Source organism: Zonotrichia leucophrys, chromosome 4A, assembly GCF_028769735.1.
Source record: "Zonotrichia leucophrys gambelii isolate GWCS_2022_RI chromosome 4A, RI_Zleu_2.0, whole genome shotgun sequence".
NCBI lineage: Eukaryota > Metazoa > Chordata > Aves > Passeriformes > Passerellidae > Zonotrichia > Zonotrichia leucophrys.
In genome coordinates, this window is record NC_088174.1 from 456,647 (window position 1) to 578,542 (window position 121,896).

General features: G+C 58.4%; 7 protein-coding genes and 1 pseudogene across 15 annotated transcripts; 6 read left to right on the top strand and 2 right to left on the bottom strand.

Moving 5' to 3' along the window:
• The first annotated feature begins 40,808 nt into the window (after window positions 1-40,808).
• On the top strand, window positions 40,809-58,475 carry NHSL2 (NHS like 2). 4 transcript variants are annotated; one of them, XM_064712927.1, is made up of 8 exons: window positions 40,809-40,901; window positions 49,686-49,838; window positions 50,672-50,808; window positions 50,899-51,103; window positions 51,987-52,118; window positions 53,227-55,410; window positions 55,507-55,639; window positions 55,961-58,475. In XM_064712927.1, exons 1-8 carry the CDS (start codon window positions 40,838-40,840, stop codon window positions 56,271-56,273), a joined length of 3,321 nt encoding a protein of 1,106 aa, XP_064568997.1. In that variant the 5' UTR covers window positions 40,809-40,837; the 3' UTR covers window positions 56,274-58,475. The 4 variants fall into 4 exon arrangements, with proteins under 4 accessions (XP_064568997.1, XP_064568999.1, XP_064569000.1 ...); XM_064712929.1 differs by having other exon boundaries at window positions 52,038-52,118; XM_064712928.1 differs by lacking the exon at window positions 40,809-40,901 and adding an exon at window positions 46,110-46,536.
• Window positions 46,890-49,668, top strand: LOC135447694 (uncharacterized; annotated as a pseudogene).
• A 623-nt stretch (window positions 58,476-59,098) lies between the features above and the next one.
• Window positions 59,099-60,071, top strand: PIN4 (peptidylprolyl cis/trans isomerase, NIMA-interacting 4). The gene is made up of 4 exons (XM_064712787.1): window positions 59,099-59,198; window positions 59,443-59,510; window positions 59,626-59,745; window positions 59,896-60,071. The coding sequence occupies exons 1-4, from the start codon at window positions 59,159-59,161 to the stop codon at window positions 60,052-60,054; spliced, it is 387 nt and encodes a 128-aa protein (XP_064568857.1). The 5' UTR covers window positions 59,099-59,158; the 3' UTR covers window positions 60,055-60,071.
• Window positions 60,072-62,968: 2,897 nt separating this feature from the next.
• On the bottom strand, window positions 62,969-67,275 carry ERCC6L (ERCC excision repair 6 like, spindle assembly checkpoint helicase). Its single transcript, XM_064712788.1, has 2 exons — window positions 67,183-67,275; window positions 62,969-67,038 (listed from the first exon to the last, which is right to left on the bottom strand). The coding sequence occupies exons 1-2, from the start codon at window positions 67,236-67,238 to the stop codon at window positions 63,228-63,230; spliced, it is 3,867 nt and encodes a 1,288-aa protein (XP_064568858.1). The 5' UTR covers window positions 67,239-67,275; the 3' UTR covers window positions 62,969-63,227.
• A 137-nt stretch (window positions 67,276-67,412) lies between these two features.
• OCRL (OCRL inositol polyphosphate-5-phosphatase) lies at window positions 67,413-89,084 on the top strand. 5 transcript variants are annotated; one of them, XM_064712932.1, is made up of 24 exons: window positions 67,540-67,674; window positions 67,766-67,845; window positions 68,310-68,389; window positions 69,232-69,270; window positions 69,722-69,832; window positions 69,905-69,988; window positions 70,289-70,409; window positions 70,498-70,659; window positions 71,526-71,627; window positions 72,039-72,153; window positions 73,888-74,004; window positions 74,136-74,326; window positions 75,335-75,446; window positions 76,875-76,984; window positions 77,917-78,052; window positions 79,274-79,384; window positions 79,690-79,855; window positions 80,049-80,284; window positions 83,684-83,707; window positions 85,923-86,042; window positions 86,274-86,358; window positions 86,776-86,903; window positions 87,466-87,577; window positions 87,679-89,084. In XM_064712932.1, exons 1-24 carry the CDS (start codon window positions 67,642-67,644, stop codon window positions 87,801-87,803), a joined length of 2,700 nt encoding a protein of 899 aa, XP_064569002.1. In that variant the 5' UTR covers window positions 67,540-67,641; the 3' UTR covers window positions 87,804-89,084. The 5 variants fall into 5 exon arrangements, with proteins under 5 accessions (XP_064569005.1, XP_064569006.1, XP_064569002.1 ...); XM_064712934.1 differs by having other exon boundaries at window positions 69,905-69,976; XM_064712933.1 differs by having other exon boundaries at window positions 69,725-69,832.
• An 8,625-nt stretch (window positions 89,085-97,709) lies between these two features.
• Window positions 97,710-103,311, top strand: XPNPEP2 (X-prolyl aminopeptidase 2). The gene is made up of 21 exons (XM_064712937.1): window positions 97,710-97,755; window positions 98,497-98,570; window positions 98,659-98,769; window positions 98,849-98,912; window positions 99,070-99,174; window positions 99,314-99,400; window positions 99,500-99,646; window positions 99,734-99,835; window positions 99,913-99,994; window positions 100,383-100,578; window positions 100,709-100,798; window positions 100,899-101,008; window positions 101,094-101,171; window positions 101,301-101,372; window positions 101,476-101,536; window positions 101,703-101,772; window positions 101,886-101,990; window positions 102,314-102,373; window positions 102,549-102,625; window positions 102,740-102,838; window positions 103,111-103,311. The coding sequence occupies exons 1-21, from the start codon at window positions 97,710-97,712 to the stop codon at window positions 103,309-103,311; spliced, it is 2,037 nt and encodes a 678-aa protein (XP_064569007.1).
• Window positions 103,312-104,002: 691 nt separating this feature from the next.
• Window positions 104,003-109,102, top strand: SASH3 (SAM and SH3 domain containing 3). Of its 2 annotated transcripts, none has more exons than XM_064712938.1 (8): window positions 104,003-104,256; window positions 106,401-106,493; window positions 106,703-106,852; window positions 106,931-107,078; window positions 107,155-107,303; window positions 107,427-107,633; window positions 107,934-108,084; window positions 108,167-109,102. In XM_064712938.1, the coding sequence occupies exons 1-8, from the start codon at window positions 104,203-104,205 to the stop codon at window positions 108,373-108,375; spliced, it is 1,161 nt and encodes a 386-aa protein (XP_064569008.1). In that variant the 5' UTR covers window positions 104,003-104,202; the 3' UTR covers window positions 108,376-109,102. The 2 variants fall into 2 exon arrangements, with proteins under 2 accessions (XP_064569008.1, XP_064569009.1); XM_064712939.1 differs by having other exon boundaries at window positions 106,934-107,078.
• Window positions 109,103-110,023: 921 nt separating this feature from the next.
• ZDHHC9 (zinc finger DHHC-type palmitoyltransferase 9) lies at window positions 110,024-121,594 on the bottom strand. Its single transcript, XM_064712940.1, has 10 exons — window positions 121,536-121,594; window positions 120,889-121,182; window positions 114,198-114,358; window positions 113,485-113,643; window positions 112,439-112,576; window positions 112,249-112,297; window positions 111,880-111,982; window positions 111,637-111,740; window positions 111,361-111,526; window positions 110,024-110,626 (listed from the first exon to the last, which is right to left on the bottom strand). The coding sequence occupies exons 2-10, from the start codon at window positions 121,053-121,055 to the stop codon at window positions 110,522-110,524; spliced, it is 1,152 nt and encodes a 383-aa protein (XP_064569010.1). The 5' UTR covers window positions 121,056-121,182; window positions 121,536-121,594; the 3' UTR covers window positions 110,024-110,521.
• Window positions 121,595-121,896: the final 302 nt, after the last annotated feature.

A 121,896-nucleotide genomic window follows, 5' to 3' on the forward strand; every position in this document is an offset into this window, starting at 1 on the left:
TGTCACAGCAGCTCAACAGCATGGACCATCTGCTCAGTGCATCCCGAGCTTCCAGAGAGGCAGGCATTCTCTGCGTGGATGTGTCTGACACGCTGCTCCCCCGTGCTGCTGGCAGCATTCCTGTCCCGGTGGCTCAGGCTGGCCGTGGGCGCTGCTGTGGATCGCCAGGATGGATGCCAGCCCAGTGCCTGGAGAGCTGGGGGGGGCTGGGGAGGGCACACCTTGGCAAAGCAGGGGGTGCCGGCACTCACACTCGCCCATCCCTCCTCCCTCCACCCCGATGGAGCAAGAGGAAGCTGCAGAGATTGCTCCATTGTCCCTAGAACGATGCTGCTAGGTGGGGAAATGAGCCCTGGGAGGGGAGGATGCGTTTTCCTTGAGGCTTTCCATAGGAGCACTTCATTATCTCTGAAACTCATGGGCTTCGTTAACCAGAAACCCATCTCCAGGACAAACCACAGCCCGAGGCAAGGCCCAGTTCCTGCTGGGGCTGCTCAGGCTGGCTTGGCTCAGAGCCCACTTGGTGCCAGCCTGAGGAATGGGCATGACTGGGGGGTGCTGGGCAAAGGAAGAGCAAATGGCAAAGGATCAGCCTGTACTGAGGTGGTGACAGGGAAGAAATGTGGCAGTGTCACCTGTGTGTCCTCTGGCTGTGGAGCCATCCCCACCGTGGGACTGCTCCCACGTTCCCTCCAGCCAGTGCCAAACCCTGCTCCAGCCCTCGCCAGGGCTGGGGATGGCCCGGTTCTCTCTGGCACAGCTCCTGGGAGCCAGGGGAAGCTGCTCAAAGGATGTCACCCTGTCACCTCTGCCCGAAACAGCCAGTGACACAGCTGGTGTCAGCGTGAGCCGGGGAAGGAGCTCTGCTCTTTCCCCTCCTGCTTTGTCTGGTGCCTTCCCCTGTCAGCCTTGGGTTTCTAGGAAACTGCATCCCTCGTTGTGAAAGCCAATTTAAACCATCACTCACGTGGCAGGTTGTTTCATGGAAAGGAAAAGGCTGCTCTGAGATGATGGAATGAGCTTTGCTGCTGCTTTCAAGGAATGTGCTTTAAACACAAGAGGTTTCAGTGTCACAAATACTGAAAATCAAACCAGAAATGCATTCCACAAGTCAACCAGGAGGGGAAAAAGCAGAGTGTGGCATGGGCTTGGGAAGGCTAATGGCAGGTTTTGGGGGACTGAGTAGAAGGTTGGTGTTGGCTTTTCATTTCTTTTTTTACTTTTCATTTCTTCTGTAGTTCACAAAATAGGAAATTTTAAAAATCCCTCCCTTGAGAAAGCTTAAAAACACACTGCCTGGGAGCCCTGGGCCTTCCCCCCTGCTCTGGGAAGCTGCGAAGTAAAGAGATAAGAGAAATCACTGGGTTTACATGATGAGTGACATCAAGATATCTCATCTGTCCCATCGGCAGCAGCAATGCCTTGCATTGGGGTGGGATAATCCTCACTGGGAATACATGCCACAGCTCTCCCATCCAGGAATGAAAACCCCTTTAACTGGGGATTTCACTCCAGGCTGGGGGGAAAAAACCAATAGTTAAATGAATGGATGGAAAAGAAAATCACACCCTGACCTGCTCATAGACTGTGCAGGGTGAACGAGTTAGAGTCAGAGTTGGCCCAAATTAACCCTTAATGGAACTTGAGATTTTAAATACTCATCTGAATAACCACCCCCTAAAACTGATCAAGTGTTCTTGATCATTAGACTGAGCATCACTTAATATTCTTGGTCTGGCTATGGAGTGATGGACAATGCCTGGAATGAGACCAGAAACCTTTATTGAATAATTCTGGGGTTTAGGACATGAGAAAGGGAGAGAGGAAGGCAGGAGGGAGTTGGTGAGGACATCAGTGCTTGTGTCTCAGACTAAAAATGGCTGCAGGGGGAGCCTCAGGAATTCTCCTGACCTTCAGGAACCCATCTTGAGTTTCAGGAACCACCCTGAGCTCCTGGAGCCTGTCCTGAGTTGCAGGGACTGTCCTGACCCACCTGGAGCAGGCACTTTGAGACTCCAGCCCTTCATCAGCCCTTACAAATGCCACCTGGCCCCTCTCCTGAGAACATCCCATCCAGGCTCACCGCTGCATCCTCCAGGCTCCGGAGTCAGGCAGGAGCAGCACAGGGACTGTAATGGAATTGGGTCCAGTTCTCCATGGCAACCAGCAAGAACTGGGTCAGTGCAGGCTGCGAGGAGCCAAGCACTCCCAGGAGTTTTAAAAGTAAACACCAGCAGAAATTGAGGCCCAAGGAGCCAGGGGGGACAAGGGGACCCTGGGACCCCCAGAGCTGCAGTGGAGCCCCCATCCCCACATGTCAGAGAGCAGTGGGGTCCCAGTCCTGCCCTGGGAGGGGACACAGGAAGGCTCCCGTGGGTACTTCTGCACAAGGCAGTGGATCCAGGGCTGCACAGAGCAGGGGCTGCCTGGTCCCCAAGGCACACACAGACCTCCACAGCTACAGTGAGCAACTGAGCCCAAAAACTCCCTCAGCCACAGTCTCCCTGCCCCCTATTCCCCATCGCTTTGAGCCAAGTTCCTTCTCTCCACATGGCCCTTGCCCTCCTGCCTCCCTGGCTCTAATTTGTCCCTGTTTATTTACACAGGCAGGCAGGCTGACATCCATCACGGGGATTCTCTGTGCAGAGGCTGTCTGTGTGAAAACCCTCATTACAGCTCCTTGCTGACAGGAGCTGTGCTGGGCTCCTTTGATCAGCCAGGCGCTCGGGTGGGGCCTGGCTCTGTGCTGCAGCCGCTGCCTTTGCTCTGTGCTCAGCAGCCGAGGGGCAGAGACTCCACCATGCCCCGGCCACAGCACAGGGCTCTGCCCCACAGCCTGTCAGGAATTACCTGAGCGATGGCCAGCGCTGAGCTGGCAGGGCAGCAGCCATGGGGGAAGGGGTTTGAGGGGGCTGCAGGGCCGAGCAGGAGGAACTGGATGGAACTGGAGGATGGAACTGAATAATTTTTAAGGTCCCTTCCAACCCAAACCATTCCATGATTCAAGGAAGCCAAACACCAGAACAATGAGGAAATTACCTGCAGAGTTTCCTCAAGGTCCATGAGAACCACAAATTTGGCTGCCGTGGTTACTGATGGTCACGAGGAACCATCACCACCTTCCGCTGCTTTGATGATTTAATTGATCTGAGCTTTCATGTACCAAAATATATGTCCATCATTTGGCAGACCTTTGCCCTTCATTTTTCATTAAAATCCATCTGTTCTGTTCCCAGTGTGTCACCCTGATGTGAATAACTTCTCTTGAGTGGTGTCTTCATTTGTAAAATGGGCTTTTTAATCCTGCTCCACCTGATAATGAATTAAACACTCTCTCAACATTCACACAGCACCTGGAGGATGGAGAGAAGTGCTGCTGATGACAAAATTACAGTGTTATTTTATTTGACTCACTGCACAAATACACAGCAGCATCCTCTGGGCCCACTGAGCACCTTCATCCTTGTGCCACAATGGAGCCTGAGCCCTGTCCCCTGCACAGCCCCACACTGCCCCAGCTACATCTTCAGGCACTTCCCAACCCAGTTCCCACCACAGGGGCCCAAGGTGGCCAGCATGGAATGGCCAAAGCCCCCCATGGCCTGGGAAGGTGGGCAAGGGGGGAAGTGGCCAGGTGGGGATGCTCCCTCTGTGTCCCTCATGTGCCCAGGGCAGGCAGTGCTGGGCACTCTGGGGCTGGTTAATGGCATGGGAGCCCTTTATCCCTGATGGCATGGATACACCAGACATCATGTATGGAACACCTGTGTTCTCAAGGCTCCTCAGCCAAGTGGGATTTTCCCCTGGATCGGTCAAGGTAACCAATCCTATCATGCATGGTTCCATGGGAGCTGGGATCTGCCCCCTGTGCCCTCTGGGATCTGCCCCCTTGTGCCCTTCCCGTGTATCTGGGCCTGTCCCTGCACTGTATTTAACCTGGATTTCCCCTCGATCGTCTTACAATCAGAGAATCTCCTGAGTTGGAAGGAACCCATCAGGATCAAGTCCAATCCTTGTCCCTGCACAGACCCCCAGCAATCCCACTGTGTCCATCCCTGGAGCACTGTCCAAACCCTCCTGGAGCTCTGGCAGCCTCGGGGCTGTGCCCATTCCCTGGACAGCCTGGGCAGTGCCAGCACCCTCTGGGGCAGAACCTTTCCTGATCTCCATCCTAACCCTCCCTGGCACAGCTCGAGCCCTTCCCGCAGGTGGGACAGGCTCAGCAGCAGGCAGGTGGGAGGGAAGCCCTTCCTGGACCTCCTCTCCAGAGCTCCCTCTGCTCCATGCCCAGCTCCAGGCCAGTGCTGCCAGGTGACGCCTCAGCAGAACCCAAGAGATGCCCAATTATCCATGGACCCGAGTGACCGGAAACCAGGGGAGTGGAGGAATTTGTAATTAAATTGCCATTAGATGGGTAACAGATTGTCTGGCAGCTGACAGTGAGTGAAAATGCTCCATTCTGTCATGTTTTATCAGCATGAAAACCATTTGCAAGTGCTCTAATTACATTCCTAATTGCCAATGTGATTAGGGACCTGCAGCTGTTCATTAAGCATGTGTCACCCTCAGCCAGCAATCTGGAAGAGAGAATATTTAATTAATTGAATAGCACATTGGATGAGGAGATGGCCGGACCTGGAAGCTGGGAGCCTTGTGCTGAGCAGAGCTGGTGGGCAGCAGCCTCCTCCTTCCAGCTCTGGGCACGGTGTCACACAGCCTCTGTCGGGAACCTAATCATACAAAAAACACAGGAGCTCTCCTGCCCTGATGTCCAGCCAAATTTTTATCTTCTCGGCTGGTCATGCTTCTCATCAGTGGAACAGTGTGAGCCACGTGGCTGCTGCTCCAGTGAGCAGGGCTTAGCCCCAGAGAGGGATGGAGACTTCAAGGTGCCCCTTTCCCTGGCACTGCATCTCTCCTGGCCACTCTTCCCAGCCCTCCCTTGCCTTCTCCTTGTCCGTACTTTTCCTTCCTCAAACACACCAGCAGCTCGCATGAGGTTTCTGTTGGAATAGGATGCTCAGAGAAGCTGTGGCTGCCCCATCCCTGGAAGTGTCCAAGGCCAGGCTGGATGGAGCTTGGAGCAACCTGGGATAGTGGAAGGTGTCCCTGTCCATGGCTAAGGGTTGGAACTGGATGTTTTTTAAGGTCCCTTCCAACCCAAACCATTCCATGATTGCATTTGCTATGGCTCTACTTCCAGCTCCCCCTGCTTGCCTGAGCAGCTGCAGAGAGAGGGAAAAACACGAGTGCATCCAGATCAGCTCATTTCTTCAAATTTAACATACTCCAGTGCCTTAAAATATTCCTGGTCACAACAGGGAGAGTCTTAGGAGGCTTCACCTTAATCCCTGTTTAATTTCCACTTAAGAAAATGTCATGCAGATGTTTAATAAGAATTAATTCTGGGTTTTGCACAGTTACTTTCAATTAAATAACCCCAAGTGTTCCATGACTCTTCAAACAGACACTAAAGCACATCGAATCCTGCTCCCCATCCATTAACTCCAGTGCCTCTGTCTCTGCAGCCTGGAGCTCCCAGTCCAGCAGTCACTCCAGTGCTGAAGGATGATGTGGGGCTGCAGCCCCAGGCTGGCTCTATCCTGCCATGGGCCCATTTGGGATGATGCCAGGGTCCCTCTCAGCCTGGACATCATTTTACCCCAAACATTCGAGCTTTCTCTGAAGGGTGGGGGCTGCCTGTAGTCACAGTCAGGCTGTGAAATAATTCATCTGAGGGAGAGCAGAGCCTGGCATTGGGTCAAGGTGCTTGGAGGAAGGGACACCTAGAGAATATCCCAGCCCCTCTGCCCACTCTCTGGGCTTCCCACAAGTGTGCAAATCTGTCTCTGGCCCTGCTTCCCCAGGCCTGGGAAGTTGCTTTTATTAAAATGAGAAGTAAATAAATAAAAAAATAGGGAGTCCACTGCAGAGCAAATTATTCCTCCTTTCATCTTCTTGCGTGCTTTTTTTCTTTTTTCTGCTGCCTAAGCGCAGTGCTTTGCACTTGTTATTATTGAATTTTCTATCTTTGATTTTGGGCTATTTTTTCAGCATGGGGAGATTATCCTTAATTCCAAGCCTGCTTCTCTCCCTGCAAGCCTGCAGCACACAGGAACATGAAATCATTTTGATTGAAAAAGTGCTCTGAGGCCATCAATCCCAACCGTGCTCCCAGCACTGCCAAGCCCACCACCATCCACGTCCCCAAGTGCCACGTCCACAGGATCCATCCCAGGCAGTGCCTCTCCCCTCTGCTGGGAAATGGCCCCGTTTCACTTTCAGACACTTTTGGGGTGCAAGCGCTGACAGTGATGCTGGTCCCTGCCCAAACTGTCCCATTCAGCAGCTGCAGCCCCAAATCCCAGAAAACTGCCACCATCAACCCCCATCCATCTCTACCAGAGGCACCCATGGAAATTTGGGCACTCCAAAGAACCCCCTCTCTGAGCTGCAGCGCTCACTGGGTGAGTGGCAGCAGGAGCATGTGACAGGAGAGGGAGGAAACTGCAGCCTGATCAGGATGAAAATTATTTTTATATCCACTGGTGAAAATGGGTTCAATAAATATTTGCCCCACCACAGCCATTTCCTAGAGCAAAGGCCTTCCTTCTGTCCCACTGCCCCCTCTCTGTGCTGGGACCATGTGGGAGCCAAGAGCCACAGCTCTGAAACCTTGGCTGCAGAAGAAAAAGGCCTCCTAAAGTCACCTTTTCTGCTCATCCCCTCCCCCAAGTAAATCCTGGGAGCTTAATCTGTGGAGCTCAATGGAGCTCCCTGCAGCCCTCCAGGGTGGAATGAGGCACGGGAATCAGACAAAAACACCACTGGAGAGGGAGATGGGAGCACACAGTCTGGATTTGGCATCCTCATCTGGGATGTTTCCTTTGGGAGAACCGTAACTGGGCTTGGGCACCAGGCTCTGGACCCAGGGAGCCCCCGCTCTAACAAATCACCTCCAGGACACAGGGCAAGGGAAGGCAAATGGTGATTCGGGTGTTCAGGCCATCCTTGATCCTATTGCTCCATGGGATGGGCTCTTCTCCATTGCTTCTTGTATGCTCCTCCACTTCCTGCTCCCAGTTCCTCTCTCTCTCTCCTCTCCACCACCTTTCATATCCTCCCTTGCATCCTGCTCCCAGTCCTTCTCCCTGCTCCCAGTCCTTCTCCCTCCTTTCCATCCCCTCTTGTACCCTCTCTTGGTCTCTGCTCCCCGTCCCTCTGCCTGTACTCAGTGCTCTCTCTGGCCTTGTCCTTCTCAGTCCCCCCATCAGCTCTCAAACCCTCACTGAATCCCTGGTCCTGGTCCTCTCCTTGCTCCCCAGGGCTCGAGCATCCTTTACCCGGGAGCTGCCCCTCGGCTCCATCTCCCTCTCCATTCCCCTTCCCTGCAGCTCCTGCACGGAGCCGAGTGTCCCTTGCCATGTCCCAAAGCCGGGGCAGCCAGAGGCGTGCAGTGTGTCAGACACTGCCTGGGCACACGTGTGCCAGTTTCACAAGTGCTCTGCAGAGCCCATTCCCAGGGGACAGGACCCCATCCCTGCCCGCTGCCCAGTGCCAGCAGCGCTCGTGGACACCAGGCAAACCCCGCTCATGGACCCCAGGCAAACCCCGCTCATGGACACCAGGCAAGCCCTGCTCATGGACCCCAGGCAAACCCCGCTCATGGACACCAGGCAAGCCCTGCTCATGGACCCCAGGCAAACCCCGCTCTCATTAGTGCCGATTGCATCGTCCCCGCCCTGGGTCACCCGAGTCAGACAGTGAACTCATCACAACCAAAGGGATGAACGAGGCAGTCTGGAGCCTCCAGCTCTGCTCAGTCCCATCCTCTCCAGAGCTGGGACCCAATTAAAGCTCAGTGCCGCAGGCGTCCGTCCACCAGCACTGCACTAAATGACTGCTCCTGTTCACATTAGAGCGCCTGGAGAGACACTGGGCAACAATTACTCCCTCTAATTAATGGCCAGATTAAAACAGGGCTCAGTTCTACCCAGTAATTTGAAAATGAGAGACTCCATAACCATCCCCAGCACATGAGAGCATCATCCTTATAAAGACCTTTTAAATTAAGATCTCTGAGCTACTGTTACACAGAGGCCATGAATTACTGTCTGTGTTTAAAACAGACACATTATTTATTGAACCCATGGAATTAAGCCTTTCTAGTCTGCTGGAGACCTCGAGCAGATGTGATTCAAAGCCTGGTGCTGGCAGCCCTGGCCATGCAGCCTGCTGGGGCCAGGCACAGCCAGGCTAATTCACTGCTCCAGGTTGCTGCAGCATGACACAACATTAACCTGTCCAACTTCAGGAAATCCGGATTTGTATTGTTTTAATTAGACTGGTCTCTTTAATCCCCAAGTGCATGTGGGACTAATGGTACACAGTGGCGCAGTGGGGGGTGTTACCTCTCCCTCAGTCTGACCCACCTTGCAGGTTGCCATTAAGATTCACACCCACAATGACACCACCAGGCACATGCCTTGCTCCTCCTAAGTCATCAGCAAGATCTCTGGAATGATTTTGAGAAGATAAACCTGAGGCCATTAGAGAAAAGACCTTGAACTGAACACGTCAGAGGCTCTGCAGCATGTTTGGTATGCAGCATCCATGGTATGCAGCATCCATGCCGGAGAGGGAACGTTCCGTGCTGGAAAATGAGGCCAGGAGACGAACAAGGCATTTGGAATATGTGATGGAAGCAGGGAGGATGAGCACAGGAGTGAAGGACAGGAGGAGTGAGCACAGGAGGACTCGAAGGGATCAAAGCAGGGAGGATGAGCACAGGAGTGAGGGACAGGAGGGCTCTCAGAGGCAGAAAGAGCTTCACAGATGTCCAACACATCCACAACATCGGGGCTGGGAATTCCAATGAAATGCTATGGAAGAGAACAGATGATGGTAAAATAGTTCAGCACAGCATTGGGCTGGTAAATAGAACAGGACTACACTATGGAGGATCCAGGGAGATGTCCTCTTTGTGTTGTTATCCTTCCCCATTCCCAAGCCCTCTATGAGGTTGCAGCATGCCATGCTGGCTGCCAGGGAAGAAATGTGATTTAAACAGAGACAAACCACCACAGTGGGGTTTTTGGGGGGAAAAAGTAGTGCACATTCCCACCTTTAGCTCAGCATCAAATGTGGTGCTTAAATCCCCTCCATCACCAAAGGTGCTCGACCTAAGCAAGTAATGGTGTGACATGGGAGCAATGGTGACAGGCAGGGGAGGCATCCCTGTGCCATTCCCACAGCATCCCCCAGGACAGGGAGGCATCAGCCACGTGGTGCACAGCACAGGGAAAAAAAACAGTGTTGGTGACACAGAGGAGCCATGGAGAGGATGAGCAGGAGCAGCTGCCTTTTTCCCTGCACAACATCCCAAGCTTAGTGCCTCTGGCTCCAGATCTGCCATCGCTGCAGGATGCTGTTACATTACTTCCAAAGATATTTTTGTTGACCCAAGTTCTGAAAATTAAGCAGAAACTGCTATCTGGAAAAAGAATCAAGTCCCCCTGCAGTCCCAGCGCAGTGTTGGGTGGTGGTTCCTTGCCCTGCCAGGCTCTGACAGCCCAGCCCAGCCCCAGAGCCCACACTGGGCAGTAAATCACAACACAACAACCCAGAGTGGCCCACGGATCATTCATCATCCTGCATGCACAGGAAGGCAGCAAGGGGATGATAAAAGTCTGTTCAGATTAATGGCTTGAGGAATTAGAGAGGAAGCAAATTGCATCAGCACTGGAATTCCTCAGCCCTGTGCTGGAAATCACCTTCCTGATGGTGATAATTGCATGAGCCACATAATCACACCTCTGCCATGTAACCCTTTGGTCTGGATGCTGTGTAACCCTTTAGTAGAGATACACTCATATTGCACAAAGGTTTTCCTTTCTTCCCTAACTCCTAGCACAGGTACTTTCCATCACTTAGGACATATCGAGGTTTTGTGCCAGTCTCCTTCCCTATTCCCCAGGCTGCTGATGCTGTATCTTGATCACAGAAACTTCTTCAAGAAAATTAAAAATAAAAAGCAAGAAGCTTTTTACAAAACCTAATGAAAAGCTTAAATAAAATTAGTATACCTAAGGCAAAAAGAAAATAGCTGAAACCAGAATTCCCCCTTTCTCCCTTTTTTCCCCAGTGTGTGTATCCATATACACATATTTAGAGAACTTCAAACAATTTCCATTCCATTTCAGCTGATCTTTTAACTAATTTCCAAGCACTTTGTAAAATGAAAAGACATGGGAGCTCCTCCTCCTGGAAATGACAAGACCCAGTTTCTGCATCAACCATTTCAAGCCATTTATCCACTCAGCAGCTTTTTGGACCGAGGAGTCACTGAAGCTGCACATGCATCTGCAGGCAGCTGGATTTTAAATTAAAAAAATGAGGCAAAGCTTAATGGGGGGCTTCCAGGGGGTCTGCCCATGAAAGAGATGGCTGAAATGTGGCTGTGGTGTGGAGAGGGGCTGGCCTGGGCTGATGAGCTCCGGTGGGGTGCTGGGCTTCCCTTCTCCAGCATCCTTCCCAGCCCGGGGGTCTGCAGCACACCTCTCACTTCATCCCTTTGGACAGAGAGGGAGCTCATCCCTGCAGCCCCAGCTCCCAGCCCCCTGCACCCTCCTGCTGCTGCCTGAGTGGCTGTTTCAGCCCTACTGAGGAAAAAAAAAGGAATACAAAAGTAGAATAGAGGGTTTATTTACTTGCAGAAAAGGCAGCGTTGGAGCTGAGCTCTCGCCATAAGCACAAGGAATATAAATAGCACAGAGAGAGAAAGGAAATTCAGGAGCTGTTTTGGGAAGCATGGCTTGGATGGATTTAACAGCTCTGGCTCCTTCTGATGGCATTGTGCTGAGACATCAGATTAAACCAAAAAAGCACAAATTGGGAAGCACTGCTTCTGCCCAGGAATCATCAGGAGACAGTTTTTGCATATGAGCCACGGCAGTAACTTCCCTCAGTAAAATCCATGGATAGTGATGAAGTTCTGGGAGATTCACTCCATATTTCCATCTTTTATGGCAACAGCTGCTATTAAATAAAAATTTTCTCTCTTGTATTCTTGTATTGTCACCAGGCTGGTGACAATGCCAACTGCCACCACAGGTATGGACACATCCACAGATTTCCAAGCCCCTGGGAGTGTCCAGTGTGTGTGAAATGGACTGAAATGGGAGCCCTGTGGTGGTGCTGGCCTGGAGTGAACGTTTGTTGCTGGTCAGGGGCCTTGCTTGGGCCCTCCTGAGCTCCTGTGTCTGCCTGGAGCTGGCTGGGAGCTCCAGGCAAGGGGGCCAGCGATGGAGTGAAAGGGATGTGGTGGGGACAGGGATCCCTTGGCAGGGAGTCTTGGCAGAAAAAAACACATTTTAACATCGTGTTTGCCTTAAATGAGTCCTCCTTTTTCCAAGTAGCTTCCAAGGGTTTGGATCTAGATGACTTGACTGACCAGCTCATCCCCATGGATCTGCAAGAGACTGAGTGGCTGCTGCTGGCACATGGGGACAAGATTATTATTGATTTTCCAATGAAAACCCAACAATACAGCCTGAGCCAAATAACCTCCTAACCCCTCATCATGTTCCTGACATGTGTTTTCTACATTTCAACATTTTCTCCCCTCAGTACAAAAAGGGCTCCCAGACTCTGCAGCTGGCACAACTAACCCCTCCACCCCCACATACACACACCAGATCAGGGCAAAGTATTTATTTTGCAGCCCAGTATTAAAGCAAGAAAACAAATAAAACCACTCTGGATTTCTCCAAAATAGAAGTATTACCGTTTTCTTATTGAACTACTTCATTGGGATGGAGTTTGTTTCATTTTAATCTGAAAAAATCCCCACATTGCATTTAAGAACATAAGTTTGGAAAGTGAAATAAGTTTGTTTTCCTTTAAAAAAAAGCACAAAATTAAACATTTCAGCAAAGTTGTTTTCCAGCAATAGGCCACCCAGTTCCTCTCACAAGCAGGAGAATTCTGCCTTTGCCAAGCCCTGCTCCAGCAGCTTCTGCCTTGTTTAAATTACAGTCAGAACCAATTACCACTGCCACCAGCCCAGCCTTCCCTCAGCTGCATTTTTTGTCTGACAGGGTAAAATCCTATTCATGCAGTATTTTGCAATAATTTTCTCTCTGAAAACAATTTCCCCCTGGCTCCTAGAGACCTGATTTCCAGATTAATTTTCCTCTCACCAGCTTTTCTCCTTTCATTTCTTTCTTTTTTTTTATTTTCTTTAACTGCTGGGGAAAAAAATAAAAGTTTTCTTCTCCTGATTTATCAGATTTCTCAGCCGTGCCAACCCCAGCCTTTCCCTTGCTGCCCCAGGGCCGCGGGCACAGTGAGGAGGCAGAGGAGGGAAGGCAAAGGGGTTATTTAAGAGGAAGGGGCACTTTCCCACCCCATGGAGGGGATCTGGCAGCTCTGGTGCTGGGGTGCAGGAGCAGCAGCCCCGAGCCCTCCTGCAGGCTGAGCCTTCCAGACCCTTCCAGCCGCCTCAGCCATGCCCAGACAGGCACAGCTCAACTCCCAGCCTTGGCAGTGCTGCTGCATACCATGAGGAGAGAGGCTCAGGGAGGAGCTCCATCAGGAATTCCAGCCTGCACGGGAGGCTTTTACCCTTTCCATAGAAACCTGCCCACATTTTCTCAGCCCTCTCAGAACAGCAGCTGCCAGAAGTGAGTTCCCGTGTTCCATGCTCTCCTGCCCGTGTCCTTCCCTGCAGGGAGCTGGAGCTGTGCTCCCGCTGTCCCAGCACGATGGACACTGGCCCAGCAGGTTTCCCAGGAATGGCTCCCCATGAGGTTCTGCTCCTCACCCGAGTGAGACCGTGCCCGGATGGGGCTGGGCATGAGCTCTCCCCTCCTGGGCACCGTGCTTGGTGCCCTCAGCTCTAGGGAGAAAAGGAGAATGTGACAAACTGAGCACAAGGAATGCCACCCAGGAGACCTCCCAGACTTCCATTCCCTCATCCTCACCAGGCTCTGACTCCTTCCTTTCATTCTGCTTTGAGTTAGTACAAGAGCCTCTCCCTTGTTGGTTTTCCCTTCCACCAACGAAGGATGCTGTCATGCCTCCACTCAGCTGTAACCTTGGAAATTACAGTTCTTTACCTTCCTAAGCTGATGTTATTTGCCCAGTTACCGAGCTCACCAAACCTCTGCTTAAACAGAGCAGAGAGCAGCCAAGTCTACCCACTGCCAGCCAAGGGGGGACGAGAGCTTTTGTCTGCTGGGGGAGCATCCAGGGCACCGTGAGCAGCAGAAGCAGCCCCCCATGCACCTGAGGTCACCCTGAAGCCAGGGAGACCTGCCCACACCTGGTGCACCTTGGGGACACCGCTGTCCCTCCTGGAGGAGAAGCAAAAGTCACCCAAGAGTCACACCCATGGCTGTGCCCGTGCCACTGCTCCAGCATGGAAAAAGCCAGGGACAGAGCCTCTCCTGCTCCAGTGCCAGCCCCAGTCAGTGCCACTCAGGAGGGACCCCAGGGGATGAGGAGCCCAGGGCACCACAGTCCCTTGGGCTGCTACGAAGCGCTGGCTCAGGCACTGCACTTGATCCAGTTTATCTGCTCCAAACACTTTTTGGGTCACCTCAACAATACTAATGGCAACACTCTTATTTTCAAGCTTTTCTGCTAAGCTGAAGCACTTTTCCTCTCCTCTTGAGTCATTTAAAGGCAGTTAATGAAGAGTAGAAGCCCTTACCAGATTTTTTTTCCCCCACTATCATGTATAATAAATGCGGTTTTGATTAAATTTTTACATGCTGCTTAATGCATCAAACAGGAATTTGCTATTCCCCTGGCAGCATGACAGAAACCCCTCCTCAACACAACACTCATTCCCTAGACTGATCTGCAGTGTCACTTCCATGGGAAGAAAAGCTGGCAGTGACAGTTTCCTGGGGGATGCCGAGACAACAGCTGCTCCAAGGTTTTCAATCAGCATGCCTTCATTTCACAGCTCCAGTGCAAACATGTTTATGGTAAATAACCCATCTCATATGGAGAGAACCAGGTAACCCTCCCATCTGTGCAAACACACATTTGTTCCTGGCAGAAACTTGGATTTTTGCTCATTCAGAGCCCTGTATAGCTGAGAAAACCCAAGGATCTGCTTAAACCAGCCTTATCCAAACTCAAGGCTCATTAAATAACATCTCAGCTTTGGCTGGGAAACTATGTTAGGGAATGTGGGTGTTTTTCCAAAGGCCATAAGTGTTCTGCAATACCCCCAGGGTATTTACAACAGGCTACTGGGCACCCCAGGAAAATCCCTCAGGCATCTCGGCACCCCCACCTATGGCAGGGGGTTGGAACTAGATGATCTTTAAGGTTCCTTCCAAACCTTACCCTGCCATTTGCAGCTCCTTCTCAATTCCCATCAAATGAGCAAGAGGAGCACCTGGGAGCTGCTGCTCCTGGAGCCCAACAGTGCCTGAGATTGGCAACCACAGGGCAGGGAGGGAGGGTCACGTCAGGGGCATGAGGAAGAGACACAGTCTGTTTCCAGAGGGTATCAGCTGTTTCTTGAGGTACCAGATCACTCTCTCAGGGTTTTCTCCTCCTCTGTGCAGCACTCAAGTTCTCTGGTTTTAGCTGGCAGATGTTTGCTGGTGAATAGCTGGTGAGTGCAGGAGGGTTTTCCATACATGTAGGGATTCTGCAGGAGTCAGTCAGAGTTCCCAAGGGGCTGGTGAAGCTCCTGCAGCCCCTGAGCACGTTCCTGAGATACACAGCCTGACTTAGCTGCTCACTGCAGGCAGCAAGAAGAGCCTCCATCAGGGGCATGCATCCCGAATGAAACCCAGCCAGCCCCACACTGCTCTCCTGTGTCAGCAGCTTCTGTGGATCCAGCCTTCTGCTCTGGCACCCTCAGCAGGCCCCAAGTGCAGCTTTCACCCTGCAATCAAAGCTTCTGGGTTCATCCTGCTGCCATCCCCCCTTGCTGGTGCTGGCACTGGGAGCAGGACGGATGGACAGCCCACACCAGGTGTGGTGCTCCTGCTGGATTTTCCACCACCTCACACACTGGAGAGCATCATTTCACTGACACTGAGGCAGCCATGAGTACCTCTCAGATCTCATTAACTTACCTGGAATTTATCCATGGAACCAGCCTGTGAGGACAAGCTTTTTTGGAGAGGGCAGCTTGGGAAAAGAGTGGGAAGGGGGAAAGAGCCCCAGAGAGACTCTGGTATGTGTAGCCAGAGGCTCCCTCCCACCCAGTCCAGCCTCACTACTGGAGCCATTCCCTTTTCACTCAGCTTTTCTCAGGTTTCACCCCATTATTCCTGCAGGCACTATTCCAGACAGGATTTCTCACCTTGTGCCACAGAAGTCATGAGGTGCCAAGTAGGAGTTTCCTGCACCTTTCCACCAACACTGGCCAAATTGTGCCTATGAAATACTGATCCCAGGGTTCTCAGGCTTGGCCAGGTGGGCTGGGCTCCTCCAGGAGAGGCAGGAGCTGCCCTAGTCCAGGTGCCTTCAGAGTGAGAAGGAATGTCCCTCACTACTCCACGTGCTGGAGGTGGGTCACCATCTGGCTGACTTTGGAGTTTGCTAATCTGGAAGAAGTGCGTGAAGGCAGTGATAGAAAGCAGCTCCTGGTCACAGGGTAATGGAGAGCAGGATCTTCCCGTGGCACAGGAGTGCCCAAAGGGAGGCCCTGGCTCCCCAGGACTCAGGGAACCCATGCTGTCCTCGCTGCCGGGGATTCCTGCAGGAGGAAGCTGAGCTGTGGGCAGTGCAGTGGGCAGGGATGGGGCTCCAGCACAGGTCAAACCCACACAAACTTCCATGGGGGTGGGACAGTCTCTGGAGCTCTCACTCCAGACTCTCAGCAGCTTTCCCAGGTCCTACAGCAGCAGTGGGAGGGCTGGGTTGTGAGGGATCCTGCAGGGACTGATCTCACCACCCCGAGCTGCTGACTCTGCACATGGAGCATCGTGGGTGTGCAGAAAGCAGGGGAAGGCACAGCAGCACCGTGAGATGTGGGAGCAGAGCTGAGGAGGGGGAGCCACCAAGGCAGGTGGGACACCCCAGCCCCTTCCCAGCCAACCTGCATCCCCATGCCTCCACAAAGCCCTGCTCTTCCTGAGGAGCTTTCTCTTAGAGGCCCCTCTGAAAAGCCCAGAGTTCTCCAGCATTGGAAAGGAAAGGATCTGATCCCAGTCACATTTTGAAATGATTTTGATTTCCCCAGAGAGGCTGCAGATGCAGTTCTGAAGGGACCACAGTTAATGCTCAATTTAGCTCCACATGACCTAATTTGCCTCCACTGATTCAACAAAGGGGAAGCAAGGGAAGATAAATCCTTGCACATGGACCTTGAGAGCCAATCCATTCGGGCTGCAGAGGGCGGGCAAGTGTCTGCAGAGCCATCGGCATAGGCAGAGTTTGCCCTGTGGCCACGGGCTGGGGACAAAAGCTGGTGGTCCCTCCAGGATGCCTCCAAAGCTGGGCCCCAGTTCCAGTGTTCCAACAAGGCCATGGCTAAAGTGCATCTCCCTTAGGCCTCTGCTGGGGAGGTTTCTGGGGGAGTGTCTGAGGCTGACCTGCTCCACCCGCCCTGCATTACTGTGCAAGCCCTGTGCCCACACGAATCACTCCTTTTCGTGACCCACAATGGGACATCAGTGCCTTAAAGGAGATGGAGCGATTCAGGAAAGGATCAAAAGAAAGTTTTCTGTGCTGCACCCCAAGCCCATGGAGAGGCCAAGGTGAGCTGACCCTGACTGCGGTTTGACACAGTTTTCATCCCGCAGCCAGTAGTGCAGGGACTTGGGGAGCGGTGTCACCAAAGGAGCTGGTCCTGGGAATGCCTGGGAACTGCAGGAGGGCCTCGAGAGGTGACCTCAGGGCCTGCCCCCTGGGGGAGCATGTGCTGCTCTTTCCACTGCCCCTGCACGTTGATATTTACCAATACAGCCAGACAGGACGTGCCTGATCTTGTCTGGCCCTCACTGCTGAACCAAACAGCAGCACTGTGGTGTTTCACCCTGAGACACTTTGGGCTGCCTGGGTGTGTGGTGTTTCACCCCACAGACACTTTGGGCTGCCTGGGTGTCTGGTGTTTCACCCCACAGACACTTTGGCTCGCTGGGTGTGTGGTGTTTCACCCCACAGACACTTTTGCCTGGCTGGGTGCTGCTCTGGGCCCGTGGGGACAAGGCCAGGCCTGCAGGAGCTCTGGTGGTGCTGGGATGGAGCTTCCCCCCATAACAGGGGCTGCTCCTCAGGTTTCCCTCTGTGGAGAAGCTTTGAGGCGATGGTGAAGGAAAGGAGTCGGTTCTGATGGAGGGTTTGGATGCAGAGCTTTATTCTGGCCCACAGGCCTCTGAATCCAGCACAGCTCCAACAGAACTCCCTGAGCCCGTGGTTGCTGCTCCTTTGAACCCCGGGGAGAGGGGCAGGGAGCCACCAAGCAGGGACGGGAGGGGAGGGACAAAGGGACAAAGGACACCTGGATGGCCTAATGCCCCCCAGGGGTAGAGGGCATCCTTTGGATCTGCCAATCACTCAGCGTCCTTCTGGAATGCCAGGACTGACAAACAGTGCTGGGCAGGGTCGGGGAGGGGAAAGGAGAGGTGACTGACACACCTGGGAGGGATCTTCAGGGGAGGGACCCGGGGTTCTGAGGTAAACCCTGAAATCACACTGCAACACCTGCAGCTCAGGGCAGCACCTCTTATCTATTTCAGAAGTCAAGCATTTACTGGGGGGATTTTCTCTCTGAGAACCACATTTGCTGACTCAGTGCTCAGATGCCATCACTGCTCAATGTTTTGCCCTTTGGTTTTGGGCATCTTCATGCACCATTTGTCCTCTGGAAGAGAAATCCCTGTGTGATGCTGTCCCTGGGTGCCACTTTCCCACTACTGGAGCACAGGCTCCTTCTGCTCAAGTGTGTGATGTGGTCTGGGTACATTGGCCTCTGGGTCCGGTCCAAGCCTGACATTAGATGGAACACTGTTCCATCTGTGTCCACTGTTCCATCTAATTCCCCATCCCCAGCTGCTCCTGGTGCTTTCATACCCCTGCATCTCCGTTTCTGCTTCCCAGTGCTCCCAATGGCTCTGCTACCAACCTCCTCCATCCCACCACTCCTCTTCCCAGCTGAACTCTCCCCCAAACCATGTGTGTATTTCTGATTGAAGGAAGAGAAGTGCATCTCTGCAGCAGAGATTCCACTGCCCATTCCCTTCCAAAGGGCCTGTTTCCAGCAGACTGTTACTCCAACATGCAATATGCAATTTTTTTATTTAAGAAAACAAGGACAAATGTTTGCTGATAAACATTTCAGGGCAGTGTGCCAACAAGCAGATCCTTCTATTCCTCCCAGAACTGTAAAACACCAGCCTGCTGCCAGCCACAGCGATCAGAATGTTTTTCTTTTCATGCATAAAAATGTCTTACTAATGAATGCCCCTCTCAGTGGCCAGTGCTGAGGCAGCTCTGCCATGTGCTGGGGCACCCTCGTGGCTTGGGGAATGTTTGATACTCACCAGACACAGGGAATATTTTCCCTCCCTGCATAAGTGCTGCCTGAAAATGCAGTATGCCCCTGCCCATCTGCTCCAATGCCACATTGTCCCTGGCAGGGTGAAGGGCACCCAGCTCCCTCTCTGCCCTGGCCCTGACTGCACCACCACTAAATCAGGGACAGTTGTGGCTGCCAGTGGCAGAAAAACAGGTGAAGTGCAGGAGTGACAGTCCTGTGCTGTGAAGGCCGTGTGACAAGTGCTGGTGCTTCCTGGCTTTGCTCTGCACAGTAGGGTTGTGAGGGGATGGGTCACATCTTCTGCTGGAACTAGAGATAGGTGACAAGCTTGTCCCCAGGAGAAGTCATAGATCCATGCTGGTCTCAATGACAGAGACCCAAAGTAACTCCCCAGTGTATGTTCAGAAAATGCCTTAAATATTTTTAGAATATTGAGAAGTGGTTATAACAGGGTCAGAAACTTCAGTTCTGTGAAGACCCGTTTCCATTTTCAGAGCAAATCTGCTGAGAAGCCGTTCTGAAGTTTGTTCTGATCTTTTGTTTCCTGCAAGATAGACAGAGGTGTGTGTGACATCGGGGAGCTCTGGAGATGCTCCACAAGAAGAGGAAGTTCAGAGCAGCCCCACACACCCCACTGCGAGCTGGCCCCAGAGGGCACTGGACAGAGCCAACAGGGACAGCCCCAAACATGTGGAATTTAAGATGTGTGGATGTGGCACTTGGGGACATGGTTAGTTGTGGTCTTGGCAGTGCTGGGGGATCGATGAACCTGGAGGGAGGAGGGATTTTCCATGGCTCTGTGAAATATCCACACCAACCCCAGAGCTTCCCACCCCAGCTGGAATGTGGCTGAGCTCAGCTCAGTGACTCGCTGCCCCACCTTGGGCTGAGCAGCTCCACACCTGGTTTTACAGAGATCCCAAACCAGCAAGGCAGGGATGCAGCCCTGCATGTTCCCAGCTCCAATGGGAACAGCCTCATCACAAGGCTGTGATTGATCTCTGTTCTACAGTAAACCTCACCTCCACGTCTCAGCTGTGAAATGCCAGTTTTAAAACCATCCCTTTGGACAGGAGAAACCAAGATGCTATGAGGAAAACACTCATGGATTTATCAAAGCTCACATCCCACTGCAGCAACCTGATGTAAAGGCGGGCAGGAGCCCCTAACTGTGACTGTGACATTTAACAGACAGTGTAGATCACACACCCTACCCAGGGTATGGATCCCAGCTGTTATTTCAGCATAAATGCCCTAATTGCTGCCTTTTAAATTACACTCATAAAGAAGAGAGGTCCATCAGTCACTGGTCCCCCAGTACAACAATGAAGAGCATCACAAATAAATCATTAACAGGCAGGAAAATGGCAGGTAATTAATTTAGTATGAGCATAAACACTATCACATGACTTTATTACCAGCCCGATCTTCAGGAGGGGACATCAATAGTCTTAATTCAACATCTTCCCAGTTAATCATAAGCAGGAGACAGGAGGTGAGTTTTAAGTGCTCAAGGCTGAAATGGAAAACCATCAGGGCTGTCAAAGCAGCGTGCAGGAATCCCATCTCTCTCAGGACATTCCATCCCACCCGGGGACGCCCCATGTGGGGCACACAGGCTGAGGCAGTTCACACACTGCCCAGGAGCTGAGCACACAATTTGCCATCTGAATTAAACCTGGCACAGCCAGAGTTATCCCTTCCTCAGCCACCATGAGATGCTGTCCCAGAAAATCACCTCCTGCTCTTTGGGTCACAGCAGTTCAGACTCCCTTGGGTAACATCTGGTGGGAGACAGCAGAGATTTTACTTTCATAACCTTGAATCTACTTTTCCTGAAGAGGTGGCCACATCCCATGGGTAGAGAGGTATCCTGGAGCCCTGAGCTCCCACACTGGTTCAGCTCTGGTGAGTGTCCCTTTGCCACAGCCTGGAGAGCCGGAGCTGCTTCTCCCATGAGGGAAATGATCCCTCCCTAAAGGCAAAATTGCCCCTATTTGGTTAATTAAGTGGGCACCGGAGGGAAAAAAAAAAAAAAAAAAAAAAAAAAAAGGCAAAACAAAGGCAGACAAAGCCCAGCCACAGGGAACACAGGGAACACAGAGCCCTTTCAGGAAATGGGGCAGTGAGAAGCATCAATTCACTCTGCAGACAAGGTGTTTGGGCACGCACCCCAGGCAGCGTGAAGAACACACAACGGCGTGAAGAAATGCATAATTACTTCCCCTGCATGGGGAGACACAGACTAATGAGAAGGAGGACAAAGGGCCTTTTATTTCGTTTTTGGCTGCGTGCTAACGCTGGTGTGTGCTTTCCCGGTGCCTCCCTGCTCCTTGCTGAGCCATCCCGGCCTCCGGGGCAGCGTCTGCCTCCCCGTGTCCCAGATGGAGCTGGGACAGCAGCGGCCGCAGGTGCACACGGTGTGCTTGGGACAGGAGACTGCCCCTGGGGTGCAGCCGCTGCTGGCCCCATCCCTCAGGGCAGCACCGCGCCTGTCCAGGCACAGCTCCACAGTCCCCACCCTCCCCAGCACACAGCGCCTCCTTTCAGCCCTCAAGGACCGGGGAGGGAGCTCTGCTGGCCGCACCAGGCACCTGCAGGCACTGCCAGACACCCAGGCTGGCTCCCGAGGGCCCTGCAGTGGTGCCAGACAAGCTCCAGAGTGCAGCTCCGCTCCTCGTCAGAGATGGGGCACTGTCCCTGTGCTGAGGTGCTCACCAGCCCCCCATCCAAGCATGTTCCACCGAATCAAGAGCGCCTGGGCAGATGCTGACCCCTCTGCCCAGCCCTGCAGGGGCACAGCTCTGCGAGGTGCCCGCAGCTGGCACATCACGGAGCTGTGCCTGGCATGCACAGGAGCCTTGGGCTGCGAACTCACTCGCAGGTGCAGGGTGTGCCCACCCCTGTGTCTGTGTAACAAATGCCGTGCTCACCCTGTTCTGTGCTCAGACAAATAAACCATCATAACGATGAGCATCAACTTGTGAGTGAGCATGAGAGGCAGTGAGGAAAAAAATAAAAGCAGTTTGCATCAGGAGCACCAAAACCCATCCCTGTGAGGCCCTGAGCCGGCATAAATCACCTGGTGACTGACAGAGCTGTCACTGGGGCTGACTGGAGCACAGCCCAGGAGTAGTTATCCCGTGCTCGGGTGTCAATTACCATTGCTAATTCTGAAACGGAGACCGGCTGATGCTAACAGGGGACAGGGAATTAAACTGTCACAAGTTAAATCATCAAGTGCCTCTGGTTGATTTCACCAGGAATGCTGAGTTTGAAATGGCCGGAAGTGCTGGGACGTAAATGTCATAAGTGCTGTGAGATAAAAGGAGAAATCAAAACCATCAACTTCTGTCTCGGCTGGATCTGCTTGTAAAAGGAAATAGAGGCGTTTCCAGCCCACATCCCACCCCACCTTCAGCACCCGCGATGGAATGACGCCGCTGGGCTGCTGCGGACACATGGCACTGCGGTAAAGCTCCCTCGGGCAAGGAGCAGGGCTTCAGCTGGAACCCAGGCCGGTCTCATCTGTCCTTCTGGGGAGGGAGATGACTAACGGGGTCAGGGATCAGCTGGTTGCTATTTTTAGGTATTTACTGGATTCCGAGCCCCCGGCTCCCCGCGCTGCTTCCCGCCTGGGTGTCTGAGTGGGATGAGATGCCAGGGAAGTGCCAGACCCGCTGATTCATTGATTTCCCCACGAAAGGAATCACAGCTCCGCCCATTCGCTGCCATCGCTTTCCTTTCCTTCCTGCGTTCCCCCCGGGGCTGCCGCACCGCTCCGGGCTCCGGGAGCATCCTCTGCCCCGCTCACCCCGCATGGCCACCGACGGGGCAGAGGCTGCGCCCCGCATTTGGCGTCTGGTGGTTGTGTCTTGAGGCAGGAAGAAGCGTCCTGAGCAGTGAAAAGTTTAAGGTGGATCGAGTTCTTCCTCCAAAAAGAGCTTTTTAACCCAAAAGGGAAGTTTTACCTGAAGAGAAACTGGAACAAGTGGCCTTTGAAGGTGTGGGAGGCTCAAAACAGCTGAATGCATCAGAGCAGGGATAAAAGGGCCTTTTATTTCGTTTTTGGCTGTGTGCTAACGCTGGTGTGTGCTTTCCCTGTAAACCTGTACCCATGGCAGGTCCTCTCCTCCATGTCTGCCTCCCACCAGCTCTGGACTTTCAGGAGTTACCAGAGCCCTTCAGAGCCCCACCAGCTGCCCAGGAGGAGCAGCAGCCTGAGCCAGAGGCAGGAGGAGAGAACCAGAGTGACGTCCAGGATTTTAGCAGGAGGGGGAGAGCAACTGGAAAAGGACAGGCCAATGAGGACCGGCACCCAAATCCAGAGCTCTTGGCCGTCAGCAGCACTGGCAGCATGTCAGGCCATGAGGAATATTTTCCTTCCCTCTGCTGGGCCAAATCCCCTCCCAGGCAGCGCTGCTCGGCAGGTCGAGAGCGATTGCACAGTGACACCCACAGGAGAGGCCCCCGAGCTGTCCTCATCACACCCAGGCACCGTGCCAGCGCCGGCAGGGAGCTCACAGGGACACCCCGGAGGAGAGGACAGGGACATCCTCACAGAGGAGCTCTTCAGAGCCAGCCAGGGGTGAGCACGGCATCAAATGCTCCTTTCCATGGTCTGCGTTGGTGCTGGATGTGCACACCTGAAATAACTCATTTCTGTTCCGGAAAAAAGTGACACTATTTATTTTCATGCACTGACACCACACCCCCCCCCCCCACTCAGGGCCCTAGAAATATTTATATGAAGCCAGGGAAAAATACATTGGTGACGTAGCGTGCCTTTGAGGTATAGGTTGCATGTAAAGCAGCCCCTATTGTTTGGATCCGAGCTGCATCACACACAGCTCAGTTCAGCCATTCACAGCCACATCAGACATTAAAAGTTTGGATTAGGAAAGGCCACAGTGTGAAGACCAAAATGTAAAGTCCTGTTTTGTCAGAGAGGTGCTTTGCTCTAAGCCCCCCAAAGTCCGTGAGTGTATCTGTGACTGCTCCCTGCACTGGTGTGAGCCCAGCTGGGCCACAGGGGTGAGTGCTGATGGACAGAGGTCCTGCCCCTCTGGGATGACCCTCAGGTCCCCTCTCCTGCTCAGGCTGCTCCTGCCCCACGTGCTCTGTTTGACAGTGCTTGCTGGGGTGTTTTCCCACTTGGAGGACCTTGTGGTGTAGGAGCCACCAGTCCAGTGCCCCCTCCGAGACTCTCAGAAGCACACTGCCACTCTCTTCCTCCCCTGGTTACCCTGTTTCCCCCGCAGTGGTTGGAGAGGGATCCCACGGGGACCAGCCATGGCCAGCACTGCACGAGTTTGCCTCCAGCACTGGGGCACTTTCCATGGCAGTGTGAGGGAATGGCCTCTCCCATGGGGGGAAGCCCCCAAGGGACCAACCTTGGCCCCCTCCCACTCCTGTTTGTGCTGTTCTGCAACACGGGGCTTGGGGGGGCTCACCACAAAGCAAGCACAGCACCTGCTGTCCGGGTGTGGAAGGAAATCTGGAGGGAGTAAACTCAAAAAATACGTGAAACCTGTGAAATCCACATCACTTCCTCACTGAAGCACAGAGTTTCATCCTGACATTCCCTCCCCAGGAGAGCTGTGGTGCCAGGAGCCTGCACATACACCTGGGGATCAGAGGAATTCAGCATCTTGGGTTGCAGGAGCTGAGGTTTGTAGGGAATAAAAACCAATTTTGTGCAACAGTGACTCAGTGGGTGTAATAATGTGATTATACAGCAAGGGAGTTGTTAATTGCTGATCTGCTCTCAAAATTCTTCCCTGTGTGGGAGATGGGACCCTGGCATGGGGCACCCAAAGAAGCTGTGGCTGCTCCTGGATCCCTGGAAGTGGCCCATGCCAGTTTGGATGGGGCTTGGAGCAACCTGGGATAGTGGAAGGTGCCCCTGCCCATGGCAGGGGATGGAATGAGTGGACCTTTGATGTTCCTTCCAACCCAAGCTATTCCATGATTCTATGAACATTCATCCTGCTAGTGCAGCCCCTACTCTACCTGGCAGCAATTCACATACCTGGAACCAAAACATCACCGGGGCTGAAGGAGTTACAGGCCAGTGAGTCTGTGTTTGTTCCTGGAAAATGGCTTTAAATTGTGATTAAAAATAGGCTAATGGAGCACAGATGGGATGACATGGATTCCGTGATGGAAAACGTGTCAGTGTCTCCAAAACATCCCTGGTCCTGCTCCTACTCCCAGCAGGAGGTGTGGATGGTTGGGGCAGCCAGAGGCTGCAGGACTACAGACAGGTAAGAGCCAGGGGAATGGTGCCTGTATGGAAAAAATTACTTGAACAGAGAACTGAGGGACTCGATGTTCAATTTTTCACCATGGATCTCACCACTGTGCACACTAATGTTTTCCACAACAATCTGAAGGGGATGAAGGGCTGGGCAGTGCAGCCCAGTCCACAGATGACACAGATGGAAGTTAAATGAACTCAGAAAGTCCATTGCGCCTCCAAAGAGCCAAGCCAGGGAGCTGGAGGACAAATTTGTGCTGAACATTCTCTTCAATGAGCAAGTTATTCAGGAGCACAAAGCCCAGGCCCTGGAGTGCACAGTGGGGACTGCCAGGGTGGGAGGAAATGAATTTGGGGGGAAAAGGAGCTGCTATAATGATTAGTACCATGTGTGAGCCAAGAACAGTGGATGCTGTAGCACATTTTGGTAGCAAATGGCATCAGTGACCAGACCTGGTTGTAGGACACCCTTGGGGTAATGGCTGTGCCAATTAATTTTTAGCAAGAGGACAGGGACGGGGAGGTGGTGGGAGCTGGATCCATGGGGCTGGTTGGGGATATTTCACACTCCTCAGATGAAGTTCCAAAAAACCTGTGTGTAGCTTGGGAAATAAAGTGCATGGTGTGGGAGAAAATCTCGATCCTAGGTGCTGTTCCTTGTCCTGCCTCAGTGTCCTGGGGCACGGGATCATGTGTGAGCACACCCAGCAGCCTGTGAGTGCATGCTGGGTGTCCTTGGCACCATTGCACAGGGTGGCTGGAGGAGAACAGGGAGAGCAGGGGGCTGCAGGAGCTGTCGGGCTCTGGGGCAGGAAAGGGAGTTCCCAAAGAGTGGCCGGGCGGGCCCAGGCTCCCAGGCTGCAGGGCAGGAGGGCTGGAGGCACAGAGGGCACAGAGCCGCTGCCCCGAGCAGAGCCTGCGGGGACAAAGCCAAGGCGGGCAGCACACGGGGGCAGGAGCTGGGGCTGGCACATGCGGCTGCGTGCGGACCCCGGGCCGTGCCCGGCAGGGACCAGCGCTGGGATCCTCTCGCAGATCCCACCAGAACCGCTCCAACCCGTCCCGCATCTCTGTCTCACCAAGAGCTGCTTAGAGGCATCCGCGATGCAAATCTTGGCGGAGAGCACCCTCCAGCGGGCGCTGGGAGGGCAGGAGGGTCCCCGGCTGGGCACGGCGGTTCCGGCATCCCTGCAGCAGGATGATGCGAGCCCCTGGTGAGCGGTGCCGAGGCTGCTGGAGCAGCTCCCATCAGAAGCTGTCCATGAGGAGCCACGCTTGGCTCACCTGCAAGGCTGCGGGCTCCGGCTGAGCGCTGCCCTGGCGCCAGAGGTCTTGGAGCAGTAAGAAGCAGTTCTGCAAAAGTAGAGAATTTGGCTGTTGGACGCTGAACGTCTTGGGGCTGGCCCAACCAGTGACACTGCTCTGGATTTACCAGCACCCAGGGATGCAACGTGGGACGGGCAGTCGTGTGGAGAGCCGATGATCCTCACTCAGTCACCAGATGTTTGGTGAGAAGACACAAGGCAGAGGCAGTGGGAGTCCTCAGGACAAACTGGGGAGGAGACAGGACCGCCTGTGGACCCCGTCCAGGGCACCGCCATCCCCTGACCCCCTCCCCGCAGGGAGACCCAGCCAAAGCCCCACAGAGCCCACCCGGTGTCCCCCCTGGGCACGCTCCCTTCCTCGGAGGGGATGGATGCGCTCCGCGGGGCGGAGCGGAGCCGGAGAGGGGAAGGCAATCCCTGTGACATCTGGTTGTAATCAGTGCTTGCAGAACTGGCCCCGCTCCCGCCCGGCCGGTGGCCAGCGGGGCTGTTTCCCACGGGATGCCGAGCCCGCCGCTCCCCGCACGTCCGGAGCAGCGACTGCGCCCCAGCAGCCCCGGGACCCCGCTGTGCCGGTGCCGCCGAGAGCCACAACAGTGCCCTGGCACCGCTGGCACCGCTGCTCCGGCATCTCCCCCGGGCCTGTCCGCAGCTCCAGGGCCATCGCGGGGCTGTGGCTCCTCATTTCCAGCCCTCCCACCCTAGCCAGCCCCACTCCTGACCATGACAGTAATGTGGTGACTTCATGGTGCAGTTTACTTCACATGGGAAGGGCCCTTGTCGTTTTCTCACGCTAAATCTTTGACAGAAGGTTTCAAGAAAATACAATCCATTTAGGGGAAAGAAAAAAAAAAAAAAAAAAAAAAAAAAAAAAAAAAAAAAAAAAAAAGCCAGTTTAAGTTGCTGAGTGACCAGATTTTTACCATTTATTGAGGTTGTTGCACTGCACGATGGTTCTATGAATCCCCTGGCTCCCGGAGTCTGGATCTTGGCTCACACTCAGTGGCAAGGTGTTCTCACCTCTCCAGCTACAGAAAAAGGTTTGGAAACGAGTCCAAGGCACACAGAAAGCAAAAGGGAAAGCCCTTGGCACTTACCTGGCTTAAAATTCTCCTCACTGAGCCAGCCTTGAGACCTGGGCACTGCTGCCACAACAAACCTGCATCATGAGGCAGAACAAGAGGAAAACCACCTGAAAACCAAACAAAAAATTCAATATATTTCCATTTCAGCAGGGTTGTTTGCTCTTGCCCTGACCAGCAGGACATTGTCTGGGTGGGTGTTAAGGAAGACAGTTTAGGCCTTGTGCTTGAATTTCAAGACACACTTGAATTTCAAGATCTGTGTTGAAAAAACCACAGAAACAGGGACAGTGTCCATGTGTTCCTTCTCGGCCAGCAGGAGGAGAGGTCAGTGCTGGGAAGGGCAGCTGGGCTGGGAATGGGGAGTGAGCAGAGCCCTGATGGGCTCCAGATGCTCCCCTCACCCGGATGATGATTCATGATAGAGGCTGCCCAAGCCAAGAGAATCGGGCTGACTTCACCCTCCCCACATCCTAGCAGGGTGTGACACTGTGCCTCAGTTTCCCCATCTGTGCTAGGAACAGAGCCAAGGCACCAGCACTGCTCAGCTCCTTCTGCCTCAGTTCCATCCAGGCAAGTGGCAGCCACTGCAGTCCATCAGCCCAGGGAACGACAACACGGGAGAGCTCCAAGGCTCCTGCGGGAGGTGTTGTTCAGCTCTCTGCACAGAGAGGAGCTCAGGGCACCTCACAAAGCTGAAAGGGGAAAGGGGAGAAGGAATGGGAGAGGGAAAGGGAAAGGGAAAGGGAAAGGGAAAGGGAAAGGGAAAGGGAAAGGGAAAGGGAAAGGGAAAGGGAAAAGATAATTCTCAGTGGTAGCAGCCCCATGGAGCTGGGTTTGGATGCACAAATATTTACACAAACCCAAGCAGAGCAGGAATAGCTCAGGAGTCCAGCAAGGCTCGCCATGCATGGAGAACCGGTATCACAAGAAATTCCCAGTAGGAATTCTAGTCCTGCTCTGTCCCAGGCAACTGGAGCTGCTGGGGATGGGGTACTGGATGAGCCATCTGAATTGGAGGTTACATCCACCACAGCCACTCTTTTCTCAGCTTTTGCTGCTGCCCTCACTGCCGCCAGGAGCCACGGAGCCTGGATCTCCCGGGGGCAGGGCAGCCAGGACATCCCCACTGCACCCTGGTGCCGCCCCGGGGCCACACAAGTATTGGCTTTAGCGGGAGCTGGAGCAGGGAAGACGGGGAGGGAGCAGCTGCTGGAGCAGGAACATCCACGGGAGATTCGGGGAAAGCGGGGTGAAGTGCGTGTCCTGCGGCGGCTGCTGGTCTGCCCGCCCCGGGGAACCTGGAGCCCTGGAGCCCGAGGAGGCCGGGGCAGGATCCGGGGGCTCCTCGGTCCCAGCGCAGGAGGGACGGCTGCAGCTGGAGACAGCGCTGGAGGAGCCCGCAGCGGGGAATTGCCGACGCCAAGGGGTGCCCGTGTCCCGGGCAAGGCACCGGGAGGGAGCAGCCGGCATGGCCGGGGTGCCCGAGCCCCAGCCCGAGCCCACCCCGGGCTCCGGCCGGCAGCGTCCCCGCAGCTCCTGCCGCCGGCCCGAGCATCCCCGAGCGGGGCCGCCCCTCCCTCCCCTTCCTCCTCCTCCTCCTCCTCCCCTTCCCACAGACCGGCTCCGAGCCCCGGCGCTGCGGCCGGACCACAGCCCTCGCAGCCGCGGGGCTCGACGGGGGGAACGGTGCCTGCCTGGGCTGAACCGAACCGGGCCGGGGGGCAACCGGACCGGGGGAAACAGAGCCGATCCGGCCCGAGCCGATCCGCCCCATGCCGTTCTACCGACGGAGCGTGGCAGTGCGGGTCCGGCCGGCGGGGCCGCTGACCGATCTGCGGGACACCTGCAGCCTGGCGGCCCTCGCCCTGCTGCGGCAGCTGGCCGAGCTCTGCGGCCACTCGGTCGCTCTCCTGGGGGACATCGAGGGCCACCTGCGGGCGCTGGCCCGTCGCGCCGCCCGCCTGCACCGCCGCGCCGCCCGCCTGCAGTCGCTGCTGCGGGGCCGCCCGCTCCGCGCCGCCGCCGCAGGTAAGGGGACACCGCGGTGGGACGGGGCGAACTGCGGGCCCCATCGCCACTGCTGCGGCCGCCTCCCGCTCCCAGGGCTTCCTCTCCCTGCCCCAAGGCCGGGGGGCTGCGCTGCTGCTGCCCCGACGTTGTCACCCCGTGTCCCCTCCCCGGGCGGGTGACCCGTGCCAGCTCCGGCTTTTGGGGCCCATCATCCCTGCTCCATGGGCAGGGAGGGCTGGGGGAGCGGGCTGGGGGTGGCAGTGCCTCGCCAAGGCCCGTGGTGCCAGTGCCGGGCACTGGGATGAGGTGTCATTTGGATGCTGGTGGCCAGGGCACTGGGGTGAGGTGTCATTGGGATGCTGGTGCCCAGGGCACTGGGGTGAGGCCAGGACAACCCTGCACCCTTTCCTTCTGCCCAGACTTTGTTTCCCTGCTCACAGTGGGCATTTTCCAGGCCGCCAGCCAAGCACACCTCATGCTGTGTCTGCAATTACTGGGGGCTGTTTAGAGAAAGCAGGGACGCTGGGCTGTCAGGGCTGGTCCTTGCCACCCCCACACTGTCCCTGCCTCAGGTGCTTCACCTCATCCTGGGGCAGGAGACCAGGGGGGCTGTCCTGCCCAGCGTGGGGCAGTTTTCACTCGGGGTGCTGTGTATCTGGGAAAAATGTTGGGTTGTCATCCAGGCATCGTGTCAGCTCGTCCCCTCTCCTGGCAGCCGCAGGGTTTGGGTTGCCTTGGACTGCTTCCACTTCCCATTCCAAGTATTTCGGTCTGGCACAGGCTGCTGTGCTGGGTCAGGAACAGGCAGCGCCGTTTCAGAGGATCTTAAAATAAGCTCATTTTGGAGTTGTTTATAGAAGTTTATTTTAAAGGCTTTGTGGGGCGGGGAGGGCAGCGCTGCTCCAGCACGTTCCCCTCAAGCACCGCGCGTTTCCCAGGCCCTCGGCAGAGCCTGTGCCTCCGCTGTCGGCAAATCCCCTGCAAGGGCTCCCCTGCTGCTCCATCTGCCTGGAGCCATGGGAAATGACCACCAGACCTCACAGCCAGCGTCCCGGGTACCGGGAGCGAGCGGAGCACCCAGGCCCAGTGTGGGAGCTGCACTGCTCCTGACAGCACTGTGGACCCGTCATCAGACTGGGAGGAGGCTCCCAGTGTCCTGTGCACGGCCCGGGACGAGTGACAGGACAGCGAGGTGTCACCATCACCCAAACTGACCCCGCACTGCACCAGCGTGTGCCAAACCTGGCAGCAGCATCACCGAACGTGCTGGAGCGGGCTCTGCTGGAGGAGGAGCTGAGTGCCCATGGCCAGATGGTCCCTCCCTGCCTGTGTCTGGCCAGCAGGCCGGGCTGCTCCAGGTGGCCACAGGAGTGCTGTGTGTGTGTGCACTGTGGTGGCAGGGCGTTAGTGTGGGGGGACAGAGAGGACACCATGGGGGAGATGGTGTAGGGGACGGGTCAGCAGTGGCTTGGTGTGGGGGATTGTCAGGGGACCCTGCAGGAGCTGCTGTGGCAGGTGAGGTGTGCAGGCCCGCCCAGTGCGTTCAGCTAATTCCGTGCACCTGGCAAGCAGCACCACCAGTAGCTGCAGGTATGTGTGTGAGGCAGCAGCAAATTCTCCTCCTGTGCCACAATACCTCATCAGAGCCATGAATATGCATGTGAGCATGTGCTGGGCTGGCTCAGAGCTGGGGTCAGAGGTGTGTAGTGATAAAAATGCTGTGATTTATCTTGTGGGAAGGGCTGGGGCAGTGTGAACAGAGCCAAGCTCACCTTCATTGCTGCTCAGTGGCACGGAGGCTTAGGAGGTTCATTTCTTCCTGCATCCTAAGGGAATACAGCTCATTCACCCCCACCTGCTCCACATCCATTCACCACCAGCCAGCGGGATGCCACAGCTTCCAGTGGGACTGAACTTACTTGGGTAAAGAATCAAATTCTGACTGGTACTTCAGTGGCAGTTTGCTTTGCTGAGTGCTCCAGCATCAGCCCATGGTGGGGGATCAGATCCTGTCTTGGGGGGACGGAGCTCCTTGTGAGGCCCCGGCCCTGAGGGAGAGTGATGGCTGCCCAGGGCTTGAGAGAACACTTCCCACTGAGTTGCAGCACAGCAGGTACCCAGGAGTGCACTGGGTTTGGGGCTTATTTTCTCCTCTGTTTTCATTTCTTAAAGAGGATCCAATGGCAAAAATCACAATTCCCCTCTTAAAATTGAATGGAAGCCCATGGAAGATGCTCCAGAGGAGCTCACCCGGGACCAGTCGTGCCCTGACACAGCCTCCACTTAGCCAGTGTGCGTCCAGGTGACATGTCACAGCCTGTCTGGCCAGCTCATAAGGACAGGGACGGATCAGGCTGGAGATCCAGGCAGGGCTGGAGACATCAGCCCAGCACCAGCCACAGCACATCCTTGCTGCACACCCAACATCATCCTGGGCTGGAGTAGCTCCATAGCTCCATCCTTCAGCTCCTCTGAGCACACAAGATGGGGACCAGACAGTTCTCAGGAAGGAGAAATGCTCCAGGCATGACCAAAGCCCAGCTGCAGGGCCGACAGGGCATGGGGGTGGCTGTCCAGCCCTCACAGATGACCTGACTCCAGCTCCATGGGCCTGTGGTGGTTTGTCCTGCCCAAGCACGGTCCTTGGCCAGCTCCCAGATTTGGGCATCTTCAGCTGGGTCACAAGCCTTTGCCTGGTTTTGGTTCCTACCAGCCAGGTTAGAAAGATTCAAAAGCCATGGGCCTCCTCACGCCATGGCTGGTGTTTCCAGAGGCCGTGGGCTGAGGGAGCTCTTCATCCTCCTCAGGAAGGGGAAATGCTAGTGGAGCAGGGTTGCTTCCAGATGAGGAGATCGCACAGCAAAGGGCTGGGGAAACACTTGTCCGACAAGGCAGTGTGGCTGTTTCCAGCAGGAGACAGCAGCCAAGGGATGCAACATTCCTCTGCTCCTGTTCCCTGGCTGTGCTGGGAGCAGGGAGGGCTCACACCTGGCACAGGAATGGGGAGGGCTCACACCTGGCACCGAGGGCTCACACCTGGCACCGGGAATGGGGAGAGCTCACACCTGGCACCGGGAATGGGGAGGGCTCACAGACACCTGGCACCGGGAGCAGGGAGGGCTCACACCTGGCACCAGGAGCGGGGAGCATCCCTCACCCCTTGGTGCAGCCAGCTAAGGATGCCACGGCTGGCTGCAGGGTCCCACTGCCAGAGCAGAGCAGGGACAGGCCCTCTGTCCCACTGGCACAGCCACGTCCTGGAGGGTGACGCATGCCAGTATGGCTCAATCTCCTCTTCAGAACCCTGCAGCTCCAGAAATAAATCTCAGCGGAGCAGAGGATGGGGCCAGCACCGACGGCTCCAGGTGCCGTCCCTGAAGAGCTGCAGGACAGTTCTCTGGAAGGAGCCCCAGGCTGTGCTGGCAGGAGCAGCTGTTTACTGCTCCTGCTGAAATGTGCAGCGTTCCCATCCTCTGACCTCCCAGCCTTCTCTGAATCCAGCCATGGAGATAGACAGAGCTGTCTGCCAGCCAGGGCTGCTGCTCCCCACACCCTCTGCTCAGCTGCTCCCTGGCTGAGCTAGCACAGATGTTTCCCCCCATGTTCTGAGACTGAATTTTTTAAAAAGGAATGAAAGAAAGAAAAAAACTCTTCTGATATGCTGGAGTTTCCTGCCGGGCTGAAGTGGCTGTCTGTCTTTCAGTCCCTGGGACAGGGGACAGAGGCTGAAGCTGTAACTGCAGTCCCAAGGCTCACCCACATGAACCTACTTGAACCCCACTTCTTTGATCCCACAGCTGCCCTTGTCAGCACCTGTCCATGGGGTCAGTGCCCTTCAAGTTCGAACAAAGTGCCAGGAATGGTGCAGGGCTCTCACTGCAGGACCATGGGAAGGAGATGTCCCAAATTCAGGGGACAAGAGGTGTCGGTCTGGAGTGAGATGTGGTCTCAGCTCATCCTGATGCTCTCTTCCCAAGCAGTCCTGGCCTGCTGTGGCCACAACGACCACTGTGAAATGGCTCTTGGAGCCTTCTTAGCCACCAGGACAGGCTGTGGACAGTGTGGGGTGAGGGTTGCTCAGCCCACAGAAGTGCCAAAGCCTCGCAGTAGTGCTGAAGAGGCTTGTGGGGGCCTCCCCCTCAGGAGCCCAGCACTGCTCATCCCAGCCACAACCCACTGCAGCCTCCTCTGCAGGGAAGAGCAGCTCCCAAAACCCTTCCAGATCTCCGAGACATTTTCTCTGCCGGCATTTCCCTGAGCCAGTGGTGATTGCAGAGCCAGAGGGGCCAGCACATCTCCCCAGGCTGCTGGTGTGGGTGGGAAATGGGATGCTGACCAAGGCTGGATAGTTGGCTGGGCTGCCAGAGGAGGGGGAGAGGAGCCACACCCTCCTCTTAACAGGAACCGTCTGAGGGCTCGGCGAGAGGGGGATGGATGGATGGATAACACACGGCTCCCATGGCCCTGCTCTGGATGAAAGCTGTCTTCGGCAGTGGGCTGGTGGCCACTCCCAAAATGTGTGCTGCAGGAAACGTGAGGGGCAGATACCCTGCTGATGTTCCTGCAATGACAGGACAGCCCTGTCTGGGCTTTTCCAACCTCCACAGTTTCCCCCTGCTCCCCTGCCCGTGGCCGTGGGGTTCCTGCAGAGCCTGACCATGCTGGGGGGGACACGTGGGACATCCTTAGAGCTGATGCTGAGGATAGCATCTCCAGCTCATTGCTGCAGCCTCTCTTCCACCCTGCTGGGTTTTCTACAGGCCTGATATTCCTGCTTAGATGGATCTAAGCGTTCATTCCAAAAAAAGTGTTTTCACCCCTTGGGTGGTGTTTTGGAAGGATTCGTGTGAGAGCTGAGCTGGTGGCCCTTGCTCAGGAGCTCTCAGGGGCAGTGGGTCACCTGGGGAGAGCAGCTCCTCGGGACTCCCAACACCCAGTAAGAACTGCATGAAAACATGAGGGAGTACAGCCACTGCTGCTCCTCGCAGCCTTGGACACCCCTGGTGTTTCTGGTTCCTCCTGCCTGGGCCCAACTCTGCAGAGCAAGCTTAGAAGAAACTCCACGAGCACCAGCGCTCCTGGTTCTTCTTAGGAAGCACTTACAGCCCCACTTTGGCTGGGAACATGGCAGCACTTACTAGGAACATGGATTGGCTTCAACTACGTGTCTCCTTGGAGTTTGCGTCATCCTAAGTCAGCATGTGGGATGCGTTCACCTCCGTGAGGAAGCAAGAGCTGGAACGTGCCTTGGCAGCCGGTTCTGCAGCTGCAGGGAGCTCCGTGGTGCTCCATGGAGGCAGAACTGGGAGAGCAGGATGGTTCTGCACAGCAGGAGCTCCTGGTGCCCCATGGAAGGCTAGAGCTGGGAGATGCAGGATGGTTCGCAGCTGCAGGGAGCTTGTGGTGCTTCATGGAGGCAGAGCTGGAAGGCGGATGGTTCTGCAGCTGCAGGGAGCTCCGTGGTGCTCCATGGAGGCAGAACTGGGAGAGCAGGATGGTTCTGCAGCTGCAGGGAGCTCCGTGGTGCTCCATGGAGGCAGAGCTGGGAGAGCAGGATGGTTCTGCAGCTGCAGGGAGCTTGTGGTGCTCCATGGAGGCAGAGCTGGGAGTGCAGGATGGTTCTGCAGCTGCAGGGAGCTTGTGGTGCTCCATGGAGGCAGAGCTGGGAGAGCAGGATGGTTCTGCAGCTGCAGGGAGCTTGTGGTGCTCCATGGAGGCAGAGCTGGGAGTGCAGGATGGTTCTGCAGCTGCAGGGAGCTTGTGGTGCTCCATGGAGGCAGAGCTGGGAGTGCAGGATGGTTCTCCATGGCACCTGTGCCAGTTATCCATACAGTGAGGCACCAGTGGCTGCAGGGCCATGCTTTGGAGAGCAGATGACCCTTGGGGAACCCACAGGAACCCTTCTGGCTGCTCAGGAACCCAGCAGTCCCTTGGGGATGCGTTTCCAGCTCCCAGCCTGGTCTGCACTCCCTGGGTACCCCGTGCCATGCCCACTGCCAAGGATGGCACGGCTGGCTGCAGGGTCACCAGCCCTGCAGGTGCTGGCACAGGGCTGGCCACTCCAGCCCTCGCGTGTGCACAGGAGCCACTGCCTGCAAGCACAAAGTCTGGATTGAGCAGGAGCTGGCGCAGTGCCCAACAGGCCAAGGATGCCGGCAAGGAGAATCTTCTCTTTAGCCATGCCAGCGGGCTCTGCCATTCTCCTCCTGCTCTCCCGCTGGCTGCCCACCTTGGCACCGGGATGCCTGGCAGGGAATCGGGCTGGCACCTTGGGCAGTGGCAGGCGTGTGGCTCTGTGGGAGCACCCACCAACACGGAGGGTGACTGTCCCCTCTGTCTGCTGGAGCCTGACCCTTCACAGATGCCAGCCTGGCACAGCACAGTGTCTGGCAGCTGGGGACAGCTCCAGGAGCCAGCGTGGAACAGCGTGGCATGGAGAGACTGAGCGTGGTGGGCAGGGCAGGGATCAGGGGAGGATCATCACTCCTTGAGGTAACTAATGGCAGCAGATCGAAGCAGACAGGGAAAAGGTGATTCCGCCTGTTACCCGGAGAGGGGCTGTGAGAGGCCAATTCCTCCCTTCCGGCACCCTGAGTGGCTGGCTGCATCCATATGGAGCAGCAAGGTCCCACTGTGAGCTGCGATCCTGACTCAGGGTCCCCACAGCCAGGCAGGAGGAAGGGGACAGCAGTGCACCAAACATTCCCAACACAGAGCAAACCCCCTGGCACATGTGTGTCTGTGATTCTGTACGTGTCTGAGTGTGCACACGTGTGTCTGTGATTCTGTACGTGACTGGGTGTGCATGTGTGTCTGTGATTTTGTACATGTCTGAGTGTGCACACGTGTGTCTGTGATTCTGTACATGTCTGAGTGTGCACACGTGTATCTGTGATTCTGTAATACGTGTCTGAGTGAGCACACGCGTGTCTGTGATTCTGTAATACGTGTCTGAGTGTGCACACGTGTGTCTGTGATTCTGTACGTGTCTGGGTGTGCACACGTGTGTCTGTGATTCTGTAATACATGTCTGAGTGTGCACACGCGTGTGTGTTGCACAGATGGGGGCTCCTGGCATGCTGAGGTGCCGGAATCTGTGCTGTCAGTGCCTCTGGAAGGACGCTCCTGAGTTGCCGTGTGCTTGGCCTGAGCTCTGTGGAAAGGGGGGGACTGTGGAGTCAGCCCTGAGATCCCTTCCCCTTGTGTCAGGATTTTGCCCCAGTGCTCTCCCGTCTCTCCCAGCTGGCTGCGGTGGCCATGGCTGCCCAGTGCCCACCCTCTCCACTGGACAGGGAGAGCTCCGTTGCCTGGCAGTCACAGCCGTGCCCAGGGCCTGTGACATAGCTGTGTCCTGTGAGCAGGGAGAGCAGATCCCGCTGCACACCCAGCGTGGGGCGGTGAGCAGGGAGAGCAGATCCCGCTGCACACCCAGCGTGGGGCGGTGAGCAGGGAGAGCAGATCCCCGCTGCACACCCAGCGTGGGGCGGTGAGCAGAGAGCAGATCCGCTGCACACCGCGTGGGCGTGAGGCAGAGCAGATCCCGCTGCACACCCAGCGTGGGGCGGTGAGCAGGGAGAGCAGATCCTGCCCTGCACACCCAGCGTGGGGCGGTGAGCAGGGGGAGCAGATCCCGCTGCACACCCAGCGTGGGGCGGCCATCCCCGGCGCTCCCTCCCCACAGCTGCGGGCTGCAGCCTCCCGGGTGGTCCTGGCTGTCAGGCACGGCGTGGGCTGCCGAGGCCACCTGCAAGCGCTGCCTGTGTGGGACCAGCTCCCTTCCAGCGGCACTGGGACCCCAGCCAAGGGCAGGGGGGAATGGATAGCCCCCTCCCTGACAGCCATAGGGTGCTGCCAGTCGCAGGAAAACTTCACCTGGCTGCCTGACCCCTGTTAATTACAGGAGGGTCAGCTGGCACTGCCCACAGCACCCACGCAGGCTGGCACGGGTGACAGCAAAGGCAGTGGATGCCATCTCCTCTCCACCAATCTCATCCCTGTCTGTGGTTCTCAGACCCACCGGGAAGACGCCGGCTGGAAGGATGCTCCATCCCCGCTCAATCTCCGCGGCTCCAGCACCCGCAGCAGGGCTGTGTAGCTATGTCTTTAAGAAGGGCCTGGGCTGGGGTGGGAGAAGCGTTTCCATCCAGCCTTTCTCCAGAAACCTGGTTCGATTTAGTGCGAGCAAGCGACTGCCAGAGCTGGCGCTGTGGCTGCCTCCGCTCCCGGCCGGGGCAGCCGCCCGTCCATCCCGGCCCTGGGGGCTCGGGGCGTCCCCTGAGCTGCGGGGCAGCTGCCGTGCCCCCGGCCTGGGGCCCGCTGGGGAGAGGAAGAGGAGGAGGCAGAGTTGGGTAAGTAAGAGTTTTGTGCTTTCCTGCCTGTGGGACTCCCGGCCCCGCCCGGGAGGGTCTGGCAGCGCCGCAGGACAGGGGCAGGGAGTGGTGGGTGCACGGCATGGTGGCTGTCACTGCAGGTGGGTGCAGGCAGCAGCACCCCCAGGGCTGGCACAGCCGCGGGCTCGGCTCCTCGCTCCCGCCTGTGCGCACCAAGGGATGGGGACGCTGAGACGGGGCCAGCTGGGCACCCAGTGCCCATCACGGGAGGGCTCGCTGGCAGGACACATCGATGGGGGCAGCGGGCAGAGCCCCGGAGGGTGCGGTGCCCTCTGCTCCCTGGCAGTGCCCGTGCCCAGCCTGAGGACTGGATGTGTCCCTCCTCTTCCTCCTCACCACTCGGGCTGGGACAGGAAGGCTCCCCAGAGACCCCGCCGGGAGGAAGGTGCGCGGCGTGCCCCTGCAGAGGGGCTGGGGGATGCAGAGGCAGTGCGGAGGAGGTGCCAATGCCACCCCTGGCACCCCACGTCTCCCGTAAGAGGCTCACAAATGACAGGTACTGGTGACAGTGCCACGGCACGTGGTGGCAGCCTGGCTGCGCGCTGCGCTCTGGCACAGCTGTTTAGGGGGGCACTCAGAGGAAGCCCTGGGCGTGTGGGTGCAGCTTGTGGGGTGATCCGGGCTGGGGCACCCCTGTCCCCTCTGCCTGACCCCACACACCGCTTCATGCCGAGCTCTCGCTCCAGGGGTGCAGCAGAGCCAGGTGAGTGCATCCTGCATCCCTGGCACACCCCTGGCACACCGGGAGCAGGGAGGGCAGCCCTGACAGTGCCGGTCCTGGGCAGGACGGTCAGGCCCCTGTGCAGCTACCAGGACACAGAGCAACCAAATATGTTTGGTGCCCTGAAGGAATCCCAGGAATGCAGAGCCTGGAGGGGACTCGAGGTGGCACGAAGGTGTCACGGCAGCTCCAGCCCTGCACGTAGATCCCCTGCAAGCCCCGGGGCAGCTTGGAGGTCACCTTCAGCAACACAAGGTGCTGTGGGGCTCGGTGTGCCAGCTGTGCCCTCCAGCTTGGCGGGAGCCCTGCCGGTGGCTCTGGGGAACGTGGCGCCTTTGAGGGTCCAGTACAGCCCTGGGAGCGACTCGCCATGGTGCCGGCAGGGGCTGGGAGCCCTGGCCCTGCTCCTCGGCTCTGGCCCGGCCCCAAGCCGTTGTTCTCCAATGAGCTCATCTGCCTCGCTGACTGTGAGCGTTAACATGGCCTCTTGGCCCGAAAATAACCAGCTCGGCCACTTAGCAAATGCTTATGGCTTCTTCATAGCTGGGTTCTCTGCCAGGAGAGGGTCTGCTCGGGGAGCACAGAGCGGAGCCGCACGGGGCCCGGGCCGGGCTGAGCCGTGGCACCGGCAGCGCCACCTGCGCCCTCCGTGCCCCCGGCCCGGCACGGCGAGCCCGGGGTCCTGTGTGAGCCCCCCCGATCTGTCCGGGCCCCCGGGAGCCGTGCAGGCAGCCGTGTGTGCCCACGGGGCTCCAGGAGGATGCAGGGGCTGGGGCTGCCCCGCACGGGGTGACAAGTGGCTCGGAGTGATGGGCACCCGGCGTGGGTGCCCCGGCAGGGAGCAGAACAATGGCCACGCTGCCGGATCGCAGCAACACGAGTCACAGTGGGGCTGTTTGTGCAGGGGCCCCCCTGCCTGACACCGTGTGTTGGGCTCGGCTGGAGCTTGGGGAAGCAGCAGAAAGTATTTTCTTGTTGGAATTTCTGTGAACCACCCCCAACTCGTCCTAATCCTTTACCTCCCTGGGGAGTGCAGAGGCTGAGTACCTACAGCCCCGTTCCCGGGTCCCTGGGAGCTGAGGCAGTGCCACAGCCCAGCCCCAGAACAGGGACACAGCTTGGGCAGAGGGGTGCCACTGCGGGACCCCCGCACCGCTGCGGCTGTCACACCCACCTGCTCCCACATCAGTCACACAAACTGCTCCTTGCACCAAGTACTGATCCAATTTGTGGCTGTTTCCATAACAACCTCCCAGCGCTTTCTGGTCCTTTCTGTTGCTATATGGATGCCAAGATCCGATGTGTCGGGGATGCTCGGTCCTGGGACACAGCGACTGGGCTGAGCCATCCCAATGCCTCTTGGCTCCCAGGGGTGAAGCACTCTGCACGTGGGTGTCTTGGCATGCTGGAGAGGTTTCCCCGCTCCGGAAGGGCTTTTTTCCCCATGAGAGGGATATGGTGAGGTTTGAGCCAGGGGAAGAAACCCAAGGGCAGGAGCTGATCCAAGACTTCTGGGGGTCCCTGCATGCAGCTGAGCTTTGTGCAGTCATGGCACTGCCCGGGACTCTCAATACTAGGAATGGGGACCTGGGAGGCACTGGCAGACAGAGACGACCCTGTTTCTCCTACCTGAGATGACATCACCCCCAGGCCTGGCCTTTGCAATGTCTTGCAGCTCTCACACAGGTTTCCTGACCCGAACCCAGTCCCAAAGCTCTTCCCACACCTCCTGTTTCCCTCTGTGCATGACTCCGGCTGCTCTTGGAGCTGACCTCTGCCTTCTGTCAGATGTCCCCGACCCCTTGCTTCCATCCATCCCCTGATCAGCCACCCACCCCACAGGGCCAGCACTGGGGTCCCTACCCAGCCCCAACACCCCTGGTGTGCCCAGCCCAGGACCTCACACGCAGCCCCATTGCCTCAGGGGTGCCCAGCCCTGGCACCACCTCATCCCCACCACCCCAGGGGCTGTCCAGCCCCACTCATCCCTAAACCAAACAACTCCCCAGAGGTTACCCAGCCCGAGGGCCCCCAGCCCAATCCTATCGCCTGGGGGCTCTCCAGCCCTGGTACCCCCACACGCGTGCTCTCAGGGTGTCCGGCTCCGGCACCGCCCCACAATCACCCTCATACCCCATGATCGCTGTCTGCTCGGGGGGTGCGCAGCCCCGGTACCGCCATCCCCATCACCCCAGCACTCCCCAGCCCCAATCCCCCCACCCCATCCCCATCACCCCGGTGTTCCCGAGTCCCGCGCCGCCCCCGCCCGGCCCCCGCAGCCGCCGCCATTGGGCGCCCGTTCGGCTCCGAGGGGGCGGCGGGGCGGGGGCCGGTGCCGGTGCCGCCCGGCGCGGCTCGGCTCGGCTCTGCTCGCCGGGGCTCGGAGCGGCGCGGAGCGGAGCGATGCGGCCCGGCCCGGCCCGGCCCGGCCCCGCGGCTCCTCCCCGCGCGGCGCGGCGGGCCCGGCGGGGGGCGGCCGGGGGGCGGCCCGGGGGCGGCGGCGCGCGGAGCCCGGGCTGGGCGGCGGCGGAGGATGGGCAACGCGCAGCGGAAGGGGCCGCGCAGCCAGCGGCGGGGCAGGATGCGCTCGGCAACAGGTACCGGCCAGGCGGGGCGGGACCGAACCCGCGCCCCCGCCGCCCCCGGAGCACCGGCACCCCCGCGACCCCCGGCTGCGGCGGCGGGCAGGGGGCGGCTCGGGCTCGCTCGGGCTGCGGCTCGGCGCTCCTCGCTCCCCGGTCCCCGTGGGTCGCTTGGAGGACACGGGCAGAGGTCACCCCGGCCGAGGCTTGGCCTCCTGACGGGGACGGCGCAGGATGGGGCTGGCGGTGGGGCCACCGCGGTCCCCCAGCGTGTGGGACAGGTGCTGGCTGTCCGAGCTGCCGGGATCCAGCCCCGGGTTACAGGGAGCCAGCCCCATGCAGTGGGGAACCAGCCCTGCGCACGGGGATCCAATCCCGAGCTGTGGGAAGCCAGTCCTGGGCAGTGGGGATCCAGCCGTGGGCATGGGGATCCAGTCCCGAGCTGTGGGAAGCCAGTCCTGGGCAGTGGGGATCCAGCCCTGGGCATGGGGATCCAGTCCCGAGCTATGGGCAGCCAGTCCTGGGCCTGGGGCTGCAGCCCCGGCAGTGGGGAGCCAGCCCCGGGGATGGGATGCAGCCCCAAGGCGTGGGGAGCCATCTCCGCTGTGGGGAGCCCCTGCAGTTGCTGTGCCCGGAGCTGGGCCCCCCCAGGCAGGGAGCCCAGTGCCTGTGCAGCCCCCACAGCCCAGCTCCCACAGCCCACACAGCGCAGTGGTCGTGGGTGTCTGGGGGCTCCTGTTCCACAAACAATCTCGGGGAGGCGGACAGCCCTGCAGCTCTGCAGGGAGCTCTCTGAGGGGGAGCAGAGGGAGCAGGGGACTCACTTGGAGCTGGGAGCGGGCAGTGAGGGCAGTGCACGCTGAGGAAGCAGGGTCAGAGAAGCAGGACCTGTCTGGTCACTCCTTTGTCCCCATGTAGCTGGTCCAGGCAGTTCAGCAACCCTCCCCTGTACTCCAACTCTTCTTCCAGCCCAGCTCCTGGGAATGCCAGAGGAGCTGGGAGCTGGGGTCTGCCACAGCCCCTGGCGCCAGGCCCGTCAGAGTCCCGGAGTGCAGCGTGCTGGGCTCTGCTGGCCCCGGCTCCTGCTGCCCTTTCCCTGCCTGCTGGCTGGGAGCGGGACACAGCAGTGTGGGCAGCAGCAGGGAACTGACAGCCCTGGGAGAGACCTCGGGAAGATTGCTTAGAAACTGCAGGAGAATGGGGACTGCTTGTCACAGCCCAAATGACTGTCACAGCTTAATAATCAGTGGGCAGAGAGGGTGGCAGCACAACCTGACGCTGTCTAATTTTGCAACCGCTGCTGTAGCAGTGGGAGCAAAGCACCGAAATGGGGCACAAGAACTTGGGGCTGCACAGGAGGCGACCACGAGAGGCTGAGCTGCGGGCTGAGAGGGATGGGGCTGGTCGGAATCCATCACATCATCCTGGGCTCCCCTCTTGGGGCATGGGAAGCAGACAGGGATTGGGCTGTGGGACTCACAGGGATCATGGGATCCCATTCCCTACTGGGAGGCAGTGCCTGGAGCGCAGGGTGCTGGCCGGTGGGTGGTGAGGGATGAGGGATGCTGTGCCACCGCTACCCAGCACAGTGCCCTTCTCCCGTTTGCAGGCATGGAAGATGAGCAGTGCCCAGACCATGGGATGCTGCTCTGCTCCCTGCCTGCCTCTCCCACATGGCACCAGTCAGAGGGAGAATTAATCACACTTCTGGATTGTCAAAGGAATTCTTGGAGCTGTGGGAAGGGCCCAAGGGGGATTGTGGGGTCAGGCCCTGGCCAGAGCTGGTTCATCTCTGTCCTCAGGTCACGGTTCCCTGCCAGCCTGGAGATCTCCAGCAGATCTCCCCCAGGTGTCTGGTCTCCCTGGAGAGACCTGCATCTGGCTGCTGGGGTCAGGGATGGGTGGGATTTGGCACTGCATGGTTCAAAACTTGTCTTGGGTGTAAAGCTTGAACAAACACTTGGACACTCATAGGGCTGCTGGGACCTCAGTGCCTGGGGCATTCCTGAGCAGTTGCACACAAGCTTCCATGCAGAGAGGTGGCAGCAGATCCAGGCTGGAGCTTATCTGCTAAGGGGAGGGAGCTGAGGCTCCGTAAGGAGCAGCCCTGTGGTGGGTGTGGGTCGCTGCTGGTGTGGGATATTCCTGAATGAAGGCTGTGCTTGGGGCAGCATTCTTGGCTCGCCTGCAGCCCTGGCTCCCAGGAGCCTCCGTCCTCTGGGAGAAGCCAGCTCAGCTTTACAAAGCCCTCGGGCACTGGGAAAGTGGTCCCCAAGGAGCCTTTGCTCCAGGCTTTGGAAGGAGCTGAAGTGAGATGAAGCTCTGGGAGCTCTGGCAGCTCCCAGGCCAGAGCCAGGGGGTTCAGAAGGGCCCCTGGTTTTGGTAGCTGTAAGGACTGGGCTGGCTCAGGAGCTGGCGGGCAGCGGTTGAGCCGGGCCGGGGACAGCCACAGGCTGCAGGTGCTGCTTTCCCCACAAGGACTCTTGTGGTTGCTCCATGTAGGAACAGCCATGCTGTGCTGAGAGGACTGGGCCCCACGTGCTGTGTCCCTCCAGGTCACCCACCACTCTCAGATGGTGCTCCAGCCACAGCCAGGGGATATTTTGGTTCCCCGACCCCGTCCAGCTCAGAGAGTCCTTCCTGTCCCGGCTCTAGCATCCCTGTCCAGGTGGTGCAGCAGGGATGTGCGCAGAGGGATGTGCATTCCTGGGAGCCCCGCTGTGAGGGCGGGTGGATGTGGGATGGGCTGTGCAGAGTCACGGTCCCTCCACCGTCCTTCCCCGGGGAAGGAAGAGGGGCCGGGGCCGGGACAATGGGCTGTGCCGCTGACTCAAATAGTCAGTTCCTGGTCGCTTCCTCTCCCCGCTGGAGCTGCAGGCAGCGAGGACGGGGGAAGCTCGGTGCTCTCGGCTTGGTTTGAGGCAGGAGCTCCTGGGTGGCCAGAGCGAGCGGGCTCCCCCGCACTCACAGCCATGGCCAAGGTGGAGTGGCTCCTGGCACCCTGGCAGCGGGCAGGTAAGGCAGGCAGCAGGGCAGGGCTGAGGCGGGCAGTGGGGGTGGTGGGATCTGCAGGCACTGCTCACTCTGCAGGGCAGGACCGCGGGCTGGGGGCAGCTCTTGGGCACAGACCCTCTGGAGGCCATGCAATAGCCCCTGGCATCAGGGCTGTCCAGTAGTACCAGTCTTGTGCCACCTTCCCCGGACTGACTTGAGCTGCGGAGTGTCCCTGTCCCTTTTAAATCCTTCTGCCATACCCCAGCCTTTCTCTGGGGGTGTCCTTCCTCTGACAAAGCAAGAGAAAGACTGAGACTCCCAGCCCGTGTGTCCCACTGACCACTCATCAGTCTTGTGGGGACAGTCCTGCCTGTCCTGGGGGTTCTGTGCCCTCCTGGCAGCTTCCACGTGCCGCTGACAGCAGGAGGGAGGCCCATGCATGGGACCATGGACCATGGGTCGACACAAACATCACAGACACCCAGGACCCTCGCTGTTGTCACTGCTCTCAGTCCTGCTGTAGCTGATTTCAGGTCTCAGGCCCCTTTGTCCCAGGACCTCTGGCCACATTCCCCTCTCAGGCGACTTCCTCACATTGTCCCGGCCCCGCGGAGTGTAAAACCAGCTGGGCACAGGGGAAGCCATGCTTTCCTGGAAGCAGCCTGTGGAAGCAGCCTCTGGCACAGGCAGCCCACACTGGGCAGAGTGCTGAGCACTGCCTGGGCTTCCCTGTGCCACCCAACAGGCTGGGACATCACCGTGGGAAGGCTGGTGGGCAACCAGCCACGGCCACCCTGTGCCCAGTGGTTCCTTTGGCCATGATGCAGCGATGCTGGGCTGCCAGAACTGGCTGGGTCTGACAGGTTGCCATGCCAGGCTTCCTGAGGCTCTCAGGCAAGATTTGTGGCTGGAGTTTTGCTGGGAAGCATGGGAGAGTGAGGGTTGCAGTATGAGGAGGCTGCCAGGCTCCCAGGGAGCCACAGCAGGGCTGGGAGAGGGCTCTGGACGCTGGTCCTACTGCCCATGGTGGAGAGCTTGGTGCAGGACTCTGGGTCCAGCCAGACTCTGGGGCTCCAGTGCCTGCCCCAGTGCAGCTGCTGTGGCCCTGGGAGCAGTGGATCTCAGCCCCTTGTCAGGGAGCAGCCTGAGTCCCCCTTGGCTGGCATGGTCCCGGGCCAAGCCCTGCTGCCAGCATGGCTGTGGGCGGTTCCCATCTCCACAGCATGGGCGAATGGCACAGTGGGTTCTTCCTGGGCCTGGCTCTCTGGCCAAATCCTGCAGCACACACACCTCCCCTCCTACCCTGACCAGGGCCCATCACACTGCTGGGACTGAATGTCCTTGCACACTGCAGCTCTGAGTCCCACCAATGGACAGGGACCTTATTGACTGGTTTGCTGATTAGTGGTTTTCATAGAAACCTCACATAATCCAGCCTTCTCCCCATGAGCTGAGGGACCCCCGCAGCTGTCAAATCTGCCCTGCCACCAGCAGCTTCTGCAGCGCCCTTATCTCCCATCAGTACAAAAACAACTGATTCCTTGTTAGACAAGGAGCTTGGAGGAGCCGAAAACCTCAGGCAGATGCGGTGTGTCGAGACAGTGCTGTTTCTCAGTGCCTCTGCTCCTGCTGGGCACCTGCATGGGAGCACGGAGACGTGCTGCACAGAGTCCTGGCATGGCCAGGCTGGGCTCTGGCCAAGGCACCCCTGAAAGGCTTCCTGCCCCTCTGGCCTCAACCACCAGCAAGTCAGACACCTGTGCAGGCCCGGTAGGGGATTGAAGCTGTGCCACCAGACATGTGGCAGTGGGAAGTGTCCTGGAGAGGATCAGATTTGGAGAGGGCATAGTCTCTTGGCTTGCCCAGCGAGGGCTCATCCCAGGCACAGCGTGTGCAAGTGGCACGCGGGGCAGGTCTGCTCAGGGAGCACCGCTGCCTTGTGGCATTGCGCCTGGGGTGTCAGCAGGGGGTCATTTCAGGATTTCATTCAACCTTGGGTGGGCATCCGTGCACGCAGACGCGCCTCCCCATTCCGCAGGGAGCTGGTTTGGTTCGGCAGGGGGTGAGCTTGGGACAGGAGGTGTTTCTGCGGCCGCTGCCAGCTCCCTCTGTGTGCTCGTTTCGCTTCCTCTCCGCTCGCCGTGGAGCAGCGTGAGCCTGGCTCACACCACGGCAATGTCCCCAAGCCGCACGCGCCGGCAGCGAGCGGCCCAGCACCGAGGGCAGGCCGGGCACTCGCTTGAAGCCGGCGGCACTCGGTGCGGCACACCGCTCCGGCCGGGGGCTCGGGGCGCTCTCAGGATCGGCCTCGGCCCCAGGTTCGCTGCCCTCGCCCTCCGGCGTGCTCGGTGCTCCGGACCCGCGGCGGCAGCTGCCGCTGTGCCTGTGCCCGTTGCCATGGCTGCTCTGCTGATGGCGCATCGCCTGCTGCTGCCGTTACATCATTCCTGACAGTGCTCCACGCTGGCACAGGGTCCGAGCGGCTCCAGACGTGCCCCCGGCACCTCCTGCACGTGGGGAGCGAGCCTGAGAGGCAGAAGTTTGGCAGTGAATTCAAGCGAGAGGCATCGTTTCACAGGAGCTTCAGCCTGGATTGAAACAGCTCTGATGGCTCTGTCAAATATCTCCTTGTGGATTCGGGATGCCTGGGCTGTGGGTGAGTAGGGATGCTGGCATGGAGCAGGGGTGACTCAGGAGATACTGAGGGGCTGGGGATCCTGCAGGGATACCGTTCCTGCGGGAGAGTAGAGCTCAGCTGCCCTTCAAGCGAACTGCCCTGGAATTCAGCTTCAGTCCTTGTGTACCTGCCATGGCCACAACACCCTGAGCCTGGACACTGGCTCACGCTCAGCACGACTCCGAGGCTGCAGCATCTGCTGCAGCTGATGGTGTTGACTGGGAACATTCCAGGCAGATGTCCATTGGCAGGCAGGGTAGGGGTTGCTGCCTGCTCCTCTCTGAGTGCCCTGGGGCCAGGAGGGCACCTGGTGCCAGCAGGGAGTCTGGTGAACCCCCAACCAGATATGCCTCAGTTTCCCTCAGCAGCAAGGCTGGCCAGGCTCAGGTCTAGACTGCTGGGGTTGGTGGGATGGAGCTGTCCCTCTGGATCTGCTGTGCCAGGCTCCCTTCATCTCCTGCAGGCATTTGCCACAGGGTGGGAGCCCCTCAGAGATATTTTGTGCTCTGAGCGTGTCGCTGATAAGCGTGGTAGCAGGGTCACTGCCAAGGGCATTGGCTCAGCTCAGCTCCACTATCCCAGCCGGCCGCTGTCTCCTCTTGCTGGACACTCCCGCTTGGCTGGGGCATCGCGTGCCCACAGATGGCTGTGGCACCTGGGCTTCCTTGGACACTTACAACCTGCCCTTGTACTGAGCCTGCATCAGGCTGCTCCCAAACACTGCCTGTCCCTCGGGAGCACCGTGGCAGTGAATCAGGACTGCTGGCTCCCTACATCACATCGCCGAGCTGCCGTGCAGTGCTGGGCTTGGCATGCTACTCCCAAAACAGCCTCAGAGCCACTGCTCACGAAGCATCCTCGGAGTGGCTGCTCCCAGGGAGCCAAAGCCTCAGGGTGCTGCTCACTCTGGCACAGTGCTGTCCTTGCAGTGCACGTTTGGGCCATCTGGGCGCCAGGAGAGTGCTCAGCTCATGGGTTCTTGCCCCCACCCCTTCTCCCCTGCTGGGGAGATGGAGCCCACGATGCCTATGCCTTGGTGATGCCAGCACCTTGGCAATGCCAGCAGCCCAGCAGTGCCTGCACCACAGCCCACACCGGCTCAGGACCGTGCTGTGCCACTCACAGTCCCAAATAAGCGTGTGTCAGCAAACGGGAAGGCTCCACAGGGGAGGACCCCGGCACTGCGTGTTCCCCTTCTGGCCGAAGCTGCCCCTAGGCAGGGCAGGGTGCTGGGCGTGGGCGCTGCCCCGTTTCCGCCGCGCCCAGGGCGGCCCCGGGTTTGGTGCTGTGGTTTCCCCACGTGGTCGGCGCCCGAGGTGGTGGCAGGGGTGACTCGGCAGCAGGGGCGAGGAGCAGAGGTGAGCTCTCGTATTCCGGGCACGGCATCAGGGGCTTGGAGAGCTGCAGGGGCTGCTCAGGCTGTCCCTGAGCCCTCGGTGGGGGGTGGCTGCAGGGGGATATGTGGGCAGAAGGTGAGGAGCATCACCTGTGCTGAGGCCAAAGGCTGGGGCTGCGTGAGCCAGGCAGAGGGTGCAGCAAGCCAGGATTTGGGGTGCACCATTGGGCTGTTCTTAGAAATGACAGGGCAGCACTGGATCCCCCACCTCGCCAAAACCAGCAGGGTCTGGAGTCTGCTGAGGGGGAAGTGTGGTCTCTGCCCCTGGCACTGGGCATCAGGTTTTTGGGGAGATGTCCAGCCTTACCCTGAGCATGGCACACACATGCACACATGCACCCCAACACCTCTTGGTTGGTATGGAAACAAGTCAAATTATTTAGAGGAGGAGGAATGGAAAAAAAAAAAAAAAAAAAAAGGAAAAAAACCCAGTGTTCCCAGTGTTAAGGCCCGTCGTTATGGAAACAAATCATAAAAGTAACTAGGGTGGGGACATGGCACCTTGCTTTGGGTGCTGGGTGTTGTGCAGGCTCCATCAGCTGGGGGAAGGGTGTGCATGAGGGCACCCAGGGGCACAGGTGTTGTAAGCAGGAGGGCATCTGGGGGCAAGAAGGCACATGGGGGCAGGAAGGCACCACAAGCAGCAGGGGGATGCTTATGATGAAGTGCAGATGAGCTGGACCACAGCTGCCTGACCAATGGGGGCCGAGGGAAATGTGGCTTGTGCTGGGGGTCCCACACATGTTTTGGGGCCATTCCCCTTCCCAGGTATGTGGGATTGCTTCCGCTGCCTCAGCTGGGGCCTGGCAGGGAGCAGGCTTTGGCAGCAGGGCATGGTGTGTTCCTGGGGCCAGGCACTGTGCTGCAAGTGCTAGAGGGGAGGTGTTTGTCACACACTGGTAGTCAGAGCGTCTCAGCTGATGGGGATGGGGACAAGACAATGCAGCGGAGGATGAGCCCTAAATCTCCAGGGATGAGACCCTGGTCATCCGTATCCCTGTGTAAAGCTCACAGAGACCCACTCTGTGCCTGACAGAGTGTGGGTCCCCTTGGAGGCAGTGTGCCAGTGGTGGCACTCCTTTGAATCCACGCTTGGTACAAACCCACATCCACTCAGTGCAGCGCAGCCAGGGCTGCAGTGTTCCCATGGCAAAGCATGTTTGTGGGAGCAGCGCTCAGCTCCCCACAGAGCCAGTTCACTGCTGAGCCCAGATCCTGCTCCCAGGGACTTTTCCACCCATCAGGGTGTTTCAGAGGGTCTGAGCAATCCTCACAGAGGTTTCCTTCCCTGGAAAGCTTTGGGGGTGTCCATGCCAGGGAAGGGCATGTGGGCCCCAAGCTGCAGTGCAATGGAAGTGGAGGGTCCCTGGCTCCTGCCTTTCAGTTGCAATTTCTGCTCCTGCACAGCCAGGATGTTGCTCCACCAGAGCATGCAGCGTTTCCTGTGCCCGGGCGCGGTTAGGCAGGGGTGGCAGGGCTGGCTTCCTTCCCCAATTTCAGCCAGCTCCCTTCTTGGCAGCCCTCAGGGACTGTCCAGTCCCCAAAGTGGTGGCAGCATTGAGGGCTGGTCCCAGCAGGCAGCAGCCTGCCAGGGTGGGATGCAGCCACATGCCGGCATTCCTGGAGAGCTGGGGTCGGATGAGCATTGTGCTGGCCCCGTACTATCCCACGGCAGCACCTGCAGGAAAGCCGTCCCCCACCTGCCTCTGATCCCACTCTCCTCTGCCTGCAGCCACCTCTAACCTGGACCTTGAGAGCAAGAAAGCCGCCCCCGCCAAGCTGCCATGGCAGCAGCCTGTGAACGTCTTCCTGGCCGCTGGGCGCCCACCGGGCATGGAGCAGCTGCACCAGGAGGCCCAGCTCAACCTCCAGAGCTTGCTGCAAGGTAGCAAGGAGAGGGGCTGGAGTAGTGGACTGGGTGAGGGTGGTGGGTGGGTGCTCCCCGGGCTAGGTGACCACCATGAGACTGAGCTCATCTCCCACACGCATGTCCGAGCCATTCCTTGGACCTCACCAAGCTGCAGGAGTTGGGTCCTGGGGGTCCCAGCCTCCAGTAGTCCCTCACCGATCTCTGCTCCCAAGTCACGGCTGCAGGTGCCAAAGCAACTGGGACCACGTTTGCCTGCTGGGGCCACTGATGCCAGTGGGGCCACCAGGTCACCTACGAGCCCCTGCACAGCACAGTTCTCACGAGAGCTAAGGGACCTGCCACTGATCTGCCTAATTTGATCAACGTGGCCAGTGGTTTTGTTTCCTTCCAGTCTCTGGCCCAGGCTGTCACGCGGCCCTGGCTCAGATGCTCCTCAGGCATCAGATGAGATCAGCAGCCCAGCCATCCCCCAGCTTGTAATCTCATTAAGTCAGCCTGAGCAGCCCTGCTTTCTGCCAGTCCATAGCCACCAGCATTAATTAGCTCAACAATTACAGGATGGGGATGCACTGAGTTCTGGCTGTCCCCAGTGGGGCAGTGTCTCAGTGGGACTCACCACATCACTTGACTGCACCCCGGGAGGAGTGGGGCAAGCTGCTGGCATCTTTGCACTTCTTCAGTTCCCCTCCTTGGGGTCTCCCTTCCTCACCTTCTCAGCTGCCTGTCCTGAGCAGGGACGGCCAGCTGGGCTGGGGACAGCCAGAGGGGACAGTCACCATCCCTTCACATGCCCCCTGCTCCAGGACCTGGCAGCAGGAGCAGGGTCCCAGGTGCTGTTTTTCTTGCAGAGGAGTATGAGGAGCAGTACACCGAGAGCAGGGTCACTGGGCAGACCTTCCGTGCTGCTGGTCACCCGCCCTCCGACACCTCCCCTGAACCATCACCTCGACCCCCACCTGCCAAGCGCCTTGAGTTCGTGCTTATGGTGAGTTCTGAGGTGGCAGGGCGGGCAGCAAGTCCCTGTTTGTGTTCCACCCTTGTGCCTTTAGTGGCTGACGTGCCTTTCTCCCTGTAGCCCCCGAGCCAGCGAGCGGCCGAAGAGGAGACCACCAGCAGCACTGTGCTCAGTGCTCGGCCTCCTGACACCTCCCTGAGCCTCCCCACCAGTCCAGACAAGCAGCAACCCTGGCCCAGTGCTTTCCCCTTGCCCCCTGAGGAGGAGAAGCAGTGGCACCAGCCCAGCTCCATCCAGACCAACATTGTCCCCATCAATGTCTCTGGTAGGGCAGCACCCCATGGCAAGATGGGGGGACACGGGGTGCAGGCAGAGATGTGCCCCAGCAGCCATCTGGGGCAGGGGATGGGTGGTGGGAGGGGGCTGTGGCTGCAAGCTGTGTTCCTGTGGGTTAGGTGGGCACCAGGGCAGAGAGGGGACAGCAGGGCCATGCTGGCATCCATCACTCCCAGCCATCTCTCATGCCATCTGCAACTTTGTGCGTCCAGTCCGCTGGTCATGCTGCTGGCAGGTCTCACATCCCTTATGTAATGTCCAGCCAGTCAGGTCTGTTGTCACCTGGGCTCTCACCACATACTGTGCACCCTGCCTGACTCACCTGTCTCCCCTGTCTGTCCATCTGCTCATCCTCTCAGGGCCACAGCTCCCAGCAGCGCAGTCCTGCCCAGTCCTTGCAGACACAGGTGCCATGCTCTGGCCCAGGTCAGAGTCAGGGGCTAGTGACTGGGTGAGGTGCCCCTTCTGAAAGGCAAAGGTGTCTCTCTGCACTTTCCCTCCACCATGGAGAGCTGTGCCAGGGCCACATTGGTCCCTTTCCCTCTCCATGCCTCATGTACCCATCCCCGGTCTGGCTCAGCTCAGTGGTGTAGGGCCCAGCCTCACCAGCACAGACTAGTGCCTGTCATGCAGTGCAGGGCTGGTCTCTGTGGCTTTCCATCCATCCCACTTCCATCTGCAGCATTCCCACCGTGCCTCCATTTCCCCCGTGCTCATCTCACATGGCTCACACCATCGTCCTGCATCCCACACTCCCACCTGTGTCACCATGCCGGGCTGGGGACAGCAGAGAACACAGGTGATGGAGGGGCCGAGCTCCCGGCCCAGCAGCGGCTCCGGCACCGCCCGTACGCTGTTTGTTTTGGCTACAGGGCAGCACTTTGCTAGGCTTGCGAGTGCTCGTCACTCCCTGTTTAACACAGAGACTGCGATGAACCCAAAGTCCACCCTGCGGCGTAGACGGACCATTATTGGATTCCCTAACCTGTCCCTGCGAGACCAAGGTGACGGCAAGAAGCGCGCAGGCTGCTCCCGGGCAGGGCTGGCAGCCCCCAGAGCTGCCCTGATGGTGGCACAGCCATCCCGAGGCTGGCAGCCAGCCCAGGCACAGACCCCTGGGCTCTGGGGACACCCAGACCACGGGGAGGTGCAGGCATCACACTGGCTCTGCGCCCTCCCAAGGCACTGAGGTGCTGGGCTCACTGGTGACACTGGGCTGGCCTGGGGCTGGTCTGGCATGAGGGACAGCCCCTTCATCCTGAGTCAGGATTCTGAGGCAGGAGTAACCCAGCCTCGGCTCCAAGAAGGAGGCCTCCCTGTGCCCATTTCCCCATGGGCAGACCCTGTCTCAGGCTGCCATGGCTGTGGGGCACACACCTGGCCAGGTCTTTGGTGGGGCTGGCGAGCTGGCCATGCCATGTGAGAGCGGCTGGAGTGCATGTGAGAGTGGCTGGAGTGCTTCCAGGCTGGCATTGGACCCTTGGGAACAGCAGCCACTGTGGTTCAGAGGTGCTGTCCTGCTGTCCCCTATGGAAGGTGCAGAGAAATCAGAGCCAGCCTCTCTCTGAAGGGAGGTAGAGACAGGAAGAGAAGCCATGACACCAGCTGCTCCAAGGCAGTTTTCACGGGGTAGGAGGAAGGTTTCTTCCCATGACAGTGGTCAGACCATCAATAGGATGGTCACGGCTCCTCCTTGGAGTCAGTCAGACCTCAGCCCACCACAGCCTTGAGCGTTGCTGTCTGCTGGGGGTGTTCAGAGTGGGGTTGCTGGCTCCTGTGATGGGGTGGCACTGTGAGCCACCATGTCCCTCTCTGTCCCAGCTGGCAATGCCTGACCTGGCTCCTCCTGAACCCCATCTGACTCCCCACCATGGAGCAGCACCAGGGCAACACTTTGGTTGCCATGGGACTGATGTCCCCATGTGTAGAGCCTCCTGCTGTGGCTGCTTATTTGCCCCTGGCACATTCCAGCGTGCCGTCAGACCCACATTTTATGCCTGGGCAGAGGTGCAGCCTCCAGACTGGCCACAGGCTGGGACAGCATGCAGAGGAGGGCCATGTCCCTGTGAGGGAGGCGGGATGGTGCTCACCAGGCTGTGTCTCTCCCTGCAGGCAGTGCCAACGGCCCCACCTCCAGCACACACGCGCCCATCGATGAGTCCCTGTCCTGCAGCTTTGTGCCTGAGACCACGAGCAGGGGCACTGTGCCCCAGGAGATCAGCGCTCGTCCGCCCCTTTCAGCCCCACTGAGGAAGACCTTCAGTGACCTCGGGGCCCTTCGCTGCCAGCCACCTGCTGCCATGGATGGGGCAGCCAACCCCTGTGCCAGTGCCTGCAATGGGACACAGGGCATCCCTTTTTCTCCGCCCTGGACCCCCGTGGGTTATGGGAGCCCCCCCAGCCTTACCTCTGGCCCAGGCAAGGGGCCCACCTGCACCTCACCGGGCGGCTTCATCCCATCACCCAGCCCAGGTTCACCCGCCGCCTCCACCTCCTTCTTCATCGCCACAGAAGAGCGCATGGGCAGCAATGGGCCCAGCTTTTTCTCTGGCCCAGTGCCTGCTTCCCCCCCCAGCTCCAGGTGCATCCAGGGAGCCAAGGGGAATTTCTTGCCAGGAAGCCAAGAGGAGCTGGAGCCAGCGGCAGGGCCAGCACAGCTGGAGGTGGAGCGGGCAGGGTGCCGGTTCCGTGAGCGGTCACTGTCGGTGCCCACTGACTCGGGGTCCCTCTGCTCTGTAGACATCACATATGCTGAGACCCGGCGGGGCAGCGCCAACTACGCTCTGGGCTACCCCAGCGCCAGCTCCGAGGGCAGCACCAGCACCGACAACGTCTCCCTGGGGCTGGAGCCTGAGGGGCAGCGGCGGCGGCGCTCCAAGAGCATCTCCCTGAAGAAGGCCAAGAAGAAGCCCTCGCCGCCCACGCGCAGCGTCTCACTGATCAAAGAGGGGCCGGATGGTGATGAGGGGCTCAGTGCGGCACTGCCCAAGGACCAGCGGCCCAAGAGCCTGTGCATCCCACCAGAGCTCCAGGGTCACCGGCTGGTGCACGCCGACCCTCAGGGGAGTGCAGGCAGGGAGCCCAACAGCACAACTGCCCCCCACCAGTGGCATCTCACAGACTGGAGGGCTGGCAGTGATCCCTACCAGTCCCTCTCTGGCTCAAGCACAACCACAGGGACCACGGCTGTTGAGTGTGCCAAGACACGGGGCAGCTCTGAGTCCCTCGTGTCTCCTTCAGTCTCCAGGGCCACGACGCCCTCCCAGCTCTCTGCCGAGGCAGACCTCAAGACCTCCTCGCCAGGCAGGCCCACAGGGCTGATGTCCCCATCCAGCGGGTACTCCAGCCAGTCAGAGACCCCAACCCCCACCGTACCCACCTCCACCATCCTCGGGCACTCCCCGCACCAGGTGCGTGTGAGGCCACTGGTCCCCGAGAGGAAATCCTCTCTGCCCCCCACATCCCCCATGGAGAGGAGCCCCAAGGGCAGGCTGTCCTTCGACCTCCCACTGACTCCACCCGCCCACCTCGACCTCTCAGGGCTGAAGATCTCCCTGAAGGGGAAGACTAAGGTCAGCCGGCACCACTCTGACTCCACCTTTGGCACCAAGCTGGCCCAGAAGACCAGTCCCATCACACCCATCATGCCCGTGGTGACACAGTCCGACCTGCGCTCTGTCCGCCTCCGCTCCATCAGCCGCTCAGAGCCAGAGGACAGCGCTGATGGCCCAGAACACACAGAGGAGCCAGCACACATCCCCTGCCCAGGGCCGGAGAGAAAAGTGAAGCCACCTGTGGCAGAGAAGCCACCCCTGGCCAGGCGCCCCCCGTGCATCCTGCCCAAGCCCCCAGTTCTGCGGGAGGAGGGTCCCCTGTCCCCCAAATCCCCACCAGGCACTACCGCCAAGGAGAAGGGGCTGGCACAGGATGCTTTTGTGGTGCGGCGGAGAGGGGAGCTGAGGAGGAGCTCAGCTCTGGGGGAGTCCCACTTGTCCCTGACCCCAGCGGGGCCCCGGCGGCTCTCCCAGGGCAGCCTGGACGAGCGGAGCAGTGCCGAGGGCGAGCGCAGGAAGGCCAAGGTACCCCCGCCAGTGCCCAAAAAGCCCAGCGTGCTGTACCTGCCACTCATCCCAGCCCCAGCACAGCTGGGAGCTGGTGTGGGGGACCTGCCACCCACCCCCAGCCCCATCATCACCCTGGACACTGACCCCACCTGCTGCGACCCTGACGCTGAGGAGCCGCCATCCCCCAAGGCCGTGGGCACCACGCCTGCCAGCGAGCCTGCCCCAGAGCAAGGTGAGGGTCTCTCCACCACTGTGGTGGGATCACCCCAGGGATAATGGTGCTCCATGCTGCACAGGGGATTCACTGCTGGCTTCTCCCTGACCACAGGCAGCTCAGCAGAAGCTGGCATGGAAGAGAAGAGCTTTGCCAGTGACAAGACAGCCGAGTCCATCGTGGAGGAGGACGATGAGGTGTTCACAACGTCCCGCACTACGGAGGATCTCTTCACAGTGATCCACAGGTAAGGCTGGTGCATGCACCCGAGGGGACAGCCCCTGCACCCACTGTCACAGCTCTGGGTGTAGTGTCTCTCCACCATGACAGCTCCATTTTCCATACTGGGGCCAATGTTCATCCTTGGGGACAGCCCAGTTGCTGCTACCTTGAGCAGAGTGCAACCAGCAGGGAGAGTCCAGATTAGTCCTACCTGCCAGGAGCACCACCTGCCATGCCCATGTTATCACCTTGCCCCAGTGGAGCAGGCTGGGCACTACCATGCCCCTCGCTCTGGGACCTCACCCCAGTCCCAGACTGCTCCTACCCGTGTCCCTTTGGTGCCTAGGTCAAAGAGGAAGGTCCTGGGGAGGAAAGAGCCTGGTGACACCTTCAGCAGCCGACCCACCTCCCACTCACCTGTAAAGACTTCAAGCTCCCCAGCTGGTGAGTCTCTGGCAGCAGCAGGCAGCAGTGGGAAGTCTTCCAGCAGGAATGAGGATTTTAAAGCCCTGCTCCAGAAGAAGAGCAGCAAAACAAGCCCTGGTACTCGGCCATCTGCCGCTGAACTGCTCAAGACCACAAACCCGCTGGCCCGGAGGGTCATCACAGAGTTTGCCCCTGAGCTGGACAGTGCAAACAGCCCCAAAAGCCAGCCCTGACCACACAGGGGCTCCTCCAGCCGAGAGGAGAGAGCGCTGCAGAGAGAGCGCTGCTGCAAAGGGCTGTCCTGGCTGCTGGGGAGCCCCTGTATCCTGCTGGGGGGTTCTTCTGCTTTTGTTCCTTACCTGGAGAGCTGCTGGCAGAGAGGCAGTAGCTGGAGCCCAAGCTCTCATGACTCTGGGCCCTTCCCATGGGAGAAGTTGCTGGAACTGGCCCTGGCTGAGCCAGCTCCTGGGACTGAAGGCACCTGCCCAGGAAGCAGAACAGGATCACAGCCCCTGGTGTTGCCTGATGCCTGGTGCAAAGCAGCTTGAGACTCTCTGGTCCCTTCGGCATGTGGTACTTTAAACAGATTTTCTAATGCACAGTGGTGGTGATGTTTGATTCTCTTCCCTTTGACATTGTACCTTGAGTTTCCCATGCAGAGATCCCCTGGTTGAATTCAGCTGGACACACAGATGCACTTTGGGAAGATGCCAGGGGTTCAGCTGGATCTGCGGTTGCTTTTGAAGAGTCACAGGAGGTTCCCTGTCATTGCCCTGAACATCCTCCCTGTCACACAGGGAACTGGCAGCCAGCGTCCACAGCCAGCGCCACCACCTCAAGCCAAACCCCCACCCCTTGAAAGCCCCCAAAATGCTGCATTTTGGAGCTCCTCAGCTCAGTCCAAAAACAAACCTTGGGGTCTTCTCCACTACCAGTCCCCCCTGGCCTCACTGCACAGGGGGTCTGGCAGCCGCCCCACTCCCACGCCAGGGGTCCTGCACCCAGCTGCCAGCTGGGGCAATGAGGGTGCTGTGCCACGGGAAGGAAGCTCGTACCCAGCTCTGCCTCCTGCATCTCCACAACAGACCCTGCGACAACTTCTCCTGCAGCCCTGGCCACCAGAGGTCCTGAGATGCTACCAAGATGGTGGCTGGAATCCAGATGGACTTCACCTGAGCCACCTCCCTGGTGGCTCCGGGGTCCCCCCAGGATTGTCCACCACTCACCTGTGCCCACTGGCCACCAAGGAGCTGAGCAAGGCCAAGTGGGACACGTGCCATCAGGGCATGTGCACAGGGCCATGGAAGAGAGTTTGCACGTCCCCAGGTGGGATTTGTCGTCCTCACCCCCAGCTGCCTCTTCCTGGCCGGGCTCCAGCATGGGGGCCCAGCAGCCAGTAGCAGAGGCTGTGGTGTGGGCTCAGGGCAGGGCAGGGAGGAAACACGAGCTCTGAGCAGGAGCATGGCCACATGCCCAGAGAAACAGGAAGGGCCAGCCATGGCTGACAAGGAAACAGAGTGTTTAGGGAAATTTCTGCTTGATTCCTTGATGTATTTCCACACACTCCAGCCTTCCTGTGCTGCAGGGGGAGCCGTGCAGTGGGTCCAGGCAGCAGCAGGGCACCACAGCACTGCTTCAGCTGCCCCTCTGAGGGGCCTGGGCTGCTCTGGGGGGTCTCTGCCTCACCAGGAGCTCTGGGGAGCACAACCCAGGCAAACACTTCCCCATCCTTTGCCACCACCTTGGATCTGATCCCACTGAGGCTCCGGTGGGTTCCCCTCCCCTCCCTCCTGGTACTTGCCCATCTCTCTCTTTCCTCTCCCAGGGCTGCAGATTTAAGCCTGTAATTAAGAGCCAGGCTGAGAAACTCAGGAAAAAAAATCACAAAAAAAGCTCCAATGAATGTCCACATTTCACCCTTATCCCATGGCCTCAGCTAGTGGCAGGGTGCTGGCGTGGGATGGGGCCAGGGCACAGCTTGGGAAGCTCTGGGAACAGGTACATTTTGCACATGACTGCTCAGGAAACCAGGGACAGAGTCGATAAAGGGGGCTGGGGACAAGCACAGGGCAGGGACCCCCCTGCAACAGCCCCAGCACCACTGGCAGCTGGAGTGGCCGATGCTGCTGGGGTGAAATATCCAAGTGGACCAGAGGTCAGCTGTGGGACAGAGGTTGGCCATGAGATGGAGATCCTAATTTCCCTGGCCGGAGGAACGTGCTCTTGCTGGGGCTCTTCCTGGCTGAGCGCTCGTCTCTGGCCGCTCTCTCCCTGCTCCCCCTGGCTGCAGCTACTCCACTGGGAAGGCAGTGGGTTCCCGGGACGAGTCCGGCCGGCAGGACAGCCCTGCCCCGGCGTGCGGGCCGCCAAGGTGCCAACTATGGAATGCTGTACTTTTTATCTCGCCAGCTTGGTAAAGTGCTCCCTGCTGCCTGCCTGTGCCTGTTCTTCTTTGGGCTGCTGAGGGACTGGGGCTGGGGAGGTGGGCACCTCCTGACTGCCCTGGGAGAAGAACCGGCCCTATTTGCTGGGGCTTTTCACGGCGTTTGCCGCGCACTCCGGTGTCCCCGTGGCTCTGGAGCGGGGGGGGCGCAGGGACACGGTGAGGGGTCAGGGGCGGCCCAGGCTGGGCGCTGGGGAGAGGCCGGAGGGGGGCCCGGGGATGGTGTGAGGGGCTGCGGACGGACTTGGCGTCCGGGGAGAAGGTGGGATGGATGAGAGGGACAGAACAGTCCGGGGGGACTGCTGGGGTAACTCCTCGTGCTGGGAGGGAGCTGGGGACAGCCCTGGACCCTGGGCACAGGCCGAGGGGAGAACTGGAGTTGGGGAGGGGTGGATCGGGAATTGGAATCCTGGGGCCGGTGGGATGGATGAGGGGACAGCCCTCAGTGTTGGGGCCAGCCCTGGGCGGGCGCTGGGTACGATCGTGGATGCCGAACGCAGCCCTGCGTGCCGGGTGCCCACAGCCCCGTCCGGGCAGGCACATCACCGTGTCCCGCAGCCCCGTGGGGCAGCTCCATGCCGGCACCGCGCGGGCAGCCGGGGGCCTCGGGGCGGGGCGGTGCAAGGGCGGCCCCGCCCTGCGGGGAGTGCGGCGTGGGGGCCTTACGGCAGCAAGATGGCGCCCAAAGGGAAAGGCGGCGGCAAAGCCGGGAAGGGTGAGCGGGGCTGGGCGGCACCGGCACCGGCCGGGCGGGGGTGCTGGGCCGGCCCCGGCCGGGCGGGGGTGCTGGGCCGGCCCCAGCCGGGCTGGGGTTGTGGGCCGGTACCGGCCGGGTTGGGGTGCTGGGCCGGGACCGGGACCGGCCGGGCTGGGGCCCGGAGGCGGTGGGGGCCGAGCCAGTCTCAGAGCCCGGCAGGGCCGGCGGGGACCGGGCCGGTGTCAGGATGATCGGTTCACAGGCGGCGACAGCGGCAGCGGCAGCGAGAGCAAAGCACAGGGCCCGAAGGGAGGCGGCAGCGCCGTCAAGGTGAGCGCGGGGGGCGTGGGGGACCAGGCGGGCTGCGGGTTCTCTGCCCCAGCACCTGCAGGCTCGTCCCGCCCGCCGGCCCCGCTCGCCACAGCCCCGCTGCCCGCCCCTCCAGGTTCGGCACATCCTGTGCGAAAAGCACGGCCGGGCCATGGAGGCCATGGAGAAGCTGAAGTCTGGACAGCGCTTTAGCGAGGTGGCGGCACAGTACAGCGAGGACAAGGCCAGGCAAGGGGTGAGTGAGTGCTGCACCAGACAGGGCGGTGGGGCCGGGCAGCAGGAGCCTGGGTCCTGCTCGTCACCAGCAGGACCTGTCCCACGGCCACATCACCCACCCTCCCTGCTCCGAGTCTCAAGGCTTAACCCCCACGGTCCCTTGCTGCAGGGAGACCTGGGCTGGATGACCAGAGGCTCCATGGTGGGACCATTCCAGGAGGCAGCATTTGCCCTGCCTGTGAGCAGCATGGACAAGCCCGTGTACACGGACCCTCCCGTCAAGACCAAGTTCGGATACCACATTATCATGGTGGAAGGCAGAAAATAAAATGTGAATGACCATGATGACCTTGTTGACTGCTTGAATCCCGAGTCCCAGACACCTTGGCCTTGGAGCAAGTTGGGCACAACCAGCAACATGCCTGGAAGCAGGCTGGCTGTCCCTGCCACTGTGCTAGCAGAGCAGGGCCCTGCCTGAAGAGGTAAAGTGTCCCTGGGAAGGGTGAAACAAGAGCCTTTTATAGATGTTGATGTCTCTGTTGCCTGGCAGGCCAGCCTCTTCCTTCTCCACATTATCTGTGGAGATAATGGCCTGTCACTGGAGTGAGGTGCCCAGGTTTTTATCTGCAAACAGAAATGATGCAGAAAAGGACAGAGGGGCCCCAGGGCTTGGTCTCCATCCTCCCCAAGAGGATGCAGTCGGCTCCAATGGTGCAATTTATGCTCCAGAGCTTCAGGACAGTCCCTTCAGTGGAGGGTGGGTAACACTGGAGCTGGGTCAGGCCAGGCAGGGAAGGGACCTGGGGGTAGGAGGGGAGGATGAGCTCTCCTGAGCACAGACTGATCTCTTCCTACAGCTCCACCTTGCCCACTCAGAGCTGGGGGAAGAGACTGAATAATTCAGGTTTGGATAAGGAAAAAAGCCACTAAACACTTGTGTGCCGCTTCCTGCGTTCCCCTGTGCTGTGGGCAGTGCAAGGGAAGCAGCCCAGCAAGATTCCTGCTATCTCAGGAGCCCAGCCCAGAGCCATGATCCCCTTGATGCCCACAGAGCCTCCAAACCAGCCAGAGCTCCAGCAACAGGCACCAGCTTTGTTTACAGGTGAGCACCATGCACAGAGCTCAGAGATGAGGAGGAAACATCAAAGAAGAAAAGGTCCTTCTCTTCCCTCCCTTTTCAGGGTGTTGGTTTTGCTGAGTATGGAATGCTCAGAGAAGCCAACGAATGGCTTGCAGTGGAGAGCAGACAGGCTGCCCAGAGCAGACACTGCCCCATGTAAAGGTGCTCTGTTAATAAACCACTCATTTCCAGGCTACCAGAACCCTGTTCTTTCTTTTGGCAAAAACACATTGACACAACTGCACCTGCAAATCTGCCGTGTTTGCTGTGGTTCCAAATACAGAGAGCTCGTCTCCCAAACTGCACAGCTCAGCCAGGTGTGGGGTCCTGTGCTACGGTGTGGTATTGCAGAAGGCAATGCCATGGCACAAGGAAACATCCCTGTCTGCCGCTGGGCTGTTACCAGGTGAGACTGGCAGGATAAGCACACCAGGCTGAGGCTGTGTTGGTGAGGGCAGAATCACTCAAAGCCAGAACAAGGAACTTTTGAGCTGCTGGTTTGTAAGATTGAGGCACTCTCAGCCAGTTTGCTGACAACGCTGAGCTGTGTGGTGTGGTCACACACTGGAAAGGATGGATCCAGAGGGACCTGGACAGGCTGGAGAGGTGAGACCATGTGAAAAGTACAAGGTTCTACACCTGGGTTAGAACATTCTCAGGCACAGCTGAAGAAGGGGCAGAGAAGGGATTGAGAGCAGTCCTGGGAGAAGGGCTTGGGGTGATGGCTAACAAAAAACTCATGAAAACCCATGAGCCAGCAGTGAGCATTCCCAGCCCAGAAACCCTCTGTGTCCTGGGCTGCACCCAAAGGAACATGGGCAGCAGGTGAGGGAGGGGATTCTCCCCTGCTCCCAAGATCCTGCCTAGAGTCCTGCACACAGTTCACGCAGCATAAGAAGGACATGGAACTGTTGGAGCAAGTCCAGAAGAGGCCATGAAGTTGATAAGAGGACTGGAGCATCTCCCCTGTGAAGAAAGGCTGAGAGAGTTGGGGCTTTTCAGGCTCTTTAGCCTGGGGAAGGTTGTATGGACACCTCAGAGCACATTTCAGTATCTGAAAGGGCCTACAAGGGAGCCAGAGAGGGATTCTATCCAGAACTGGAATGACAGGATACAGAGTAATGGATTTAGGCTGACAAGAGGACAGAAGGGATATTGGAAAGAAATTATTTCTTGTGAGAGTGATAAAACACTGCACAGGTTGCCCAGAGAAGCTGTGGCTGCCCCATCCATAGAAGTGTTTCAAGGTCAGGCTTGGAGCAACCTGATCTAGTGGAAGGAGTCCTTGCTTGTGGCAGGGGTTGGAACTGGAAGGTCTGTAAGGCACCCAAATGTTGGGTGACCTTCAGGCACCCAAATTGGCTTATTTAAAACCCAAAGGAGGGAGGAACCACAGCACCACAGAACTGGGCTGTACAGTGACCATGGGACTGTACTGTCCCCACCTTCTCAGGGGAGAGGAGCAGCAAAACCTGGAGGGTAGAAAGGTGAATCCAGGGCTTGCCAGCATGGAGAGGTGTTGGAATCCTAGATGCTGAGAATTTTAAACTTTCTGTGCTTAAAGGCAGAGAGCCACAAGAGAATACTGCAATTGACCTGAGGCTGTGGAGACTTCCAAAACTGATTGATAGCACTGGGATTATGGGTGTGTAGTTGGTTAGAAGTATGTAATATCACAGGGTGGAAAACTTGAGAGTTTGGGGTCTTAGAATATAGAAATAAATATGAACCAAGATGGAGGTTTTAGGGCCATGGCAGGTTGTTCTTCTTTACCTTCTCCTTCCTTCTTCTTCACCTTCTTCTTCCTTTTCTTCATGGGTTTGGGTTATGTTTTGTAATTGAACAGAAAGATCCACATTGCAGGCTTTGAGAGATCGGTTACTCGGTTAGAAGGGAAAATAATCTAGGTGTCATTTCTTAATTGGATAGTTTAGTCTTAAAAAACCATGTAACAAGAGAGAGCCATTTTTGTGCCTTGCTAATAAAAGGCTGCAGAACTCATGGTAGTGAGGCTGTTTCACTGATAAGAAATAATAAACACCTGAGTGCAAACATGAACTACCTCCTCAAGTGCCTTCCATCCCAACTTCAAGAAACTGATTTAGAGGGGCTTAGACATCAACAATACCATTCTTTTATTGAATAATCAGACAGGAACATGAACCATTTTCACCTTTGTGAGTTGACTTCCCAGTGAAGCTCCCTCCCCAGCATCCAACACCTGGATGTTTGGACAAATTCAGCAGGAGGTGCTGAATTTGCTCAGTCACACCTGGATATGGCAGGCACCAGCCTGGAGCTGGCTCAGGGATCCCAGGGCCATGGTGCAGACACATGGTAACAAGTAACAGCCAGATTGTCTTCTCAGAGCCACATAGATGTCACTTCTGGGCCAGCTGTCTGTACAAGTTCAGAGTCAGAAGCATAACTTCAGGATCTCCACTTTTCATGTCAAGAGCTTGCAGGAAGCAGTCCAAAGCCTCCTGAAGTTTTCCATCATTCTGAAGTTTCTTCCCACTGTGTACCAAAGTGTCATAATTGGCAGCAGGAGAGGAACTCTGCCCAATGTCCTTTTCAGAGCTGCTTTCTTGGGTAAAATACTCAATCTGCTCACCTGACTGGAGCTCATTGTCACCTGTGGATTCCTCCTGAGATGACTCCATCTCCTCTGCCTCGGACTGCTCAGATTCCACGCTGTCTGCGTGGGAGGGCTCTTCATCTGTATCAAGTGTTTCTCCACTAGGTTCTTCTTCAGGCTCAGCAGATTCCCCAGTGCACTCCTCAGCTTCGTCTTCCACAAGCCCATCTTGCTCCTCATCACCATCATCTTCATCTTCTTCATCAGTGGTTCCCATGATTTCCCCAATATCCTCCACCTCATCTACCAACCTGCTGATGAATGAGCGCCTGGAAGCATTAGACCTGTTCCCACTGTTATTTAGTTGGGGAGAAAAGATGGCTTTAGCTCTTTTTGTGTCGTATTTAGGGGTGGAAGCACTGATTCCTTCCAGTCCTTCCAGAAGTCCGTGCCGAGTGCTGTCCAAGGGAGAGGAGGGCACTTGTTCAGGCTGCTCTTCACTCTCACTATCTGAAGCAATTCTGTTTAAACGTTTCTTCCTACCAAAAGTAAAGAGACCACTGCTTTCCTCCAATGATTTACTCCCTTGCAGGGAGGCATTTGGCTCTTCCTCAGCTGTGGGACAGGGTTTGCCATGGCTACTGGTCTCACTTGGCCATGTTTTGTTTGGAGATTCTCTGTCTGGAGATTTACACAAGCTTTCTGCCTGGAGCTGTAAGCTGTCCTTCTCAGGAGATCCTTCCACTGATCCCCCTCTATCTGAGGCATCCTGCCATTCCTCTTCAGACTCTTCCAAAACCAGATTGAAGTCAACTTGATCCTGCAAGGAAGGAGCAGATGTACCCTCCAAGCTGTCTTCTAACACGTGAGACTTGTAGAGCTCAGCATTGATTTCTGGCATGGCATTTGATGAACTCAGGACTGCAGAAGCCGGCTCAGGAACATTGTTCTGCTCTGTCCCCAGGGCAGTGTGTGGGTCAAGTACCTGAACTGACAATTCTGCCTCACTTCTAGGATCGTCAGCCATGCCAGACTCAGAGGAATTGTGACAATGCCAAGACAGGTCATTCCTTGTCTTGGCCAAGCTGTCTGAATGTACCTGTGAATGCTGTTTCTCTTGAAGGCTCTGACTATCTTTCTCAAGTGCAGGGGATGATGGTGTAATGCTGGAATCAGGATTTTGCTCAGATTCTTGTATGTCAGATTGTTCTGCTGTCTTGCTGGGATTGAGCACTTCCATCTCCATACTGGACACACCTTGTGCCAATTGCTCTTCATCCAAGTCACCAACAGTCAGAGTTGTCATTCTGGAGCTGACATCGAGCACCTGGGCCTCCTCATCCTCTGTAAGATCAACAACTTTGTCTTTTTCAAGTGCATCAGCTACTGGCGGTGAAACAAAGTGATTTTTGTCATTCAACCCTGGAGACGACTTCTTTGGCCTGGAAACTGTTCCCGATGGTCTTTGCCACTTCTCTTCACAAGCATTTCTGATCCCCTCCATCCTCTGATCACTGAGCTGGGACTCCAGCTGGACCAGCTCATGGGCTTTCTGCACCCTCCGCTGGATGTACTGATGGGCTTCCTCACTCTCCACCTGCTCCTCGTGAGCCGTCTCCCTTGTGTACATCAGATCGTGGTCAGAAATGCCAAACATTGCCAGAGAATGCAGGTAAGCAAGGTGCTCATCCAGCTGCAGGTCAGACTTCCTTTGCATGGCGTGCAGGGACTGCAGCTGGATCTGAGTTGCAGACGTCTGAGTATCTTCCAACGTGAAGAGCTCCCTTAGCTCCTGTTTGGAGAAATAACGGAACGGGTTCTTTTTGTCACCGGTGGTCTGTCTGATTAACGAGTCCTTGAATACCTGCCGCCTGTATATCTTCTCTTCCACGGTGCCGCAGGTGATCAGTCTGTAAATCACTACATTCTCTTTTTGCCCAATTCTGTAAGCTCTGTCCACAGCCTGAGCATCAGTTGCTGGATTCCAGCTGGGATCAAAGATCACCACTCGGCTGGCTGCTGTCAAGGTTATGCCGACGCCCCCAACCTGCGTGGTGAGCAGGAAGACGGAGTAGTCAGTGCTGCTCTGGAAGGCGTTGATGCGCCTCTCCCGCTCCGTCAGGTGGGTCACCGTGCCGTCAATGCGCAGGATCTGGAATTGTCGGCGAGACAGGACGAGCTCTATGATATCCAGCATCTTCCTCGACTGTGAGAACACCAGGGTTCGGTGTCCCTCTTCTCTCAGCCGTTCCAGCAGTCCCACAAGGAACTGCATCTTCCCAGACTCCTGGATCACAGTCTCATCAGACAGATGATCTATTTTGTTCATGCCTGAAAACACACCTGCTTCCATCATGTAATCCTGCTCGGAGCCCACCTGCTCATCCAAGCCCAGCTGGATACAGGCTCTCGCAGACAGAAGCCTGGGATGGTCACAGATTTTCTTCAGGACTGTCAGCTCAGCTAAAGGTGATCGGGTCGTCATCAGTACTTCCTTCACATGATCCAGGCAGAGAAAGTTCCTGTAGATTTCTTCCTGCACTGGTGCCAGGTACACCCACACAACAAAGTCATTTTTCCTAGTGAGAGATGGCATGACAGGAGCCTTGTTCTCACTTGGATCCTCAGGAAGATGAGCATCAGCTTTATCAGCATGATAGCTTTTGATGTCTTCCTTGGTCCTTCTGAGGAAATAGGGCTTTATAATTGCCATGAGATTCTCTGATATCTTTAGCCCCAGTGCTTTCTCACCTGGAGTTGCATCCTTCTCCCTTGCCCTGGTAATGGGATTCTCATATTCCATTTTAAAAGTTTTGGCAGTACCCAGGAGGGAGCCTTGACAGGCAAAGTCAAACAAGGACCACATTTCCCGCAGGTTGTTCTGCACAGGGGTGCCTGTAAGCAGGATGCGGTACTGGGCTGGGATTGCATAGACACACTTGGTTGTCTTGTTTGACTGGCACTTGATCTTATGTGCTTCGTCGAGAATGATGTAGTCCCAGACAAACTCCTGCTCATGGCGGCTGGCCAGCTGCTTCCAATTGTTAATGAGCATCTGGTAGCTCGTGATGATGATGCCATTCTTCCTCTGGACCCTCTCCAGGTTCCTGGTGCGCTCTGTCTTGCTGGTGCCATGGAATTCCTTGACACGTAGGCCGGGGGTCCAGCGAGCGAACTCAGCCAGCCAGCTGCTGACAAGGGTGGTGGGCATGATGAGCAGAACGTGCTGGATGAGCTCAGCGTCGAACATACCCGAGAGGAAGGCGATCACCTGGATGGTCTTGCCTAGGCCCATGTCATCTGCCAGGATGCCACCAGGCTTGCCCTCCCGGTGCAGGCGGTACAGGAACGCAACACCTTCCCTCTGGTGCTGGAACAGCTTCCGGTGCATCTCCCCGTAGATCAGCAGGCCGCTGCCGCACACGTTCACGAAGCCCTCATCCTCCTCCTCCTGCTGCTGCTGCTCCTGCTCGGCCGCCGCCAGTGCCTCCTGCACCCGCTGCATGCGGCCCCGCAGCTTCTCGCTGGGGCGGATGGCGGCCGCCAGCCGGAACAACCGCAGCGCCTCTTCCAGGTCCCCATCGGCCGCCGCCGCCTTCGCGCTGGTCACGAGCCTGTGGGAGTCACCGTGAGCACCGAGTGGCCAGGCCCGGGCTACACCCTGGAGCACCAACCCACCACCGCCACCCCCGGCCCCGGCCCAGCCCGGCCGCAGCCCTCCCCAGCCTCCTCGGCCGCTCAGCCCCGTCCCCGCTCACCCCCGGTACCGCTCCTCTTCCGCGACCGCTGCCTCTCCCAGCACAGGAGCGGCCATGCCGCCAGCGCTGCCGCCCTGCGCTTCAAACCCGGCCCTTCCCGGCCTGCACCGCGCCACATGTAAATCAGCAGCGCCTGCAGCCAATCAAAGCCGGGGACGGGAGGAAATGGGCGGGGTCGAGCGCTGCTCCCGGTTTGGGGCAATACCGGGACGAGCACCGGTCCCGGCTGCTCCATTTCCCGCCGCGCGGTGGGAAGTGAGCTGCGGGACATCCAGGGGAACCCGGCAGATCCGCAGGTCCCTCGCCCCCGGTGCGCTCCTGGTTCCTGCCGCGCAATCGGTGCGCCTCACGGGCACGAGCGGTGGGGTCCTCCCGCCAGCAGGGGGCGCGGCGGCGGCGGGCGCTGCTTTGCTCCGCGCCCGTGCCCAGCGCGGAGTCGCCGGGAGACCGAGCGCCGCCATGGAGGCGCGCGCCGCGGGCTGCGGCCTGCTCGTATCCAGCGGGCGCGAGGGGCCGGGCGGGCGGGGGGCAGCGGTGGGGCGGGGCAGGCCGGTGGCCGGAGGTTTCCTTAACTGCGGCGCAGAGCGTTGCTGGCACGGAGGTGCGGGCCGGCCGGCGGGAGCCGTGCGTGCTCGGCCTGGAGCGGCGGGCCGGCCGCTACGGGTGAGTGCGAGCGTGGCGGGGCCCGGCTCGCCTCGGCCGGTGCCACCGCGGCGGGGCCGGGGCGGGACGCGCCGTGCCCGTGCACGGCTCGGTTCTTCGCCGAGCGGCCGCAGCCGTCGTGACTCTTGGGATCCCTGCGTGCTCCCCCGGCGGGCTCCCCTCACCCTGCGGGCTCGGACCCCTGATACCGGCGCAGCGGAGGTGCCTTCCCGACTCCCCGGTGCTCCTCCGGCAGCCAGAGCCGCTGCCATCCCGGTGTTGGCCCTGCCCCGTGGCACGGAGAGTTCAGCAGCTCTTACTTCTTCCCCGGGGTATCCGCGTCCTGCACGGTCTCACCTTCGTTGCCTTTTTCCTCCTCCTGCCCCAGAAGTTTAACGATAAAAATCAAACAGTGTCTCTGTACACACAGCTTCCGTTTGTGTGCGTCGCTGCCGGGTTTTTATAAGCCTTCCTTCTGTCTGCAGGGTCGTTATTCGCTCCCAGGAGAAAGAAAACTCTGATCCGGATTATATTCCCATCAATAGCCGTTTTAAATGTGTGCAAGGTATTGACTGCTGGGGGGAAGGTTGAGAATCCCCTGCTGTTCATCCTCAAACCTTCAATCTAATGGTGTTTCCTGAAATGCCTCCTGAGGCACAGCAGATTGAATTATTTCCTTGTGAAACAGCAAGTCACATTTTATGGCATCCCCTTGTTCCTCATCCAAGCAAGTTGTCATTCCATGTCAGCAAGCACTTGTGAGGAACTTGGCTGGCTCCAGTGTGTGTTGGGCTTGGCATCACACAGAGCCAACACATGCAGAACCTGGTTTCGGGGTCTGGAATTTGGTGTCTGTCTCTCAGAGTCTCTGCTATGCCAAGGGTTAGGAGCTGTTGCCTTTTCCTGCATGTTTACATCTAAACTTCCTAAGGTCTAGCAAGCTCTCAGCATCCCACCTGTTGGATGAGGAAGGGTTTTAGGCCTTGTCTTGGAAGAACTTAAATAGCAACAAGTGACCCTAGGGCGAATCCTTGTGAGGAGTAAAAGTCTTTTTTTCTGTATTTGCTCATTCCCTTGTGTGCAGCTCAGGGATGTTCTGTCCCTGGTCTTGCTCTGTAGAGAAGCTCTGAAGTTCCTTGTCAGGTTGGTCTTTCCCAAAGTAGCTGCACTGATAGGGAAAAACCATCCAGGTGTATGAGAACTGTGTGGTGGGAATCTCCCTGGGACACTTGTTGGGAGGTGACTGTCCAGGTTCTCTCTGCCAGAACCGTTAGGAATGTACAGATGTAAATGAGAGCTCTCTGTTCCCGTCAGGACTCTCTCATGGCTGGTAGTGTAATTAGATGAGTCCTCAATTACTGCAGCATCCAGCGTCAGCTCTACTGATCCTGCCTTTCTCTTTTCTAGAGGCAGAAGAGACTCTGCTGATTGATATAGCTACAAACAGTAAGTTTCATAAGGGCAGTGGTGTAGCTAAAGATCCTGTCAGGGAACAGTCACTGGTGCTTGTTTTGCCTTCCAGTCTTCCCCCCAGCTCTGTGTTTGTCCTCTGCTCAAACAGGATGGTTTTCCCTCTGATATTATCATCTGGCTGTGTCATGACATTCATGACACATGGGACAGGACATTGCCATGACAGACAAGGTTTGAAATGCAAATGGTCAAAATGTCTCAAATTTTTCTTCATGCTTTTAGAGCTCTTTGCAAAATTGCAGTAGAGAGGATTCCTAAAGCCAGGAGAATGTGCTGGGGATACCCCAAGCAGGGTGGGGGGACCTCAGAAGCGCAGGGAGGGTAACTTAGGTGCAGGTTTCCATCACAAGCAGCACCTGGAAGCTGGGTGGGAAGCCTGGGGGCTCTGAGGCAGCCTGGGCTGACTCAGTGAGTATGTTTGAAGCAGGCTGCAAGGTCAGGATCCAGGGTGAGGCGGCACCGGAGCGGCTCTTCGAGATCCCTGACGAGGAGCGCTGCTTGGGGTTCCTGTCAGAAGTGCAGAGCATACAGGAAGGTGAGCAGAGTTGCCCCTGTGCGTGTGAAATCCTCTGCCAGCAGTTTCTGACAGGGATGGGTTTTTTTCCAGCCCACCTGAAAGCATCTCTTCCTGAACCTAAGGACTCAGCCATTTGGCACCAGGTGGAGAAGAGCCTCACAGGTCTGTCTCCAGGTACAGTTGGCTTTGCTCCGGGGCCTGTGCAGTGCTGGGGTGCCCAGGGTAGGAGCTGGGTCTGGCCACGCTCCCTTGTCTGTTAATTCCTTCCTGAGTGCTATTTTCACCCTTGGTTTGTGCATGTTAAGCTCCTTCCTGCCTTGCCTTGTGGTTAGTGCCCCTTTCTCCCATTTCCAGTTGATGTATTCCTACTGCCATTTGGTTTTTTGCTTTCTGTGAAGTTACATTTTTTTCCTTCTTGATCTGAGCTCTTTCAGGTTGTTTCTCAGGGTGTTTTTCTTGGATTTTTCATTACAGGAGCACTGGGGTTTGAGGATGACTTCAACACGCTGAGCCTAGAAGAGAAAAGGAACATGCAGAACCACCAGACGGGATCTCGACGGGAACCCCCGCCTCCTCCTGTCCCTCACAATAAGCAGTAAGTAATGTAGGGGATCTGTTCCCTTTTTTACTTTTCTTCCTAGACAGCAGAACTAGTTATAGTGCTGCTCTTGCTTCCTTCCTAGATTTCACAGAGAGAGAGAAGGCGCATCCAGAGACCAGCCCAAGGTGACAAACACGATGCGCAAGATGTTTTTGCCCAGCACACAGTCGGGGCAGAGAGAGGGACTCATCAAACATGTGCTGGCCAAGAGGGAGAAGGCCTACATCAACCTGCACAACTTCAGGTGAGAGCTGGGAGGGAAGGACAGAGCTGTGGAATCTCTCCTTTGAGCCTGGATCTCACTCAGATTGGACCCTGGCAGCTGGTGATGGGTTGCAGCTCAGGTGGCCAGTGAGGATGGTACAACCAAAAGTCTTGTGTCCATGGAGCAGCTGCTGCTTTTGTGTTATCTCTGTGTATGTCAGATCTCCTGAGCCTTGGTAAGGCTGGAGCAGATGGGCAGAAAGAGTGAAGACAGATGTCCCACCATAGTGTCGTGGTGTTGCCCCTCATGAAGTGATGTTAAAAGAGCCAGATGTTTGCTGGTGGAATGCCCTACTCCACTCTGAGAGCAGTGTCACTGGGAGGGAGCCAAGCCTGGGAGAATCTTTGAGGAGCAGCTGAGGGAGCAGGGAAGCCTCAGCCTTGAGAAGAGGAGAATCAGGGTGACTTTTTGGCTCTCCCCAGCTCCCTGACAGGAGGGGGCAGCCAGGGGGGTCGGGCTCTGCTCCCAGGGAGCAAGGGAGAGTACAAGAGGAAATGGCCTCAGAGTGCACTAGGAAAGGTTCAGGTTGGACACCAGGAGGAATTTCTTCACGGGAAGGGTGGTCAGGCAGGTCTGGAGTCCCCATCTCTGGAGGTGTGCAAGGAATGCCTGGACATGGCACTCAGAGCTCTGGGCTGGGTGACAAGGTGGGGACTGGACACAGCTTGGACTCAATGATCCTGAAGGTCTTTTCCAACCTCCGTGATTCTGTGACTTTCAGTTCCCCCATGGCAGCCATTGCTCCATGCAGGGACAGCTCATGGTGCACGCTTCCAGCCAGAGCACTGCTGTGCTGCTGTGGTTTGCATTGTGTTTTTAACAGCTCGGCTGTGTTTGTGTTGTAGGTTCTTTGTGGGTACATGGAATGTGAATGGGCAGTCTCCTGACAGCTTCTTGAGCCCATGGCTGGTGTATGACATGGAGCCTCCAGACTTCTACTGCATTGGGTGAGCAGCTGGGGGATCCAGGAGGGCTGGCTTGGGTTTAGGTTCCTGTCATGCTCTCAGAGGCTGCACAGAGCTGAGCTGTGTCACACAGGGGCTGTCTGAGGGCAGAAAGCCATTGGATGAGGTAGAGGATCAGGCTGAACAAAGCTAGCATGGCAATAGATTTTCCTGGAGGTATCTGCAGAGCTCGCTCGTTGTCCTCTGAAACACCTAAAGCGGTGTTTCTGAGGGAGAGGGTTGCTGGGGGCTTGGGGTAGGATCTCAAAGCCACATGGGGAAATTCTACTGCGTTATTTAGCAGGTGGCCATAAAAAGCTGTTCCTCCAAGGGCTGTTGTTGGAGGTTTCACATTTCTGTAGGAAGAGGAGGATGTGCAGGAAGGCTGGAGGTGCTAAGCTCTTGGGTTTCCAGGTTCCAGGAGCTGGACCTCAGCACGGAGGCTTTTTTCTACCTTGATTCTACGAAGGAACAGGAGTGGCTGTCTGCTGTGGAGAGGTCCCTGCACCCTAAGGCCAAATACAAGAAAGTGAGTTGTGCTCAGTGGCATGGGGGCTTGTCATGGAGCTGGCATGATGGGAAGGAAGGAAAAAGGAAAAGAGCTTCCCTTTTGCTCCCTGTCCAAGGAGCAAGGCTCGGAGAAACCAAGTGTGATACTGGGCATGCCTGGGCATCTGTCAGATGTGTCAAGTTAAATCTGGAGAGTCTGTTTCTGCACCACAGCTGTAGGAAATGTTGTCCTTTGAAGTAGAAATTTGTAAAGGTGGGGACCACAATACCTTTATCAAATAGGAGATAGGTGTAAGGGAAGCAGCAGGTTCAAATTCTCTACCTATATTACCTTCTCATCCTGTACTATAGAAGCCAGGTGTGTCCTGTGCTGGTAAATTAAATGAATATATTTTCTCTGAAGGAATGGGATGATTTATGAAGTGAAATCTTCTGGATGCTGCTGTCTTGAGTCAGAATTGCTTCAGCTGTGGCAGCAGGACTTTGTTCTGGCTGGTTTAGAGCAAGACACTGGTTTTATCTCTGCTATGACAAACCTTTCTGCTGCAGGGACCAGTCCTGAATACATGAATGGGTTTCTCTTTCTTCCTTAGCCTGTGTGTTTGCTGTCACACCCCATCCTGCTTGCTGTGAGCAGATGTTACAGGAAATGAAACAAGGAATAGAGTATCTTGCTGAACTGAGACCTATCAAGGGGAGCCAGGAGTCAGGGCCTGAACTGCAGAGGCTCCTGCTCCCTCTCCTCCCTTTGCTTCACTTTAGTTTTGGGTGAATTTCTCCCACTGTAGTGAAAGGGAGAGTGCAGGATAGGGCTGCAGGAGGGGGAAGTGGCTGAAGCTGTAGATAAGGCTTGTGGTCACCTGCAAATTCTGCTCCTGCAGGGCACACCGGGTGCTGGGCCCTTGCAGCCAAATTCTCTGCTGTCAGCTTCTTTCCTCACTCCATAGACTTAATCCCAACACATGTGAATGTTTCTGTGCATAGAGGTGAGCATGCAGACTGTGCTCAAGCAGGTGAGGCCTTGTCATTGTTTCAGAGTGGCGATGCCACTGTTTCACAGGGATGGTACCACTGTTTTGGAGGTGCAGGAAGGTCACAGACTGGGCAGTGTTGGCTTAGCACATGTAAAAGATCAGCAGCAGACCTGAGATCCCCATTGGGACAGGGCACATGAGCCCGGTGTTAGGTCTGTGGGAGCAGATATCTGCTCAGATCCAGAGAGGCCCTTTGCTTTAGGGAACAAGTATTTCCTGAGAATGAGTCAGTCTATGCAGCTCAGAGATGCTTTTTGCTACCCCATGCATCGGGCATGTCTGCCTCAGGGAAATAGGAACATCTCTGTCCATTCCCCTCTGCACTGGAGTCTGCAGTAAGCCAAGGTGGGCTCTGACTCCCACTGCAGCTGCAGCCTCAGGACAGCCCCAGCCCTGGGCCTGGCAAGGGCTGAGCCCCGAGTCACAAACTTGCTGGGCATTTATTCAGTTTCTCGTTGCCCACCCTGCTGTCGGGAGGGACCAGAGTAGGGAATGCAGTGGGCTCAGCCCCACTGGCAGCTCCTGGGCAGAAACAGATGGACCCCAAGAACCTTGCTGTTCAGGACAGGAGACCCTTTGGGTTCTGTTGTTGCAATTAGGGATTGAGTAGAGAACATGAGGAACGGGAAGAGCCAGAGCAGCAGAGCATCAGGCAGAGCAGATCAGAGCTGCATTCCCGCTGCCTCTCTGGGAATTCAGGATCCCGTTTATTTTTGCAGGTGCAAATGGTCCGCCTGGTTGGGATGATGTTGCTCATATTTGCTAAGAAGGATCATCTGAGCAATATCAGAGAGATTGTGACAGAGTCTGTGGGCACAGGAGTCATGGGAAAGATGGTGAGTCACCAAGGCCAGCTTGTTGCTTCCCTGTGTCCGTGCAAGAAGTGGCACAGTCTGGTCTTGTTCACCTGTGCCATCCCAGTCCCCTCACCTGCCACCCACTCCCCACTGGTCCCTCCTGTCCCTAGGGCAACAAGGGTGGTGTGGCCATCAGGTTCATGTTCTACAACACCACGTTCTGTGTTGTCAACTCCCACCTGGCTGCCCACGTGGAGGACTTTGAGCGTCGCAACCAGGACTACAAGGACATCTGTGCCCGGATGAGCTTCCTGATCCCCAGCTCAGACTGCCTGTCTGAGCTCAACATCATGAAGCACGAGTGAGTTGTACCCTGTGGCAGTGGTGTTGAGTAACCCCAGTCAAGTCAGAACTGCAGCAGCAGGAGGTTTCATACAGATAAGTTTTCTGGCTTAATAAAATAATTTGAAATCCTAAGGGCTGTGGTGTACTGCAGTTCCTGCAGACAGACTGGTCACCTCCTTGTTGCAGTGCCTTATGCACCTGTGCCCAGTGTCCCTCTCCTTGTGTTTGTGTATAACTTCCTTTTCAGCAGGCCTAAGCAGAATACAAATGGTTGGTATTTCTGTAATTAATACTTAAACCATTTAAAAACCAAAAATGTAGAGTGGATTAGTACAGAAAAAAAACTTACAAGATTAGATTATCCTTGATAATCCACTAATGGAAATGTTGAGGTTTGACTATAAACAGGAAGAGCTTTGGTACTAGCAAGGGGTTTAAATTTTAATCTTTAAAGGAAACCTTTATGGAGTGAAGAGTGCATCCCATGAGTCCTTCTGTAGCTGCTGATAGCAAGAAGGCTGTAGGCCTGTTTGGAAGCCTGGAGGAGCAGGGTGGGAGCAGGTGTTGGTGAGGTGTGGCTGATGGCAGGGATGGGAAACAATGTCCAGAAGGTTGTAACCTCCAGGACCCTGATTCTGCTCCTGCTAATTCTGTGTCAGGCAGTCTTGGCTCAGTAGGTGGTGCAGCAGTGGCCTGCTCTGGTTGAAGGAAAGGCAATGAAAAACCAACAGGTAAAAGCAGGGTGTAATGAGGGATAACCCTGCAGATGCCTCACCTGTCCCGCTGGCTGACGGGCTGACTTTGCTTAGTGAGCTCCACCATGGCTCTCTCCTTAACATGAGAAGAGCCTCAACACCAGCTGGATTTTGTGTGAACACTGGTCTTGCTTCATTAGAGTCAGTGCTGTTCTCTTGGAGCAACCTGGGAGGGTGGAAGGTGTCCCTGCCCAGCTGGTACAAGATGAGGTTTAATCTCATTTCCAAACCAGACCATTCCATGATTGTTTGTGTATCTTTGTTTGCAGTGTTGTTATCTGGCTGGGAGACCTGAACTACAGGCTGTGTCTGCTGGATGCCAGTGAAGTGAAGAATCTCATCAGCAAGAACGAACTTCAGAAACTGCTGACTTATGACCAGGTCGGTGAACTCGCTCACATTCACCCCGTCCCTGGGAGGTCATCTTGGTTTGGGAGGTGCCTCTGCTAGGGAGGAGCTGGCAGACATGGAGCTGGGGATGGGGTTGGAGCACAGATCTGATGAGGAGCAGCTGCAGGGGCTCAGCCTGGAGAAAAGAAGGCTCAGGGGGACCTTCTCGCTCTCTACAGCTCCCTGATAGGACGGTGCAGCCAGGTCAGGGTTGGTCTCTTCTCCCAGGTAACAACTGGGAGGACAAGAGGAAATGGCCTCAAGTTGTGCCAGGAGAGGTTCAGGTTGGATATTAGGAAAAATTTTTTAATGGAAAATGCTGTCCAGCCATGGTACAGACTGCCCAGGGCAGTGATGTCCCCATTCCTGGAGGGATTTAACAGACATGTAGAGGTGGCACATGGGGACATAGGTTAGGTGGGGCCTTGACAGTGCTGGAGGAACCATTTGATTCAGTGGTTTTGGAGGGCTTTTCCAACCTACATAATTCCATTGCACACTGCAATAAGGGTCTGGACACAGACATAGACACTGGACCCTGACAGAGCTCTGGGTGTGCTGGTTGCAACATCCCCCTAACAAAACCAAATTGTCCATACTGGGGTAACTGGGTAGCTCAGGCAGTCACTGTGTGAGTCTGTGTCTTAGTGCAGGAGTTCCCTCTACAAGCTGAACACAAGCATTTGTAACAGCAACAAAAGCTGCTGTGATCAGTGTTGTGAAAGAGGTATTGATTTGGAGCCCAAATCTGCTCAGCCAGTTTGACCTGAATTCTGTGCTGTCGCCTTCCCTGCTCGGCCCTTCCCTGCAGCACACGGAAGCTGGTGGCAGGGGAAGGGTTGCACCTGGGAACCATGAACAGCAGTGGTGCAGTGTCACCTCTGACACAGTTTAACAATAAATTTGGTTGGTTGTCCTCTGTAGCTCATTTTTGCTGTACTACAGAGCTTTGTTCAGGAAACAGCCGTAGCTTAGGTCTTACTGAGGAAGACATCCAGAAGAGGAAAGGAGCAAAGGAGGGTGGTGTCAGGTTGTCAGGCAAGTGCAATCCTGGAGGTTCTTGCTAAAATGATTGGTGGGGAGCAATTAATGATGGCAATCCTAAGCCTGAAAACTGATGAAAGCATTAGTAATTAATATTTCCCTTAACTCTTGCTTGGTGCTGCCTGCATGGTCTGGTGAGCAGTATGATGCCCATTTGTACTGGGTCTGTTTGGGAAACTTTCCACTTGTGTGTTAAAGGTGTGAGGTCTGAGAGGCAGTTTGGGGTTATCTGCGAATCCCACAGAATGGCCACAGGCCACGGTTGCTCTGCCTGTAGATCTGCTCTCTAACACTGCTGTGGCAAGGGAGGGTTTCTTGGGTTTGGTTGGGTTTGTTTTTTTTTTCCTTTTTAAAGCTTTTTTTTTTCTGCTTTAGCTGAATATTCAGCGCACTCAGAAGAAAGCATTTGCAGATTTCATGGAGGGAGATATTAAATTCATCCCCACGTATAAATATGACTCTAAAACAGATCGCTGGGACTCCAGGTACATTGGCTGCAACTGGGTGTATTTACCTATGACATGAAACACATTTTCTCGCAAAATTTGATTTCCTGCTTCTTAGAACTGTGCATACCTGTCAGTGTTATGTTTGGCCTTCCTTTCTTTCCTGCTTTCTGCAATAAGCAGCCCCTGTGTACATTGAGCAGGCACATCCCTTAAACCTCTGTAGCTGCTGATCCCGCTGGATGAAGGCAGGTGAAGTGTGAGCTCAGGTGACCCTGCACTGCGGCCTTTTTCTATTACCAGGGACAGGCAAACAGTATAAAAAAGGAATTGAAGAGCTAAGGAAACAGGCTCTCTGAGTCACCCTGTCCCCTGACTTGCACACCCACAGGGTGGTGCACTGTGATAGCAGCTGTAGTTCCTGCTTGGTGCCTCCCACAGACACGGCTGCATCTGCTACACGGGCTGCTCCAAAGGGAGAAACTCCCAAGGAGGACTTTCAAACCATGTAGTGATTGAACTTGACTTGCCATGTTTATGAATCACCACAGTAATTAATCTGAAGAAGGATAACCCAGGATTCAGGCTTCACAACATAACAGTAGTCACTGAGTAGACTTTCTGGAGTGGAAACAATAAGTGATGGATTGGATTGTCAGCAGAAAGGTCTGGCAGCACAAGAACGTCATGCAGCTTGGGTCACAGCACACATGGGTTCAGGCTGTGGTGGGCTTGACTGAGGGTTAGTTTGTTTCCTGGTGCTGGAAAGGATGGGAATTTTATCTGCTGTATTGGGAAAGGGGGAGAGAGCAGAAGAAGTAACAGAATTCAATTTGGGGTAAGTGATAGGAGTTCATGCCATCACTGCTGTGATGATGTGGGTGGAGGGAACTGCCTTGTTGGGAAGAGGAACAGCTTGGATGGCTTGATAGGATTGTTGGATTGCCCTGGTAACCTGTTTCTCTTTGTAGTGGTAAGTGTCGTGTGCCAGCGTGGTGCGATCGGATCCTTTGGAGAGGAGGGGACGTCACTCAGCTCCGGTACTGCAGCCACATGGACCTCAAGACCAGTGACCACAAGCCTGTCAGCGCCCTGTTCCGCATCGGGGTGGGTTTGTGTGTTTGTTGGGCAGGATCCCAGCGCTGCCAGGCATTCCAGGCATTGCTGTGGGAGGCGGTGACAGAGTCAGGGCAGCTCTGCTAAGGCTGTTGCAAGAGGACACATGAGCCCAGCTGAGGTGTGCCTGCCGTGGGGGCAGCACGGGAATGCCTGAGTCCTGCTGTTCCCTCCTCCACATGGAGACACAGCCGCAGCCTGGACCTGGCTGTACCTGCGTTGGATGTGTCATCTGGTTCACACCTGGATGGCTTCAGTGGAGGGTGACAGCAAATTCAGGTTTTTTGGCTCAGCAAATGAGGACACTCCATGTTTATTTTTGCTACCTCCTGCTCCCTGGGTGGCTCAGGTCACAGAATGGGTCAGGTTGGAAGCAACCACAGTGGGTTGTTGGGTCCCATCTCCCTGCTCCAGCAGGGCCATCCTAGAGCACATGGCACAGGATTGTGTCCAGGCAGTTCTGGACTCTCTCCACTGAGGGAGATTTCACAGCCTCTCTGGGAAATCCATTTCAGTGCTCTGTCACCCACACAGTGAAGTTGTTCTTCCTCGCATTCAGGTGAAACGTCTTGGGATCAGTTCCTGCCCATGCCTCTTGTGCCATTGCTGGGCCCCACAGAGCAGAGGCTGGGCCCTGCTCTGAGCCCTCCCTGCAGTCAGGAGCAGACAGAGCCCCTCTCAGCTGTGTCTCCTCTTTAGGGTGAACAGCCCCAACTCCCTCAGCCTTTCCCTGTAAGGGAGATGCTCCAGGCACTTTAGCATCTCTGTAGTTTTTGCTGGCCCCACTCCAGGGGCTCCATGTCTCTCCCGTACTGGGGAACCCAGAACCAGACACAGCACTTCAGGTGTGCCTCACCTGCGCTGAGTAGAATAGGCTGAGTCTATTCAAAGAAAAGCTTTTCTCCTTTCCCTCTGGACAATCACGAGGAATGCTGCAGCATGCCATTGTTGTCTCACACAGGTTGCCTCCAGTGGTCTCTCAGTTGTGTGACCAGTGGGCAGACAGACCCTGGTAACACCTGCAGGGATGAAATCTGTGTAAAGTTTTAGATGCAGCTTGGGACTGCGCACATGTGTGTGAACTCTCTCAGCCTTGCAGCTACAGAAGCAAGTGCTTAGAGAAATAATTCACTTCTGCAGCTCACTGATGATCAGGAGAGTTCCTGTGAAGGCCAGTCAGAAGTTTGGTTGAGTGGTTTTTGTCTCCCACAGGTGAAGGTTGTCGATGAGCAGAAGTATCGGAAGCTGTTTGAAGACATCGTTCGTATAATGGACAGGATGGAGAATGACTTTCTTCCTTCACTAGAACTGAGCAGGAGAGAGGTGAGGATGAAACTGGGATCACTGTCTCTGCCCAAGCATAGCAACCTTCAAAGTGCCAGAACTTCTTTCACAGACCTTGTTTCAATTAACTGGATTATAGAAAATTGAGCTCTATCCTTTATCTTATGGTCAGGAATTGGGTTAGCGAGGACATGTTGTCTTGGCTCTTTGGCAGAACTTCTGTGAGGAATTCTGCATTAGGTGGGCTCATCTCAGCCTCAGGGGGCCAGTGCAGAGTCTGTGGAGGGCTGGCCATGGGCCATATCCTGGCCACTAATATCACTTGATTTCTTTTTGCTCTACAGTTCGAGTTTGAGAACGTGAAGTTCCGTCAGCTGCAGAAACAGAAGTTCCAGATTACCAATAATGGGCAAGTCACCTGTCACTTCTCGTTCATCCCAAAGCTCAATGACACCCACTACTGCAAGCCATGGCTTCGGGCTGAGCCTTGTGAAGGTTACCTGGAGCCAGGTGAGTGTAGTGCTGTAGACCCCCCCATCCCATCTCCATTCAGTCCTTCCTGTCTTTCCTATGTCCCACCTTCCTTGCCATCAGTCTTGTCTGTCTGTTCTGTTGTGGCCTTTGTCCCTTCCACTGTATGTTTGTCCCCATCATCCCTTTTGGAGAGTGTCTGTGTGTTCTTGAGCACTGCAGTGTGTTGCAGATGAGAGCACAGAGATCTCCCTGGACGTGTACGTCAGCAAGGACTCAGTCACCCTGCTGAACTCTGGCGAGGATAAAATTGAGGATATTCTTGTCCTGCACCTGGACCGAGGGAAGGACTATTTCCTGACCATCAGTGGGACCTACCTGCCCAGCTGCTTTGGCACTTCACTCGAGGCCTTGTGCCGGATGAAGCGACCCATCCGAGAAGTTCCAGTCACCAAACTCATAGACCTGGTGAGTTCTGAAGTGGCTCTTCTAACCCAGAGAAGCCTGATTCCCTCCTGATTGCTCCCAAAAGCAGGAGCAGTACCTGCAGGTCGGGTTGTCTGTGCTGGCTCTGAGATGAGTGACTTCACAGAGCTTGAGGTGCTCTGTTATTCTCCCTGTCTACCACAGCCAGGGGTTTTGACAGCCTGTATTTTATTCCTTTTTTCTGGGTGGGCTCTGAATATTGTTTGATGGGATGAAAAAGTGATCCCAGCACCTCATGTTGGTGTTACTGGTGCTGGCAGGCTCAGCTGGGTGGCACTGCAGTGTCATAAGAGATGTGATTAGGGTCCTCTCATCCAAGGTATATGGGCTTCTTTTGGTTTGGTGAGTGCCTTGGAGGCCTTTTCCTTCCGGATACGTTCCCGCTGCTCAGGGGAAGGAGCAAGCAGAAGCAGAAGGACCAAAGTGTGGGGTGCTGAAGGACACAGCTCAGCAGATGAGCAATGTCACAGCCTCTCTGGCCATTTCCTCCCACACCAACCACAGTGAGAGATAATGCCTCGGGTGAGAGATAGCTCATCAGGGAGAGATCTCTCTGTGGTGCAGCAAACTGTTCCTCTTCCCAGCCTATGCCAGCCCCCAGCATCAATTTTCCTTCTCCCACAGCTCATTGTGTGCATGGAAGAGGGTGCAGTGGTGCCCTATTCACCTCTTGGTTTTTGGATACTCTCAGCTGTTTCTGGGGTTGTCCCATTTTGGGGATGTAATTCTGATTTCCAGGCTGGTTTCATTCATCTCTCCTTACTGCCTTACCTGGCCATGTTCCAGTGAGGTGCAGCAGCTCCTGAGTGCCAGTTCATGTCCCCATTCTTGTTCAGGCAGGAGAGTCCTTTCTTTCTCTCCACCTGAAAGCTCAGCCCCATTGTCTGAGGCTCTCTGCCATGTGATATCTTTCCTCTCCTCTCCTATCTCACAGTCTCACCCTTACATGAGGGTCTTTTTGTCCAGTAAGCTGCTGCTTTTCCACCTCTATAGATTTGCCAGCCTCCACTCCCATTGTTTCCACATTTTCTTATCCCTTCAGCAGTTGTCCAGTGCCTCTCCCTGCCTCTTCCAATTCCCATCTTTTATTGCAGGTATCTATTTTTCTCACAAGTCCAATATACAGAGGAGTCCATTTTATATGAGAATTTTGACTTTTTAACACACTAATCAGGCTAGGCAGGATGCAGATGGCAAGATACAGTGTTTGCCTCCTCAGGTCAAGCAACTGATCCAGGCTTCAGGCTCCTCACATTTCTGAGGATTTGGTTATTGTCAGTCTTGTTCTAGAAGTGGGTCTGGAACATTTCACTGGCCTCGTTTGCTTTTCTACCTGCTTTTTCCAGCTCAGCACCAACTTCTTGCTTGATAGAGAGGAATTTGGGCCCAGGCTCTTGGCTCTGCCTCACAGAACACAGTTAGATTTGTACGAGTCCACTGAGGCTGCTTCTCCTTCCATCTATAGATTTCCTTCTCCTGCTACTCAGTGAAACATCTAGAAATAAAGCAGGCAAAACAGTCAGCAAGGAGCACCTGCTCCAGTGTCTGCAGCAGGGACACAGCTCTCCTTATGGGCATGGGGGCATATTTTAAGTTTTTTAGTTCTGATTTTACCTGTGAGCTGAGAAATCCTTGGAATCGGAGCAAACTGAGCACTTACTGCCTGGGCCAGTGGTGCTGGGGCTGCCTGCCCTGCAAACTGGAGCATTTGGGTGCAGTTCCCTGAGTTTTGGTGCTGCTCAGGCTGTGTGAGGCTGGCAGTGTGTGTGCATTGAGAACCTTCTGCACTTACATGGGCTCATCCTTCACTGGACCAAACATCTTCCTCAGCCTGGCTAGACTTTTTCTGTCTGTTTCAGTGGAGAGAGGTCTGGAGATCCAGTCTCTGAGGGGCTGAGGTAGGTGGGTGCAGGATAGCACCGTGCAGGTGGGAGTTTGTCTGGGAATGGCTTTCCTGGTTCTCCAAGGAGGGAGACGCTGACATGGCTGCTGTCACTTGAGCACCTCTCCTTTGGGATTTCAGTATTAGTGTCTCATCCTTGATCATTTCTTGGAATCCTATTTTGGGTTTTTAAAAGCCTCTTGAAGAACCCCTGTCAGGGGCAGGTGAGTCTTGTGGAGCAGATCGTGCCGAAGGCTCAACATTAGGGAGAAATTGTTCCCTGAAAGGGTGGGGAGGCCCTGGCACTGTTTGCCCAGAGCTGCCCAATTCCTGGAAGTGTCCAAGGCCAGGTTGGAAGGGGCCTGGAGCAACCTGGGATAGTGGAAGATGTCCCTGCCCATGACAGGAGAGTGGAATGAGATGAGCTTTAAGGTCCCTCCCAACCCAAACCACTCTGTGATTCTGTGGAGAGATGAGCAGCCAGGCTCAGGCTGGGGGGTGAGGTGGACATGACTCACCCGTTACAAAACATGCAGGTGGCTGTCTGCCCTCCCAAACCTGAGAGTGTGTCCCTCCCCCTGTGCCTCAGGAGAGAAACCTGTGCCAGCTCCTGTTGGAAGCAAGCTGTTCCCAGGAAGAGGACAGTCTGTTGTGGCTCTGTTAGAACTCAGGGAGGCTCCAGAGGAAGCAGGCACTGCAGAAGCCACAGGGGACCCTGAGATGCTCCTCCCTCCTGGTGTCCCTGTGCCCTGGGAGCTGCAGCTGCTCCCAGCTCAGCTGGGCAATGCGCTGGGGCTGTTCCCACCCCAAAAGGTCAATCTGCCAGGACTCAGCATGGACAGCCTGCTTCTGTTTCCTCCTGCAGACCTATGAGCAGTGTCCAGCCAGCCCTGGCTCTACAGGGATGGCTGTTTGGGGATGCTGAGGGCTTGGCTGTGCTGCGGGAGGGCTTGGCACACTCCTCTCTGTGCAATGCTAATGCTCTTAGGCTGCAGCAGCAGCAGCCGGGTTGGAGCACAAACCCTCATTTCCCTGACTGTACCGAAAGCTGCTTAGGGGCCCTGTGAGCTCCACAGCTGCCATACACTCAGAAACACAGATTTAGCCCAGGGAACGTTTTATCTCTGGCCTGGTCACAAGGGAAGATGGCTGAAATAATGTAGGGACAGTGATTGTGACTAGGGAACTTCTTCTTGGTGGACACATCTCACCTGCCCATGGCCCAGCCAGTGAAGAGTGCTGTCTAAGCCCCTTGGAGGGCTTTCCAGAAATCCTGATGAGGCTGTGCATCATATGAGCAGGATTGTTGTTAATTGGCAGGCAAATCTCTCACCACAGGTTTAACTTTGGCCGTGTCAGCAAAATGTGTGAAGGACCTGGTGTTCAGTGGGTTCTTGTAATGCAAATTAGGCTTCTGCTTAATCACAAGAGTTGATCCGAGAGTGCTTTCTCCCTCTTAACCACACTTTTTCCTCTCCTCTCTTTGCTGCTGCTCTCAGGAAGAAGACAGCTTCTTAGAAAAGGTAACACGAGCAATTGCTGCTTGGCAGTCCGCTTCTCAGTGGTGTGTTTGTAAGGAATGGGAGCTTTTCCCTTGTTTTCTGTGGCAGAGGGAAGGGGAGGGGAGCACAGAGGGGACACGGCTGCCAGCAAAGCTTCTTAGCACAGCTGTGGGCTGGATGAGGGCATGGAGAAGCATAGAGTGACCCCAGAGCCAAGCCCAACTGCAATGTTGAAGCTCATCAAATTTGCTTTGGGAGGAAAAAAATCCCTTTCTTGATCCTAACAGCAGTGCTGGATATTCCCAAAAAAGATTGGCAGCCTTTGACATACCTCTGACCACGAGGAGGGATTCACCACAGCATGCTCTGAGACCTGTGAGAAGAGGGCTGGAGGAGGAAACTCAGGTCTTTTGTTCCTTCCATCTGGTTGTGTCCCTGTGGAGGCGAGGGAGGGCCTTGTGCAGGCGGTGGATGTTTCTGTGCCTCCTCAAGCAGTGGAGCTGGGACTGCTGCTCTGATGGCCACAATGCCCGAGCGGGATCACTGCTTCCCTTGGCACCCATGCTTGGTGCTGGAGCCAAGCAAGGCAAACTTCCTTGGGAGAGCGAGTGGGAGATGCTGGGGATGGTCATTAACTCTCCCTGCGCTGGCTCTGACATTTGTAACTTGTTCGAGCTGGTTCTGCACCAGCTTCCCAGTCTGGGGAAGTTGTTCGTCTCTGGGCTGTCTGCACAGTGGCAGAGCACAACAGGAGAGGGAAGGAATGTTTCCTCTCCAAGAGGGGATCAAGCTCGGGTGTTTAACCTCATGGAGCTAACATACTCCCTCCTGGCAGAGGAGAAGGGAGGAGTTTTGATTTTTGGGAGCATCTTGCCGTGGGAAGGACGAGGCGTGCCTCCCTTCCTCACTCGCGGCAGGAGAGGGCGCTCGGGGCCCGGCCAAGGCGCGCCCGCCTCCTCCCCCTGCTCCTCCTTCTCTTCCTTCTCGTCTGCCCCGAGGCACCTGGAGCCTTCTCCTCTTCTCTGAGCACCTGGGGTCCCCTGTAGGGGGGTCTCCACAGCTCCCCCAGTCATGCAAAGGGCTGCTCCAGCGCTTGGCTCCAGTGATGCCCTGACACAGGAGTTCTGTAGAAGAGCCTCAGCCTAGGAAGAGTGTCAACAGACCTGGGAGAGGGTCTGCAGCTCTCCCCCTTTCCCTTTTAGAGGAATTCTGTAATGCTCTTGCCTGACATGCTGCTGCCCGACCATGCCAGTGCATGTGGCTGAGCGAGACAGCTGTGCAGCCGTGACTCCTCATCTGCTGGCAGGGTCAGAGCTGGTGCTGTGCAGGGCAGAGCTGTGCTCTGTGGCAGCTGGGGCTACTGCCCGTGCCACCTGGGCTTGTGTCAGCTTGGTGTGTCTCTGGGCATAGCAGGGAAGCCGCCCCTGGCTGCTGTCAGTGGCTGTGTGTGCTGCAGGGACAGCCATGGCAGTTTTGCCTCAGCTGGTGTGAGGTGCTTTCTGTGTGGCTTTTGGACTCCTCTGCTGGTGGCGGGGTTGTGTTCCTGCTTGTGCTGGTTCCTGGGTGCTTTGGGAGTGCTGGGCATGGCTTCCTCCTTGGAGGTCACAGGAATGTGAGCAATCGTGAAGTGAGAGTAAAATCAAGCCAAGGACGTGGATCCGGTTAAAGCTTGGTGTGATGGAGACATCTGAGCCATGGAGCACGTCAGCTGCTCCACAGGAGTAAGCAGGAACTGTGACAGTGGTGGCCTGCACTCAGTGAGAGCTCTCCTTGGGAAAATGGAGGAAGAAGCTTCAGGAGTCAGGACAGTTGCAGAGCGCTGGGAGCAGCCGTGGCTGGAGCACCCGGGGGCAGGGAAGGCGTGGGCTGGGTGGGGACAGGGCTGGGCTCCCCTCGTGGCAGCTCCCCCAGCACAGGGACTGGCTGGGTCCCAGCCTCTGCTGGCTGCAGGGTGGGAGCTGGGACGGGGCCGGGGCACCGTGGGCAGCCAGAGCCACCTGCTGGGGGTCTGAGGGGGCTGGGGCTGCTGGAGAGACCGGGCAGGTTGTTCCATGGGGCAGCAGAAGGGAGAGGAGCCAGGACCTGTGGGGCAGTGGCTGGTGCTGTGGAAGTGATTCAGGGCTGGAGCACCCCAGGGTCCTGCTGCTTCCCTGTCCCAGCTTTCCCTACCAGTGACTAAGGGAGTGAGGCAGAAGGGGCTGAGGTTTCCCTGAGCCCTTGTGTGCTTTCTCCCCAGGAGAAATCCATCCTGCAGATGGGCTCCCTGGACAGTGAGGAAGCAAGTGAGGTGCCGCTGCAGGTGCCAAAGGAGATCTGGCTCTTGGTGGACCACCTATTCAAGCATGCCCTCCACCAGGTGAGAGGGAGGGTGAGGGAGGGGGCCTCTGCCACACCGGAGCTCTCGTGATGGCCTGGTTCCTCACACACACCTGGTGATCAGCTCCAGTTTGGTGTTCAGGGCAAGGCGTTTCCCTGTGCTCAAAGCACTGGCTGGGTGTCCCAGGGTTCACCATTCACTGGGAGTCACCATGTGCCTCAGCCTTTGTGGGGAAGGTGACTTACTCCATCCCTGTGCTGTTTTTGACAGGAGGACCTGTTCCAGACCCCAGGCATGCAGGAAGAGCTGGAGCAGATCATTGACTGCCTGGACACCAGCATTCCCGAGACAATCCGTATCCTTCCGTGATGGATCTCAGCTCTGCTGGGACAGTTCACTCTCGGGAGAGCTTGTCTGTCACCTTTACCTGGCAGGGGTGGGCTCCCCTTGGGCCCCCCACAACCTCTCTCAAAGTTGAATCTGTGCTGGCCAAAGCAGCCGGGAGCTCTGGAAGCTTCTGCAGGGCTGTGCCAAGTGTAGGAGCTGGGGTACTGAAGAGCATGGTCTGGAGAAGAAGCTAATGGAGCAGGGGGCTTCTGTGCAGCCAGAGGGTGGGAAATGCAGTGCGGGGTTTTTCATGGATGGGGGACAGTGGAGGAGGAGGAGGAGAGGTTAGACAGGCAGGGAACTTGTGTGACCTCCTGTGAGATGAGCATCTGGGGAGGGAGGGCATCTCTCTGCTCAGCATGACCCTTGATTCCCAGCCCTCCAGCGGGCAGTAATCACTCTGTGGCTGAAGCTCTCCTCATCTTCCTGGAGGCTCTGCCAGAGCCTGTGATCTGCTATGAGCTGTACCAGCGCTGCCTGGAGGGGTCCCACAGCAGCCGGCTGTGCCGACAGGTGCGTCTGCTGCCGGCTCAGGGCAGCTCCTGCTGCCGTGTGCTGTGCCATGCCTCTGGGCCTGCCTGGGCCCTGCTCCCTGCCTGGGGGCCCACAGTGCCTCTGGGAGAGGGGGCAGCTCTTCCAGAGAGACCCCAGGTGAGCCCTGTCTTACCCTGAGCACATGGGGAATGGGGAGGGGCCAAGCCACCCCTGGTCCCAAGGGCTTGAGCACCTGCTCAGAGCTACAATTCCTGTCCTTCATGGAGGGCTGTGCATGGCTCTTAACAGCTGGTGGGGCAGCAGGCCAGGTCAAGCATGTCCCTGAGCAGAGGGGGAAGTTTTGGGGCAGTGAGAGCTGAGATCCAACTGGAAACAAGCAGGAAGCAGCCACAGAGCACTGGGGACTTTTTCCTGGTGACACAGCTTTCCTTGAAGCAGTGTCACCCGGAGCCACAGCCCACAAGTGCCATCAGTACTAGGCTGCAGCTGTGGGTAAGTTGCTGTGGAACCCGGAGTGCCACACATAGCCAGGCTGCAGCAGTGGGAGCTGGGAGAGCTTCCTGACACCATTTCCTTGCAGGTGATCCTTCAGCTGCCAAGCTGCCACCGCAACGTGTTTCGGTACCTGATGTCCTTCCTGCGGGAGCTGCTCAAGTACTCGGAGGACAACAATGTCAGTGCTACCATGATCGGTGAGTGTGGTTCCTCTGCGGCCCTCGCTCCATCCCAGCCTCTTCTGTGCCTCCCAAGGTCTTCGTTCCTCACCAGTGACTGATTTTACCTGCCTCCACAGCTGCCCTGTTCTCCAGCCTCCTCCTGCGCCCTCCGCCCAACCTGATGGCCAGGCAGAGCCAGCAGGACCGCCAGCGTGCCATCAACTTCCTCTACAGCTTCCTGCTCAGCGGGGACGAGGAGTGACTCGTGCCGTGTGCCAAAGGCGGGCCCGCGCTCCGGCCGGGCCTCTGACAGCTGCGAGGGGTAAAGGCTCGAAGCTCTCCAAGTGCCGTGTTTACAGTGGGAAGGGACAGTTCCCCCTCCTTGCCACGCCATGCCCCACGCTGCAGAGGACCTGCACGCTCATTGCACTGCCATCCACCTCTGGAGCCTCCGGCTTCCCCTGGGAGCCAGGTGGATCTGTCGATACCCGAGCACTGTGCCAGCGCCCATCGTCCCGTGGCAGTATCACCAATTCCCAGGTCACGCTTCTCTCTGTGTCACCTCCATCTCCCAAGAGCTGCTGTAGAGAGGAAGGTGGGGATGGCTGGTGCTCTTGGAGGCTGTGGCACTCTACGTCCCTCCAGTGCCAGGTATGTGTGCTGGTGTGTACATCACCCCAGACTGCTGTGGGACATGTGCCACCCTCTGCCACACAGCCGTGCCAGCCCCGATGCCATCACTGTGCTATGGACCGTGCTGACCCAGGAAGGTTGTTTGGACATTTGGCCTCTCCCCTTCAGCATGGCCTTTCCCCTCTCCCCTCCCTCCCAGGGCACAGGGCCTCAGCACACAAGTCTGTCCCTGCACCCCCCACTCTGCCCTCACTTTCCTCTCCCTTCCCTGCCCCAGCTTCCCCCAAGGACACAGGATGGTGGGTGGCTCACAGTGACCAGGGTCAGGTAGAGCCATGAGCTGCCCTCTGCTCCTCCTGGGCTGTCCCGTGCATTTGGAGCAGGATGGGACCCCTGTTCCTCTCACCCAGCCCACAGTGTGGAGGTAGGACAGGCTGGGTCACCAGGTGCCTCTAGATGGAGTCCATTGTCTCCTTCCTGGGGTGCTAGCAGAGGGTGTTGGTTTTGGGGGAGTGAAAGGAGCCACAAATGCTCCTCAGGGGCCAGAGAAGCAGCTGGGGGGGCTGTGCATGGGAGCTGCTGTGCAAGGGTCACAGCTGGCTGAGGGGACAGCCCTGGAGCTGGTGACTGAGGGTGCAAGAGTGGCCTGTCCCACTGAAACACTAAGGCCTGTGGGGCCATGTGGCCTCAGGTGAGGGAGGCCAAAGCCAAGGGGAGGAGGTTGTGGTCACAGGGCCCCTGCCGGTGCCTGGGCTCACCCTGTGGTCCCCATGCACTGGCCGAGCTGCTGCAGGCTCCCCTCCCTTTTGCCTTTTTCTTATCCTTAAAATTTTTAAATTACATAATTTATTGGGAAACTGTTCGTTCCAAATAAACCTTCATTGTGCAAGGCCTGGGGGCTGTGCAGGCACACCTGCCCTTCCTCATGCAGTTCTGCACTGTCATAGAGCCCTGCCTGGAGCTCCAGGCTCACTCTGGGGACAGCTGAGGGCTGGGCTCTCCCCCAGCCATTTCAGGAGTGTGCTGGGCACAGCTGGAGACAGTGGCACAAGGTCCCATGCCGCTGGTTCCTGCTGGTTGAGCTCCTGAGTGCGCCCCTGATGTGCTGGCACTGCAGCCCAGTGCCCGTCCCACAGTGGGTGGTGGCATGTGCCCCTCCAGGGAGGAGGTGGCGCTGGGTGCAGCAGGGTGCTGGTGCCCGTGTGTGGCACAGGGCTTTGGCAGCCCAGAGCAGCGATGCCTGTGTGCCCAAGGCCCTGCTGGGCCAGCGAGGGCAGCGTGCTGGAGAAACCCGCACGTCCTGCTGCAGGAAATGGCGGCCGGTGTCATCTCCATCTGCTTCCTGCCGGCTCCTTGGGAGCAGGGCTGTGCCTGGCAGCTGCTCCCGTGCTGTCACCGAGGTGACCAGCGCTAGGTGCCGGCATTGTTCCCGCGGCCACCGCATTCCTGCCACTGCCGGCGGAAATGCCGGAGCGAGAGGGAAGCTCTGATGCTCCCTGGGGATGGGACAGAGCCTGGGCCTGCCCGTCCTCCTCCTCAGGAGGATGCAGAGATCCTTGTAGGGGACCCTGGAGGATGTTGGGGTGCAGCTCCGGGGGTCTCACTCATGCATCAGCCCACCATGAACATGGGCACTGAGGGATGCTGGTGGTACCCAGGTAGTGGTGCTGGAGGAGCTGGTGCTGTCCCACAGCCACACTAAACATCCCTTGCCAGCCCTAGGTGGGCAGTGAGCTCTCCTGTCCCCCCTGGGGACATCGAGAGGTCCCCAAGGAGCGCAGGGCTCAGCGCTCTCCCTGTGCCCCTGGCATCCCTCTTTTCTCGCTTAGTGAGCTGCGACCTGGCAGAGCCCATCTTTGCCCTGCCAGGACAGACCCTGCTTGCACAGCAGGTGGGACAGGACTGCCCCGTGCCTCTGCCCGTGTCCCCAGCACTGCCCCTGTGCCCACTGCCCACTCTGCCCCACTCCCGTTGCAGTACAGGAGCTCTGGCAGTGCCGTGGCACACGAGGCGCAGGGAGCACGGCCGAGCTCAGCAGCTCCCACCTGCCTGTGGGCAGCCAGCCAGGCCAGGAAGAGCCAGAGATTCCTTAGGTCTCCCGGCCCAGAAGCCTTTTCCTCCTTCCAGGCTGGCCACAGCCCAGCCAGGAGGTGCTCCCTGGCCTCCTCCTTTCAGGCTGGTGCAGGAGGGCTGGGGTCAGGGCCCAGCTGTGCCGCCCCTGGCCGCAGCCCAAGCACTTGGGGCTGGGCAATGCCTGGGGGACGTGGGACATCTCTGCCTTGCTGCCATGGCCACAGCAGTTCCTCCAAGGGTCTGCTGGGCCCCCCACTGCCAGTCCTGCCCGTGCCCAGGCAGGGAGCTCACCACACCTCTTGGGCAAGGTACCTGCTGCTGCAGCTGGGGAGGCAGAGCACGGGCATGGAGGTACAATTTGAAGTGCAGGGGGAGAGCCCTCCCAGTTCAAACCAATAGCAGCAGCACTGTAGGCTGGCAATGGAGGAACAATAACCCCCCAACATCCCAGAGCTGGAGCTGGGGGCAGCTGGAGGGGGCTGTGCCTGGGGCACCATGTCCTGCCCCAGAACAGGGGCCTACCCGCCCAGACCATCCTGGGGGCACTGGCACTAGCTCGTGGGGTGGCCGTGAAGCCGCGTGGGGGTGGCAGGGTCTCTCGGGGCAGCTGGCGCTGGGGCCGTGGGGCAGCGGTGGCTCGCAGGGCCCCGCGGCCGGCGGGGCTCGGGGATCGTGCGGCGGGCGCGGCGGCTGGCGCGGGGCCGGGCAGCGCATCCCTCCCGCTCCCGGCGGATGAGCTCATGGAGGCCAGCTGGGTCCCGGAGCTTCCCCAGCCCGCAGCTGCAGCCCTTCCGCTCCTCCTCAGCCCCTTAACCCCCTCCCCGCCGGCACTGCCGACCCCCGCCCGCAGCCCCGTGCCGGGACGTGGGCAGCCCCCTGCAAACAGTCAGGGCTTTGGAGAGGGCACCCCCTCTCCCAGCGTCCCAGCCACGGCTGGGGGTGCCCTGTCCCGTGGGGTCCCATCCCTTTGCAGGGCTCAGCTGGGGGTGCTCTGTCCCGTGGGGTCCCATCCCTTTGCAGGGCTCAGCTGGGGATGCTCTGTCCCGTGGGTCCCCATCCCTTTGCAGGGCTCAGCTCCTCCTCTCCATCTGCAGGGTCCTACTGGGACCCTCAGTCCCCTGAGCTTTGACCCTCCTGCCCCCCATATGGGTCCTGCTCACACCCAGCCCCGTGGAGTGGGGACACGTGGGGAGGAATGCCAGGGATACCAGGGACAGGGACACCAGAAACAGGGATGCCAGGGATAGCAGTGACTGAACACAAGGAACAGGGATGCCCAGGAAGACCAGCATCCCTGTGCCCTTCCAGCATCCCCTCCTCCATCTCCCAGCCCCTCTGACCTGTGTTTTCCCATCCTCCTTGCCAATTCCACAGGCTCAGCACATGGCTTCACTCCTTGCTGAGCACCTTCTCTGCCATCATTGAGCTGGGAAAGGGGCTGCCATGGCCGTGACCCCCAGTGCCTATAGACAGCCCCAGGAGGCAGCAGAGGGACCTGAGATCCCTCCACCAGCAGAAGAGCAACCCCCACCTGCCCTTCCAGGAATCAGCATTTACTGAGTTAATAATCATAACTCTTTATTATAAAGATGTATTTACATGGAATAAATCTTTACAGACACAAGAGACAATCAGCAGGGACCAGCTCACAGCCAGGGCCCCTCCTTTGGTGTATGGCAGAGCTTGACAGAGACCCCAGTGCCCCCCCATTCCTACCGTCCCATGGCATGAAGCAGAGGGGCCCAGGGCCCCACAGTGTGTCCTGAGTGGGCACCCCACTCCACCACGAGGTGAGTCTGCCAGCGGGAAAGGGAGGGCAACTCACCCAGGGTGTGGGATGAGCACCATGGGAATAAATAGACCCAGGACAAGCTGTGTGCTCCCCCTGGGATGGGGGTGACAGACAGGGCTGGGGCAGGACCCCAGGGGAGATCACACACCCCTGAGGAGAAGCGGCTCTGCCTGACAAAGTGCTTTGCACAAAGCCTGTGGTCCCAGCGGGCCAATGCCCGAGCCAGTTCCGTGCCCACCGGGACAGGGCATCGTGGCAACCCTGACCCCTCTGTGGGCAGCCCCGACCCAGCCGGCCCTGCGAGGCGGTGAGGAGGGGCAGAACGCACCCACAGCGCCAGACATGGCACCGGGGCCACAGGGCCAGCCGCCGGGAGAAGGTGGGGCCGGCCCAGGGCTCACAGGGGGAGCCCCAGGCTCAGGGCCGGAGGATGAGCGGATCAGGCGAGAACACGGTGCGAGCAATGGAAGCCGTGTCCGTGGAAGGCCGGTGGCAGCCCTGCAACGACAGCAAGCCCAAGTTAATGAGTTCCCTCACGGCACCGTCCCACGTTTCCCCGCACCCCCCGTGCCCCCCTGCACCTCACCTGGCTCAGAACGGCATGGGGCCCTTGTGGGAGAGCCGGGGCCGGGGCCGCCGGGTCCTGCGCCAGACCCCGGGCCGCTGGCCGGGCCCGCGCCGTGCACCCCGCGGCCGCACCAGCCTCCGGGCGAGGCCGCCCTGGGCATCCTTCCCGTCCGGCGCCTTCGCCAGCGGCCCTGAGGAGATGAGGAACAGCGTCAGCCACGTGTCCCCGCACGCTGCACAGGGACAGCAGTACCTGGGGCAGCCTGGCCCTGGGCCGGCCGGTTTTCTGCATTGTCCCCAACGAGAGCCATCAGTGCCAAGCGCTTCCTGTGCCGGCACGGCCCGGCCACCTGTGCCAAACATGGCCAGCAGCGGGGCATGGGGCTGCTCAGCCTCTGCTTTCGGCCCCAGCCCTCCCCACAGCCACCCCCTTCTCTGTGCCACCGAGACACTCAGCCCTTCACCCCGAGCCGGTTCCGTATCCCCGTCGTGCCTGGTGCTGGTGCTCCAGTGGTTCCGTTCCCTCGGGGCCCTGCAGCCCCCGGCCGGGATGCTTTGCTCCCTGAGCACTTCCAGGTCCCGCTACCCCGGGTGCCTGGCGGGGATGCTTTGGCCGCAGCTGCTGTCCCGGCAGCCCCGCGGGCTCGATTGGCAGGCGGGGCCCCGCGTGGGTCCGGCTGCGGGACCCGGCGATGCCCGGGGCTGTCACCGCGGCTCCGGACGCTCCCGCTCTGCACGGGCACCGGCAGGGTTTTGGCTCCAAAGAAAGCGCTTTGTCTTTCCCCAGCCCAGCGGCGGCGGATCCCGGCGGTGCGGGCGGGGTGCCGGTTCCCCCGAGCCCCCCGACCCGCGGCCACCCCGGCGCGGTCCCCTCGGTTCTCTCTTTCCTCGCTCCCTCCCTTCACGCCCCGCTGCCGGCGTGGGGTCCCCGCGGGTGTTCGGCTCTCACCGGGGGCGGCCAGGACGAGCCCGAGCAGCAGCAGCAGCAGCAGCAGCGGGGCCAGGAGCCGGCGCGGCGCGGCCATGGCGGGGGGCGGCAGGGGGCGGCGGGGGCGGCCGCCGGGGGAGCCGCATTTGTAGGCGGTGAGAGCCCGGCCCGGCCCCGCCGCCTCCCGTCATCTGGCCCCGGGATGGGGGGAGGTGTCCGCCCCCCGCCCTGCCCCGCCCCGCCCCGGGACACCTCCGCGGGCTTCCCCCGGTCCCGCTTTGCTGCCCGATCCCCTCCCGGCGCATCCTCCGGGGGATTCCCCGCCCACAGTGCCCTCATGGCGGCCCCAGTGCTCTGAGAGCACCCCAGCCCGAATCCGGGATCCGCTTCCAGCCCAGCCTGGTCCAGGACTCCCTACCCCGGATGGTGCTGGGACCCCACACCCAGAATGGCCCCCAGACCCTAACACTGCGGCCAGCTTGGCTTGGGACCCCTGCACGGCCTAGACCCAGCATGTCCCCTTCCACCGTAGTCCTGAGACCTCTCTCCCAGCGTGATCCTCAGATGCTGGGACCCTCCTGGCTCTTGCAGCCCCTCCCAGTGCCGCTGTTCCCCTGGCACCCAGGGAGGCAGGTCCTGCCTGCCCACTGTCCCCTCCAGCCCCCCAGGCAGGCAGTGTCTGCAGAGGGGTCTGGTGAGCTGACACAGCCACCATTGCAGAGGGGAGAAAGGAGAGAAATCAGGAATGACTTTTTGAGCCCAGGAGAAAGGGAGAGATGGGAAAAGAGGTTAAGGTTTGGGGTTTTCTCTCATTACCCTGCTCTGATTTGATTGGTGATAAATATATAAAAGGGGAGATTTAGATCAGATATTAGGAAGAAATTCTTGGCTGTGAGGGGGTAAGGCCCTGACACAGATGCCCAGAGAAGCTGGGGCTGCCCCTGGATTCCTGGAAGTGTCCAAGGCCAGGTTGGACAGGGCTTGGAGCAACCTGAGATAGTGGAAGTTGTCCCTGCCATGGCAGGAACTTGGAACAAGATGGGCTTTAAGGTCCCTTCCAGCCCAGACCATTCCATTATTCCATTATTTTATGAAATTCCATTCATTTCCCCAAATTTAGTCTATTTTACCCATGCCTGCATCTGGTGATGTGCTGGTCCTTAGCTCAGTCTTTTCCTTGCATTTTCCCTCCCTGCTCAGTTGAAGAGGGAGTGATGCAGTAGCTTTGGGGGCACCTGGCCAGGGTGAGCCTCCACAAAGGTGGGGTCACCAGCCCTCAGGAAGGTGGATCACAACTACAACTGCACCCCGAGGGAGCCCTGCCAGCCGAAGGGCTGGCCCAGGCAGGGTGTGGGGACAAAGGGAGGCACGGGGGGGCTGCAGGAGGAGCTGTGCGGGGGTACGGGGGGCTCCAGGAGGGGCTGCTGACTGCACTGGGCTGTGAGGGGGCGCTCAGGGAGGGGCTGCAGGAGGAGGGGGATGTGCGGAGGGGCTGCACCCGGTGTGTGGGTAACATGTCACAGCCCCACACGTCTGTGCTACCACAGGAGGGGCACACGCTTTGAACCTGTTCCAGCCCTGCTGGCTGCAGCCTCTGGCCCCAGCCAGGTTCTCCTGCGGCCCCCGCAATGTGGGGCCAGCGCTCCCCTCCAGTGCTATGCACCCCCAAAGCGGGGGTGCTTCTTCAGGGGGAGCAGGAGCTGCGGCCTCATCCGCGGCTGCCGAGCTCGGTGGCGCAGGGAGGAGCCCCAGCCCATCCCTGGGCAGGCGTCACTGGCACACCCCGCCTGCCAGGGCACCTCCGGGATCCTGGCACGGTCCCGGTGCCACCGCCGCCTTCCGCATTCCTGCGGCCGCACGCCCGCCCCGCGTCCTGTTTGCCGGGCGGTCCCCCCGGCCTGAGTCACCCGCGGCCCTGCAGGTGACGGAAGGCCAACAATAGCCCACAAAGGGAGGATGTCCCCCCAAAGCCTTCCTCCGGCTCGTCTTCGAGGAAACCTCCCGCGGGAGGGACGGGCCCCACCGGACGCACGGCGGCCAAGGAGCTTCGTCCGGTTGACGCTGGCTCGGAGCGACACGCGGCCCTGGGATCCCCGGGGACCGCCCGTGCCACCCGGGCTGGGCCGGGAGGGGGTGATGGCACCGGGTGATGGCACCGGGAATGGCGCCGGGTGTGAGGGCACCGCAGGGTGCGGCTCAAAGGGCGGGAATAAGGGGGGGGGGTGCCTGGCCGTGGGGACCCCCTGGGATGCAGCTGTGGGGTGATGGTGCAGCCCCGGCCCCGGCAGGAACCAGGCAGGGAGGACGAAACCCCATGAACGCCTCTCACTAATGAACAGGATGGCAGCAAAGTGCCGTCTGACTGTCCCCAGGGCATCCTTGGGAAACTGCGTGACAATCACAGCAGCTTTGGTGTCCCTCTCCCACCTGCTCCTGTCTTGCCCCTGATGGGGACCCCGCCCTGCCCCTTCCTGGGTTCCTCTCACAGAGCGGGGACCAGCGGGTGATGCCGGACACAGCCCGAGAGATTCTGACACGAGCGTTCAGGGCTCAGACGCAGGGAGCGGATGGCCGGGGTCCCCCCGGAGCTGCAGGTTAGGAACAGGACAGTGGGACACGGGACAGGACAGTGGGACACGGGACAGCGGTCTGCGGCTCCTCGGCGCAGTCCTGGTGCCACCTCGTGGTGAGCAGGGTCCCAGTGCCACAGCTGGACAGGCGGAGCGGTGTCACGGCGATTGGAATGGTGACGCTGCTGGGCAGGCAGGCGTGGACACACTGCACTGTGTGGGGACACAGCCGGACAGTTCAGCGACACAGCCAGTGTGTGACACAGCCCGACAGTCACTGCAAGGGCAGGCTAAGCACCTGTGTGCCCAACAGGCCATGAAGTGCCCCTGGGAAGAGGCAGCAGCTCGGAGGGGTTGTGGTCCCCACACAGATCCAGCTTTGTCCAGCCTTGAGCTGAGCCTGTGGCAGCTGGGGTGCAGGGACCCCAGGCCCAGGCAGAGGGAGTCACATCCCAAAGATTCTCACGGGCTGTGATGAGCAGAGATCCTGTAGGAAGTGCTCTGGGAGGGTGGGGATATCAATCTGTGGGGACAAATGTTTTGGCAGGGCTCATTACAACAGATCAAGGCAGGGTGGATTTAAATTAAAGAGTGTTGGTGTGGATTAGACAGAGTGAGGAAAATCTTCCCTGTGAGGGTGGGCAGGCCCTGGCACAGGTTGGCCAGAGCAGCTGTGGCTGCCCCATCCCTGGCAGTGCCCAAGGCTGGGCTGGAAGGGGCTTGGAGCCACCTGGAATAGTGGAAGCTGTCCCTGCCCGTGGCAGGGGGGGCAAAACGAGAGGATCTCTAATGTCCTTTCCAGATCCAACCAATCTGTGACTCCATGACCTGTCCTGGGTGGGGATGTGCATTCACCCCTGGAGATCTGTGCATTCATCCCTGGAGACCTCCAATGCCCGTGGCAGCAGGTCTGCCCCTCTCCCAGCCCTCCTCTCCACAAGCAGAGTCATTAAAGGAAGTACCTGTGCAATCAAAGTGACAGCCTTGGGGTCAAGGCTCCTTATGATGAAGATAATGAGGTTTTAGCATGGTAGATGCACGGAGGTGTGGAGCTGATGGGCCTGGAGGGACAAAGGGCACATCCCAGCAGGATCCTCGTGAGGAGCACAGGTCCCTGTGCAGCCTCAGCAGAGCTGCTGGTCCCGGGCACTGAGCAGGGCTGGTGCCCACCTGCATGGCTCGGCTCCACGTCCTGTGGAGGAGGAGAGATGGCTTCGGGGGCTGGTTGGCTTGGGGAGCATCTGGCCCTCACCCCAGAGATCCCCTGCCAGCTCTCCACAGACCCAAAACACAGGGGTTCTTCAGGAAGCAAAGCCTTTCCCTGACCTCTCCCTGGCCATCAGGTGGTGCCAGACTCAGCTGGCACGCTCCCACTTCTGCTCCTGCAGGATCTTTGGACTTTGTGCTGATTTTGCTGTTTGCTGTTATTTAGCAGCAGAATTCACTTTTCAAAGGGGCAACAACCCTGCTCCCCACACCCTGTGTCTGCTGAGGCTTTGTCCCTCCCATTGCGCATCCCTCTGCCCCCGGGGCAAAGGCACAGGAGGAGGGACCTGTTGCTCTCAGTGTCCCCTCGGTGCCCCGTCGCTCCCGGCCAGGGCAGCCATGTCCCCCCCGCTCTGGATCGCAGCCTGGGCGCTCCTGCTCCACGGTACGGCAGAGGGAGGAGGGGCGCTGGGGTGGGACGGCACAGCTGGGGACCCCCAGGATCCAGATGTGGGGACGTAGGATGTCTCAGCCGCAGCTCTGGGTGAGGCAGAGGTGGGTGCACCCCAGGGTAGGAGCCAGACTGTGTCACGGGGCTCACCCTGCCCAGCTGCCTCAGGGGTGGGCCCAGGGCGGGTGACAGGTAAGAGCAGACCCCCAGGGTGCAGACACCTGGTACCCAAGAGCTCTCATGCTGAGGATGACCCCATCATGCATTGTCCCACGGAGCCAAGCTGTGTGCCCTTGGCCCAAAGTGAGAGGCCAGGTGCCAGCTGGTGATGGAGAGCCCAGGGAGTGGCGGTGGAACCCCATGCCAAGCAGCCCTGGGCAGAGATCAGGTCCAGCTGGACGTGGCCCCACCATCAGCCAGTTCCTTCTGCAGCCCCAGTGCTGGGATGCTCCTGCCAGCCCCTCCGTGCTCTGTGCTGGGCACCAGCTGCTCTCTGTGATGACCCCACAGGCACCAGGAGATTTACCTCCTCTTGAACCAGGGGATGGCGTTGCTTTTCATTCACTATTCCTGGGGCCAAAACCACTGGGTTTTGTAAAAAGCCCCAAGCTCGGCTGGCTGGTTTGGGGCTGGGGACGAGGGTCACAGCTGCCTGCTGCAGTTCCGGGCGGGAGCACAGGTCCAGCAAGCCCCCAGGCTGCAGCCCGAGGTTCGCGGGTGTTGCCGTGCCCACAGGCTGTGCCGCAGGGCGGGCGCCACGGGCTCCTTCCACCAGAAGCGACATCCGCGACTGCACCGCGGAGCCGCCGGTGAGCCCCGCCTCGCTCCCCGTCCCTGTCCCTGGCACCCCGGGCACAGGGTCCCCCCCAGTGCCAGCGCGTCTCTCTGTGCCACCAGTACCTGCCACCGACGGCCACCAACACCACGGCGCGCCTGGCCGTGCTGCGGGGCATCCTGCGGACCCACGGCGTCCACGCCTACATCGTGCCCTCCACGGATGCCCACATGGTAAGGCGGGAGTCCCCCGCAGCCCCCGGGACCCCCTCCCTGCCCACAGCCAACTCTCACGGCTCCATCCCGGCTCCAGAGCGAGTACATCTCCGAGCGGGACGCCCGCCTGGGCTGGCTCACCGGTTTCACCGGCTCCGCAGGTGAGGGCATCCCCAAAGCCCCGGGTGGCTGCTCGGGGCTGGCACCCCCTGGGGATCCGTGCACACGGCATGGTCCCACTCCCCGAGAGCCGCTGGGAGTCCCTGCCGGCTGCAGGGACAGACAAAGAGGTGACCCCCAGCCCCCTCCCCGTGCCAGGCACCGCTGTGGTGACGCGAGACAAGGCTGCCCTGTGGACCGACAGCCGCTACTGGACCCAGGCAGAGCGGGAGCTGGACTGCAACTGGGAGCTGCAGAGGACAAGTCAGTGGGGGCACGATGGGGCCCTTCTGAGCCTCCCCGCTCCCAGGGACCCCCCCAGCCCCTGCCACAGCCTCCTCTGGGCTCAGCGTGGCTTGGGACACAGTAGAAATTCGCGGTGCCACCCAGTTCTCTCCTGCAGCCTCCATCGAGTCCATCGCGACGTGGATCCTGAAGGAGGTTCCCGCGGAGGGGAACGTCAGTTTGGACCCCTTCCTCTTCTCCATCGGTAGGGCTGGCTGACACTGGGGGTCACCGTGCCCACGGAGGGCAGCCCCTGGGTATGAATTTACCAGGAGCCCAAAGGTGCGGGCTTCTCACCCCCCAGACACCTGGAACAGCTACAGCCGGGCTCTGCACGGCTCCGGCCGGACCCTGCTCCCCCTCGAGACCAACCTTGTTGATCAGGCGTGGGGTGACCAGAGACCCCCTCCCTCCTCCAGCGAGATCTACAGCCTCCCAGCAGAGTTCACAGGTCTGACCCAGCGTCCCGCAGTTCTCCCACAGCCCCCCCAGCCTGGGGCGGGCCCTGCCCTGAGCCGGCCGCTTGCCCGACCCGCAGGGAGCAGATGGCAGGACAAGGTGGCCGGGATCCGGCAGCGCATGGAGCAGCACGCGCGGCGCCCCACGGCCGTGCTGCTGTCGGGGCTGGAGGAGACGGCCTGTAAGGAGGCACGGGGCCCTGGGGGCATGGCCGGGGCCGGGGGCTCCAAGCGGGTGCAGAGCTCTCGTTCCCGGCAGGGCTCTTCAACCTCCGCGGAGACGACATCCCCTACAACCCTGTCTTCTACTCCTACACCCTCCTGACCAACACGACCATAAGGTGGGCAGCACATCCCTGTGTGCACAGGGCTTGGAGGGGGCTCACCACGCACCCCCCTCCAGCCTTCCTTTCCTGAGCCAGCCCCCATGGGACCCTCCTCTCAGCCCCGTTGCCCCTTACCCCCAGAGCGGCTCCATCCTGCCATGCCCAGCCCCACTGACGGTCCTTCTGAGCCACACATCTTTCCCAATCCACCCCCCGCTCCCAGCCCACTCCAGGGCACGGCACACTCCCTTTCCTCGCAGCCTGAGTTTCTCCCATTCCCAGCCCAGCATCCCCTCACAGCCCCCCGGGTCCCTGCTCTCTGCCGGCGTGGCCGGAGCTGGGGGGACCAAAGGCAGCAGGTGACAACCCCGTCCGTGCCCGCCCCACGGCGCTCCCTCCGCAGCCTGTTCGCGGAGCAGTCCCGGCTCTCGCAGGAGGCGCGGCAGTCCCTGCGCTCGGGCTGCCCGGGGCCGCTGTGCGTGGAGCTGCACGACTACGGGCAGGTGAGCGCCCACCTGCGCCGCTACGCCCAGGGCAACGTCACCGTGTGGCTGGGCACCGAGTACACCACCTACGGCCTCTACGCCATCGTCCCCCAGGTGGGCACCGAACCTGCCATGGGGCACGCGGGTCCTGCAGGCTCGGGGACGGCCCCGTGTCACCGCGTTGTGGCCGTACCTGGCGCCTGAGGGGACAGGTAGCTGTGTCACCTTCCGCCTGCCCTCGCAGGAGAAGCTGCTGGAGGAGAGCTACTCGCCCGTGATGACGGCCAAAGCTGTGAAAAACGCCCACGAGCAGGAGATGCTGCGAGCCGCCCACGTAAGGGCTGTGCCCGTCCCCACAGTCCCCTGCAGAATGGGGGGACAGCGGAGGGAGCAGGGTGCTGATGCTCCCCAATGCTGTCACTGCACACCCCCAGGTCCGGGACGCCGTGGCCGTCATCCAGTACCTGCTGTGGCTGGAGAGGACAGTCCCGCAGGGGCAGGTGGATGAGTTCTCGGGGGCTCAGCGCATCGATGCTTTTCGCTGGTCAGTGCTGCCCCCGGGCCTGCCCTGCCCAGGGAAGGGCAGCCGGGGACCCTCAGCACCCTCCTTCCTCCCTGCTGCCTTCCAGGGCCCAGGAGCACAGCCGTGGGCCCAGCTTCGAGTCCATCTCAGCCAGCGGGCTCAACGCAGCGCTGGCCCACTACAGGTGGGGCTGGAGCAGCGGTGGGCACTGGGCAGGGGGTGGTGGGCAATGGGCAGGGGGCAGTGGGCAATGGGCAGGGGGTGGTGGGCAATGGGGGGCTGGGAGAGGGCTCTGACCCCCCTCCCCTCGCAGCCCCTCGAACGGGAGCAGCCGGACACTGTCTGCGAGAGAGATGTATCTCTTTGACACCGGAGGGCAGTATCTGTACGTACCCTTGAACAGAGACCCCCCACCACAGCCCACATCCAGGGGCCCCCAAAGCCAGCGCTGGGGCTGCACCAGCCCCATTCATGACGCCCCTTTGCAGGGATGGGACAACAGACATCACTCGCACAGTGCACTGGGGCAAGCCCACCCCTCTCCAGAAGGTACCAGCCCCTCCCATGTCAGCCAACATCCCCCTGCACTGCCCAGGGCAACCCTGAGGTGCCCAGCACTCCCTATGGCACTCAGCATCACGGTCCTGGCCAGGGCTGGATGTGCAGGGGCGGGTGTCTGGGTAGCACCACACTCACCCCCTGCCATGCCCTACAGGAAGCCTACACCCGTGTGCTCATGGGCAACATTGACCTCTTCCGCCTCGTCTTCCCATCCAACACAGCAGGTGGGTGCCAAACCCAGCATTGGCCCTGCACAGAACCCCTGGCACAGGGAGCAGGATGGCACAGGGGAGCCCCAGAGGCTCCTTGGCCTCCATGTCACCCCTTCATTCCCCAGGGAGAACGGTGGAGTCCTTCGCCCGCCGGGCACTCTGGGATATCGGACTCAACTATGGCCATGGCACCGGCCATGGCATTGGCAACTTCCTCTCAGTCCACGAGTGTAGGTGCCACCAGCACTGGTGCTGGGCATGTGGGCTGAGCTACGGGGACAGGGACAAGGACAGGAGCTCACTGGGGGCTTCCCAGCACAGTCTCTATGACGGGCAGAGAAATCCCCACTTGCAACATCTTGTGGTCTTTGCCAGGGTGGCCCCGTGATCCTTGCTGAGGTGGTCCCAAGGTCCTTACTGGGATGATCCTTGTCCTTGTGGTGGTCCTTGCCATGGCCCCATAGTCCTTGCCTTGGTGGCTCTGTGGTCCTTGCTGGGTGTCCCTGCAGCGCCTGCCATGCACAGAGCTCTGACCCACCTCATGTCCCTGCAGGGCCCGTGGGTTTCCAGTCCAACAACGTGCCACTGGAGGCTGGCATGTTCACCTCCATCGGTATGTCCTGGCACCCTGACCGGCACCCCGGCTCTGCAGGACAGCCCCGGGCACAGAGCCCAGCCAGGGACGGGCTGTCAGCTCTCAGCCCACTCAGGGCCAGACCAGCCCTGCTGGGGTGGGCTGGGGGAGCCGCTGGGGCTGGGGGCTCACCAGGCGTGTTCCCGGCCCCCAGAGCCCGGATATTACCAGGATGGCGACTTCGGGATCCGCATCGAGGACATTGCCCTCGTGGTGGAGGCACAGACTGAGGTGGGGCAATGGGGAGGGGGTGACAGGAGCGGCACAACATGGGGGCCTGCATCGAGTAGGGGGGGAGGCACCTCCAAGGGGTAGGGGATGTGCAATGACACCTCTCTGTGGCAGCACCAGAGCGGGGAGAAGCCTTTCCTGACCTTCGAGGTGGTGTCTCTGGTGCCCTATGACCGCAACCTCATCGACCTCAGCCTCCTGTCCCCAGAGCAGGTACGGCCGTGTGCTCGGGGTGGGGAGCAGAGCAGGGCTGCCAGGTCAGCACAGGGGCTTGGGGGGTGGATGCAGGAAAAACCAGGACCGTGGCATGAGGCTGGAGTGGGTAAGTGAGGACAGAGCAAGGATGGGCGCGTGGATGAAGAGGAGCAATGAGCTCTGCGGGTGGGGCCAGTGGTCGGAGTGTGAGGCAGCCGGACGGGGAAGGCCAAAGGCGGCAGCGGCGCCCAGGCCACGCCCCGGCAGCTCCCCGTGGTGCCTGGCTGCAGATCCGGTACCTGAACTCCTACTACGAGAAGATCCGGGCACACGTGGGGCCGGAGCTGCGGCGGCAGCAGCTGGAGGACGAGTACGTGTGGCTGCAGGAGAGCACCGAGCCCTTCGCGGTGAGCAGCGCCGGCAGCGCCGCCGCGGGCTCGCTGGCCCTCGCCGCGCTGCTCTCGGTGCTGCTCAGCGGGCTGGGGGCCTGATCCCGCGCCCGTGGCCCCGCTCCCCCACCCCCCTCACCACGGCCGGGTCTTCCCCCGCCCTCACTTCCTTTTTTATGGTGTATTCTATTTGCTCGTCTGTGATTAAACATGAGCGAGGCGGGCCCTGCTGTGCCCGATGTGCTGCGCGCTGCCTCGCCGGCCAGTTAGGGCTGGAGTCTGGTCCCCAGGCCCACCCGCGAGATCTTGCTTGTGCCACCTTGTCCAGCCCTGAGGCGACCAAGCCAACGGCGACAGTGAGGAGATGGATTTGGGCAGATTATAATTATGGGGCAAAAGCTGGAGGATTTGGAGTGAGAAGATGCAGGGCAGCCAACCACGGATGTCCCCAGCGGGGTGACCATGAGCACATCCCGCCTGGGTGTGATGCCGAGCCGGGAGGACCTGCGGATACAGGGGACATCCCAGTCCAAGTGTCCCGCAGAGGGCTTGGCTACCGTGTCCCAGCAGGATGAGCAGGCTCGGGGGTGGGCACGGCAGAGGGGTTGGGGTTTGTCACTTTCTCCATGGGGGGACACACGATGCCCATGTGCAGATGGCCAAGGGGCGGCAGCAGTGCCGAGGGGAGGCAGGGCAGGGCAGCATCACCGAGGGGCGGCACGGCCGAGCGCTGTCAGGGCGCAGACACCGTCCCCACCCAGGGGCCCCGGGCAGGGCAGCAGCTCGCTGCTGGAGGGTTTCCTTCCTCCTGCCCCAGCCCGCGCCTCGCCAGCCACCCCGAGCACGGCTGCAAGCGCTTCTCATGTGACCGCCGGCTTCCTGTGCGCTCCCGGCTCGGTGCCGGTGCCGCGGGACGGACGGGACGCGACGGGGCGGGACGGACGGGCCGCGCTCGCCGCTGCCGTACTCTGAGCCCTCGCCACCGGCCAGGCCATGCTGCGCCGCAAGCCTTCCAACGCCGGCGACAAGGAGCCGGGACACAGGAAGGTGAGTCCTGGCGGCACCCAGGTGCCCTCAGCACCGCAGGTGTCCCGGCGCATCCAGAGCTGTCCGAGCCGGGGCTGCCGTGGGATGCTGAGCAGGAGGGCTGGGGCAGGGCCCCGGGGCTGGCATCGCACGGCAGCTGCCCTGCCATCAGTTCGTCTCTGCTGCCACCAGGCACCGTGGCCTCGCCAGTGCGTGGTCCTGGCCTTGTCCGCCTCCCACTGTGCCTTCCATGCTGTTGGGACGTGTGGCTGGGATGCACAGCCCCCGGGATGCACACGGGTGCCAGCTCAGGTGCCGGGGGACCCCAGAGCTCTGCTGGGGGCGGTTGTGCCCCCCGCCCCGCCATGGCCTCCGCGGGCGTGGGCGGCCGCTGTCATTTCCTGGGGGCCATGGCTGCGGTGGCGGCTGAGCAGCTCTTGCGCAGCAAGGTGCTGCGGTCGGGGCTGCAGCTCCGTCACGAGCGGCAGCGCTTCCTCCGGCAGCCCCGCGGCGAGGTGCGAGCCGCAGGAGCGCAGCTGCCCGTGCCACGGCCTCCCGAGAGCCCCCTGCGTGCCACGGCCGTGTGCCATCCCGCGGCTGGAGTCACCAGTGGGGGCCAAAACCGGCTCCTCATCCCCCGCCAGGTCTCGCACCAGCTGGCACGTCAGCTCTTGCCAAGCTTTGCTGGGCTGGCCTCAGCATCAGCAAGTCACCACGGGGAGCAGGGGCAGTGCCTGGTGGCAGGGTCCTGCCCGTGACAGGCACAAATCCTGCCGTGGCAGCTCCTCCGTGCTGCCAAGCTCCGCCAGGAAACCTGGGTGAAGTGAAGTCCCCCTCCCTGTACGGGGCTGGCCCATCCAGAGCCGGGCCAGTCCCAGTGGGCATCCCCTGCCATTGCCCAGTGACAGCCACTCTCACTTCCCCCTCCTGCTCTGCTCCGGGACAGTCCGGCCCCCCTGACTCACACCCCACTGCCAGGCTCGCCGCGGCTCCTCCAGCCCCGGGGCACTTCTATCTCAGAGCTGTTTTATCTCAGCAGTGAAGCCCTGCGAGGTTCAGTGGACCTGGATGTGGGGGATTCAGGGCACTGGGGTGGGAGCAGGGCAAAAGCCAGCATCCCCTCTGCACAGATGCACCTGGAGCTGGCATGAAGCCACAGTGGGTGTGCAGCTGGGTGTGGCTCCGTGAGCCAGCCCTCTGCAAGGAACGGCAAAACCAAGTGCTCAGGGGGGCTCGGTGGGGCTGATGAGAAGGAAAATAAAGAGGGAGCAGCACAGGGCCAGGCTGTGCAGGGCTGGGAAAGACCTCTGCCACCACAGGAGCTGGCAGAGCTGCTTGAGAACAGGAATCCTTGGTTGTGGTGGTGTGTGCTCCGAGGGCCTCAAGAGTGCTGGCAGTGGCAGCTGAGCTCACCGTGCCATGCGCGAGCACGCTGGTGCTGCCATCCAGGGATGAGGGACACCTGGGGCCATGTGGCTGTGCTGGCACCAAGGACGTTCCTGGCATGGAGAAACCCTTCCATGTGAGACAGGCACCTTAGGCCATGTAGAGGAAGGCAGGCGGGGGCACAGGAACGACTAAAAGGAGCAAGGGACAGAGAGGTGTACCAGGACTGAGATCCAAAACAGGCTTTGATGGCTTAGGCAGGAGGTGACACCAAGCCAGCTGGTGATGCTGGGGCTGTGCTCTCTGGGCTATGGGTGACACTCACAGGTGGAAAACATGGATTTGTGATGAATCCTCCAGGATTTCAGTCCTGGAGCTGACCCTGTGGGTAGCAGCAGGGCTGCTCTGGTGCTACCTGCCCTTCAGTGCCTGCCCACCTGTGCTGAGAGGAGATGCAGAGCCCTGTGTGCCCCCACGTCCTGTCCCATGTGCCAGGATGGCATCATGGCACAGCCCCGAGCTGCTCCCAGCATGGCAGTGCCAGGCTCCACACTAGAGCATCCCTGCCCTGGGAATGCTGTGCCAAGAGCTCCACATCCCAGTTCTGGGGGGTTGATGACACATGGCAGCTCCTGGAAGAGAGCAAAAACCTCTTCCCAGCACTGGCATTACCCTGGGATGGGCAGAGCAGCCCAAAGAGCAGAGAGGAGCTGGGGCAGAGAATGCAGGAGGAAACCCATATTCCATCTCCCCCCTCACACCTCTGCCCCTGCTCCCAGCTTTCCCTACAGCGTTCCAGCAGCTTCAAGGATTTCAACAAGTGCAAGGTCAGCTCCCCCGTGTCAAATGAGGAGTTCAACCTGGAGGAGAATGTGAGTTCCCAGCACCCCTTGACACATCCTGCTCCCCTGGGAACAGCCCATTTCAGGGCTGGGATCCCGAAACTCCTGTTCTTACCAGTGGCCTACGTGTCATGGAGCAGCCCCAGGGTGCCAGCACGGGTGGGATTTGGGATCTCACAGTCCCCGTGTGAGGCTTGCCCAGGTGGGGGCTCTGCCCTCACTCTCCATCCCTCTGGCAGATCCCCGAGGACGATGCCAGCGGTGCCAGTGCCGAGGAGGGCGCGCGGAGCAGCGGCACCAAGCTGGGCAGGAAGTGGCGGGCGGTCATCTCCCGCACCATGAACCGCAAGATGGGCAGGATGGCTGTGAGAGCGCTGGCCGAGGGCAAGGTGAGCAGGGCCGTGGGGACACGGACAGGTGAGCGGGGGACAGCTCCCCCTCCCTCGGCCTGAGCCCGGTACCCCCAGCAGGGAGAGGCGGAGGCAGAGAGGCCATGCCCGCTGTCCCCAGCCAGCAGCGTGGAAGAGCAGAGCTATGACAAGGTGCCCTTGTCGTACCCGGAGCTGGAGGAGGAGGAGGATGGACGCCCAGCCCTCGGACGCCAGATGTCCAGCGGTGAGGCCAGCCCCGATGGGACACTCGTCCCACCTCCCCAGGTGGGCATGTCCTGCCTGACCCCTCCTCTCTGCAGGCAGCGACATTCCCAGCCCTGGCGATCCCAGGGACAGCCAGCAGCTGGAGGAGACCGTCCCAGCCTACACCGGCCCCTTCTGCGGCCGGGCCCGCGTCCACACCGACTTCACCCCCAGCCCCTATGACAAGGACTCCCTGAAGCTGCGGGTAAGCCACGGCCACTGTGGCCCTGGGGAGGGAGGGAGGGTGGCTGGGGACCTCCTGAGCTGGGGGTGTTCCCTGGCTGTCCCCAAGCCTGTGCCCCCCACCATCCAATGTCCCTTGGCCTAGAAAGGGGACATCATCAGCATCATCGAGAAGCCACCTGTGGGCACTTGGACCGGGCTGCTCCACAACAGGGTGGGCTCCTTCAAGTTCATCTACGTGGATGTGATCCCTGAGGAGACGGTCCCTGCCCGCAGGAGCCGCAGCTCCGGCCGGAACAAGCGCCTCAAGCCCAAGACCCTCCATGAGCTGCTGGAGCGCATCAACCTGCAGGTGAGGGCCAGGGGCTGCGGGGGACAGCAGCACCCAGCTGTCCAGGGACCCAGCACCCAGCAGCACCCAGGCACCAGCAGTGCGACCAACCCCTCTCCCCTTCACTATCCCCCACCTCGTGGCTCCTTCCACCAAGCACCCAGGGGCACAGAGGGCACACGTGGGACATTTCTTGGTAGTGTGGGCCAAGTGCCCACCGTGGACCCACTGAGAGGGGAGCTGCAGGCCAGCACTGGGGGCCAGGAGGAGATGGGGGAGCCACCCACGCCCTGCTCACCCCTACCCACACCCCCCACCCAGGAACACACCCCCACCCTCCTGCTGAATGGGTACCAGACCCTGGAGGACTTCAAGGAGCTGCGGGAGACGCACCTGAACGAACTGCACATCACGGACCCCCAGCACCGCGCCAAGCTGCTGACGGCTGCCGAGCTCCTCCTGGACTACGACAGTAAGGGACTCCTCCTGGGGAGGGGTGGGGACCCTGACTGGGCACCCCAGCAGCACCACTGACACCATGGTCCCTTTCGCAGCAGCCAGTGAGCCAGAGGATGGTGACAGCACTGAGGCCCTGCCATCACCCTCAGAGCCCAAAGAGGACATTCCCCGGGACTCCGGCTGCTTCGAGGGATCAGAGACCCTGGATGGCAGCCGGGAGGAGGCCGAGCTGGGGGGTCCTGAGGAGCAGCTGGGGGGTCCTGAGGAGCAGCTGGGGGGTCTCTCCATGGCAGAATCCCCCTGAGCCCGCCAGCACCGCCACTTTCCACTCCGGCCCTAACAGGGGGGCTGGACTGGAGGGGACGGCGGCTGGTGGGGGACAGGGAAGCCCCAGTGGTGGCACCTCAGGGCCTGGCTTGGCCCCTGCACCAGAGCCAGATGCTGGGTGGGCACGAGGTGCCCCAGGACATTTTGCATGGCACTGCCTGGCACCACAGCCCCGAGGCAGGGACTCTGGGCATGCCGGGGCATTGCACTCCCCGCCAAGACACCGCAGGCATTGGCTGCTTTCCCCAGGTTTGCCAGCAGGCTCAGGAAGGGAGCTGGGGCTGGAAGCTGTGTGTGCAGGCAACTGAAGCCTGCCTAGGACACTGTCACTTCTCAGCATGGACACACAGAGACACCCCCCCCTCATCTGCCATGGAGGACAGCAAGATGCAAATAACACAGCTAAGACACCCTGGAAATGTGAGATGGAGAGTCCTGGAAATGCACAGGGAAGAGGGAAGAGGCAGCTGGCTTGGGGCAGCACAGAAACGCAGCGGCTACAGCTCAGCCATTTTCAAACCAATTAAGTTTCCTTCATTGTTTTAAAATTAAAAAAAAATAATAAGAAGAAAAAAATAAAGAACATCCAGCCCTCACCCAACCCCCTTCCTTCCTTCTGGAGACCCTGACCCGTGCAGGCAGGTCCCGGCAGGCAGAACTCCAGACACCTCATGGAACAGGGAGCAGCAAAGCCAAAATACACAATTTTCTGCACCGAATTGGAGTTTTGGTCAGCAGCGTGTTGGGGCGACTCCCACGGGGTGGGGCACAGAGCCCTGTCCTCGGAGGATGGAAGGGGACGGGGATGGGGCTGGGCTGGCTGGGGGCCGTGGCAGGGCAGCCGGGGCTCCTTCCCAGCCACATTCCAACCGGGAGCAGCTGTGGCAGCTCTGCCCTCCCACCCAGCAGAAGAGGCCCCGCACGGCGGGAGAGGGGGCAGTGCCGGGGCCATGCTCACACCACAGCCCTCACTGCCAGCCAGGACATCACGGACACACAGACGGGACTGGCCCGGCAGGACACCCCCCACAGCCACCACACACCTGCCGGGAGGAACTGAGTGCCCAGCACTGTGACAAGGGACACGGAGCTGCCAGGGCACAGAGGCTGCAGGGATCCCAGAGGTGTGAGGGTCCTGCCAGTGCAGGACAGGGACTGTGGAGAGGGGGAGCCCTGCCACGGCACAGAGCTCTCCCACCATCCGCCCGGCCTCTCGTCCTCTGTTGAGGACACACAAGCCCAGCTCTGGGCAGCTGCTACAATCCTGGGAAGATCCAAGGCTCCCAAAGCCAGTCTAGGATGGCTGAGAACAGCAGAGCAAGGCAAGGGGGGAACATGGGGATGCAATGACACAACACAGATTGGGGCTGAGGTTGTGCAGAGCTGGGGAGGGCTCAGTGCAGACACCCAGGAACAAATGCAGCCCCAGCACCAGCCAGGAGCCAGTGGCACAGGCACGCAGGCAAACCCTTCCCTGCAGCTGCCCACCTTGGCTGCCTTCTCCCTCCCTCGAAGCCCAGGGTGGTGTGAGCACCAGGGCAGGATGGAAGGAGGGTCCCCTCATAGCTGCTGCCTTGTTACATCACACAGAAAGGAGCACAGGAAGACAGCTACCTACAAACCACTGCCAGCAGAACTCCTTCCCACTTGTTTGGGACCTTGGGGCACCAAAACGTCTCCTGACAAACCTTGCCACGCCAACCACAAAACAACGCCACGGATTACAGGAAGGAGGGAGGAGGGGAGAGAGGACATTGCTGCCACGATTGCTTTCCCCTTTCTTGGGGATTCCTCAGCAGGAGGGCGCAGGCTGGCCCTGACAGCCTCACCCTGCCAGAGCTGGGCCCGGGCGGAGGGGCAGCCCCAGCCCTGAGCTGGGATGGAGCATCCAGGCCAGCCCACAGAGCCAGAGGCCCGGCCCCAGGCAGAGCTGGTGCTGGCTGTGCCCCACAGTGACCGGGGGTGCCACCGCCAAGGCCAGCGCTGCCCGCACCGCGGTGAGTGATGACTAAAGCAAAATGGCCATGGGGAATCAGGTGCCTGCCATCCAGCCCTTCTCCTCTCCTCCACCACATCCAGCTTTGATTAGACAAAACAACAAAGTTCTCCCTTCCAAGCAGATGCTAGTGCTGCGCTCGCCCAGCGTCCAGGGGGGGCACCGGGAGCTCCCCAGGCGTTCGCTGCTTCTCCTCTGGCATCTCGGTGTCACTCACAGACGGGGCAGGGACCTGGAGAGAGAGCACAGAGTGACCTGCAGGGACACCCCAAGGCAGAGCCCAAGCACACAGGCCCCACCGCTCCGCTGCCACCTCCAGCTCCACCAGCAGCAGGCTCAGGTGGGCTTGGGAAAATGAGAAACCAAAATCAGGGGCCACCCAACAGGCAACATAGCAGCTTCAGGAAGAACTGGAGCACTGGACTACTCCAGCAGAAGGTGTCTTGGACTGTGTCCACCAGGGAAGGGCAGCTCATGCCCAAGCAGGAGCAAGCCAAGGCATTTCCCACCATGTTAATGGAATAATTTAGGTGGGAAGGGCACTCTGGAGGTCTCCTGTCAAACTGTGTCCATAATGCAGGATAATTTCAAACACACAGCAAACTGCTGGGGGCCACAACAGCTTTCTCCACGGATGGAGATCCCAGGGAGAGCCATGCAGCTCACACGCAGAACCACAACAAGATGTCTGCAACCTCTCAGCCCTCCCCAGCCCCACTGAGCTCCACAGGCAACAGCTCCTGAGTGCTCTCATTGCAGGACTGATCTCCAAAACAGCAGCCAGCTATGATCTCCTTTTAGGAAATTCAAGGAAACCAAGACACTGGTTTCCAGGGTCAGAGCAAACAAGCTTTTCAGCAGCAGCCTCTCACATGGCCCTCCATGTAGTTTTGTCCTCCCTAAGTCACACTCTCAGCTTTCTTCCACTCTCCCAGAGCCCCCCCAGCTCCCAAGGGGATCACTCACAGCACTGGGGGGAAGAATGCTGCCATCCTGCTGCTTCGTGCCACCCTCCTGGGCCTGCCCAGGGCCCTGAGATGCCGGGGGCTCCTGCGTGCCGGGTGCCCGCGGGCACGACCCCTCCTGAGCTGTGCTCTCCTCCTGCTGCAGGATGCCCCGTCTGTCCAGGACACTGCAACAACACAGGCACGCCATCAGAGCCCCGCGTCTCCCCACATCCCACCTCTCTTCCCAGCACAAGTGCTGCTGGAAGACAAAGGTCAAGGCCCTTCAGGAGCTCACCTGGGGGGCAGGGGCCCGCACAGCACCTCACAGCAGTTCTTCACTATGTTGCCGTGGCTGTAGGGATTCTGCACACGGTTCTTCCCAGTCCAGGACCCCTTAATCTGAAATAGTTGGGCACAAACTCAGGTTTACTCCAAGGCCACTCTGCTCCAGCCCCCAGATCCCTGTGTTCTGCTCAGCCTAGACACACTGAGAAACACTGACAGCTCAGAGGAAGAGGAAGAGGAAGGCTCCACTTACGTCTTCGTTGGTTGTCTGATTCAGTGCCACCAGGAAGGTGTGGAACCCAGTTAACCCCACCACCGACCACAGCGTGAAGAAACAGATGAGCACCTCCAGTACAGTGAGAACAGTTAAGGACTGGGAACAACCTGAGAGCAGGCCCAGCCCACCTGTTACTGCCCCCACAAACATCAACTTCTCTTCCTCTCCCAGCCACTGTTTTCTGTTTTATTCTCCTCCCAAAAGCCAAGAAACTGCTCCCCACATTGTCATCCAGGGGAAAATGCTTGGAAAGACTCAGAGTGGCCTAAGCAGCCACTCCACAATGCAGCTCCCACTAACCCCCAGTTGTAGAGAAGTCAAGCCCTTGGGACCATGAAAGGATATGTCCCTGGGGTTTCCTTTAACGTGTTCAGAAACCCAATCTTCAGAGATTCTGCAATACAGAAAGAGAGATTTTTTTCACCTGGAACATCCCACTGAGTCCAGCTCCCTTTCCCACTCCCTATCTCTAGTTTCACACCACCATCTGCAGCCCCACTCCCTCCCTCCCTCCCTGCTCTCCGTGCAGACTCACTCAGTGCTACGTAGACGATGTTGAAGGTGAAGATGTAGATGGTGAGGAGGGAGAGCGAGAGGATGAAGAGGTAGAAGTAGCGGTAGTTCCTCTTTCCCACGCAGTTGCCCACCCAAGGACAGTGATGGTCAAAGCGCTCTGGGGAAGCCAAGATGAAAATTAGCCCTGCCCTGGCATGGGCCTGCCCATGTCTAGATCCTTGCCCCTGGGCTCCCACTTCAAAAATCCCCCAGGCTGACAAAAACTGCCAAGTTCAGCCATCTGCTCAGTCAGGACCCCATATCCTGGCCTCCTTTCAGGAGGTCAAAAACTCCAAAATTGTTTTATAATGAGTCATTTTGCACATTAAGAGAGAATTTGACCCGCCATGTATCTTCTCTCCCTGGAGTACAACAGCCATAGCACATGGGTTAGATGAAGGCCTGGGAGTCCCCATGTTCTTACCCTGGAATAATCAGGAGAAGGTTCAAGAAACTGCATAAACACACAAAGGCTGGGAATCTGAACAGGAGGAAAGGGGTCCAAAAGGACAGGATTTCTGCCTGGAGCAGTGATGCTGAACATGAGCCAGTTAACATACACAGAAGGAAGACAACAACCAGGGCACCCCAGGGAATGGCACAATCTCTGTGCTGATGAAGGAGCTGCTGTCACCTGAGACACAACTCTCCACTGGAACCCTCCAGTCCTGCAAGGCCAGACTCCAGTGGGATTCAACAATGGGCTGCACATGTACACAAAGCAGCTGGACTCGGTTATTGCCAAAGTCCTGGCAAAGAGGAAGCACCTGGCTCCAGGTTCTGAGCAAACCTCAAGCTCCTCGAGCACAAGACGAGGCAGCCTGGACACTGCACCAGCCCAGAGTTGCCCAGCAGGAGCCTGGGCGCTGTCCCGTCCCTGTGCCAAGGTTCTGTGAGAGGAGCAGGGCCAGGCCAGGCCCAGCAGCCTGGACAATGCACCAGAGCTGCCCAGCAGGAGCCTGGGCGCTGTCCCGTCCCTGTGCCAAGGCTCTGTGAGAGGAGCAGGGCCAGGCCAGCAGCACTCACCCACGCAGTTGTCGCAGATGCTGCAGTGCGAGGCGCGGGGCGGCCGGAAGATCTTACATGTGTAGCAGTACTTGAGCTTCACAATCTGATTGTTGATCTGGAAGTTCTTGATGCGCGGGGGCGGGCGCTGACCCTGCGGCACGGTCCCGTTGGTGGCCTCTGCCAGAGAGAACCGGGCACAGGTCGGCCCTGCTGCTACAACATGATGGCCTCAAACAACAACTCGCCTCCCTGCCTTCCCTACCAGCGGGATCGGAGCCCGCTGGCTCCAGAGCCGGAGGCTGCAGCTCTGCTCAGCCTTTCAGAGCCAACCTGGCAGCTTGGAGGCAGGAAAAGGGATGCCAGAGCTTTCATGGGCATGTTGAGAGTGGGCTGGGTGTTATCACCTGCATCCACCAAACCTCCTCCCTCCCTAAAGGATCAAAGGGACCATTCCAGGCTTTCTGCACCCCTTCTCAAAAGCAAACGGAGTTTGTATGTACATGGCTATGGGAGAGAAAGCAGCAGGTGAAACAGCTCCCAGAGAGGGACGCAGATACATTGTGCTGCTTTCTTGAAACTTGGCCAAGTATGGTGAGCCAGCAGATTGGGGCAATCCTCACTTTTGGAGGTCCAGCCAGGAAGATAAGCTCTTGCAGGGACTGTAACCTAGAAATATGCCATAAATAGGGAGGCTTCTCCAGCCCTCACCAGCTTGGCCACTCCACACTCACCAATCTCCATCTCAATGAAGGCTGCCTCATCGGGCAGGGCCCTGGGGATCACGCCAGGGTCGCTGAAGCTCGTCCGCAGCAGCGTGGCCATGGAGAACAGGAAGAGCACTGCTGCAAACACAGGGATGGCCGGGGACAGCTGCACCGCCAGGTAGCGGCACCTGCGGACACGGGGCAGGAGACGATGAGTCACAGTCCCCTCGCCTGGCACAGCCTCAGAGCCCGGGCACGCCGCAGCACTGCTCAGATCTGGAGCAGAGAAGCTGCTCAGTACATCCTTCTGATCCCACCACCACAGGGGGACACTCCTGGGGCAGCTCCAACAACCAGGCACCATCACAGCATCCCCATGTTTTCCACCAGCTAGGCACAGATATTTCCCAACATTTGTTCTGTTTTCAGCTCCCATTTTAAGCAATGCCAGAAACACAACCAGGCAGCCATTACATTCCTGCTGCCAAGGGATGGGCCAGACCATTGGGAGAAGCACCCAAGGCCTGGTCAGGGATCCCCTACCTGGAGAGCTGGAAGGCATGGAAGCCTGTGGGGATAGTGGGAATCTCTGGCTAACCCCTAAAGAGCAGGAGCTTCCCATATCACAGAAATTATTGGGATTAAGTAGATCCTGAACTTAGGAATGGATTCCTGTGGAAGTGCAACATTCCCATGCAAGAAGACATCTGGCTTCCTTTGGCTTTCCTGAGACAACGGACTAGAACACTCCAAATAAAGCAGAAAGGCTCCTGCTTCAAGACTCCCCCAGCTCAAAAGGGAACAAGGTTTGTTTCCTCTTTAAATACAACAAGGCCCAACGAGGAGTTTATTGTGATGATCCTGTTGACAGAGGATGCAAAAGGAGCATGGGATTCATCTCACCATGGCTGTGCTGCTCCTGGACACTCAGTCATGTCCCCAGAGGTGCTGCAGCCCTCGCCATGTGGGAGGCCTGGGCAGAAGTCACATTTTAGAGACATACTGGGCTGAAAAAATCCATATTTTACCCTGATTCCTTCAGAAAACCCTACTGATGTTGGGGTGAAGTTCCTATGGAGCTTTGCTATGGTTTAAGGGAAACCCCACCTAAATCCCACCACTTGTGTCATGTCTCACCACTCCTCACACGTATCACTTCCCCAGCCTCCTGATGCAGCTGGGCACCCAGCCTTTCAGGCACTTGGCTTTCTAGGATCCACCCTTTATCCCTGCTGCTGAGGGATGGATCCAACCCAGACTCCTGCTGTTCCACTGTTACTTTCCATGGGAGCATCAGGTTGCTGTGGTGAGGGGCCAGGGATTATCCTCCTTGGGGGGCTGCCATCCCAAGCAAGGCCATTTCCATGAGCTCCACAGCACTGTTTAATTCTGGACAGCATTCCCACCACAGATTCCCCACACACGATGCAGTTTCCAGCTCCAGCTGGCAGCGCCAGGCTCCGCAGGCCCACTGCAGGAACATTTCCTGGGCCACTGCCTGACTCCAGTGCTGTCCCCCACGTGTGGCAGGGACAGAAGGCCTGCACACTGAATTACAGCACACTTCAGTCACAGCTGCAACACCAGAAGCCCACAGCAACACAAAGGGCCTGGGCCTTAAACCAACATCCTTCACTGCAGACTCTGCTGTTCCCCAAAACAATTCCCTGTGCCCAGCCCTGCCCACAGACGAAGAACCCGAGTGCCGAGCTTATCGTCCTCAGGCAGCCTAAGATAACTTTGCATTCCCTCTGCAAGGGCAAAGTCCAGGGACAGCTGCAAGTCAGTCAGCAAGTAAATAAAAACCTTGGAGCCCATTTGGGGAAGAAATATGGGGTTAGGAAGATGGAACATGGATTTAGGTGCAGGTCAGCCTTTTCTCCCAGGCAATCAGTGACAGGACAAGAGGACACGGCCTCAAGCTGTGCCAGGGGATGTTCAGGTTGGACATCAGGAGAAGGTTCTCCATGGAAAGGGTTGTCAGGCATTGGAACGGGCTACCAAGGGAGGTGGTGAACTACTCATCCCTGGAGGTGTCCAAGGAACAATTGGATGTGGCACTCAGTGCTCTGGTCTGGTTGACAAGGTGGTCACCAGTGACAGGACTTGATGGTCTTGGGGGTCTTTTCCACTGTAAACGATTCTGAGATTACTCCTTCAAGAGCTGGACACTGCCTGCCCCAACTGGCTGCAGCTTTTGCACAGTTTGCTGTGACAACATGAACATATTGTGGGTTTAAATGTGGATCCATGAGCTGTGTTAAAGCTGAGCCATGGCACTCCTGCTTCCACACAGGCTTAGCTTAGCTTCCCTTAGCTGGGCTGGCATCTGTGGCAGAGGGAGAGCCAGAGGAGCTCCCACCACGGTGAAACTGCGTTGCCAGGCCCAGCATGGAGCCCAGCATGGAGCCCCCACTGCCTCCCACCCTCCCTGTGCCGATGGGGCCTCGCTCTTCAGGTGACTCCCAGGGAACTCGTCCATGGCAGGGAAAGCAGCCACACAAGGCCCTGACTTGGCACTCAGGTACTCACTAGCACTGGGCTATCTTCAGTCTACGCTTGTCTCTAAGATGATTTCACTGCTCAGGAACAGGCATTTAAAGGTCTTTTGTTTGGGAGAGCTCAGAGCCAACAGAGATGCTCTGTTGGCCTGTGAAGATGCTGCTCCCCCGTTTCCAGCACCATTTCTGTGCTCTGGAGCATTTTGTCACTAAAAAGCACACAATAACAGCACTATCACAACTCATCATCACAGTGGGGTGGGCTGAGGCAGGAAAGCTGAACAAAGGGATCATTGGAATGGGGAGCAGGGGAAGAAGCAGCTGGGAGGTGCCATGAGTTACGGTGCTTGGCTGGTTATTCTGCATGCTGAGCAAAGCTCTGGAGGAAGGGAAAAGCCACAGGGACTGCACAGCCACAGCCACAGGGCAGTACATCCCCCAGGCAGGCCCCACCAGGGCTCAGCACAAGCTCCACAGCATCCCTCACCCACATCTCACCTGCAAATCACCTGTTTAACCTTCCTCAGCTACAGCTCAGCCACATCGTGTGCCTGCTCTGGGTGCCAGTGCCTGACCCTCACTTCAGCCTGGCTGTGCTGGGTGCTCACACCAGGGAAGGGATGGTGTCTGGCAGCTGCTGTGTTTGCAGTAAGTGTGGAAGCAACTGCTCCAAAGCCCGGCCTCACCACACCACTGTGTCCAGGCCCTTTCCAGCAGCACCAGGCAAGGCTGGAGCTCTCCCTGGAACCTCTCCCTACCTGCCTGCAGTGACACATCAACTGTCAGCACACACCATCTGTTTCTGACACAACTGAGGCAGGAGACAGGTGTGTTATGCCAATGTCACTGCTCCTTTCTCAGCTAAAATCTCAAATCTCTGCACAGACAAATCACCCCAAAATCCACCCAGGAATGGGGGTGCCACAGAGGATGTGGAGGCCTCAGGGAGGTCAAAGTCATCTCCTGAGAAGGAGCCCACATATGAAAAAAAGGTTAATCCAAACCCCAGGAGTGGCAACTTCCCCTAGAAACATGAACAAAGCAAGCTGAACTCTGGACACCAAAAAGTTCAGTTCTATTGAGAGAAATTACAGTGATTAAAAAGCATGAATTAGCTCACAAGTAAGTTTTGATCATGCTTGACACAGATCTAACCAGAGGTAATGCCAGCTCAGAGGCCCCTCTCTGAGTCTTGGGTCTCTGCTTTGGAAATCAAAACTAAAAAATAAAGTCACACAAAAGGCAATGTAGGTGTTTTCAACTCATCAGAAAATAAAGACAATTTCATCTCTACAAAGCTAAAAAAGTAGGGAAAAGAAAGTGGCAAATATGCCTGGGTACTGGAAAATCTAAGAGCCCCTTCCCATGAGGAGCCAGTGTTGCTGGTGCTATCACGCCTCTAACATCTACAGATGTCAAGTTTTGTGCTGAAAAGCCAGAGACAGAAATCTCATTCCCTTCAGCTGAGCGTGGAACTCCAGGCGAGACAGGAACTGCAAAGGGAACTCCCAGCCTGAGAGCAGGCACTGCATCCCATCACCCCAGTTCCTAAAGGCATTTCTCACAAATGCTTTATCTGGTCTCCCCGTGCTGGAACACCTCAAGCAGACAGCAGCTAAGTGCCCAACCACAGGGCTGACGTACCATTAGGAGTCTGAAATCATGCCAGGAGGATGTGAAACTGTGTTTTACGGGACGTGTGATGGAGCAGCCCCAGTTAAGCACGGGTCTCTGGAGCAGCCCCAGGCCGCGGAGCTGCTCCCGTGGTGCTCGGAGGTGCCCTTGGGCCGAGCCCTTCCCGAGAGCCAGCACCGCTCCGTCCCCTGCCTTATCTGCGAGGGAGGAGCCGGATCTCAGGTACAGCTCTGAGCTCTGCCAGCCTCCGGCTCCTGTTCGCTCCTGCCTGGAGAGGTTTCCCCAGTGCCAGAACGCAGCGCTGCGGTTTGGGGATGAGCACAGCATTCCCACCCACAGGCTGAGGCGCTCAGCCCGCTCGCCTGCGGACACCGCGGAGCAGCCGGCAGCACTGGAGAAACTTGGAGGAGAAACCAGCACAGCAGCAGCCCCGCGAGTGCCACCATCGCTCCGGGGCTGGTAAGGAAGGGCTGCGGCTTTTCTGCCGCCGTGGGCGCCGGTCCCCACCGGCCGCAGCTGTAACCGGAGCCAGCGCAGCCCGGAGCGCCGCGATCGAGCCCAGCCCGGCAGGGCGAGCAGCCAGACAGATCCTGGCTCCAGGCACCCCGAGCCGTGCTCAGACAAGGTGTGACTGCGCAAGTGATTCAGCTGAATGGAGCAGGCAGCACGGCACAGGCAGCCCGCAGTGAGGGGCAGCCAGGGAAAGGCTCCTCCGCCCACGCCGGCTGCCGTTCCAAATCCACACACCAACTTTCAGGGGAAACCAGGGATTTCCATGCAAACACTAAAGAATCTGCTAAACACCGAGGCAAACGGACAACACGGTGAAAGATCGAGGCTGAGATCCTCATCCCGAGCTCCCTAAGCATGCAGGGCTCCTGAGCAGCCAAGCTGCTTATCTCAGCCTGATCAGTGAAACAGAGACCTTGGGGAGTGCTTCCAGCTGGGAAGGCAACATTTCATCCCTATCCCAAATTCAAAAATCCCCCAACAAGTTCAAAACAACCCTCTCTCTTCCAGGCAAATAAAGACTAAGGTGTTCTGCACTGAAAGAATCAAACGGGTATTTCAATTTTCCCAAACTTTTCCTTATCTCCTCAGATGATTTAACCAAAATTCAGGGGTGATCCTGTTCCCAGCAGCATTCCCCCCGCAGAGCCCACCCTCCAGGTCTAGGCATGGCCTGGATGTCTCGGTGCAAGCGACTCCTCCACAGGCCTCTGCCTGCCAGAGCAGGGAAAGGGGCTTCTCAAGGAATTTCCAGTCACGTTCCTGACTAACCACAGCCGAGGTCTGGAAAACAGCCCCGGCTCACTCTGCCTTAGCGCAGCCACGGCAGAGCGGGATGTGGTTCACTCTCCTGCTACGGACAGGATCCACAGGGAGCCAGAGCAATTAAACCTCAAATCAGTGTTTCTGGTGCAGCAATAAGTGTTTCTGGAGCAGCAACACTTATTAGTTCTTCCTGTAAGGCAGGAAGGCTCAGCATTTCCATTTTTCAGATGGAAAAAACCCCAAACATTAAACCAAGAGTGGTGTCACTTGGTACTTCAGACTGAGCCAGGGATAATTTGGGCAGGGAACTAGGGAGAGACATGCTGGGCCAGGGAATGTGGAAACAAGTTCCCTGGCTTAGGAACGATGCTGAAGAGGACAGCATCTGGGCCAAGGGCTTTTTGGAACTGCAGGAATTGCCAGGGTTTAGCCAGCGAGCAGGTCCTTCCACTCGTTCTTCTTGGCTTTGTGACCTTTTGTATCATCCGACCCTGATTCAGCCCTTCTGCTGCCCCAGAACACAAACATGCCCATGGAGACCGAGGAAGGGAAGTTTTTCAGTTGTTTAGCTGATCCAGGTTCATCCTCTAGCTAGACAACAGAGGTATCCTGTCCCCTCCCACAGCATCAGCCCAGACAAACATAGGCTTCTCCCTTTTTGCTTGTTTTTTTTTTTTTTCTTTTTATTTTAGGATTAGTCTAAGGCCAGCCCAACTCCCCAGCCCAGCTCCTAGGGAAAGCTGAGGGGAGGGGCAGATCCCTCTTTTTCATCAGGATCAAAGGTTTTGGCTGAAGGTCTTTAGGCTGCCAAGGTGATGTAAGGGGGGTCAGATCCTTCCCAAACACCAGCATGGCTCCGGCTGCAGTGCAGCCTGGGGCTGGGGGTGGGTCAGACTGGCAGGACCCCCAAGCTGACTCCTTGTTAATCCTCCAGCTGGGGTCACCTCCCTGGTGGGGCTGATGCCATGGGTAGGGACACCGGCTGTGCCCCAGGGCTGCAGCAGCAGCACCCCTGCACTCCAGCTATCCTGGAGCCAGGAACACTCGGGACAAGGGCCTGCCAAGCCCCAGACAGAAGGTGACCCACGGGGAAGCAGGGCCGGTGTCACCCCCCGGCAGTGCTCCGGCAGGGCCCGTTCCCCTCAGCACCTCCAGGGTCAGTCTGTCTGCTGAGGGTGAGGAAGCAGATCTGGACAGGGACAGATCCGTGCCAGGCTGCGCCGCGCCAGCTCCCCTCCCTCTCCCGAAGGGCCCGGGCACACGGGCCCATCCCCATGCCCGTCCCGTGGGGTCCCCGGGGAACTCACTCGAAGGCGAAGAAGAGGGCGCAGGTGCCGAGGATGAGGAAGAGTGTCAGGTAGAAGATGCCCTTCTGCCGGGCCATCATGATCCGGCCGTCGCAGCAGAAGGTGTTCCTGCCCGGCAGCTTCTCCCATTTCCGAACCACCTTCTTCCTCGCCACCATCACCGACATGGCGGGGCCGTCACTGGGGCGGCAGCGGCCGCCGCGCGTTCGGGCGCTGCTGCTGCTCCTCCGCCGCCCGCGCGCCCAGCATCATCGGGGCCCCGCGGGGCCGAGCTGGGCTGGGCCGGGCCGGCGGCTGCGAGAGAGGGAACGGGGAGAGCGCTCGGTCAGCACCAGGGCGGCGGCGGCACCGGCACGGGGGGCGGCGGCCGCCGTCGCCATGGAAACCCCGCGCCCGGGAGGGGCGCTGCCGCGGGAATCCACCAGGGAGGGGGCTCGGGGCGCGGGGCGCGGCAGGAAGACCCTCGGCTGGGCGGCTCCGCAGCGGGAGGGGACGCGGCAGGGCCAGGCCGCACAGGGCAGGGCAGCCCCGGCTGTGCGGGCGTGCCGGGAGCCGGCGGGGAGAGAGCGGAAAGGTAGGTTAGAGAGGAGACAGGAGAGGACGGCAAGGGAGGGAAGAGGACGGGAGGGGCCCGCGCCGCCGCTCACCAGGTGCCGGTGCCGCTCGGGCCGCGCCGGTCGCTCCCACCGCGCCGGGAGGGGCCGCCACGCCCCGCGCCCGAACGGGGCGGGGCCGCCGCTGCCATTGGTCCCGCCGCGCCCTCCGCCCCGCCCTGCCGCTTCTCGCCTTCCCATTGGGGGCGTGCGCTGTCAGTCCGAGGCAGATCCTCCCACCGCGCCGCTTTTCGCCATTCCATTGGTTACCAGCGCTGTCACTTGCAGCGACTCGTCCCTCCCCGCCGCTTCTCGCCGGCCTATTGGCCGTACTCGCTGCCACTCTGCGTGGTTGGCCCCGCCCCGGTGCGGACAAGGGAGGGCGGGGTGAGGGCGGGGCGCGGCACGTGTGGGG

Excerpts from the sequence above, each read along its gene's own strand:
- NHSL2 (XM_064712927.1), top strand. The coding sequence starts at position 40,838 with ATGGGCAACGCGCAGCGGAAGGGGCCGCGCAGCCAGCGGCGGGGCAGG. Across the intron at positions 50,809-50,898 it reads GCCTTGAGTTCGTGCTTATG|CCCCCGAGCCAGCGAGCGGC; the intron begins GTGAGTTCTGAG and ends TTCTCCCTGTAG. Across the intron at positions 51,104-51,986 it reads TGTCCCCATCAATGTCTCTG|GGCAGCACTTTGCTAGGCTT; the intron begins GTAGGGCAGCAC and ends TTTTGGCTACAG.
- PIN4 (XM_064712787.1), top strand. The coding sequence starts at position 59,159 with ATGGCGCCCAAAGGGAAAGGCGGCGGCAAAGCCGGGAAGG. Across the intron at positions 59,511-59,625 it reads GAGGCGGCAGCGCCGTCAAG|GTTCGGCACATCCTGTGCGA; the intron begins GTGAGCGCGGGG and ends CCGCCCCTCCAG. Across the intron at positions 59,746-59,895 it reads AGGACAAGGCCAGGCAAGGG|GGAGACCTGGGCTGGATGAC; the intron begins GTGAGTGAGTGC and ends CCCTTGCTGCAG.
- ERCC6L (XM_064712788.1), bottom strand. The coding sequence starts at position 67,238 with ATGGCCGCTCCTGTGCTGGGAGAGGCAGCGGTCGCGGAAGAGGAGCGG. Across the intron at positions 67,039-67,182 it reads GAAGAGGAGCGGTACCGGGG|GCTCGTGACCAGCGCGAAGG; the intron begins GTGAGCGGGGAC and ends TGACTCCCACAG.
- OCRL (XM_064712932.1), top strand. The coding sequence starts at position 67,642 with ATGGAGGCGCGCGCCGCGGGCTGCGGCCTGCTC. Across the intron at positions 68,390-69,231 it reads CCGTTTTAAATGTGTGCAAG|AGGCAGAAGAGACTCTGCTG; the intron begins GTATTGACTGCT and ends TCTCTTTTCTAG. Across the intron at positions 76,985-77,916 it reads ACAGATCGCTGGGACTCCAG|TGGTAAGTGTCGTGTGCCAG; the intron begins GTACATTGGCTG and ends TTCTCTTTGTAG.
- XPNPEP2 (XM_064712937.1), top strand. The coding sequence starts at position 97,710 with ATGTCCCCCCCGCTCTGGATCGCAGCCTGGGCGCTCCTGCTCCACG. Across the intron at positions 97,756-98,496 it reads CTGGGCGCTCCTGCTCCACG|GCTGTGCCGCAGGGCGGGCG; the intron begins GTACGGCAGAGG and ends CCGTGCCCACAG. Across the intron at positions 101,373-101,475 it reads GACACCGGAGGGCAGTATCT|GGATGGGACAACAGACATCA; the intron begins GTACGTACCCTT and ends GCCCCTTTGCAG.
- SASH3 (XM_064712938.1), top strand. The coding sequence starts at position 104,203 with ATGCTGCGCCGCAAGCCTTCCAACGCCGGCGACAAGGAGCCGGGACAC. Across the intron at positions 106,494-106,702 it reads AGTTCAACCTGGAGGAGAAT|ATCCCCGAGGACGATGCCAG; the intron begins GTGAGTTCCCAG and ends TCCCTCTGGCAG. Across the intron at positions 106,853-106,930 it reads GAGCGCTGGCCGAGGGCAAG|CAGGGAGAGGCGGAGGCAGA; the intron begins GTGAGCAGGGCC and ends CGGTACCCCCAG.
- ZDHHC9 (XM_064712940.1), bottom strand. The coding sequence starts at position 121,055 with ATGTCGGTGATGGTGGCGAGGAAGAAGGTGGTTCGGAAATGGGAGAAG. Across the intron at positions 112,298-112,438 it reads CATCGTCTACGTAGCACTGA|AATCTCTGAAGATTGGGTTT; the intron begins GTGAGTCTGCAC and ends TCTGTATTGCAG. Across the intron at positions 111,983-112,248 it reads TTAAAGGAAACCCCAGGGAC|TGTACTGGAGGTGCTCATCT; the intron begins ATATCCTTTCAT and ends AACTGTTCTCAC.